Source organism: Salmo salar, chromosome 09, assembly GCF_965601325.2.
Source record: "Salmo salar chromosome 09, fSalSal1, whole genome shotgun sequence".
NCBI classification, from domain to species: domain Eukaryota; kingdom Metazoa; phylum Chordata; class Actinopteri; order Salmoniformes; family Salmonidae; genus Salmo; species Salmo salar.
This window is the reverse complement of record NC_138299.1, coordinates 135,297,555-135,441,733: the sequence shown is the minus strand read 5'-3', so window position 1 is coordinate 135,441,733 and position 144,179 is coordinate 135,297,555. Positions and strand designations below refer to the sequence as shown.

The window sequence follows — 144,179 nt, the reverse complement described above, 5'->3', positions numbered from 1 at the left end:
AAACCGTTCCATCTCTGGCATTGTCAACTGTGTCTATATGCAGACAACCATTTTACCATGGTTTCTTTTGGCAGTGTCTTTAACAATTGCAATGGTTGAAAAGACCATTGTTGTGCACTGTAATCCATCAGATGGCTATGTGAAGCTGATTGTGTATTTTCAACATCAGATTACCAAACACAACATGGTGAATCAACTGAAGTCCTACTGGTGTTACAGCTGTGGTAATACTGTTAATGTGTGACCTCTTACATGTGTGTTAATGCTGTTATAAGACTGACGAAAACAGAGATCTGCATGATCTGCGGTGTTGGAAATGTGTGTGTAACTTATTGAGAGATATTTTTGCATGAAGGAGGTACAGTACTCATAGATAAACAATTGGCCAATCCGCCAGCCGACCAGTCAGCATGTCACACCCTGATTGGTTTCACCTGACTTTGATTGTCTCCACCCCCCTCCAGGTGTTGCCCGACTTCCCCATTATCCCCTGTGTATTTATACCTGTGTTCTCAGTTTGTCTGTTGCCAGTTCATCTTGTTTGTCAAGTCAACCAGTGTTTTTGTGTTTCAGCTCCTGCTTTTCCCATTCTCTCTTTTTCTTGCCCTCCTGGTTTTGACCCTTGCTTGTCCTGACTCTGAGCCCGCCTGCCTGACCACTCTGCCTGCCCCTGAGCCTGCCTGCTGAACTGTACCTTTGCCCCACCTCTGGATTATCGACCTCTGCCTAACCTGAGCCTGCCTGCCGTCCAGTACTATTGCCCCCCATCTGGTTTACTGACCCCTGCCTGCCTTGACCTGTCTATTGCCTTCCCCAGTTGGATTATTAAACCATTGTTCATTCGACGTTGTCTGCATCTGGGTCTTACCTTCATACCTGATACAGCAAGCCAGCCAATCAGCTCAGCCAGTCAGCCTGCCAGCTCAGCCTCTGGTGTATTAGTCCCATCAGCAGGTATGGACTGACTGGTTAATTGAGGTAATTGTAACAGGCTTATCTCCCCTAAAGCAGAGAGCTCATTAAGACCCCCACTTGCTGCCAGACAGCCAGAAAGCATAGCACAGCTAGCGACCGGCACCATGCCCCTTCCACCCACTGTCCCTCTCCCTTCCTCCCTCCCAGACCCGCCCTAATCATATTTAATTAACTCCCAAATTGATTATGAACAATCCATTCTCTGCAGTTGGAGGGGGGCAATTTGGCACGAAATTGGTGTACATCTTCTGAACATGCACATTTTATTTTCCTTTTTAACTAAAACCCAGCAGGGTGGTAAGGTGGCTCATTTGCCAACTGAGTGGTTGATGTCACTGGTCAAATTAGAATACTGCCTGTTTATGAAACATTTAATGAGCACGTTTCAGTGGTGTTACTCCATGTATACAGAGAGGATTATGGCTAAATTGTTAATGCAAATTACCTGGGGGCTATTTAAACTTTTTCTTGGTTATCAGTATTCAATGTGAGGATTCATGATATTTCAGATTCTAAGCATTGTTCTTGTGTTCTATGTCCCTAGAAACAACTGTTAAACTATCATAGAGTTTATGTTTTACTGGTAGGACCATACACCGTAATATTATACCAGCAAGAAACACATAACACTTCAAAATGGAGCAACAGTATTTTACAACACTAGTTTTATGACTACAGCCTGAAGCTTACAGTCTGTATTTCAGAGCATACCGCTGAAGAAGCACTGCATCACACGTGTTCATTACTGTAATAGGCACTTTTTGACATTGAGGAATTGATTGTCCATGAGGGTATGTTAGGCCAGGATCTTCTTGCCATGGAAACAGACCCCTGTGAGTGTGGAATAACCTGTAATCCATCACTCACTTCCTGTGTGGAATCTCTCTAGTCAGTGTTAATTAAATTGCACCCTATTCCCTACATAGTGCACTACTTAGTATACTATATAGGCAATAAGGTGCATTTTGGGACAAGACTGGGTCTCTGTGAGGCAAATGACTGAAACGGCCTGCTAGGTCTCCTGTCCTGTCAGCAGCAGGTGCAGTGTCTTTAGATAAATGTAGTGGCCGGCAGCAGCACCAGTAGCAAGGACCTAGGCATCAGACCACCATGGTCTGGGAAACTGTTATTGCCCTGACCCCAGGCAGGTTTCATTGAGTTAGGATTACCTGTCTGGACCAATGAATCACACAAAGGCCAGTCAAACTCTCTGAAGCTGCCACTCATAACAACTCCATTAACCTTTTACCCTCCTGTGAATTGGCCTAATGTTTTTTTAAAGAAGAAATATGAAAATCATATGCATAAGCATGGTAACAATTGAAAGGGAACAGTTTGGAGATAATTGGAAAATTATTAGACCAAAAGTGAATGCACAACAGTTAATCTGACACAAGACTGAGTCCAAACACGATTTTATGTGTATTTTACATTTACTGTACTTTTCGCCACGTTTGTTGATAACTAAATCTGAAAATACTCTGGATACATTCAGTAACATAAGACTATTCCTGGAAAATGTGGGGAAGGTGCAACATAAGACAAAAAAATGATAAGGGTTTGAGTGGGAGGACTAACTGGTGTCTCCAAGTGGACACACACCACTATGTACAGTCGTGGCTAAAAGTTTTGAGAATGACACAAATATTAATTTTCACAAAGACTGCTGCCTCATTTTGTATGATGGCAATTTGCATATACTCCAGAATGTTATGAAGAGTGATCAGATGAATTGCAATTAATTGCAAAGTCCCTCTTTGCCATGCAAATGAACTGAATCCCCAAAAAACATTTCCACTGCATTTCAGCCCTGCCACAAAAGGACCAGCTGACATCATGTCAGTGATTCTCTCGTTAACACAGGTGTGAGTGTTGATGAGGACAAGGCTGGAGATCACTCTGTCATGCTGATTGAGTTCTAATAACAGACTGGAAGCTTTAAAAGGAGGGTGGTGCTTGGAATCATTGTTCTTCCTCTGTCAACCATGGTTACCTGCAAGGAAACACGTGCCGTCATCATTGCTTTGCACAAAAAGGGCTTCACAGGCATATTCACATATTACTTTTATATTTTATATATAATTATATTCACATATTACTTGCACCTAAATCAACCATTTATCGGATCATCAAGAACTTCAAGGAGAGCGGTTCAATTGTTGTGAAGAAGGCTTCAAGGCGCCCATGAAAGTCCAGCAAGCGCCAGGACCGTCTCCTAAAGTTGATTCAGCTGCACCACCAGTACAGAGCTTGCTCAGGAATGGCAGCAGGCAGGTGTGAGTGCATCTGCACGCACAGTGAGGCAAAGACTTTTGGAGGATGGCCTGGTGTCTAGAAGGGCAGCAAAGAAGCCACTTCTCTCCAGGAAAAACATCAGGCACAGACTGATATTCTACAAAAGGTACAGGGATTGGACTGCTGAGGACTGGGGTAAAGTCATGTTCTCTGATGAATCCCCTTTCCGATTGTTTGGGGCATCTGGAAAAAAAGCTTGTCCGGAGAAGACAAGGTGAGCGCTACCATCAGTCCTGTGTCATGCCAACAGTAAAGCATCCTGAGACCATTCATGTGTGGGGTTGCTTCTCAGCCAAGGGAGTGGGCTCACTCACAATTTTGCCTAAGAACACAGCCATGAATAAAGAATGGTACCAACACATCCTCCGAGAGCAACTTCTCCCAACCATCCAGGAACAGTTTGGTGACGAACAATGCCTTTTCCAGAATGATGGAGCACCTTGCCATAAGGCAAAAGTGATAACTAAGTGGCTCTGGGAACAAAACATCGATATTTTGGGTCAATGGCCAGGAAACTCCCCAGACCTTAATCACATTGAGAACTTGTAGTCAATCCTTAAGAGGTGGGTGGACAAACAAAACCCCACAAATTCTGACAAACTCCAAGCATTGATTATGCAAGAATGGGCTGCCATCAGTCAGGATGTGGCCCAGAAGTTAATTGACAGCATGCCAGGGCGGATTGCAGTGGTCTTGAAAAATAAGTTTTAACACTGCAAATATTGACTCTTTGCATCAACTTCATGTAATTGTCAATAAAAGCCTTTGACACTTATGAAATGCTTGTAATTATACTTCAGTATTCCATAGTAACATCTGACAAAAATATCTAAAGACACTGAGGCAGCGGACTTTGTGAAGATGAATATTTGTGTAATTCTCAAAACATTTGGCCACGACTGTACACAGTTCCTAAGCAGTTTTAGTGCACTTTTATGATTCAAAGAAGAGTCTTCAACTATAAGGTACTTTTTTGAGCTCTCCTAGCTATGCTGTTGAGGAACGAGAGGAAGCACCATTGTAGTTTTTTTTATTGGAAAACAACTCTGCTTCCCCACAATCACACAATTACTACTGTTATTTACACAATCCCAAAATGTTTCATTATAAATCGCAATCTGGGTCAGGTGGGCATGATTTGAAAGCTTGTTCTATTGCCAAAATGACTAGCTAAGTTATACAATCCAATTTTACTGTGTTAGGCTTTCACAATGCAATCCAGGAAAACAGAAACGTTGACACTGTATAAAGACATGAGTTTTATGATTTGGAAATGTGAAGTGCACATTTGGACTCACAGGTGTTTGGCTTGCTTGTATGATATCAAAGCGGTATTTATTATAATCATCAACGTCTAATCTTTCAAACTACACTGAGTCATCTTCATTAACACAATTTCACTCACTTAGACCAAAAAAATCTTTCACAAGTTGCCAAATTACCGGGAGGGGTGGGGGCAACTTGTTGTTGCGCGCAGTGCTCAAATTCAGAATGACTGTCAGTCAAAACCCACACAGCGCTGTGAAGAGCAGAAACAGAGCTCTGACGTCATGTATAGCATGTTACTGTAAAGCCAGTGCGTTCCAATTTAGGCACTTATTAGTGCCTAAATTGGAAACATCCAGGGGGCTATTGAGTTCTGTTACACACACACACACACACACATACACACACACACACTCACTCACTCACACACACACATACACACACACATACACACACACATACACTAATAGGGGTCTACAGACTGTAGTGAGTGAGTATGCAGTATGTGATGTCTAACAGCCCAACACCATCTCAGTGAGCTGGCGAGGAGCCAAGGGTTTGAACAATAACCACTAGGCCTCTTGACCGCTAAACAAAATGCACACGGAATGTAGTTCTACTGTTTGAGTGTTGTTGTGTTTAATTGAGCAGTCTGTTTGGGGAGCAGTAGCAGGGCTGACACTGGACACACCGTAAACTCTTAGTAAAGCCTCCTGCCAAGGCTGCTGGCATAGGCGCAGGCTGAGTTTAATATGAGCTCATTGGCCATGCTGTTGTCTGGCAGCGAGAGACGCCTTCTCCAGACACCTACCGTAGGCTGTTTCCAAAATGGCACCTTATTCCCTATATAGTGCACCACTTTTAACCAAAGTCCTATGGGCCCTGGTCAAAAGTAGTACACTATATAGGGAATAGGGTGCCATTTGGGATGCAGAAATAATTATCCTCCAAATGCTTCCTGAGGCAGCCTGCCCAGCGACCAGCGCCACCCTACAGTGTAGAGCCACCACGTGCAGTATCCCTTTTTTCAATGGACCAGGGATGTCACATAATAAGGTCTCTATCCCTTTTAGCTGCTGATACTCCGAGGCGGTTGGATTGGTCATATACTGTACATACCAGATACTAGACACGTGGAGAGAGCTAGACCTAGCTGCACCTTCAAATACTCTGTTGCTTTCCAATGTAAATGTGGTGTTGTAGCACTGTAGTTCGCTAATTAATCTCCATATTGCCCAACAACAACAGAGCCCACAAGGACAGACTACAAAGGAAAACACGCAAACAGAATACTCAGCTCTTTCTTCAGACCCTGCTTGGCTTGCCTCTCCGCACCTCCTCACACCCTTACCTGATCACTATGACTGCATTGCAAATGCCACCCTATTCCCTACATAGTGCACTACCTTCGACCAATGTCCTATGGGCCCTGGTTAAAATTATTACACTATATAGGGAATATGGTGTCATTTTGGCATTTCGGATGCAGCCTATACTTCCTTGGCTCTCTGGTGGTGACAGTGACATATCACCACCCTGATGAAAGACCTCTCCAGACTGAGGACACTGGTTCATCTCGTTCCTCATCCTCAGCCGCTCTGTGATCATTTGACCTCCCCTGTTGAGCATCCTGTCAGACACCCCTGGGCATCAGGAAGGCCTGGCGGGCCTGCCAAGACCACAAGCAGCGTCGCTCGCTGTAAACTCTGGCACAACCCCCTCTCAGAGCAGAGGAAAGAATGGGAAGGAAAGAAAGATGTGTGGTGAAAATATGCTGATAATGTATGTTAACAATTTTGGGAGAAGTGCTGAGGTTGCTTGTTAAGCTCAGTGTTTTAAATGAGCCCAGGGATGTATATGTGCCATTACTGTGGGTTATAAACAGTGGTTAAATTGAGCCAGAGATAGAGAGGAGTTAATTTGATCTCTCTTTTGTTGCACTAACACACAGTTATATTAACAGAACTGCACTTTTTATGTAGTCTGCTTCTGTACAGCTAATATTCTAACCACCGATCGAGCTACAGTATGGACTAAACATTAAAATACAGTTGCTGCAGGATTATTTTGCCACAACAATACTGGTCAAATTAAGATCCGACATCTGTAGGATAGAAAGTAGAATAAAAGTACTAATCCTAAGCCTAGCTTTACGTTCAACTCTAGCTTAACCCTTACCCTAACCCTAACCCCTGATTATAATAATGTACTTTGTGAGGCTGTTATTGAAGTGTGGTGAGGTAAGTGCACTAATGCTAACTCTGTGTGGGTTACTACCGTGCACACACACACACACACACACACACACACACACACACACACACACACACACACACACACACACACACACACACACACACACACACACACACACACACACACACACCCCCGCCCAGTCGGTACTGTTATCTACTAAATGTTCCATGCTGTTGAATAATGAAGTAACCCTCTCTGTGGGCTTTGATGAAACCAGTGCTTTATTAATGAGGAGATGACAACCCTCACCAGTGCTTTATTAATGAGGAGATGACAACCCTCACCAGTGCTTTATTAATGAGGAGATGACAACCCTCACCAGTGCTTTATTAATGAGGAGATGACAACCCTCACCAGTGCTTTATTAATGAGGAGATGACAACCCTCACCAGTGTTTTATTCATGAGGAGATGACAACCCTCACCAGTGCTTTATTAATGAGGAGATGACAACCCTCACCAGTGTTTTATTCATGAGGAGATGACAACCCTCACCAGTGTTTTATTCATGAGGAGATGACAACCCTCACCAGTGTTTTATTTATGAGGAGATGACAACCCTCACCAGTGCTTTATTAATGAGGAGATGACAACCCTCACCAGTGTTTTATTCATGAGGAGATGACAACCCTCACCAGTGCTTTATTAATGAGGAGATGACAACCCTCACCAGTGTTTTATTAATGAGGAGATGACAACCCTCACCAGTGCTTTATTAATGAGGAGATGACAACCCTCACCAGTGTTTTATTCATGAGGAGATGACAACCCTCACCAGTGCTTTATTAATGAGGAGATGACAACCCTCACCAGTGCTTTATTCATGAGGAGATGACAACCCTCACCAGTGTTTTATTCATGAGGAGATGACAACCCTCACCAGTGTTTTATTCATGAGGAGATGACAACCCTCACCAGTGTTTTATTCATGAGGAGATGACAACCCTCACCAGTGCTTTATTCATGAGGAGATGATAACCCTAACCAGTGTTTTATTTATGAGGAGATGACAACCCTCACCAGTGTTTTATTCATGAGGAGATGACAACCCTCACCAGTGTTTTATTCATGAGGAGATGACAACCCTCACCAGTGTTTTATTCATGAGGAGATGACAACCCTCACCAGTGTTTTATTCATGAGGAGATGACAACCCTCACCAGTGTTTTATTCATGAGGAGATGATAACCCTCATCAGTGTTTTATTCATGAGGATTCATAAACAAACACTGCTAGCTGATGACATTAGTATAGGAAAATCATTTTGGAGAAAAAAATGCTGATGCCATGGCCTCCCATAGTTACGAGGCAGTTTGTTACGGATTGTAGCCTACTATTGTTGCATGATGGCTTGTAAAAGCTGGCTTTAGGCCACTTAACTGTAAACTTTCTTTCATGTTTGTGGCTGGTTTTATTCCATGAACTCAGCTCCACTTTGCCCAAGTGCATGTGAAGTGGTGCTCCATACAGTGAGGCGGTCGATCAACCCAGAGTCCCCCTAATACACGCAGAGAGATTATCAAAGTACTCTCTCCCAGGGCATAGCCAGTCCATGAATCACTAATCATTCATTTAGACTGTAAGTCATTAAAAGAGTGCTGTGGGACCTGTTAGACAATAACTCTATGGGTCAGAATGGGGGCTTAAAGACCAAACACACTGTGTCAACGAACAGTTAAAAGCATGCTCTTAGCCATCCCTTCGCCTCTGACTAGAACATCGGCCATCATTTTCTGTTAATTTCCAGACGATTCTACATGTTGGATGGCCACTGGTCGTCGACACCCAGATGGTGATCTCTAACACACCACAGCACGCTGTTTTTAGTCATTTGTTGGCACGGTGTGTTTTGTCCTTTATTTTAAGCCTTAAAGAGAAACCTGTTCAGTAGTTTTCCCATAATGCTTTGCATGTATGAACATGCTTCTGCACAGCAGAGCCTGGATTACCAAGATCCCAGTGCATTCATTACAGGTGGGGATTAGATTATGACTCACAGTGGCATTATCTGCATGCCCCATCCCATCCTCACAATGACAATGTTCAACATTTCCCCTGCAGATTACAGGTAGCCATTAGACATCATCCACTGGGATTTATTCATCCTTATGCTGGGGCCAGAGCGGGTCAACTCACCCCTGTGACCATGGCTGCATCCCAAATGTATTCATGGATAATACAAATATATTCACGGATAACATACAGTTGGCTGGGTTTTCCGTGCATTTTCCGTGCATCTGCAGGACAGAACAGCTACGTCTGGGAAAGACGAGGGGTGGGGTTGTATGTCTATTTGTCAATAACAGCTAGTAAGCAATGTCTAATTTTATGGAAGTCTCGTGGTATTGCTCGCCTGAGGTAGAGTACCTCATGATAAACTGTAGACCACACTATCTAACAAGTTTTCCCCTATATCTTTCGCAGCCTTCTATTTACCACCAAAAATGCTGGCACTAAGACTGCACTCAACAAGCTGTATAAGGTCACAAGCAAACAAGAAAATGCTCATCCAGATGCGGCGCTCCTAGTGACCAGGGACTTTAATGCAGGAAAATGTAAATCAATTTTACCTCATTTCTACCAGCATGTCACATGTGCAACCAGAATTAAAAAAACTAGACCACATTTACCATTTGGGACGCAAGCCCATCGCTCTACCATTACATAATTCTAATTCAACATCTGACAGATGTCGTAGAACTCTCAGAATAATCAACAATGTGTCCAGCCAGGCAGGTTCTGTGGGTGGGCGTGGGCTCAGCAACTTGAGACGAGCTGACTGTACATTTTGAAGACCAATGGCCATTCTCCCGGTGTTCTTCATGTTGTCCAAACAGCAGTGTGGCAGCAGCAGGGGCAGGACGGGGAGAGGGGGTCTGGGGCAGGAGAGCGTCCCAGGATGGAGGCGTCCTGCTGGGGTGAAAGGTTAGGGCCCTCCCTGCCTGTCTGCCTAGTGGGAAGAGCATTCTGTCCATCTGCAGGCTGAAATCAATCTTCCAACAGGCTGCAGGGCTGTTTAGGGAGCTCACGTTACAGATGAGGGCTGCATCCCAAATGGCACCCTTTTCCTTTTATAGTGCACTCCTTTTTGACCAGGCCACATAGTGCACTATATAGGAAAAATGGTGGAATTTGAAACGCAGATAAGTTCCTCCTGCTATTGCCTTCTCGCCGGCTCCTGCAGTTCAAACATGGCTGCTTGTTTACTGTGCAAGCTTTGTGGGTGGTGAGAGAGAGGCCCTGTTTATACAGCGCTTCCACTCTGTCCCAGTTTGCTGTTTTCTGTTTTTGTCCAGTGGGGCTAAGACAGCACCTGTCCTATTGTATTTGTGTGGAGGGAGTAGAACCTGTCCTATTGTATCTGTGTGGGGGGAGTAGGACCTGTCCTATTGTATCTGTGTGGGGGGAGTAGTACCTGTCCTATTGTATCTGTGTGGGGGGAGTAGGACCTGTCCTATTGTATCTGTGTGGGGGGAGTAGGACCTGTCCTATTGTATCTGTGTGGGGGGAGTAGGACCTGTCCTATTGTATCTGTGTGGGGGGAGTAGTACCTGTCCTATTGTATCTGTGTGGGGGGAGTAGTACCTGTCCTATTGTATCTGTGTGGAGGGAGTAGTACCTGTCCTATTGTATCTGTGTGGGGGAAGTAGGACCTGCCCTATTGTATCTGTGTGGGGGGAGTAGTACCTGTCCTATTGTATCTGTGTGGGGGGAGTAGTACCTGTCCTATTGTATCTGTGTGGAGGGAGTAGTACCTGTCCTATTGTATCTGTGTGGAGGGAGTAGTACCTGTCCTATTGTATCTGTGTGGAGGGAGTAGTACCTGTCCTATTGTATCTGTGTGGGGGGAGTAGGACCTGTCCTATTGTATCTGTGTGGGGGGAGTAGGACCTGTCTTATTGTATCTGTGTGGGGGGAGTAGTACCTGTCCTATTGTATCTGTGTGGGGGAAGTAGGACCTGCCCTATTGTATCTGTGTGGGGGGAGTAGTGCCTGTCCTATTATATCTGTGTGGGGGGAGTAGTACCTGTCCTATTGTATCTGTGTGGGGGAAGTAGGACCTGCCCTATTGTATCTGTGTGGGGGGAGTAGTAGGGCCGCTGACAGAGGAGAGGATGGATAGGGGGAGGGGCAGAGGACCGACCCACCACCTCTAGCCTTCATCAATCTTTATTCCAGTTGTCACCAGCAGGCTCATAAAGACAGGTCACAACCTCCGCACCCCAGCTCCTTCATCCTCAGCTGTCTGCAGAAAACCTCGCTGCCTCAGATTTATGCCCACTCAAGGCCATTACACCGTTATTGCCCAATCTCTCACTGCCTCTTGACAAATTACTTATCGAGTCGATCATCCAGCAGTAACTGAGCACATGGGGGCACTTCTCTTAAGGTTCACTCTCTCTAACCTTGTTTGACCACACAAGTCTATTTCCTCAACATGTCTGTCTGTCTGTCTGTCTGTCTGTCTGTCTCGCTCTCTCTCACATACTTCAGAACTTTGTCACATCTTCACAGAACTGCTTTAATCTGCAGCTTCCCTGAGAGATTGGTGTATCATGATTACAGTGAGAACATAGACTATCTCTGTGTGAAAAGAGACCGAGCAGGAAGTTGACATGAGAGAGAGAGAGAGAGGGAGAGAAACACATGGAAGGTGGCAGTGAGAATTGAAAGGTCAAGGTATTGCATTTCCTCCCAGAGTAATTAAAGCTTCCACAATAATAACGATCCTCCCTGACAGTTTATCCAGCCTGTTTATGAATCTATAAAAATGCAAATGAATTCAGCTGTGGGTTTGGTAGTAGGCAAAGCTGTAGCTATATTGAAAAGGGTTCAGAGACTGCAGCTGTAGCAGAACATAACATGTTCTCATTCTCTCTCTCTCTACTTACTCCAACCTTTTCTATTGAAATGCATAGAAATGTATTGTCTGTTGTATATTGATTGCTGAAATAGCACAGTTTCAAGACAATACTGCTTGTCAAGTTGGCTTTGGGAATATAAATGTCTGAGTGAGGAATACAATTAAACCGTGGGTGTATTCGAAAAGCATAGTGCAGTAACATAATAGCTAGATTAATCCCCTTTGATTTGTCTGTTATAACTTGTGTTCAACCAACCCAAGAAAAGCTATCAAATTTAACAACTGCCTCCCAAAAATATGCAGGGTGATTTAATTGGATGGTTTTTGCCCTGCACTGACCCTCATGTCTCTCCACTATATAGTTATGGGGTGGTGGACATTAACTCTCACTTTCAGGTCGTTAAAACCTGCTATGTTTTACTAGCTGTAAGATGATACCAACATTATATCACACCCTGGTATTACTAACTTTGAATTAAGTTTTAAGCAACTATTAATGGCCCATGAACAACACAGTTACAATTGGTATGGTGGTATCATGCAAGCAACATGGGAGTTTGTTTCTGCCCAGGAAAAATACAGGAACTTTTTCAGCACTTGACAAAACAAACCTCATGATGTATGCAAGCAGCGCTTCTTAATCATCAACCCAAGAAATGAAAAACAAATTCAAGTCCCCATATCTCACACAGCAAACAAAAGTCCCACACAGACTCATTGTTGCAGAAGAAAGTGTTAGAGAATGAGGGGAGATAGAAAATAGGGTGACCTCAACCACAGCACTGCTTGTCATGCTTAAGATAACATTGTCTGAGTCATTCATTACTAAGTCCTGATGTCCCACATCAACCGTATTAGCTCTCTCCTCATCCACACATACACCCTTTCACTGTGACATAGGAGATGTTGTTAGGAGAAGGGAAGACGTAAAAAGGCAGCCTTACGGAACTGAACATGACGATAGCCAGTCAGCCAGCGGTGGGCGAAACCATCTGCAGCCTTCGTCTCCTCACCCACGTTCCCCGTAGGCACTGGCATCATTATGGACATTGTTGCTGAGGTGCCCATCACGACAGAGATTACACATCATTATCTATTTTGAGCGGGCTCTGCATAAGCCACCCTATGATTATGCATTTAGAGCGGCGATGCAGAGGAGAGGAGAGACAGGCATTCAGGAGACGGGCGGAGGAAATGTTTCAGAGACACAGCTCTCCACTCCAGGGGCAGAATAGCAGAAGTCTGATCAGTTTGCCTCTCAGGTGAGATCAGATCACCACACTGTTTTCCTCTAATATGACAATGATTACAGCCAGATAGGCAGCTAAACAGCAACAGTCTGAGGCTGACATGTGCAGGATGATGATTTAATTGCAGTACTTTGTCACTTGCCGAGGTCTGGTCCCCATTCTTCCACTTTTGAATTTTGCCCTCCTGATAATGACAGCATGGCTTTATGGTGCTTTTTACACATGACTGAAGTAAAACCCCTTACAGCATTCATAAGACCGCTTCCTCCCTCCGTATAACTCCCAAGGCAGAGACGGGGTTGTGTTCAGCTGCACACTGATTACAGCATGAAATTGGACACCTAGCGTTACACTGTAGGCTTTGGGTTGGAACACAATGGCCTCTCTCAAAGTCACATCCCTCCACCCCTCTCCTCTCTCAGTGCTGCAGACCAGGGGAACAGGTGTTACCTCCTGTGTAAGCTGACTGAGCTCTCATATTCCTGTCTCAACCTCTTCATAATGTACTGCTAAGTGGAAGGGCACCCTGCTGCTTTTTCAGCTACAGGTACATTCTGAGTTCCAAATACCACCATATTCCCAGTATAGTACACTACTTTTGACCAGAGTCAAGAATAGTGAGGTACCTGGGATTCATGCCAAGCATTTGAATACAGAGGGAGAGGGTCACTGATGTAATGATGTGAGTTTATAGGGTGTGTTTCAAGGTCAGGGTAACTGACAAGAGCAGAACAGTCCCTGATTTGCCACTGTTACGTTTTACATGGTTTAATGTTTAACTGTTCTCCTGCTGATGAAGTGTGAGTCTATGCAGATGGAATTTGATGGAATCAGATGGAATCAAGGTGAGAGTATACAACGAAGGACAGTGAAGTCATTAGCTAAAGAGGGAGAGTGTTGGGAGCAATCCAAACTGATGAATGGAGACACCTTTGTACTTTTCCCTCCACTAATAAAAGCCTAAATCAATATATGAGTAATGTACACAAGTAACTGAGTAGTGGACCACATGTTACAGGGCTTTACTCTCCTCCCTTGAGTTACTGATTGTGGCGACGGCAGCTTATTCAGGAAGAGGGGGAGAACATTGGAGAGTTATTCAATTACATTAGAGTCAAGAGATTTGTCCCAAATGTCACCCTATTCCCTATATAGTGCACTTCTTTTGATCAGCGGGCCCTTGTGAAAAGTAGTGCACTATAAAGGGAATCGGGTGCCATTTGGGATGGAGCCAAGGAGAGGGAGTGGTGCCTCAGTGCCTGTTGATACTGTGAGATGAACATGGCAGGAACATGCGACAGGAATCAGATGGGATTTCACTGTTATGACATAAAACTGACAAGAGAATGCAACCAAGAGGTTTTGAGCTCTTCCTTTTTTGTCCACAGCTGTGGAAAAACGTTTTGACGTTTGGTTAGTCAAATGAACTGACCTCTGAGTCAGAGTATTTGGATGATAATATCCATCACTACTATACTCAATTTGAAATGTTTACTCCAATTGAAACAATTTACCATCATTAATGAGTGTCTCCACATTCCAGTATCATTCCTCAATTGATTTTTACAACACGGTTTGAGCGGTAGGAAACACTGCCCTGTGCTGCAACAACAAGTCTTGAATCTACTCTGTGTTTGTAGAGGGTACAGAGAGGGACATCCTCACACAGGGGGTTGTCAGACCAGGCACTGGGAGGCCCAGGCTCAGGGCTCAGGGAGGGCAGGGTGTGTGTGTGTGTGTGTGGGTGGACGCCCTGTTAGTGGCACACTGATAATGCACTCCATGTGCTTGAAACCTGACACACACAGACACGGCGGGAGGGAGCGAGGGAGTGCTGAGGCACAACAGGATGGGGAGCCATGTTAGTGATGGAGGGCTCCCTGGTGTCCCATCAGCCCTGAGAACCGCTGGCCGCTGCTTAACCACCAGGTCCCCGTCTCCATCCCATCCAGTGCACTACTATATAGTGAATATGGTGCCATTTGGGACGCAACTAGGGACTAGGTACGGGGACTGCAGAGAGCCTGAATTCAGAGCCGTCTGTCTGGGCTGCACCACAGCCAAATGAACGGTAAAAATGGGCTAGTAAAAGACGAGGGTCTTGGCTGGGGGGATAGAGGGCTGTGTATTCTCCCTCCTTGTGGCTTCCTCTTGTGTCTCCAAGATGTTCTTCCATTGGGACACTGACTGTCAGGGAGTGAGAGGGCTGGGAAACATGATTTGTGGTTCTGTAGAGGCTTTTGGGACACAGAGACACAGAGACACACCTCTCTGGCAGTTGTGTTGTTTCCTAGCACAGCATGCAATCTGCCTTCCAAATTAATTGCTGACAAACAAAGGCATAGACTGACATGGACACAAACACTTCAACTGACAAATGTATTTCATTTCCAAACGGCATTGAGGATTACGGGAGGTGTCGGATTGAAAGACTAGAGTGGCAAGTGCCATTAAAAAGTACTATGAACATCCAATGTATTCTCTTCAGAAGTGAAAATTCAGTCCATAATTCCACAGGACTAATTATAGAGTGATCTTCACCATGTGTCACTTCTGTATGGCGAATTAGCAGTAATCACAGCTCTGTGGAAAGGAGGGAGGATACAGTCAGTCAGTCCACCTAGACAATGGTGTTGGATCCCACAAGCCAAAGACACTCCCACACCACACCCTATGGGCCCTGGTCGAAAGTAGTGCACTATAAGGAATAGGGTGCCATTTGAGATGCAGATCCTGTATCTACTACACCAGAGACACGTGGCTGCATCATCATCTAAAACAGACTGGATCCAGGCCCATATGTGGAACAGGAATGGTTTATAAAAGCTGTGAACAATTAACATGCATGTGGGTCTGACTGGCCTAAAAGATCTAGGAATAGTACTTCTCTTAATGTGTATATTGGCTTGCTTAGCTGAGGTAAATGTTTTAATCAGAGAAGCTTTTAGGGGCACTTCAGTGTATGTTTATGTGAAGCAAGTAAGTCAGTGCTTTATTGCCTTTTCAAGCAACATGAAAATGGGTCCTCCTTGTTTGACCAAAAATGCAAGAGTTCCAGACTGCTGCTTTCATGCATTATGAATAAAGTGTGAATATTAAAACCCAGAATCAATGGTTGTGTCCCAAATGGCACCTTAGTGCACTATATAAGGAATAGGGTGCCATTTGGGACGCAATAATGTTTTGGATAGTAACCCAACCAGTCAGTATCATCGCCATGTAGCATTTGTGACTTGTGGGTCGAGTGTGTGTGTGTGTGCATGTGGTGCTGGCTCCAAGCAGGGCTGAAAGGAGAAGGAGAAAAATTAGGGAGGAGGAAGAGAGAGAGAGGTGGAATTCTTATGGGGAATTCATGGAGAGTTGTGACCTCTTACTCCCCATTGGTCCTCCACTCTCTCACTCTCTTCACCTAGCGTGACACATTAGTCAGACATGTGAGCCAGTCAAACCTGGGAAGTTTGGATTAGTTCACTAAATCATTCAAAATGGAGCTCATAAAATATTCTTGCCCTTTGAACATGTGACGATGTATGTGACAATCAGATCAAGTTAAACACAGATGATAGCTGGAACTGGCTCAGCCCCACTCTCTCACACTAAACGGCAGTGAAAGGAAAGCTTGCCTCCCGAGTGGTGCAGTGGTCTAAGGGACTGCATCACAGTGCTAGCTGTGCCACTAGAGATCCTGGTTCGAGTCCAGGCTCAGTCGCAGCCGGCCACAACCGGGAGACCCATGGGGCGGCACACAATTGGCCCAGCGTCGTCCGGGTTAGGATAGGGTTTTGCGGGCAGCGATGTCCTTGTCCCATCGCACTCTAGTGACTCCTGTGGCGGGCCAGGCGCATGCACGCTGACATGGTAGCCAGGTGTACAGTGTTTCTTCTGACACATTGGTGTGGCTGGCTTCCGGGTTAAGCGGGCATTGTGTCAAGAAGCAGTGCACCTTGGTTGGGTTGTGTTGTGGAGGACGCACGGCTCTCGACCTTCGCCTCTCCCGAGTCCGTAAGGGAGTTGCAGCGATGAGACAAGACTAACTACCAATTGGATGCCATGAAATTGGGGAGAAAAAAAGTGGGTAAAAAAATTTGAAAAAAAAGAAAGGAAGGCTTGCCAGTCCTGCTTTACATGAATCAGAGTAGTCTGTCTATAGGGCATTCATTCTCCCTCCTTGTTAAGACCAAACATTACTGATTTACATATACAATTAGCACAGCCTACCCACTGTTGTCATGGCCCAACAGAGTAATGCAATTAAAGCCCATTGTTTAAGTGTGCATGCTCAATTAAATTACTCATGCGCAGCTGACAATTACCGCCTGGCTATTTGAGATGCACAAATCAGGATGCACTGCCACCTCGTGTTAGATTAGGGTTGTTAGCCGATGTATTCATTAAAATAAATCTGCTCATTATCAGGAGGTCAATTACATGTAGAGCGAGATAGTGTAATGTGGTTGGGTGTTGTTGTGTACTGAGGATTGTTATCAGAGAGAGAGAGAACACCCTTTGGTGTTGGTTGGCTTTGATGCTCTCTGTGCTAATGTCAGCTAGCATCGTGCTGTAATGAGAATGGCTGAGTAGCATAGAGCATTTGAACAGTGCTACAGTACAGCTACTGATGTTTGCACCCAGAAGTTAACTAAGTACAATAAACTCTCTGGAGTTTCTTACCACAAGAAGGAGATCACAGTATTTTTTATTGCATCCTCTTTTTGGGTGAGAGAGCGATACACTTGTAGAAGCAAAACTGAAAAATGCTGATGGATACCAAGCTCAGAGAGGAACGTGCTAACTGTATTGTTTGTGTACTGCAATTGGATTCCCTCACTGACTAGATTAAGGGATTGATTCAATCTGGATCGCGTTAGAAATGTAAAGGTAATTTCCGATTGAGCCAACATATGCAGCTTTTACCGTGAATGCAGTGTCCGCTTAAGAGGTTACATTTCTGTAACACTGACCTTCTGCAATATGGATTGAATAGAATAGAGCCCTAAGAACAGTCCTGTGACTTCAAAAAGCAGGAAATCAAAGGGGGGGATATTGTTATCTAATTCTGTTTTATACACTGTCTGCGAAGTGGCTCTGATTCAATAAAAGATGTAAATAGAGCCCATCCACCGGTCCAAACCACAGCACATTGTGGTTTTGTTGACATAGTCTTGTTCTGTTTGAGGTTGAACGAGGTCCAGGTACATCCTTTTCACAAGCATCAGACTTGTTAAATCTGTAATAATATCCACAATTTCCTCTTTCTACTAACATTGGCTGCTGGGAGGTTGTGAGTTGCGCCCAGTCTTGTGTTGCGCTCTTGGGGTGCGTCCCAAATGGCACAAATCAACAATGTTAAGAGTTAAAAGATAATGTTGGTTCTAGGAAGTTGACACAGGTAACGGTGCAGTTTCTGTGGAGAAAAGGCTGGCTGCTTCTCACAGAGTTAACTAATGAGCTGAATGACCAGTGTTGTTATTGAAGTGTCACACTGAAGGCCAGCCCTGTTGCCAATAAATGTCAGTTTTGTGTTGGGACTGCTTGGCACGGCAACAAAACATCAATTGTTTTCAATTGGCGGGATTTCTTTCCTTCAGTGGCAGCTCTGGCCTATCAGAGGCCAGCTTTGTGAAACAGATTATGCTCTCCCTGGCAACCACTCACTCCACTCTACCTTTTCCCAGCTGATGTGTTCTCTTCTCCCACAGTCAGTCAGCCCACTCCCTCTGTCAGATGGTCAAAATCAACACCCACTGGCCAACCAAAACCCACTGAAGGCAGAGCTGGCAGGGAAGGGAGCAGGAGACTGATTCATATAGCATAGCGACCCTGGAGGGCAGGTTATGTGGCAGAGTGGGGGGGGGGGGGGGGGGTGGTAATTTAACACATACGCTATCTCCCATTGAATTAACCCATTTAAACCTCCCCCTCCCCCCCCTCCTCCCCCCTCCATCCGTGGAAATAAAATGTTTTTTTATTTTCACATTGTATGACTGTATATTTGAAGTTAAGATGGATCTTTTTATATGTCATCCGTCGGAAAACTACATCATACATAATCCACACTAATATTTTTTGCTAACTTTGTTTTTGGCTTCAGACTGATACTGTGGGATAATGTGAGATTTGAGGCAGATTTAAACAGGGCTGGGTGAGTTCAGTGCCTGTAGCAGATGCTCATGGGGGAAGATGTGACATTTGAGCTTCAGCACAGATGTAGGAAAACTGACATGTATTGAAACATGCAGCACCACCCATACATCTAAACATCAAATCATTATTTTCTGATGTAACACCTCTCTTACCAAACACATACGCATGCATGTACACGCACGTACACAATGATCTAAGCATTTCCACACATATGCCCACACATACATCCCACACATGGTTCCAAGCACACGCACACACACACACATGCACTGTGCCATCTCTTCATTGTTGGCCAATAGTGGAGTGGGCTGTTCCTCTATATCGTCATAGTATTGCCTGCTACTCTACAGATTACTCTAATTAGGGATGGGCCCTTGGGAAAAAAAACTCAGTCGGGGTCCCAAGTTAGAAAAGTACCCCGCTCCTCCGCACACTATGCTACAAGACCATGGTGCTTGCCTACGGAGCTGTGAGGGTAACGGCACCTCCGTACCTTCAGGTTCTGATCAGGCCCTGCACCCAAACAAGGGCACTGCGTTCATCCACCTCTGGCCTGCTGGCCCCCCTACCTCTGCGGAAGCACAGTTCCCGCTCAGCCCAGTCAAAACTGTTCACTGCTCTGGCACCCCAATGGTGGAACAAGCTCCTCACGACACCAGGACAGCGGAGTCAATCACCACCTTCCGTAGACACCTGAAACCCCACCTCTTTAAGGAATACCTGGGATAGGATGAAGTAATCCTTCTAACCCCCCCCCACCCCCCCCAAAAAAGATATAGATGTACTATTGTAAAGTGGTTGTTCCACTGGATATCTTAAGGTGAATGCTCCAATTTGTAAGTCGCTCTGGATAAGAGCGTCTGCTAAATGACGTAAATGTAAAATGTAAATGTAGAATACACAAGGTGCAATTTAGAAATGTGAATGTGGGTACATAGACCCGCGAGAAACTGTGACCCTTCATGATGAGTTCAGCATATCCCTGCTCTGAATGACAGTATTCCCATTACGGGCTCAGAGAGCCAGGCAGGCCATGTTCTGTGGATAATCTTCCTTTGAACATTTGCTCAAGATTTTCTATTTTCTCTGTATTTCTGGTTCCCTCCCTTTTTCCAAAACGAAAATAAAATGTTCCATTTGTAATCACTGACAGCAATTTGAAACTATTTCAAGTGCCAGCGGGGATTAGATTGACCTCTTCTTCCTATCATTGCAGGAGAACAACTACAACATTTGGGACAAGTGAAATTGAAAGTGTAATTGAGGCAGGCAGGGTGGGAGAACAGGTTGGAGAGCGCTCATATCCTCTGGTGGCATACTGAACATGTCACACCACTGGCTGGATTGATTCCCGGCTGTAATAGAAGAGTCCCAGACGTACTGTATACTGTAATATCATATCATATTAGTGTCATTAGTTACAGATACTGTAGCTCCTCTCTGATACGCCACACAGAAAGATGTGTGCGTGCGTGCGTGCATGCGTGCGTGCAGTGGGGAGAGATGAGGAAATCTACTCTAGATGTTATGTTTATGATGAAAGTGGCTGTAATAGGATTAACCTCTCTGCAGCAGAAATGTAATAAACTTACTACAGCTCATCACTCACAGAGCATGAAAACACTGGTAATTAGCATAGAACAGGCAAAACACTACATACCATGGATTGTCGGGTATCTAGCTGTTGTCTTTGTGGTGTCAGTGAGTGTGTGTTTGTGTGCGTGCGTGCACACATACAAATTTGAATAGCAAAAATACCTAAATAAAATTTCGGTGGAAAAGCAGCCATTATTGCTGCTGGTTATAAGTGAAACTGGGTTATATTGAGGACACAGACACCTGTGGAGCATTGACACTGCTCCTGTTTGTCTACTTGACCTGAATTGACTAATGAGATTAAAGTCTCTAATGTTTCCAGGAAAAGAGGCTCAGGATTATATGAGAGAGAGAGAGATGTCCAATAAGAAACACTTGTTTTTGTTTTCCGTTGCAAAAAGGTTTTATTATTATTAAAGATGCAATATGTAACTTTTTGGGTGACCCGACCAAATTCACATAGAAATGTGAGTTATAGATCTGTCATTCTTATTGAACGCAAGTCTAAGAAGTGGTAGATCTGTTCTATGAGATCTTTTTCTATGCTTCCCGTTCTTAAGTTTAATTTTTGCATCTTTTACTTTAGTTTTTTTTTGTACATCAGCTTCAAACAGCTGAAAATACGATATATTTGGTTATTGAAAATATATTTCACAGCAGTATAGATGGTACAATGATTCTTTACACTACACATTGCTTTTTTTGTCAGATAAACTGAAATTAGACGAACTATTAGAATTTTAGCAAACAGGTAATGGCTGAGCAATTTATGCATATTGCACCTTTAACAAATAGGGCCTAAATAATTAATCCTGTCATTCCAGACTTTTTGAAAGAGAAACAATGAGACAAAAGACAATCAGGAATGGAGACAGCTACAGTAGAGTCCTTAGAACATCTCATAGAATGCATTCCAAATGGCACCCTATTTCCCTATATAGCACACTACTTTTGACCAGAGCACTATGGGCCCCTAGTCAAAAGTAGTTCATTATGTAGGATATACTGTAGTGTGCCATTTGGGAAGTAGTCCTGTTTTGTCTGGAGTGAACACTATGCATCAATATTATGCTACTGCTGGCTGCTATAAAATATCTGCTGTGTGTCTTTGTTCTGTGTGACCACATGCTGCTCTGTCTTCCCTGTAACGCATACACCAGGCACAATTTAGAAATTTGGTTGTGCATCATCAGTTTTTCTCTTGTTATTACAGTCACTCAATTAGCCCTGTCAGCTACATTTTTTTTAGATTGGTAGTTAGTCTTGCCAGCTATCTAAACTTGTAGTAATCATGGCCGAATACCAACCGGGCATGAAGGGCACGTGCCCAGGGGCCCTGACCTCCAGAGGGCACCCATTGGTTTTGTTAGTCACTCTCACTCAGATATCATATTAACATGGCATAAGTCATTACAAAATGTGTAGAATTACAGGAAATTAACTTTAAAACGTCTCTCCATCCCATGGCAAAATGGGTAAAATTGTAGGAAATTAACTGTAAAACTGCACGTTTGTTCTCACTGCCCCATCGTAAAACCATTGCATGAAATTTGTTATAATATTGCAGTTCTCTCCGCCCATGGCAAAATGTGTAGAATTGTAGAAAACTTGCTTTAAAATGTATATTTCTCTCCACAGTCAGGAGGAGCGCCACTAAAATGTTTTTCCGCGATGTGGGGGGCCCCCTAAAGGCTAAAGCCGGCCCTGAGTCAGAACTACAGAGCAGTCACTTAAAGGCTAAAGCCCAGAGTAAAGATTGATTGACTGTAGGACGACTGACTTCCACCCAAAGAGATTTATCCTACACAGCAGATTCTAGCGTGACAATGGTGAAACCTAAACACACAGATTAGACACAAGAGCTAACGCAGGGTGAGAAGCATTTCAAGGGCATCCCATGCAGTCTGCTGTAGCAGACCATATCTTTTTTACTGAGTTACAGTTCATATAAGGAAATCAGTCAATTGAAATAAATGAATTAGGCCCTAATCTATGGATTAGAAATTGTCAAAGACTCCAGCCACCCTAGTCATAGACTGTTCTCGCTGCTAATGCACGGCAAGCGGTACAAAAGCACTAAGTCTAGGTCCAAAAGGCTTCTTAACAGCTTCTACCCCAAAGCCATAAGACTCCTGAACAGCAATAAGTTGCCCCCCCCCCGACCCTTTTTATGCTGCTGCTACTCTCTGTTTATTATCTATGCATAGTCACTTTAACTCTACCTACAGTACATGTACATATTACCTCAATTACCTGAACTAACCTGTGCTCCCGCACATTGACTGAACCGGTACCTCCTGTATATAGCCCCGCTACTTTATTTTACTGCTTCTCTTCAATTATTTGTATTTATTACTTAACACATTCTTCTTAAAACTGCATTGTTGGTTAAGAGCTTGTAAGTAAGCATTTCACTGTAAGGTCTACCTACACCTGTTGTATTTGGCGCATGTTACAAATAAAAACTGCCTCACGCTGTGAATTAATGTGTGCGGTCGAGTAGGGAATAGACACAACATTACTCAGCCATGCTTGTACTGTGTAACCATCCTCCCCATCATCCATTTTTTCTCCCAACTCCCTGTCAAACAATCATGTAGTGTGCATCCTCATGGTACATAGCACTGAAGGTCATTTCCCCCATTTCACCTCGCTTGTGTCCCAAATGGTACTCTATTCCCTACATAGTGCACTACTTTTGACCTGGCCGCATGGCTCTGGTCAAAAGTAGTGTACTATAGTGCCTTCAGAAAGTATTCTTACCTGTCAGGGATTTCTTCGTCGTCAGACGATATAGCGAAATCATCGTCGGAAAAAGAGGACCAATATGCAGCAGAGTTGAGATAGTTCATTTTGAACATTTAATAAACTCAAAAATGAACATACAAAACAACAAAACGAACTCACGATTACTAGACAGTCCTGTTACGCTCACACACGCTAAACAAGAAACAATCTCCCACAAATACACAGACAAACACACCCAACTAATATAGGACTTCCAATCAAAGGCAACACCACACAGCTGCCTTTAATTGGAAGTCCACCCCAATTAACCAAACATAGACATACAACCAGCTAGATCAACATAGAAATACGTAAACAAGGAACAGTGCCCCAAAACCCCGGAATACTTAAATCAAATGCCCTTTTAGAAAAAACACCACCCCGAACCACATAAACCAAATACCCTCTGCCACGTCCTGACCAAACTACAATAACAATTAATCCTTATACTGGCCAGGACGTGACACTACCCCTTGACTTATTTTTCATTTTGTTGTGTTACAGCCTGAATTAAAAATGGATAAATAAAATATAATCTCACCCATAATTACACACAATACCCCATAATTAATTACACACAACACCCGATAATTACACATAATACCCCATAATTACACATAATACCCCATAATTACACACAATGCCCCATAATTACACACAATGCCCCATAATTACACACAATACCCCATAATTACACACAATACCCCATCATTTCAAATGATTTACATAAGTATTCAGACCCCTGAGTCAATACATGTTAGAATCACCTTTGGCAGCGATTACAGCTGTGATTCTTTATGGGTCTCTAAGAGCTTTGCACATCTGGATTGTACAATATTTGCACAGTATTATTTTTACAATTCTTCAATCTCTGCAAAGTTGGTTGTTGATCATTGCTAGACAGATATTTCCAAGGCTTGCCATAGATTTTCAAGCTGATTTAAGTCAAAACTGTAATTAGGCCACTTAGGAACGTTCAATGTCATCTTGGTAAGCAACTCCGGTGTATATTTTGTCTTGTGTTTAAGGTTATTGTTCTGCTGAAAGGTGAATTTGTCTCCCGGTGTAACGCGGGTCGTATAAAGGGGACCAAGGCGCAGCGTGTAGAGTGCTCATAATTACTTTAATGATGACACTTAAACAGAAAACAACAAAACGACAGCCAACAGTTCAGTCAGGTACTACTTACAAAACGGAAAACAACTACCCACACCAACACAGGAAAACAGGCTGCCTAAGTATGGCTTCCAATCAGAGACAACGATAGACAGCTGCCTCTGATTGGAAACCATACCTGGCCAAAACATAGAAAACAAAAACATAGAATGCCCACCCATCTATCACACCCTGACCTAAATTAAACAGAAAAACACAGCTCTCCTAGGTCAGAGCGTGACACCCGGTGTCTGTTGGAAAACAGATTGAATCAGGTTTTTCTCCAGGAATTTGCCTTTACTTAGCTCTATTCCATTTATTTTTATCCCCAAAAAACTCCCTAGTCCTTGCCGATGACAAGCATACCCATAACATGATGCAGCCAACCCCATGCTTGAAAATATGAAGAGTGGTACTCAGTGATGTGTTATGTTGGATTTGACCCAAACATAACACTTTGCACTCAGGACATTAAGTTAATTTCTTTGCCACATTCTTTTCAGTTTTACTTTAATACCCGATTGCAAACAGGATGCAAGTTTTGGAATATGTTATCCTGCACAGGCTTACTTCTTTTCACTCTGTCATTTAGGTTAGTATTGTGGAGTAACTACAATGTTGTTGATCCACCCTCAGTTTTCTGCTATCACAGCCATTAAACTCTGTAACTGTTTTAAAGTCGCCATTGGCCTCATGGTGAAATCCCTGAGCGGTTTCCTTCCTCTCCAGCAACTGAGTTAGGAAGGACGCATGTATCTTTGTAGAGACTGGGTACATTGATATGCCATCCAAAGTGTAATTAATAACTTCACCATGCTCAAAGGGATATTCAATGTCAGCTTTTTTACCCATCTACCAATAGGTGCCCTTCTTTGCGAGTCATTGGAAAACCTCCCTGGTCTTTGTGGTTGAATCTGTGTTTGAAATTCACTGCACTACTGAGGGACCTTAAAGATAATTGTATGTGTGGGGTACAGAGAAGCATTTTGCATTTGGGAAAAACCTGATCTGTTCTGCACTGTCTGTTTCTCTCCTTTCAGTAGCTTCAGGGTATAGCTTCATGGAGCTCCTGGTATGGAGCTCCTGGTATTGTGGTCCTGACAGTGAAGGTTCTTACTGTATGCACTCATGCAGCTGCCTCTCTCTCAGGCTACAGTATATCCTCTGTGCCTGACACTAGTGCTGTTCTGTCTCTCTCTCAAGCTACAGTATATCCTCTGTGCCTGAAACTAGTGCTGTTCTGCCTCTCTCTCAAGCTACAGTATATCCTCTGTGCCTGACACTAGTGCTGTTCTGTCTCTCTCTCAAGCTACAATATATCCTCTGTGCCTGACAATAGTGCTGTTCTGTCTCTCTCTCAAGCTACAGTATATCCTCTGTGCCTGACACTAGTGCTGTTCTGTCTCTCTCTCAAGCTACAGTATATCCTCTGTGCCTGACACTAGCGCTGTTCTGCCTCTCTCTCAAGCTACAGTATATCCTCTGTGCCTGACACTAGTGCTGTTCTGCCTCTCTCTCAAGCTACAGTATATCCTCTGTGCCTGACACTAGCGCTGTTCTGTCTCTCTCTCAAGCTACAGTATATCCTCTGTGCCTGACAGTAGCGCTGTTCTGCCTCTCTCTCAAGCTACGGTGTATCCTCTGTGCCTGACACTAGCGCTGTTCTGTCTCTCTCTCAAGCTACAGTATATCCTCTGTGCCTGACACTAGCGCTGTTCTGCCTCTCTCTCAAGCTACAGTATATCCTCTGTGCCTGACACTAGCGCTGTTCTGCCTCTCTCTCAAGCTACAGTATATCCTCTGTGCCTGACACTAGTGCTGTTCTGCCTCTCTCTTAAGCTACAGTATATCCTCTGTGCCTGACACTAGCGCTGTTCTGTCTCTCTCTCAAGCTACAGTATATCCTCTGTGCCTGACACTAGCGCTGTTCTGCCTCTCTCTCTAGTGAGATGAAGTTGTGCATGCCCCAAATGGCACCCTATTCCCTATATAGTGTATTACTTTAGACCAGGCCCTGGTCAAAAGTAGTCCCTGGTCAAAAGTAGTGCACTATATAGGGAATAGGGTGCCATTTGGGGAACAACCCCTCTCTCTGCTGAGATGAAGTGTTCTCTCTATGGAGTACAATACAGTCAGTCCTCCCTGACTATGACAGCCCAGGCCTCTCCTCTGAAAGGGACACATACTCCCTCTGTAAGGATCTCTCAGAGCCTCCCTGTCATCTCAGCACACACACACCAGCCCCTCCGAATCACAGCCTTATTGTCTTCACAGAACGGTCCTTAATCACATTGTCAGTTTTGTGTCTTTATAGTTCTTTAGCTTCTGTGTTAATTAGCGTGAGATCGTCTTTATATATTTGGGGTGTAGGGACTCTCTTGCATGTGCAGAGAATGTACTGTATGTAACTCTGTTCATTGTTTATGGTTTGTTTATGGTGTGAATAAAACATTATTCCCCAATAAACCAAACAGCATGAAATATGTACAGTTGAAATCTGAAGTTTACATACACCTTAGCCAAATACATTTAAACTCAGTTTTTCACAATTCCTAACAGTGAATCCTAGTAAAAATCCCCTGTCTTATGTGAAATGTCAGAATAATAGTAGAGAGAATGATTTATTTCAGCTTTTATTTCTTTCATCACGTTCCCAGTGGGTCAGAAGTTTACATACACTCAATTAGTATTTGTTAGCATTGCCTTTAAAAAATTTAACTTGGGTCAAACGTTTTGGGTAGCCTTCCATAAGCTTGGGTTAATTTTTATTTCTGATAATGGACCTCTGTACGCTTATGTAGATATTCCATAAAGAATCTGCCGTTTCCAGCTACAATAGTCATTTACACCATTAACGATGTCTACACTGTGTTTCTGATATATTTGAGGTTATTTTAATGGACAACAAAATGCGCTTTTCTTTCAAAAACAAGGACATTTCTAAGTGACCCCAAACTTTTTAACGGTAGTGTATATCTATCCACCCTGCTCTCTCCAATTCTGTCTGTCTCTAAACATGATGGGCTGTATGGCTTCTCTCCAGTCCTGTCTGTCTCTAAACATGATGGGCTGTATGGCTTCTCTCCAGTCCTGTCTGTCTCTAAACCTGAGGGGCTTTATGGCTTCTCTCCAGTCCTGTCTGTCTCTAAACCTGAGGGGCTGTATGGCTTCTCTCCAGTCCTGTCTGTCTCTAAACCTGAGGGGCTGTATGGCTTCTCTCCAGTCCTGTCTGTCTCTAAACCTGCGGGGCTTTATGGCTTCTATCCAGTCCTGTCTGTCTCTAAACCTGAGGGGCTTTATGGCTTCTCTCCAGTCCTGTCTGTCTCTAAACCTGAGGGGCTGTATGGCTTCTCTCCAGTCCTGTCTGTCTCTAAACCGGAGGGGCTGTATGGCTTCTCTCCAGTCCTGTCTGTCTCTAAACATGATGGGCTGTATGGCTTCTCTCCAGTCCTGTCTGTCTCTAAACCTGAGGGGCTGTATGGCTTCTCTCCAGTCCTGTCTGTCTCTAAACATGATGGGCTGTATGGCTTCTCTCCAGTCCTCTCTGTCTCTAAACATGATGGGCTGTATGGCTTCTCTCCAGTCATGTCTGTCTCTAAACCTGAGGGGCTGTATGGCTTCTCTCCAGTCCTGTCTGTCTCTAAACCTGAGGGGCTGTATGGCTTCTCTCCAGTCCTGTCTGTCTCTAAACCTGAGGGGCTGTATGGCTTCTCTCCAGTCCTGTCTGTCTCTAAACCTGAGGGGCTTTATGGCTTCTATCCAGTCCTGTCTGTCTCTAAACCTGAGGGGTTTATGGCTTCTCTCCAGTCCTGTCTGTCTCTAAACCTGAGGGGCTTTATGGCTTCTCTACAGTCCTGTCTGTCTCTAAACCTGAGGGGCTGTATGGCTTCTCTCCAGTCCTGTCTGTCTCTAAACCTGAGGGGCTTTATGGCTTCTCTCCAGTCCTGTCTGTCTCTAAACCTGAGGGGCTTTATGGCTTCTCTCCAGTCCTGTCTGTCTCTAAACCTGAGGGGCTTTATGGCTTCTCTCCAGTCCTGTCTGTCTCTAAACCTGAGGGGCTGTATGGCTTCTCTCCAGTCCTGTCTGTCTCTAAACCTGAGGGGCTGTATGGCTTCTCTCCAGTCCTGTCTGTCTCTAAACCTGAGGGGCTTTATGGCTTCTCTCCAGTCCTGTCTGTCTCTAAACCTGAGGGGCTGTATGGCTTCTCTCCAGTCCTGTCTGTCTCTAAACCTGAGGGGCTTTATGGCTTCTCTCCAGTCAGACACCTCACTGCTTGTTTGCATCTGAGCAGTTGGGGAATCCTCATCTAGGTGTCAGATACTGGTTCTTCTGACCACCATACAGGAGACAGAGAGAGAGCGCCTCTCACAGCCTTCAGTCCACATAACTGTCAGTGAGGCCTGGGCTGCGCGTTGTTTATCCCTAGTGTTTGCCATTGACCACCCAGTACCCTGAGCAGACTAGGGGCAGGTGACGTTGGTCCTGACCTCTGTACGTATGCGTTGTCTTTGTACAGTGTTTGTACAGAGGGAAGTGAGGAGAGAAACTTTAGTAATCTGTGTTAGTGTTTCCAACTGGGGCGAGAAACAGTGGTAAGATCAAACATAACAGTTTTGTGTGAGGTCGGGAGGACAAGTATGTGAGATGCTTACACATGGACTACCACCCAGCCTTGCCCCTCACGTCGTCCCCCTCTGGCTGTTAATGCAGATATTTGCAAAATACAATGGGAATTAGAATGAGCACAAAAAACATGTTCCACACATGAATGAAGAGTATCATTCACCGCTTTATGCACATAAAAACACAAACGACAATGCTTTTTAAAATCATAACCACACACTGTACCCACCGTGCATGTGTATTTTCACAAATCCCTCACCTAACCTATCACGCAGACCCAAAACTCAGAACAGGATTAGCAGTGTATTGATTGAGATCAGCATGGAGTGTGAGGGAGGGAGTGTGAGGCCTCAGAGCTCTCCCCTCCCTCTCACAGCCTCTTCTCCCAGCCCCATCCCCCAATGGGTAAAGCAGGTCAGTCATTGATCCAGGCAGGCATTGCTGAGAGGAGAGGCTGTCAGTGAAACCCTCAGCTGTGTCCCAAATAGCACCATGTTCTCTATTTAGTGCACTACTTTTGACATAAGTCCAAAAGTGAATAGGGTGCCATTTGGGACTCACACTGTGGCCTCTGGTTCCAGGTCACTGCCTTTGGTCTTGCTCCACTGGCTGTTGAGAGGTAGAAAACAGCAGGTCAACCACTCATTGGCTGGATGAATCACAGTCTGCATAGGGAGATCAATACATCACAGGCTTCAGGCTTCCGTTCCCGTTCCCGACTCCCATGTTCAGACAGAGGGCTTTAAACGATTTATCATCTACAGGCAGACTCCCATCTCCAGGCAACTACCCCCATTCCATTCAATGCACAGTACACACATTGCGTACGCGAACACACACAAACATGTCAGCGAAACACAGCTGGTAAAGTCTGCTGGAGAGTGGTGAGTTTCAAGTCTTAATGTCACGTGCACAAGTACAGTGAAATGCCTTTCTTGTGAGCTGTAAACTCAACAATGCAGTAATCAATAGCAATGTACCACTAAAAATAACATAAAAGTAGAGCAAAAACACACAATAAATATAAATAAGAACAACAGGGTAAGTAAGCTATATACAGGGTCAGTCAGTTCTAGTTCCATATTTACAATGTGCAGGGATACTGGAGTGATAGAGATAGATATGTATAGGGGTATGGTGACTAGGCATCAGGATAAAATCAAATCAAATTTTATTGGTCACATCCACATGTTTAGCAGATGTTATTGCAGGTGTAGCGAAATGCTTGTGTTTCTAGCTACAACAGTGCAGTAGTATCTAACAATTCACAACAATACACACAACCTAAAAGTAAAATAATGGAATTAAGGAATATATAAATATTAGGATGAGCAATGTCGGAGTGGCATAGACTAAATACAGTAGAATAGAATATATACATATGAGATGAGTAAAGCAAAAATATGTAAACATTATTAAATTGACTAGTGTTCCATTATTAAAGTGGCCAGTGATTTCAAGTGTATGTATATAGGGCAGCAGCCTCTAAGGTGCAGGATTACCTAACCTAGTGATGGTTTTTTACAGTCTGATGGCCTTGAGATAGAAGGTGTTTTTCAATCTCTCGGTCCCAGCTTTGATGCACCTGTACTGACCTCGCCTTCTGGATGATAGCGGGGTGAACAGGCAGTGGCTCAGGTGGTTGTTGTCCTTGATGATCTTATGATAAACAGAGTAGCAGCATATATGATGCAGCATATATGATGATTGTATTTGAGATTGTACGTGAGTGTGTGTGACTCCCATGTCCTGTCCTCTCGCTGAATGGAGAATCTAGTTGGATACCCCATGGGGGGTATTTTGTCCGACAGCCATGTTTCAGAAAAGCAGATAATATTGCAATTACAAGAGTCCCGTTGTTAGCAAATCCGCGATCGGATATCCTCCATCTTATTATCAAGTGGCCAATAGAATGGAGGGATGTGGTGGCCGGTTTTCCCTTTGCCTGAATCTCACCAGGACCCCCCCCTCCTCCTCTTTTGCCTCTGTTATGCCGGCGTTTCCTCTTGAAAACATCAAAAATTGGGTCGGAATTTCAGAAAGCGCCAGCCACAACACTGAACAGCACAACTTTTACATGTGGGACAGAGGGAGAGAGAATCAACTTAGTTAAGTGGCATGATATCCACAATCAGATTCTTTTTAATTACCAGCACCAGCACTTGGCACTGTGGGTATAGTAAAGTACTGTACAGAACTGCTAGTAAAGCTCTGTTCGATCAGCGGACTCTTCAACTATATTATCTGTAGCCAAAGTGCAAGGCATCTGTCAGCCAGAGTTCTGAGGAGACCACTGTTGCGCTGAGCTGTTTCCTCAGCCTCTCAGCTCAGATGTTGAGGACACAGCCAGGCCGAGCCACACACACCACTCCACCTAACCTCCCTCCCGCTCCACACCAGTCATTGTTTAACTTCAACATGAGACGACAGCATGGCACGCATCACAAACCCACACCACAACTCTTTGATGTGTTTTATGGCAGAGGAACGCCTTATGGGCTGGGCTGGGTCCTCCCTCTTACTCAGCCTCTTTCACCCAACCTGCTCGGACACTCCACTCATGTTTTCACGTTGACCAAAGTCTGGGTGAGCTAACCTATAGGGAACAACACTGTAGTGTGAGAGCTTAAGTGTAGGCTACCCGAGGGCTCATTTACTGGGCGAACCGTCAAATGAGCGAGAGAGAAGGACAGTACTGTATAGTACGTTGAGCATTGGCTGCATGAACCGTGACTACTCTGCTCCGCTACTCTCGGCATGGGAAACATGAAGCTAACATGTAATTAGCCATTTCTATTTTAATGCTGCTGTACAGCCCCAAAGCAACGAGCTAGGCTGTTGTTTGAACCCCCAGCACCAGGAAAGTTTGAGGCTGTCAGTATTGCTTTTGGTTATTATGCTTAACTTTATATAAGGCAGCTCAGAATGAAGCCACTCTCTGTGGAAAGCCATTAGTCTGTGGACAGACAGAGAGGGGATTGTCCTACCCAGAGAACCCCTCCCTTCCACAGATGAATCATCCCACTGAATACATTACCCACAGCAGGGAAACATATTTTGTCAAGGGAACAATTTTCCCATAATGATAAATAAGTAGCCATTTAAAGAGAAATGTAAGTACGACTATAACAAAATATCCTGGAGAATTGACAGTGGAGCATAAGTACCATTCCACATCACCCTTTGTGTAACTTCAAATGTTTTACTTTTGGGGAAAAGAGTTCCCCAAACTATTCTAAACAAGTGAAGAAAGACAGTATCCTTCCTGAGGGGCATTTGAGTAACGGAGGTAAAAGATCATTTTCCCCTTCCCTAAACTCCACATTGAACATCATTCAAGCTGAGAGCTACAGCAAACTCCTGGCACCACATCAAAGCAGGGCAAGCGTCTGCCTCGCTTCCTCTCCCTCTGCCCCCTTTCCTCTGTTCCCTCCATCTCTGGAGGTGTCGGAACAGAGAGGGAGGAAGGGAGCGAGGGAGGGAGGCAGGGGGCGACCAGGAGGGATTTGTGTGTTGTAATCTGATGGGGGCTGCTCCTCAGACAGCTCTACTGTGAAAAGTCCATTCGGACTATGATGCATGGAGTGGGTGCTCAGCATGAGACTAAATAAAACAAGTGAAACACGGTGGGGCAAGACATTTCACTCACAAAAACTTAAAGTCCTGAGAAAGGCAGGAATTTCAGACATAAATTGCACCTTTTCATCGAGTTAAGGTAACATTTTCTGTAGTTTCAGAGAAGTGAAGTTGTCTGCCCACGAGACAGCTGAGCCAGGCACTGTATCTAGTGTGGTCTACTGTATGTGGTACAAGACTGGCAGAATCATCAATGCGATCAGTAAAACATTTTCTGAGGGGGGAAATGTAAACAATGAGGCCAAACTGCCTGACTAAATGTGGATGAAAGCGGAGAGCTCAGTAGGCGATGCAAACACTCAGACATACAACGACATAAAGAGTAAATTAGCAGCATAGTGAAGCAAGAGGTAATAGATAGTATTTTATTTTAAGAGAAATTGAGAAGCACTCATCAATCAACATATTAAAACATTTTTGCCATCTAGTTAATCAGGTTTACGTGATGGCACCTTAAAATAAATACTTTTAAAAACGAAATACAGACACAATATATGTGAGATCCAAACGAAACAAACAAACCAATTATTCAGATTCAGAAGAGATTAAACTTAAAAAACTGTCCATAAAATTCCCAAGCTCAACCCTAACTCTCCAACAAAAAGTTGTATTAAACAATTAAGTACTTTGTAAAATACATAATCTTACAAAATGTTTATTTTTTTATTTTTTTTAACTTTAAAAATCACTGTAAAATATTGGCTGGTATTATAACAAGAAAGCAGGTATTTTCATGTAGAATAAAAAAACGACAGAATGTGCTTCTGCATTTTTTACATCAGTATTATTCACATATGTCATGAATGTTTGATCAAGTCCTACACCGCGGGTGTCACTGGTCTGAGCCTCTGACTGGTGTATTGCACATGGCTGCTCCTCTTCAACCTCTCCTTATGGCAAGCGTACGTGCTGAAGTGAAGATGCATGCTGGTGGCCATGGTAACCAGCAGCGCCACACTATTAAGATGCAGTCTTTTCCGAGGCACCCGCACGCCATTCTCAGGAGGGGATCAAGGCATAAAGCATCTTTCAAACAGCCCCTATGCCCACCTGGGATGAGTAAAAACAATGAATGCACTTCAGTTCACAGCCCTCCGTTAAGCTAATTCACTCCAATGTCTTTCTGTCTATGACACATTATTAACAAATGTTGCTCACATTTTTCAAATATAAAAAGAATTTGGTTCCGTTTAACAGTTCCTCCACTGCAAAAAAGCCCTCAGTATCAAGGGAGAAGATTTCAAGAATACAGGTTACAGTACACAAATGTGGTCCACGTTGTATCGCATTGAAAGATGCATGTTTTTCTGTTGATGTCTTGAGCTGTACCAAGACCTCATGGCTTTCCCTTCACACTTAAGTGCACATGTACCATATCACCCCTTGACAGGACTGAGTCATTCAAAGACCGTCATACTCTACATTAGCATCTTTTACCAGCAAAGCATAGGAACCCATCTACTGTATCTATCTTCTCAGGACCCCACAGGAGATGTATTTTAGAGGCTTATAAATCTGCCTGTGACAAATGATTGTTGTTTTTTGTCTAAAGATCATGATCCTCTCATTCTAAGCATTATAGAATGTGTCAAATTACAAATTGTAGACAGAGAGTGATGGAACAGTGACAAGAAGAAACACACTTAATTCACAGCTGTAATATTGTTTGCTGACAAAAGGCTTAACAGCAATCTCAAATTTGCTAACCAAGAGCTTTGCATTTGTTAAGGGATCAGTGGGAGATACTACAAGAGCATGTAAACAAACGGCAGTTGGGCTTGAGAGTGTGATGAGCTTCTTCCACTAGCCTGAGCTTTGCCCTATTCTTTGGACCGCTCGTGATTAGATGGGATGGTTCAAACCAGAGCCAAACAGTATTTCTAAGTGCAAAGGCTTAAGAACGCCTTCCACCCCCAGAACATCTCTCTATCATTTCTTAATATTTACATCTGTGCTGTAGAAAAACAACAAAATATAACTTAAAATAAACTCTCTAGGCACTGTCGATTTCCAAGGCTTTTTGTTGCAGATTGAGAAGAAAAATGTTAGAAAACAAACATTTACAAATAAGAATTAGAGAGTGATGGTTTCTGCAGACCTAACACTTAGAATTCTCTACCATTTAAATATAGCAGGATCCTCCAGTCCAGTCCTCCAACACAACCCAACAGACTAGCAGCTCCTACAGTGGAGTGGCTATATGGATATGGACAGTCAGTCAGTGTCTAAAGAATAAGTGTGGTGAAGTTCTCAAGGTAAGTGTCATATCAGTCTCAAGCTTGTCTTTCACCCTCCCTTCCCTCCTGATAAACGAAAACCAACTATCCCTCAGGCCATGATCTTCTGGGGGATCTCTATGGAAGCCTTGAGGAAGAGGGAGTTGTCTCGGACATAGTTCCTCTTCTTGATCTCTTCGTGGGAGATGAACTTGGGGTAACCGAAGCCCAGGGTGCTCTCATCCAGCGAGTTACGGGTGCTGCACGGCTTCTGGAAGTTCTTCCAGTTGGGGTCAGGGTTGAAGGTCTCTGTGATGTGTTGGGGCTTGGACAGCGACGGGTCGCTCTGGTCCATGATGGAGAAGGTCACCTTGTAGGAGAAGGGCCACTCGAGCAGATTGTCGTACTCCCCTGGCAGCACCCGGATGTAGATAGACAGGTGCGAGCCCTCCCCACTGCCGTTACCGTTGAGAAACGCAGACACCTGCAGCTTGTAGCCGTAGCGATGGGTGTAGAAGGGCGGGCTGAAGAACTCATGGTTGTTCCGGAGTTTGGCCTCCTGGAGTTTCCGGGAGTAGTCGCTGAGCTTCCAGATGAGCACTCCATCGTTGCTGACTGACAGCTCCTCCATCTCCCTCCGCAGCTCAAGGATCTCCTGCCGCTGGCGCCCCACCAGGCTGCACATCATGGTCAGGTGGGACTTGGTCGTGTCCTCCAGGTGACGCCCGATCGCCAGTTTTGGGCACTGCAAGAAGAGAGGAGAGACTGGTTAGGGAGAGGTAACTCACTGTGTGTAGCAAGGAGGGTGAAACTCTGTATAGTACAAACTCTGTATAGAAATGTGTTGGATTTAATAATGTGGTACAGCACGCTAGATTGTTTTGTCTGTTTGAGTTTCACATTCAAGCCTCCTACAGTAAGTAGCCGTCTGCTAATCAGCTGCTCTTTTGGGAGCCCTGCCATACACATTTGTGTTTGGTGTACTGAACATCTGCACGCTTGGTTGTACTCTCTATGCTGATGCCTTCGTGGTCAGGGAGAGAGCCATTAATGCATTTTGTCAGACCATCTGCATTGCTATGGACTGAGCTTTCCAAATGCCCATTTCAAACACAAAGCATGAAGCCTGTCTGCTCTGACTCTGAGAGCTCTCCACATTTTCTCAGATTGACGTCAGTTTCAAAAATAGACTAAAATGCGCTGTCACAGCAGAGGAGATGTGTGACTCTCATTAAAATAGAGCCTAGAGGCAGGACGGCAGACGGCGCTGTATGTTGAAGACAATCATCGCTTTGGACATAAGTTACAGGGTTTCAACTCAACCCGAGCATGAAGCATAATAATCCAAATATAATTTGGGAAATATGCACAAAAAACTACCCGAGAGTGGAAAAATTATTAAACGTGACGTCAATAAAGCAGTGGGAAGTAATGAAAAATAAAACTATGCCTCTTGCAAAAAGCTAGAATCAAAGTTTTTCTCTTTGAGGGTCTGAAGTAATGAAAAGCAGCTAGAGAGCAGCAGGTCAGCCTTACCCTGTGTTTGCAGCCGGCATCTTTGAAGGGGCAGAGGATGAGGGCACTGCCACAGTTCTCCTTCACGTGATTGGCCAAGTCCTCCCGGGCTATGTTGGGGGTGCCACACTGGTTTGGACATGCGACTGGAAACCGAGGGCAGTGGTACTGATGGTTCTGGAGGGTAAAAAAAAAGTTATTACATTTATTACATTCATTTGACATAGACAATGCACATCAATCAACATTTCTGAAAATGTACCAGATTAAGACAGCCAGATAGATAAAAAATATATTGGGATCAGAATTCTTTTATCAAACAAAATGCGCTCTGTGTATCATGCAAGCATCTTTGCCACCAATTAAGAGAAAGAGCATCGACAAGACAACATGAAGCCCTTTGCACAGCAGAATCACTGTATGAGTGATTAAGAAACGGAGTGTATCATATTGAACTAATTGCTGTCTATTAAAATGTATGAATGAGATAAACGAGTTGATTATGGAGCCGAACTCATAAAGCATGTGTTTGAGAGGGAGACATGATGAATAAACTGTGGGTATGAGAGGAGAGGAGAGTGCGAGTGGCTGGCGGCCGCTGGGCCTGAGGACAGGATGTGTGCAGAGAGGTGACAGGTGCTGCCGGGGGTGGGCAATGCCAGCACAAATAGCAGCAGGCACAGCGGGCTGGCACAGAGTAGTGGGCACCATGAAAGCCAGTGTCCATGCAGCCGTGGGCCCAGGGCCATCCCGCTCTACAGAGACTGAGAACCCTCCTTCATCCAGGACAGACTGCACTGTTCCTTCATCACAAACAGTGAAATAAGGGAAGGACTCATAACAAACCTCCGGAATAAACCTTCAAAACACTTCATTCTCACAGGTCTGAGTTTGGGCACTAATTTAGGTCTGGCCTTCCAAGCAGTAATACAAATACTACATTGATGGAAAATAAAATGTACCCATTAATCAAGTGATGACAAATGTGATTGTAAAACAGGACATGCAGGAGAATGTAGGGAAGGAAGAAGTCCTAGAGCTTGTTCGGTCAGAGGAGGTGTGTTGATGTTGTTGACTAACCTGGATGGTGTCGAAGACAAACTCCTTGCCACAGTACTTGCAGGGCTGCGTGCGTTTGGGACACTCAGCCAGACTGTGCTGGGACAGGAGGCGGCGCATCATCCGCGCGCCACACTTATTCTCACAGTACACACTCTCCTGGGGACAGATACCCTGATGGTTCTGGGAGAGAAGACAGGACACACACACACACACAGGTCAAAACACAAGCAGTGACATCATCACAACCAACTAAACTACCAGCAAAACTACTAGTAAAACTAGCAAGCTTCCAGCGCAGCTCATCATTATTGTGACCCGTTTCAAGAAGCTAGGCGTATGTCGTACGTCACTACTTCACAGGAGAAGCATTTGAAAGTAAACTTTTGTTTTTATCAAAATGAATTTCTTTTTATATAAATGCTTTCTGGAACATGTGAACTTTCATGTGCCTTAATAACAAACGTGTATGCCATCTGTAAATACAAATAAAATTGTTAAATTACGAGCCTACAGTGAGGGAAAAATGTATTTGATCCCCTGCTGATTTTGTACGTTTGCCCACTGACAAAGAAATGATCAGTCTATAATTTTAATGGTAGGTTTATTTGAACAGTGAGAGACAGAATAACAACAAAAAAATCAAGAAAAACGCATGTCAAAAATGTTATAAATTGATTTACATTGCTAGTTAGCTAACATCGAACTTAGTTGGTTAACTTTAGCTACCTGCAGATTCATGCATGGTGGCTAGCTATGACAATCAGTTTGCATCACTAGTAGTATTGGTTGGGACTATGTGAATCCTTAACGGGTGGGGCTAATACTCTGACTATACCGCTAACGTCGCGTGCGCGAGCGTTGCAAAATACATTTTGAAATCTATGTTATTCAATTATTGCACCCACACTGCTCGCGCGTGTCAACGAGCGTCTGCGTTGCCAAGGTCTAAAATAGAAGTAATTTCTATTTCTGACGCGGATCGCGCTGCAAGTCCTACCTCTCCCATCTCCTCATTGGTTTATAGAAGCAGGTACTCACGTGCCATCTCCTCATTGGTTATACCCACATGGGTGATTGAAAGACGAACTGTGTTGACGGTCGTCGTGATAATACTATGAAAGTTTAGATGCCAATCACCATATAAGTTCAAAGATGAAAAATCCTGGAAGGAGGAGAGATGACTAGAAACGATTCGGTTGGCCGTTTTATGTGTGGATTAATTGTCGGAGTAGAGGACCTTGTGCATTTCAGGTAAAATAACAACTCAATGTTTATATCCCAGGACAAATTAGCTAGCAACAGCAAGCAAGCTAAATAGGACAAATTAGCTAGCAAGTGCAAGCTAACTAGCTAAATTGCCATAAATGTTTAATGCTTTTCGATCTGTCCCCAAATTAATGTAATTGGTTCAGAGTTTGTTTTGATATTTTAACCTGCGTGTCGTGATCGCGTTTGGTATAGGGGGACAAAATTAATTGATGCACGATGGCGCACGTGTGCAGATGGTTTGGGTTCCGTGTAAGGCTTAAAGAGGGTGTGAATGATGCTGAATGGGTGTAGTCAAAGAAGAGCTCTCCAGTAGGTGTACCAAAACATTCAAGGAACAATTTTATGATCCCACTGCCACTGAAAATGAACAAATGACTTTCCTATAAAAAGCTGGAGCCATATTAATGATTCTGTTATGGTGGAAAGGCCACATTGGGCCTGTATAAACAGAGGAGGGGCAGCCTGTAAACAGTAACAGAGGTGTTAGTGAGAGGGAGAGAGGCTAACTTTAACCCTGAGGCACCACTTCTCTGGACGGAGAGAAAAACACACAGTATGAAAGGTGCACAGTTCTACGTCTCTCCCCTCATGCCAACAAACTTGTTATTTCTAAATACACTGCCACCATCAAAAGCTAGCATAATTTACATACTTGGCTTCCTGGAGTAGACACTACAAAGACTACTATTCACTCAGAGAAAAATGTGGCCTTAACCAGGTTGTTTACTTGCTAGTGCTACTCTGTAAAAATAGAAAAAAGAAAAAGTAGGTCTCTGTTTGTTGTTGTTTACCTCATAGGCCTCCCCGGTGAACTCGCTCCCGCAGAACTCGCACTTGACCTTGCGCTTGGGGCAGTCGTGCTGCAGGTGGTCGGGCAGGTCACGGCGCGTCAGCTTGATGGAGCAGCGGTTGGGGCAGGGGATCACATTGAAGGCGCAGGTGGAGAAGTGACCCTGAGGGAGACGGAGGGAGGGGGGAGAGAGGAATGTGTCAGCAGCAAGACACCGACGCTCTCTCAGCCCGCATTTTGCATTTAGCCAGGCCTCCGCTAGCAGATAACCCAACACACTGGAGGCACGAGACACAGGGCTATGGTCATAAAAAAGGTATCTTAGACAGGATGAGAGAGGATGAGTGAGAAAGAGGTAAAAAAGGGTAAGAAAGCCAGGCAGGCAGCTACTGACCTGGAGCTGCTTCATCTGTCCGGTCCAGCGACAGCCTTCCTCACTGTGGATGCAGCGGATGGGCAGAGCCAGGATCTGCTGCTCCAGCTCTGGGTCAGGGTAGATCTGTAGCCATGACACAACCATGGGGACATGATCAGCACTAGCTCACAGGTATAGATACGCCTTGTCCAGTATATCTCCTGTTTCTGTAGCATGAGGCAGGTTGACGTACAAGTACACCGCCTGTACAGGAAGCTATCTCCTTAATACTGACTGCACAGGGTCACACTGGGATAACTGCAGTATAAACCCTGGATGGTGTGGTTATTTTATGGGGACAGTGTGGGGGAATAGTGGCCGCACCCAGGGCAACACTCAAACTAATATAGTGTGTGACTGATTAAGACAAAGGGTGTTTCCAGCAGTTAGGAATGATTATCATGTTGATGCCTAACTAAGTGTATTAATAATACAATGAAGCCTTGACAAAGAGGGTCTGAACGACCAGCAGCAAAACAGCAGAAGAGGAAGTTCAAAGTACAAGTCCTGGACATGAATGAATCAGTCCCAAAATTAGGAATAACAATTGAACTTCTGTGAACACAAGAACGCATACTGCAATGTTTATGGAATTATAGTTCATGAAATGTAGAAAACATCAGAGAGAGAATTAAAGTGAGGAAGGAGGGAGAGAACACCCCATAGTCACTGATCAAGAAGGATGAGGTCCTTCTCTATTCAATCAAGCCAAATCCGCTCCCTAAAGAACAGTATCCTCTGGATTTACAGATTTAGGCCACACAAACACACACACACGCTCTTCGTGACAACCCTTGTGAGGCAGCACTGCATGAATCTCCGTCCATATGTTGCCCAGGCTGCCTCTGTCACACGAGGAGAAAAGGAACTTCCTCAAAATGTCAAAGCTGTCCCTAAAACAAATAACAGCTCAACTGTAGTCACACGCCTTCATACGAGAGGTGGTCTCTTTCTCTATAGGCTATAAATCAAAACATTGAGATACTATGGTTTTACCATAGCCTAAATGTTTTTTAGACATAAATAAGTACTCTGTAAATGTTTATGGTCTTGGTACCCTATTAGAACTGTAAAATTCTGAATTGTAAAAGGTAAATGTGCAGTGGAATTAAAAAGGGTCCAGTGAATAATACATTAGGGCCAAAAGTAGATCTGAGGTAAAACTTTTCACTCTCCTGACTTGGCAACATTTACTGGTCCATTAACTGACATGAACTGTTATATCATCGCAAATAAAAGCTGTGTGCTACAGTAGTTTAACTAGTGAGGATGAATTATATATCACATTCACCATGCTGTAATGAAAACTGCCTTCAAATCACCAAAATATAAAGTAGAGAAGAATCTTTCCATTTGAAAAGAGCTCAGCACTATGGCAGAGAATGTGTGTGCTGCTCCCAGTCTGTGATGTGTGTGTTGTGAGTCAGGTTGGGTACTATGACAGCAACAAATAAAGAATAGGCTATCTGTGCAAATGGACCAATAAAGCAAGTATTGTACTGTGCTACAGAACAGCACTGTCTCTTACAATGTACGCAGCATAATAATGCATGGTGAGTGATTGAAGCAGATAACTGCAATACTATTTCCTACTGGAAATCACATGCGCTGAGCCAAGATGACAAAGAAACCAAATCCTCTAAAGTAAACCTTAACGTTCCCTCATTGTTCCTGCCTGGGAGTCTGTGGGGGACTGCAATAAAGACCTTTTAATAACATAGGCCCTGGAGGATCATGGAACTAAAGCTGTCTCTGTCTGCTGTCTGTCTGTCTGTCTGTCTGTCTGTCTGTCTGTCTGTCTGTCTGTCTGTCTGTCTGTCTGTCTGTCTGTCTGTCTGTCTGTCTGTCTGTCTGTCTGTCTGTCTGTCTGTCTGTCTGTCTGTCTGTCTGTCTGTCTGTCTGTCTGTCTGTTTTAGAATAGACAGTCAGCTGCAGTCTCACAGCAGAACACATCCCTTTACATTACCGACTTTCTGCTTCCTCTCTTTGACAACAGGGCCATATTTTAATGACATGTTCCATTGCCTGGGTGAAATGAGAGCATTATTAGAATTGAGTTGTGTTCAGGGAAGGGCAAGGACAGGGACAGTGCAGTATATAGGGAAAAGAGTGTCCCAAACGGCACCCTTTTCCCTATATACTGCACTACTTTTGGCCAGGGCTCACAGGGTTCTGGTCAATAGACGTGTACTATATAGGGAATAGGGTGCCATTTGGGACGTAACCCTAGTCACCAGCAGGGTGTATTTTACAGGTGACTGGGAGGCTGTGAAGGCATCAGTAAATACCAGTGTCTGACAGGTGTGCAATGAGGACGTCCTCCCAGTGGGGACCCGTGTACTGCTTCTCTGTCGTGACTACAGTCTCCTTAAGAGCTTCGCTAGCGGTCGCAGCTCGGCATAAGCAGCGCTACCCCACTGACCTCACCACCTCACTGGATTACTGCTTCTGAACTCCTAACACACTTTAGCATGCTAATGTTTTAGTATAGACCACGATGGGCCTACTGTATGGGCAATTCATTAATTCATGGGAAAACTAGCCAGTGAGACTGTACAGTAACTGAGATGATGAATTAGTGGTCATTGGTGTTTTAATTCCTTTGTTAAGCGTTAAGCTTGGGGTCCTCTCATGCACAGAGCAGAATTAAGTCCTTATCCTTTCGCTGCACACTCTTGGCACAGTGGGGAAATCAAGTTTGTGAGAGAGTCATTCTTTCATTACGAATAGAGACTGCCACCATATACCCCCTGTACAATCTGATTAAATGCTTAAAATAAAAGATGGAGTAAGAAGCCAAAAGTTGAATTGAAGATATTTAGATGTGGTATTCTTTCTCTGGACCGGGATGAAGAGTTTTAGGAGAGCTACTGTTTTAGTGATTTTGCCTCTCTTTTCTGTCAGATCAACACAATACCCTGCTTTTCTCCAGCAACGCTATACTTCAAAATATAACCCAACCTTTGACTCTGGCTGCTAGGCTGCAGAGTGTTTTTACCACTCCCCAGCCGCTCTCCGGTTGAGTAATCATGTCTGCTCATCTGTTTTTCATGGGTACTGTATTAAACTGTAAAACTTCCATGTCCACAGTAGTGTGCGAGAGTGAACTGTTTTGTGCATTGAGAAACGGACCGTCATCAACCCTGACATTCCAAGGGGAATGAGTAGCCTGTGGTCCTTCGTTAGCACAATTAGTGGGCCTATACGAGGATGGCTAGCTAGCTGCCTGAGCCCTCTGTCTGTTGGTCTATGGGTCTGGGGTAAGGGACATGGTGACTCATGTGTCCTTGCGGTTTCCCAAATGGCACCCTATTCCCTATATAGTTCACTACTTTTGGTCAAAAGTGCCATTTGGGTCACACCACTTCAGATTCACAGTTAAAATAAGGCCTCATCTCAGCATGACCAGGACGTGGTACAACACACAGATTTACATTCATAATAAGTGTGTTGTATGGGGAAGTTACTGGGTAGCCCAGAGACATGATTTTGTAAGAAGGAGCACATCAGAAAGTGAGGGTGAATTCTGTTGATTGGTGTGTGTTTGTAGGCTTAACTATGGTTGTAGGCTTAAGTATTGGTTAACTGGCACACAGATCGTATATCAAACTTGAATGGGTGGGACTGTCAGGGACATGTGAGAAAGTGGATAGGTGAGTTTTAACCGTACCTTGGCATAGTCCAGGGGCAGCTGGTCCTCTGGGCACTTGAAGACCCCCTCACTGTAAGACATAAGAAGGAAAGGACACGTTAATAATCATTGACAATCCATTTTTATGATAGGGTACCACTGTCCTAAGAGGTCCACACACAGTGCCCTTGCCTCTCCTCCAGTTGCCTTCAAAAAGCACCCCCACACCCATTCTCTGCTCTCACACACCCATCCCAACCACACTGCACTGTACAATAAAGCCAGCTTAGTTTCTCTGAGCCACTAACTTTTATGAAGTTGCCCTTTCATGTTCCCTCCCTCCAAGGATTTATTTCCACAAATTCACAGTTGTATTACTGGAGAGGAAAAGAGAAGACGTTGCAGCCTGATCTGTCTATCTATAATACATTAAGGGCTTCTCTCGCTCGCCCCCGCCCCTACCCCTCCCTTTCTCTCTCGCTGTCATGTCAAAGGTGTTCATTTTTACCCCTCTTTTTAAAGGCAGGGGGATGACAATCTGAGCGTGTGTGAAGAGGCTTCCTGCTTCCTATAAAGAGCAGGAGGCCGGTAACTTTGTACCCTCCCTCCCTTCTCTATTTTCTCCAGCGGCAATAAAACCCAAATTAAGATCTGAGATCTCTGGTTTTATCACACAGGCAGCGCCAAAAATGAAACACTCACTGCCTGTCCTGATTTAGCTGCCTTTTACCAAGGGCAGGAAGAGATGGGTGGCCTGCCATGAGATGGGTGGCGGTGGCCCTCTGGTAACAACGCAGCACGTCCCCAGTCCTGATGCCACCATGAAATATTCCCTCTAGTAAATAATACAGATGACGTCAGTAGTGTAGGCAGGCAGTGGGGGGAGCTCACCGTGTTGAGCCCATAGATGTACTATGCAGTAGATCTACAAAGATGGCGCTGACAGAGCAAGCAGTATTTCGTTTTTTTTTGTGTTATTTCTTACAAGCATTTGGCTACACCCGCAATAACATATGTGTACATGACCAATAACATTTTATTTGATTTACAGCAAAGCGAGTCAATAAGTGACACAAAGAGCAACTTTAAAAAGGCCATCAGTGACAGATCCCCTGAGATGTTGCCTGCCGAGAGTACAGGGGAACCGAGTGCAAACCGATTTCCATGTACAAACGTGAAAATGTCAGCAGTCAACAGCGCGCTAAATGAATGGTAGACGAACGGGAAATCCACATTCGGTGCGATGTGTGCACCCCTTAAAGAGACATGTCTGTAGTGTAGTGGTGGGTTGCAGGCCCCCTGCTGAGCCATAGGGGTGGCTGGGACATGGATCAGGGGGAGCAAGAGGGTCAGTCAGTCAGTCAGTGACATGAGATGAGGATGTACTTCCCTTTCCTCGTGGCCCAGTGCACATACATGGGATCGTAATGTCATTTTCATAGGCCGCAGCCAGACAGGAATTTTGCAACAATTGATAGAGGTACTGTAACACTCATGGTGAAATGCTCCTTTGCTTTGCATACCTTTTCATTGCCCACGGGTGTGAGAGGGGGACTAAAATAACCTCAGTGTTTTGGGTTGAAGCCACAAGGTCCTGAAGCTCCATCTGTCCTACTACCACCATGTACGAGGTAAACAACAGAAAAAAAGCTTTAATGAACAGGCTTCTCCTGACCTCTCCATTCTCTAAAGTACATTAATAGATTAATGGGAAAACAAAGAGCCCGAAGGGGGCAGGGAGGACAGTGGTCTCTGCTCCCAGGGTCCTACAATGGGTGCCTCCCAAATTGCACTATCCCCTATATAGTGCACTACTTTTGCACTATGTAGGGTATAAGTTGCCATTTGGGATGCATACAATGTCCCTATTGACCAGGGTCCCCGTGGCCCTTGTTACACCCTGGAATCTAGTTGGCCTCAATGTCAATTGACAGAGCCTGAGGCCCTCAGGGAGTGGACCAGAGACCCAGGGCCATGTGGTGGTGGAACACATGATCAGTGATCATCCTGCACTTTGCCCCGGCTGGGCTGCCTGGCCTGCCTCTCCAGCTGCTGTGGAATCAGCTGCATGCAGAACAACAGACCAGAGGGATGACAGGGGGAGGGGGAGAGGGAGAGAGGGAGAGAGAGAGGTGAGGGAGGGGGAGGTTAATGCATTACGAGACGGCAGTAATTCCAGTCCATTAGGGTCACTCTGTCAGCAGGGAGCTGGAGAGCAATTAATAAACAACAATGCGGCTGTAAAAAAAAGAAATCTATTGATCCCCAGGTGAAGGAGCCCAGTCAGCAGAACATCTCATATGTACTGTGAAATCATTTACTAATCTCCATCATTAGAGCCTCATCTATTTGATGTTGATGATGCGTTTTAGAGCCACAGGGCCGGACTGCATGACGCAGAGCTGTGGGCTACATCCCAAACAACACCCTACTCCCTATATAGTGCACAATGTTTTACCAGGGCCCACAAAAGTAGTGCACTGTATAGGGAATAGGGGGCCATTTGGTACGTGGGGCTGTGTAGTGACTCTTCCCCCATATAGAGAAAGGAAATAGAAACAGAGAGAAAGGTGCTCCTTGCTGGACTAGACAGGGGAGATGTAAGCAGCGCAGGAAAGCAGGGTTTACAGGTGAAGGACCCACCCAGGCTGCTCCTCTGCTCTGCCTGACACAAAGAGGCAGACAGTCGAAAAAAACGTAGTCACCGCCTGTCAGGATTATTCCCTCCCTGCTTTGCAGAGAAAGTCCTGCAGCCACGCATTCATCTGCTTGGCCCGCTGTTCATAATGCTACCCGACTCTACAGCCCGCTTGTTTGTGGAGCTCACTGCCGCTTTGTGACAGCACATTAGCAGAGAGAGGAGGGGGCATTGGACTAATAATAGCTTCTATACAAGTCTTCCCCTTCTCTTGACAAACCATTTCGATGACTACTTGAAGACCTTCTTACAGTGGAGAGTAAGGTTGCACTAACGACTGTTTAATGCCCTTGACTACTTCAATGCCCACCTCCAATCACTCAGCACTGTGTGGCTGTGAGAGGATCAACAATATTGTTATTCTAACACTGAAAAAAGGGAAAATGACTTTGCATACATACAGTACAGCCTGGTCACCCGCAGGGACCTTGCACCCTGTCCACTTGACTCACAAACCAACGGCATTACTGATACCCACAGTTTCACTCCAACTAGGCTACAGTTTCACAGGAGAAAAATGTGCCTACTACGATACACAGGTCAGAGATAACAGTGCCTGACTTGAACACAGCTCTCACAAGCAAAGTCAATGATTACACAGGGTGAGAGGCTGATAAACTACAAACTAACCAATCACTCATGTTGGGAAAGCACTGCAGACAGAACTGCTCAATAACCACATAGCGTGTTTAATATAATCACCACATTAAAATGTCAATGGGTTCCCATCCTTTCCCTGTCTCTAATACCGTGAGAGTAGCCTAGGCTCCACAGCTGTTGTGCTGCAGTGCAGGGAGGCCAAAATCCGATCCAGCAGGCCCGCGGACCAAAACAGCAGAAGGCTGGATGAGTATGCCCCACACCTAATTACATGTTCAAAATCACCCACTTATCTGGTCAGACAACAGCCTTCTCCCCAGCTCTAATTAGGGGCATTTCCCCTCCATGGGTGAAAGTCCCCCCCCAGCATTACCCTATTATTTCCCTGTACCCCCCTGACCCATCCCCCACTCCCCAGCCCCTAATTGCACCCTCTCTCTTGCCCTCAAATCCTCTTGTAGGCCCTGAGAGCAGATTAAACAGCCATCCATTGAGCCCAGTGATAGCGATGAGGACAGCAATCACAACATTGTACCGTCACCCTCCATATGCCTCGTGACAGGCAGACGGCCACTGAGAAGAACAAGACAAATCCCCCAGGTTTGGTTGGCTTGCAGAAGACTGCAGACAGGCTGTCTAGGGACAGTACATTACAGCTACCACACACAGAGAAAGAGGAGATGGCTCCTGATCTCCCTGACGGCCAGGGAGACCCCAGACCCTAACCAGGTTTACAATAGTAAAGGGCATGGCTGTGGAGAGCTAAACAAAACTCTCAGAGGAGTTTATGAGAGTTCTGGAGAGCAGGACGTCTGTGACCTATTAACGTCCAAAAGTGAGTTCTACTATTGCTGTGAGAGGTTGTCTACGTCCCAAATAGTACCCCATTCCTTAAATAGTGCACTACTTTTGACCAAGGCCGATAGGCCATTTGGGACTTAGAGGGCCATTTGGGACTTAGAGGAGGTATTTTCAAACTCAGAGATCTTATCAAGACACTTGACTGGGTTGTCTGGCAAGTAGCTGTATCAGGCCTGGGTTGCTTGTCTTCTCTGGAAGCTTACCCTGAGGTTTTATGTCCATCCTCATGCAAAATAATTTTATTTTGAAGTAAAGAAGTGGATTAACTCTTCTACACAAACAAGATCTTAAATGCCATTAGTTCCTTTTATTCAGGCTTCCTGGCTTTCAGTCGATCCCAATTCCATGCTTCTGCTAGCAGAATGTTGGGAGAAAACAGGGATCTTGTTTCATCTCAGCAGGAGTTCCCTTAATCCCCTAAATCCAACAGTTTTTTGTGTGTATATGAATGTGTGTGTGTATGTGTTATAACTCACATCAAATTATCACCCTCTTGTTTCCAACAGTAATGAGGCTGTCATTATAACTGCCCTTTACAAGCCCGTTGACAGACTCGCCTCCTGTCCAGGAGGTGTACTTGTACATCAAACTGCCTCCTGTCCACAGAAACATGACCCTAAGGTCCATTCTGGCTTGCACAATATACCATATACACAATAAACCTATCCTATGCAATGCTGAAAGGGAGAAAATGTAAACCCGTTCCAGTTGAATTAAATGGCCTATCGTAAAACTACATTTCCTGTTGTTTATACGATGCCTAGTAGTAACCAACAACAGCTTGGGAGATTTCTTGCTGATGTTAGTAGCAGTTGGAGCTAATGAAAGGACTCTAAATCACAGCTCTCCTTCAAAAGATAAAGAGCCTCCATCACATTTGACTAAATACACTACATGACCAAAAGTATGTGGACACCTGCTCATCGAACATCTCATTCCAAAATCATGGGCATTAATATGGAGTTGGTCCCCCCTTTGCTGATATAACAGCATCCACTCTTCTCGGAAGGCTTTCAACTAGATTTTGGAACATTTCTGCGGGGACTTGCTTCCATTCAGCCACAAGAGCATTAGTGAGGTCGGCCACTGATGTTGGGCGTTTAGGCCTGACTCTGAGTCTGTGTTCCAATTCGTCCCAAAGGTGTTCGAGGGAGTTGAGGTCAGGGATCTGTGCAGGCCAGTCAAGTTCTTCCACACCGATCTCGACAAACCATTTCTGTGTGGACCTTGCTTTGTGCACGGGGGCATTGTCATTTTAAATACTGAAACAGGAAAGGGCCATCCCCAAACTGTTGCCACAAAGTTGGAAGCACAGACTCGTCTAGAAAGTCATTTTATTCTGTAGCGTTAAGATTTCCCTTCACTGCAACTAAGGGGCCCAGCCGAACCATGAAAAACAGCCCCAGACCATTATTCCTCCTCCATCAAACTTTACAGTTGGCACTGTGTATTGGGGAAGGTAGCTTTCTCCTGGCATCCACCAAACCCAGATTTGTCCGTCGGACTGCCAGATGGTGAAGCGTGATTCATCACTCCAGAGAACACGTTTCCACTGCTCCAGAGTCTAATGGCGGCAAGCTTTACACTACTCCAGCCGACGCTTGGCATTGCGCATGGTGATCTTAGGCTTGTGTGCGGCTGCTCGGCCTTGGAAACCCATTACATGAAGCTGCCGACGTACAGTTCTTGTGCAGGCGTGGCTTCTAGATGCAGTTTGAAACTTGGTAGTGAGTATTGCAACTGAGGACAGACCATTTTTAAGCGCTTCAACTCTTGGTGGTCCCGTTCTGTGAGCTTGTGTGGCCTATCACTTCACAGCTGAGCTGTTGTTGCTCCAAGACGTTTCCACTTCACAATAACAGCACTTACAGTTGACTGGGGAAGCTCTAGCAGGGCAGAAATTTGACAAACTGACTTGTCGTCCTAAGACGGTGCCACCTTGAAAGTCACTGAGCTCTTCAGTAAGGACATTCTACTGCCAATGTTTGTCTATGGAGATTGCATGGCTGTGTGCTCGATTTTATACACCGGTCAGCACCGGGTGTGGCTGAAATAGCCGAATCCACTGATTTGAAGGGGTGTCCACATACTTTTGTATATATTGTACCTTTTCATTCAGAGAAGAGACAACGGAGATGAGAGAAGTGATCCGAAGTACACTCCATATCCACATGAGTGAAGAGGTCTGTAGAACAGTGGAGGGAGAGATGGAGAGAGTCATTGGGCAGTGACTGGGTGAATGAATGGCCCCTAGTCAAAGAACAGCCAGAATTTGCTTCACAAATGGCACCCTATTCCCTATAGTGCACTATTTTTGTCTAGAGACCTTTAAACCCTGGTCAAAATAAGTGCACTATATAGGGCATAGGGTGCCATTTGAGACACATTCAGAGGGATCCCCTGGATGAGGAAGGAGGTGGAGGACACGGGGTGAAGCAGGTGTTTCTACCTATGGAACCTGATACGATGGGAGGGTATCATTCCCTGCTCCTGCTGAATGCGGACTCAGTTTACAGCCTGGACAAAGGCAGGGGCAGCAGCCCAAATATGCAGCCCCTATTCCCTACATAGTGCACTACTTTTGACCAGGATCCATAGGGCTCTATTTCGGAAAAAGGTTCCATTTGGGAAGCAGCGAGGCTCACCTCAGACTTCTTCTTTGTCCCTGGGAGGAGAAGGAACTACCTCCACTTTCTCTATGTTTAACACTTTCTGGGTTACTACATGACTCCATATGTGTTATTTCATAGTTTTGATGTCTTCACTATTATTCTATAATGTAGAAAGTAGTAAAATAAAGAAAAACCCTGGAATGAGTAGCTGTGTCCTAACTTTTGACTGGTATTGCACATCTTGTTTTGTTTTGCCTTTTTTAATCGGGGTTTGATTGACTGATGCATAGAGGACATGCTTGTACAGCAAATGTCATTTGTAAAATCATATCTGACTCACATCATTGGTGTTGGAATGTCCAGTCAGTGACAGCTTAATGTGAACTGACCATGTCTGACTATCTGAAGGTCATGGACGTCAACAAGAGTTGATTCAGCCTCATAGGTATTAGGCCTAGTTCCTCAAGATCCAGTTTGTTCAAGCCTGGATCCAGACAGTATGTATCCTGTATCTACTCTACTGCAGACACTCTTAAGACATTTTCATGAGTCTTTCTACTGTTGTTCTCAGCCACAATAGCACAAATGATGCAAGTGAAGGAAAGCCAACTAGGCCTCATACTACAAGGACAAGTGTGTGGGTGGTTGTCTGGCAGCGTTTCCATGGCTCTCTCTCTCTTCCTGCTCTCCCTTCAACATACTGGATGCGTCCCAAATGGCACCCTATTCCCTTTATAGTGCACAGAGCTCTATGGGCCCTGTGCAGTATAAAGAGAATAGGGTGCAACCACTCTCCAACCACTCTCCTCACTAGGATAAAAGATATTGACTAAGGTAGAAGAAACCCATGGGGAAAACTACTGTGTTTAAATAGCCTACAGACAGACATAGCATTCAGACAGTGAGCATCCCCATCCAAGAGATGAGCTTCGTGATCAACACAAAATATACACTTGTGGCCAAAAATATTGGCACCCTTGCACTTTTTTCAAAAAATACACAATTTCGAAAATGGCCTGGACAATATTATTGGCACCTTCTATAAATAGTTAGAAATCATTTGATTTCAAGCAGGTGTTTCTCCTTTACTTTGGAATTGAACTCACCTGTAGTGAGTTGCAGGTGCCTGCAATATAAAAATCACAAATTTAACCAGTTTGAACAGAGAAAATAACTCCTTCTCCTGTTTTATGTCACTGTGTGTACCGCAATAAGCATGGAGAAAATAAAGAAAACCAGATAATTATCTGAAGAGGTCAGACACAAGATTGTAGCCAAGCATGGACAATCAATCTCAAGGCTAGAACTCCATCTCCAGAGACTTTGATGTTCATGTTTTCACCGTACGTAATGTTATCAAGAAGTTTAAGGCCAAAGCCCACTGTAGCCTACCTCCCTGGATGTGGCTGCAAGAGAAAAGTTGATGGAAGATTGCAGCAAAGGATTATCTGAATGGTGGAGAAAGCACCTCAATCAACTGCCACACAGATTCAAGCTGACCTTCAGACACAAGGTATGACAGTTTCAACAAGCACCATCTGTCGCCAACTCAATGAATGGGGGTTATATGATAGGAGACCCAGGGGGACCCTACTGCTGAGAGAGAGAGACATAAGAACGCCCAACTGCAATTTGGCAAAACACACCTGAACATGCCAAAATCCTTCTTGGAGAATGTTCTGTGGAGAGATGAGACCAAATTTGAGCTTTTTGGTAAAGCACACCATCTCTATTTTTACAGCAAAAAATTAAGCCTTCAACAAAAAGAGCACCTTCCCTACAGTCAAACATGGAGGTCAGTGACGTTTTGGGGTTGCTTTGCTGCCTCTGGCACTGAGTGCCTTGAACGGGTGCATGGTATTGTGAAATCAGGAGAATACCAAGGCATTTTGGAGTGCAATGTCAGACCCAGTGTCAGAAACATGGGTCTCCTTCAAAGGTCATGGGTCTTCAAGCAGGACAATGACCCAAAACACACTTCAAAAAGCACCCAGGAATGTTTCAAGACAAAACGCTGGACTGTTTTGAAGTGGCCAGCAATGAGTCCAGATCTAAATCCCATTAAAAACTTATGGAGAGATCTGAAAACAGCAGTTGGGAGAAGGCACCCTTCAAATCTGGGAGAACTGGAACAGTTTGCACAAGAGGAGTGGGCCAAACTGCCACTAAATAGGTGCAGGAAGCTCATTGATGGCTATAGGAAGCGCTTGATTGCAGTTATTTTGACCAAAGGCTGTGCTACCAATTATTAAGTCTAGGCTATTTTAAATGGATATATTAAGTTCTGAATAAAAAACAAAGGTTCTGTAATATTAAGTGAAATAAAGAATTGCGGAGACCAATTACATAATTTCAACTTAGTTACTTGAAAAAAAGTGCAAGGGTGACAATATTTTTGGCCACGACTGTAGGCCTATACCAAGGCCATCATATCAGTTCCTTATTCCACACAAGGAGGATGTGTCTCAGGAAGATAATACTTTTTGATTGATAAACAGTATTGGTAAGGATGCAATGTTGTGTTTAATGAGAGCTTCCTATAACTCAGGTGGTGGTCAGGTGAACCATAAAGAGCCACTGGGTGCGTCCGAAATAACACCCTATTGCCTATATAGTGCACTACCACTGTGTGTCTCGGTGATGCCATTCATGCACAGAGAAAGTGGAGGTAGTTCCTTCTCCTCCCAGGGACAAAGAAGAGGAATGGGGTGAGCCGGGCTGGGGTGAGCCTGGCTGCGTCCCAAATGGCACCCTATTCACATGTAGGGCCCTATGGGTCCTGGGCAAAAGTAGACCACTATAGGTGAAATGGTGCCATTACAGACGCAGGTATTGATCATGGGACAGCTCTCTAAAAAAATGTACAAAGATGGAAGTTCTTTAGATGCAAGTGATGGCACTAGTTTGCGCCACTTACTTAACAATATACATTTTTTCTTTGCAGTTCTCCGAGTGAGCTTAACAATTTGTGAGCACAAACCATCTGTAAGCTAATTCACACAGTCCTACCACGTTCAAAGGTTAGCGAAATATCAATTTGTTTTCAAATGCCATCTTTGTTTAGCAGCACTAAGATGACAGCCTTCCCTGTAGCTCAGTTGGTAGAGCATGGTGTTTGCAACACCAGGGTTGTGGGTTCGATTCCCACGGGGGGCCAGCACAGAAAAATAATGTATGAAATGAAATGTATGCATTCACTACTGTAAGTCGCTCTGGATAAGGGCGTCTGCTAAATGACTAAAATGTAAATGTAAAAAAAAATGACAGTTGTTGAAGGATAATAATGTGGTACCGTATATTTTCCAAGGGTTTTAGAATTGCATCATAATCAAGCTTTTGAATGCTGCTACGAATTGCCTGCATGGCAGCAGCTCTTTCCCCCCCCCCCGAGTAGAGCTTAGGGGAACAAGCTAGCACGTCAAAACCTGACAACAAAAAAGGGCAAAGTTATGTTCACTGACATCCTTGTAAGAAAAGGAACAGACGGATAGTTCTCTGACTTTTATGATATCAGACGTCTGTTCTGAGCCACAGGGAGTTAGTTCCCTGAGAATACATCATGGAATAGGTTCTGCACACTGTTCAGAGGGGGATCTGAGGTGGTTGATCGGTTGGAAACCAGGAGCGTCAGCTCTACACCGTTAGCCTACACTGTGACTCATAGTGGCACAGCTCTGATGCAAGTCGACTGTGTTCTGGCGCAACAGAAAACACTGACCCCCCCAAAGGGTCCAGCCACCTGCTAGAGCACAGAGGAGAGGGGGAACAGAGGGGGGGAGGGGGGCGAGAGGGAGGGATACAGCCATCTGCAAATTGGGCTCAAGTCTCTGAGACGCCATAATCCATGTTTAAGTGTGTGAGAGGAGGGGAGACGGAGCTTACACTCCCTCACAATCCCTGTTGCCGTCTCCTTCCGTCAATGTGACTGTGCTATAGACATGGAGTCTTCATCAGGGGAACCAGGGCCTCAGAATCTTCACGTAGCCTGCAAACTGCCAACCCAACTGCCAACCCAGCACAACACAGCGATATGAAACCCTTTCTTGTCGACTTTGTACTTTTGTAATAGTCAATCGGATGAAAATACTGTCAACTGAGTAATTTTATGGTTTCCTTGAACTCGCTTGAACTGGCAAACCTTCACTGGTGATCTATAGCTCAGCTGGCAGAGTTAAGTGCTTCATTGGGTTTGTAATGAATCCTCTCCAATGGGATAGACTGGATTTAACTGTACTGTTTAGCCTACATGTACTTGGATTGTACTCAAATAGCATAAATAAATTAGCAAATGTAATGCGTTCCAGGGCTCTAAATTAACATTTTTCACTGGTAGCACTTGGGCATACATGAAATTTAGGAGCAGCAGAAAATAATGTTTTTTTAATTGATTTAGGTACAGCCTATATCGAACCTGTATAAATTCTAGCAACTGTTTAAGAATGTTGTGCTCTAGAAACTAATATGTAACACTGCAAACACACTAGTTTATTGTAAAAGCTAAAATGTTGATAAGAATACCTGTCATTGCAATTACAAAGTCATTTGTAGAATATTAGATTTCTACATTGTGTAAAAGCACTATTTTCCCATCGAGATGCATTAAATTGAAAATTGTACACCGTCACTTTAAAAACGTCAGGTTCGTGATGATGAGATAAAAGAGAACTGTCAATAATTTATTGCTATGATCAAAGATCATGGACATACTGACAAGATACATGTCTCTCTGCCGTAACAATGGGAGTTGTCCACAAAGTGGCTGTCCAGCTCCCACCTATCCTTTTTTTGGATTGGTGGATACATTTAATTTTTTTCATCCTTTTTTGAATATTCAATGAGGGTTGTTGAATTGAACCACCTGTATTCAATGAAGAGAGATGCTATGCTACTAGGCTTATGCCATAAATATATGCATAGCCATCTCGTAGTGCTGGTTACTGCTTTTTGAGGTTGGTTCGATTATTTAAAAAAGAATCACGTTAACAACACAGAATTAAACAAATTATACAAGTCCCATGATGGTAGTGACTGCCCATTACTGCTTATCACTTATTAACCATCATTTATTCACATTACTTTACTTGAATAAAATATTTCATTTGTTGTATATATTACAATTGTTTTATTTGCTGACTTTATTATTTCATTCCAAGTCATCATCTCATCTCTTTAGAGCTGCTGCCTATGCTGTCTGCCAAAATCACTATTTTAGTAGTTCTTCAAAGTAAATAAAGCACACTTTTATGACTGCTGAATATCAACTATCAATCACTTAGATCATGTATTTTCTGGTAGAGATACCTCACGAAGCAACAGCTGCTCTCTATACCCCCTCACGATCGTGCATTGTTCGGTCTCTTCCGTAGCAGGCGTAAAAGAAACGGACCTGAAAAGTAGATGCGCAATGGATTATGGTTATTGTAGTTAATTACCATGTATAATATTGGCTTGTTGGAAACTACAACTCCCTACTGCATCATACAGTTCGGGATCTGATTTTTCTCTACAGAAAAAAAAACGAACTAAATGGAATTCAAATAATTCAACCGACATCGGCAAACAAATTAACCAACATTTTGGTTAATCGCTCAGCATCTCGAGACAACTTCGGTATAAAGTGTTTTTTTCTCTAAATTGCTTAAGCATTACGAAACTTCTATTCGAACAAATAAACCTCAAGTAGCAAATAATCCATGAATTATTTTGTTGACCAAATTCGACACGCTCATTGACCTCCATACAAAAACTCCCTGCTTGTTGGGCGAAACAACGAGAAAAACGCCACTTGCTGGAGGGAGACAGATTTTATGCCGAGTTGGGCCTCGCTCTTCCTCTTCTTCTCTGATCATAGTCCTAAAACCGGGAAATGAGTTACCTCTGGTTAGTTCAGCCATCCCTATTGGAAAAATGGAAAGGGAAAGAATAGGGTTTTGGAATCAATGACGAAAATAAGGTCTGAGATCAGGTTTAGGAGATCTTATACGTTTTGTTCTATGAGATATCAGTCAGGTAATATGACCTTTATGAATTATGAAGCCTTTATGTGCTTTGTGTTTTTTTTATTACATAAATTCAAAATTCACAAAAAGTGAAGTTAGCTGATGAAGATTATCTCATAGAACAAAACGTATAAGATCTCCCAAGCCTGTGTTTACAACAGACCTTATTTTCTACGTCTATCCAAAAACCCTACAACAAAACGCAGTAATCTTTCCCATTAGCTTTGTCCAACAAACCATGGTACAGTTAGTGCCTACAAAAAGATGCCATTACTATTTCTCTCTATTGATCTCCTGAAGAAGCTATCCCTTTTCCTTTCTTTCTGTGCCCCCAAATGTTTTGATATACTGGTAAATTTACCTGGTTGTTAGCCAGCCAATGAGGTAACAAAAAAGTCAAATCAAACTTTATTTGTCACATGCGCCGAATACAACAAGTATAGACCTTACCATGAAATGCTTACTTACAAGTCCTTAACCAACAGTGCAGTTCAAGACGAGTTAAGAAAATATTTACCAAACAAACTAAAGTAAAACAAAGTAGCAGCAGTGTACAAAACAAATGGGGGGGGGGGGGCTTGGGGGTAGAAGCTGTTAAGGAGCCTTTTGGTCCAAGACTTGGCGCTCCGTGCAGTAGCGGAGAAAACAGTCTATGACTTGGGTGACTGGAGTCTCTGACAATTTTATGGGCTTTCCTCTGACACTGCCTATTATATAGGTCCTAGATGGCAGGAAGCTTGGCCCCAGTGATGTACTGGGCCGTACGCAATACCAGGCGGTGATGCAACCGGTCAGGATGCTCTCGATGGTGCAGCTGTAGAACTTTTTGAGGATCTGGGGACCCATGCCAAATCTTTTCAGTCTCCTGAGGGGGAAAAGATTTTGTCGTGCCCTCTTCATAACTGTCTTGGTGTTTGGACCATGATAGTTTGTTGGTGATATGGACACCAAGGAACATGAAACTCTCGATCCACTCCACTACAGCCCTGTTGATGTTAATGGCTGAACAAAGTGACTGAACAAAGTATTAACGAATGGTTAATAACACGCAAGTAGTTCTAGAACGGCCCACAACATGGTTTATGATTTATCCTTGTGATCCGCTATAGCAGGGTTTCCCAAACTCAGTCCTGGCCCCCTACCCCCATAACCAACTCATCTAAATCAGCTGTGTAGTGCTAGGGCAAAAACCAAAACAGGTGACGAGAGTGGGCCCCAGGACCGAGTTTGGGAAACCCTGCGCTATAGAAAGATAAAAATGTTACGCCAGTGGGTCAGATCTTTTGACCTGGTTGGGTTTGAAGCAAGTCACTTTCGCTATAGTAATGGTGCAACCATGATGCTAACGAATCTGCACTCGCTTGTTTCTCTAGGGCTCTGAAACAACGCTACAGCAAAGCCTTATCATTACAACAATTATTATCTGGGAGATGTTTTTTATAGTTGCAAAGTGCTCCCAAAATAAAACTCCTGGTCGCACAGCAAAATATTTTGTCAGATATGCGGCCAAATTGGTCACACTTTAGAGCCCTGAATGCATTGCCAGATAATTTTTCCACCCACATTTTTTATATGCTGCCTGCATGCAGGAGGTACAAGTGAATCAATTAAATTTCATTAACTCCTGCTGATCTGGGTCCAGGGTGGGGGTTGAGATGGAGAACGGTCCCATCAATCCTACTGGGAGCTAGCTGGGCTCTGGCTGCACACCACACATGACTGCAGCCGCCCTCATACTCAACACATTCACAGCACAGATGAAGTACAAACAGCCAAGAAACCCCTTACAGCGACACACACTGTACACCCCCCCCCCCCCACCCCCCCACCCCACCCCAAGCAGGACCAGCAGTATCACTGCTCTGAGCACTTCAGTTGAACCCATGACAACCCATCTAAGAATGGGGACTTGATGAGGGCATGAAAAGGAGAAGGTTGTCTTTGATCTTAAATTTGAGCTGCATCCCAAATGGCACCCTATTCCCAATAGAGTGCACTACATTTGACCAGAGCCCTATAGGCCCTATATAGGGAATAGGGTGCAATTTGAGATGCACCCAAGGTGTAGAGGTAGTGGAGTGGGGTTGGTTGGGCTTCTCACAGGGCTTGGCTACCACCAGGGGCCAATGAAGGTTCTGGGTTTGACATGGCACACATGTGAGAAGGAGCCTCTAGCCTCTGAAGAAGTGCTAAGAGCTCCTGTCAAGGTATTTGAGGTGTGAAACACCCCACTCTGATCAGTACTGTCTGCTTCTACTCTCTTTACTACTCACACCCACACAACTCTAGTAAACTGGGGCACTATAAAACAGAGCAGAAGCTTAATCTTCAGTTTACACATATTGGACTCAAATTAGCATACACACACACAGTAAATGCATTTCCTCACACATGCATTTCCTGACGTTTTAATGACAGATGGCAGATCTAATTCTAGCTTTGCTTTCAGGGGGCAGATGTCTGCTGTGGGGGTGATCTGCAACGAGCGACGTCTGCTGCCTTTGAAGGGCTGGGGTGCCGCCACAGTAATCCTGAAGAATGCCAACCAATGCTGGGCAGTGGGGTCAGAGACTGGCTTATGACTAGCCCAAGCACTGATTGGCTTATTAAAAGAGGCACTTCGTCTTATTATAAACACATAGCATAAGACTAAGAGACTGTCCTTCCATCACTCCTCAAACACTGAGGATGTGTCACAATTGGCATACTATTTCTTATGTAGTGCACAACTTTTGACCAGGGCCCAACCTGAGTGAGCTACTGGAGCCAGAAAGTAAAGCATACATCAACACAGTAAATCTGAGACATAAAGGTGACATACTGCCCCCTTCTCAAACTCACAGGAGTTATTCAGACTCCTCTTACAAACACCTCACTAATCTCAGGTATTCACCGGCAGGATATCCGGCAGAGGAGAAGAGTGCAGGTTTGGTGTTAATCCTGAGGGATGAGAGAAACAGAAGAGTACTATTCCATCCCTGCTTCTTAAAGCGCTGTCTGTGATTAGTTAAGACACTGCTGGAGGTATAAGCTCCTTAATGCAGAGGTGAGATGGTTCCTCATTGGGAAATGAAATCTATTTGAGACCTCATGGGAGAGCCTACTTTAGGGATAAAGACTATAGCATCCCTGAGAAAGCGTAAGTAAATCCTCTGCACATTCTAACAAAGGCAAAAAGCTGTAAGATTGACGGAGATTAAAATGGCACTTTTTCCACTACTTACCACAAAAGTTGCCTTGATACTTACGACCAAACTGAAGTATGATGTAATCAGCAGACACATATCATACCGTAGACTAGATGTTTACCCCAGAAGGCATCCCACCACCAAAAAACACAGTCAGAGTACTGTGAGTAGAATGTCTATCATCCTCTAGACATGAGTAGGGCTGTGGCAGTCATGTACTGTAATTTCGTCAGCCGATTGTCAAACAAATAACTGCCAGTCTCACAGTAGTTGACCGTTCTTTAACATAAACACATGTAGCATCTCCTGGCAACCCCACATAGCCTACAAGCCACTGATGCAGACCTTTGGAACATCTACATTTTAAAAAGTCAAATAAATCCATGTAATATAGACTACACCATCACAATAAATACATTATTTATTTTAGACAGGTCTTAAGAAACATGATATGAAGAAGATGTGGTCTATTTCAGAAGAACAGAATAGCATACTCTGAGTTGTCCTTATGTTAGGTCCTGATCTGGCTGTGCCATATGGCTGTGGGCTACACTGGTTCATTTAGCAGACAAGATTTGCTTAGAATTCCATGGTATTATTTTATAGTATGAAGAATACAATTTAACAAAGCTGAATAAAATAGAAAGGATATTTTCTCCAAACGATTTGAGGGAGTGCGCACATGGGCTATTCTGTGTTGAGCGGTTAACAAAGAACTACGTTATATAAGTTATGTAACTTTAGTTGTGATACAAAAGGTTGGGCTATATGTTTAGATTTTTAATACATTGTAAGGCTGCATGATGCGACTCTAATGATGATTTGAAAAAGGTTGCTTGAAAGGCATGAGCTCTGCTTTGTTTTTTTGAACAGGCTGTACACACTTCTCTCATTCATAATTTGAAAATTATGTGTGCCAGTTAGGCTCTACAACCATTGTAAAGCGGATTAATATGCTTAATTATAAGAAGTTATTTGGCCACTTTATCAAACCTTATCAAAACATACAGTATAGCCCTATGGGCTAGGCTACATGAGGTGTGCGATTATGATTTGAAAAAGTTGCCAAAAAAGGCATGCGTATTTTCTTGCCTTACTGCAAACAAGATGGGCATCATTCACAAGTGATAATATATAATTCACAAGTGATAGGCTAATATTGTCACCCATCACACTATTCTTGATTTAATCTTCTCTTTACATATATTATTTAGTATATGTGTGAAATTTGTTTTGATTTAGAACGGCCTGCTCGCCTCCCTACTTCTGAGGAAGCACAGTTCCCGCTCAGCCCAGTCAAAACTGTTCGCTGCTCTGGCACCCCAATGGTGGAACAAGCTCCCTCACGACGCCAGGACAGCGGAGTCAATCACCACCTTCCGGAGACACCTGAAACCCCACCTCTTTAAGGAATACCTAGGATAGGATAAAGTAATCCTTCTAACCCCCCCCCCCCTTAAAAGAGTTAGATGCACTATTGTAAAGTGGTTGTTCCACTGGATAAGAGTTTTAAAACCACACTGAGATCTGTTACTCCCAAGACAAGAAAAAATGTTCTCTCCATAAAGTATTACTGGCAGCTGTCCAACTACAAGTAATATATCTATCACAAGCCACTTAGCGGTTTAGTTTCTAAATTAGGCATCCTTGAAATGTTCTTAGTCCAAGGCTCTACACTACAGTCAGTGCCACTAGTGACCAGTGACGGTTCATCGACCCTCCAGCCCAGTTCACTGTGATTTACCTGCTCCCTGACATCACAGAGCACATTTTACAGTAATTTAGTCATTCTGTTGGTTGAGCACACTCCTTCCATTATTCTATTCTCACTGAGGCATAAGGCGAGCCGGGCAGGCAGAGCCCCTTTGAATGCCTGGACAGCCAAGCCATCTGCTCCATGGTGGAGTTGAAATCAGTGCTTCGTCCACCACTGAAATAATGCACACATAGCACAGTGACTGTTGTTCCTACTCCTCACACAGAGAAAGGAGTCATAAACAAATGTTTACTTTATTGCACTTTTTCTGTCTTTTCCTACTAGCATGGACTTTGCTGATAAATTCTTTATTGAGGAAAAATGTACTTACCCCTACAATGACTAAAATGTAAATGTAATGAGGTCCTGCAGAAAGAGACCATACAGAGCAAAGCAGAAAACCCGATCTGAAGTGTCCTGACCCTCTAATCCTGCATCAACTTCTTTCGTCACACCAGTCAATGGTAAAGTTTAGGCGATGACAAAAACTCACACAAATTAGGGAGAACAACAATGGCCTGCCAACAGGATCGCACGGTGGCAGGCCCACATTAGCATTGTGCTAATCCAGGAAGCTGGTGGCTAAAGGCGGATTACCTCACCAACTCCATGCTGCTTCTCTCCAGCACACCGTCCCAGGGACAGCAGGTGGGCTGGACACATAATCCCTCCCTGCTACCAATAATGTTTTATGGACTACATATCTTCTGATTTGCCTGCATCTGCTCTCAAGCCTGCACAGAGACATGCAACATGTAGCAGTATGCTAGCGTTGGCTAAAGACGGCACTGGTAAGACTTATTTTAGTATAAGAACCTCTCATCACCACTCATTGCTTTTAAAACATTCACTGTGTGAGATGTCAGCAGAATGCAACAAAAGGCTTTTGAGAAAAGGCAGTGAATGAATTAACATCAAGCTATTTATACCTTGCTTCTATGGCACATCAATAGATGAGGAGTAAGTTAGACAAATAAGATACAATTGAGGACTGTTGAAAGCAATATTTTTACTGTGTCTAACCTATCTGACCTGTGATTCCCCACCGTGCTCCCATTTCATACTCAATGCCCACTACAACCATAAAGCCTTTCACTGGTTGTAAAGACCAGAGGGGTTCATTGCAGGCTGTATTTGTGTCTGGAGGGAACAATGGAGAAAAGGAATGACCTTCTTGTCACCTTTTAGGAGTTGCTGATACAAAAAGCCTGAATGGGTGCACTGAAAGGAGAACCTGTTGCCATTAAATATCTAGTTATGTTAAAAGGGATAGCACCACGGTCAAGTTCCAACTTGCTCTCCTTTCTTCACCTTGATACGGTTTACATAGAATATAGGTGATCTACTGTGCTTAGTGCTTCACCCATAGTTTAGTGCTTCACCCATAGTTTAGTGCTTCACCCATAGCTTAGTGCTTCACCCATAGCTTAGTGCTTCACCCATAGCTTAGTGCTTCACCCATAGCTTAGTTCTTCACCCATAGTTTAGTGCTTCACCCATAGCTTAGTGCTTCACCCATAGCTTAGTGCTTCACCCATAGCTTAGTGCTTCACCCATAGTTTAGTGCTTCACCCATAGCTTAGTCCTTCACCCATAGCTTAGTCCTTCACCCATAGTTTAGTTCTTCACCCATAGCTTAGTGCTTCACCCATAGTTTAGTGCTTCACCCATAGAGATTGTTATTATTTATGGATTAACCAACAGTGAGGTTAGAGGGTTTGTTCTCTGTCCCTTGATCTCACTTCCTGACTGTACAGTAGGCCAATGTGTGTGAGTGAGATACCAGGTGTGTGTACACTACTTTCATTCATGTCATGTGGTGTCTGGGAGCATAATTTAGCCCAATCCCAACGGAACATCTGTGGAAGAATTCTGCCACGCCTTTAATGTTGTTGAACTCATTCATTAGCAGGTTGCGTAAGAGAAGGAGAGATGTTTCAATCAGGAAAACACCACAAAGATTCCCCATTACAAATAAATAGACAAAATGATAAACCCCAATTGCTGAACCTTATGTCCTAATGTGCCTTGAAGGTGTAGCTTGTAGATAACTGATAACATGCGGTTTACTTTTCTTCAACATCTCCACAGAAGTAAAGCTGTGAAGAACTTGTGTGAGGGCGTGGTGATCTGAGGAGGAGTGCACGGGGGAGAAGTTAATGATCGTGGATTCTCCCTGTAACAGTAGTGCACTACTTTCGACCAGAGCCCATAGACCCTATGGGTCCTTGTCAAAAGTAGTGGCCTATGAAGGGAATAAGGTGCCATTTGGGATGCACCCAGTCATCATTGCGGCGGATGGCACAGAACACAACCATCTTCCCTCATCCACCATAAGTCGCTCATCACAGGCTTCCTCCTCGCTCACAGCCACAAAACTGTCCAAACTTTCCTCCTCGCCTTCTTCAAACTCCCTCACTAAATGCTGCTTGCCTTCAAAAAGGTGATCAAAAGGACGCCTTATCCTGGCACTTTTCTACAGTGACACTTCAGAGTAAAAACAGCGTTAGATAATAGTAATTTATATTTCTGCTCTACCTGCATTTCCATTGATCTGACATGAAGGAAAAAGCTATTTTTCTTATTTTTTCAGTAAGCCAATTCATTTCAAGTGGGTGTGTTTCAAGTGGGTGTGTTTGAGCTGTGCACCTCGCTGATGGTGACAGTTTGGGAGGGCCCCGTGCTTGCTGTGGCCATGGTAACAGTTAGGGAAGGTAGGCTTCTTGTGTGAAGTGAGCTCAGTAAGCAGACAGGGGGCTGCTGTCTGTGATCTAGACAGCGACGTAGACACACACACCGACTGCACACACAAACACGATAAGCCCAGTAGCTTGTCCTCAGACATGCTGTTGCTCCTGTTTCCCTTATCAGCCTTATCAGCCTGAATCTGAAGCCCATATACATTCAGACAGAGACAAAAACAACCTGCCAGAGAAATCCAATCCTCTCCTTCCCTCTGTCCCCTTCTCCTTGAGCCATACATGTTTGAAACCAGCATTCAGCTGCAACTCAAGCTGCTGTCCACTCCTCATTTCGAGGATGCATTTTCTTTGTTTAGCCAGGCGAGGCAGTGACGTCAAAGAGACTCCTTTGTCTCGAAACGAAAGCAGTGCTCCTGTTACCAGGAGTGACACCACTGAGGTAAATGACAAAGCTTTTGGAATCAGAGAGACAGAGACGAGGGAGAACAGAGCGGACGATTAGCCATGTGGATTTTACTAAACAAAAACAAAGCACAATGGCCCAGTTTGGTGTGACACTATTCCTGTACATAAGTCAGTGAGTGAGTGTGTGAGAGAGAACACTTCAGCAGGTTTCTCTTGTTCAGCGGTATTGATTTACGGGTCCGGGTGATGACTGAAAGGAACGACACGGAACCAAAGCTAAATTGAGAGGGGATGAAATTGGAAATTAATTAAGATATGAATGAGACGAGAGGCTGCAACGAGGCAAATGCTCTCTCATCCCGAACAGAGCAGTAGTGAATGATGCATCTGGCCCCGCACGTGCGTTAGTCACTTCCTCCGCTCGGCTCTTTCATAGGATCAATAGCCCGTCTGTGCAGGGGGAAGAGAAGGGAGGATGGGAGGAGGCTGAGCATTGTGCCGTGTTGACATATCTGAAATGAGCTGTGTGAGAGAAGGGACGAGGCCACAAAGACAGAGAGTGGTAGTGGTGGACTTGAGACGGTCATTGAGCTTTTAGTTAGTTGACCAACACAGTAAGTACAGCTAGCTGGTGTTAAGGGACAGCAGACTTAGGGCAGGAAGGAAGGGAGCCATCATCATAAAGGCCCTTTCACTGGCCAGAGGGAGGGGGGCAGGACGGAAGGGCTTAGGGTTGAATGGCAATGACCTTAACATTGAAGGGGCCTCTCCCGAATAAATACTATAATTCAGGATGTGTGTATGCTTTTAGTGAAGAGCTTAACTGCTCTGCAAACACCTGTTTTGCTCCATAGTGGAGCCTTTCACTGAGACAGGTGCCTCGCAGGACAGGGCCGCCACATTCCCCATGTTCCTGTCCCCCTGTTCTCCTTTCAAAGCCCAGACACAAATTCCTCACATGCCTGGGCATCCACTCGGCAACCAGACCCAGTGGTCAGTCAGTCAGTCAGTCAGTCAGTCAGTCAGCTGCCTGCCTGCCTACCTACTGCTAATGAGCCTCTCACAACATAAATAATCTCTCACAGACACGCTTCTAATAGCTCTCAGGACTACTGGGTTTAATAGAAAGTAGCCAGTAGCCTCTCTTGGGGGAAGCAATTGTTTACTGAATTTTATACATTAATTAATGCATTAAACTAGCTTAATATATGTGGGAGTCTGAGTATGTGTGTGCACGTGTACAGAGGGGCTGTCAGCTTCACAGCCAGTGCAGTGACTTGTGCACAACTCCGACAGATTGGGGGGGGGGGGGGGGGGGTCAATTAGCACAACAGGAAGCAGTGCACAGATGTAGCCGAGTCTGCCGAGCAGTGGAATGGGTTTCAAACACCTAAGCACAAGCTGTGCCATGGCCGAGCAGACCCTCCCATGTCCGCTGTGTAACCTTGAATTGGTCATTAGGGTAATCTTCCTATCCACCCACCTCCTAACAGCCCTCATCGCTTCCCAGTTCCCACAATCCTTAACCCAGTCTCTCTCCGCTCTACATTGTCCATTAATCCTGATCTCAATTAAATGGTACAAATCGTAAAAACTACTGGCCCAGAGAAGATGGCGCACTCTGGATTTGCTGTTGTGTAGGCTAACACATGCTGGGTTGGGTCTGCTCTGTCTTGTCTGAAGAGGCTCCAGCAGATTACACTATGCTGTGTGGCAGACAGTGGCTATGGCGTAGTCTGAGGCGAGGGCTAGTATGTTGCACAATAAACACCTTACCTTCACATTACATGCATACCCATGCACATGTAGGCACTGGCCATGCTGATGAGGGCTGCCAACTGGCCAAGCTCCAGCGACAAGGCTGGGACTCTGGCAGCTTGGCCCCAGCATGCTCTCTGTTTGAGGGGCAAGGTGCTCTGCTGCATAACTGGAATGCCTATCGCCTTTGTTGGCCTGAAGAGCTGCCAGACTCTGAGTCCTTTGAATAAGACCTCCCATAGCCACGGACAAGTCTCAGCAAGTCCCAAACCTGCTCTAGGGATGCTTTGTACACACTTTGTTTGTAAACTCTCCTTTTGTTTAAGACCAACAATGTTGATAAAGAGTTGACATACAGAGAACAATGGCATAGGGGCATTGACTCAGGAATGTGGTCAGCGCGTTTGGAGAGGCTAGACATTTCAATGGGGGAGAAAAATCCAGCAAAGAATTTTAAGTGCTTTCCCTCTTTGAGAGGTGTGAAATTTAGTCCCAGAATAAGTACATAGATTTGCTCACATTTGCCTAGCTTAGAGCAGCAATTAGCACCACCAAGGCCTTATGCCAGTGACCAAGGCATAGAAAATTACTATTTCAGAACATTCAACCAAATGACCCCCAGTTCCCGCTAAGGCAGTTTGACAATAACAACTGGGCTGTCCGGTCCATGTGGAGGGAGTCTGTGTGAAGGAACTCTGCAACTTTGCAGCTGTGTGAAACAGTCCCGATAACTTTCTCTCAGCGATGTCATCATCACAGCTGGACCTCTAAAGCCCCTCAGCTTCCTCCCATGAGACCCCATGTAATGATATCATCTCGCAACGTCCTGGCTCACATCCATATAACTCCTCTCATGGTACAGTAGGTCTTATGGGAAAACCCTTACAGAACAGTAAGGCTCATGTTCTGCCAAGGAGCTGAATGAGAAAAGATGGTGCCTTTAAGTTAAATGGATGGGTGATTTCAGGTTCCAGCATACACAGTATATCACGCCACGTGAGTGACACAAATGTTCAGTGAGTATACAATACTCTCTCAAACACACACTCACACCCAGCCGCACACTCACACGTGAACACAAGCACACAAGCACACATCACTCTTGCAAGTGTAGACGGTGTTTTACAGTTGCACAACAGAAACCTCTTATCAGGGCAATAGACACATCCTGGTGGTGGAAGTTCCATTCCAGGTATTGTATTCCATAGATGTTGACAAAATACAACCTTGTTGTTTTAGTGAGGTCCTCCAAAACGAACAACAAACAAAGGGTTCACGCATTCCCCAGAATACCTGAGTAAGATGAATGTTGAATAACCGAATGGAATAGAGACCACTAGTTTTTTTATTGACCCATATACACTACCGTTAAAAAGTTTGGGGTCACTTAGAAATGTCCTCGTGTTTGAAAGAAAAGCAACAAATTCTGTCCATTAAAATAACATAAAATTGATCAGAAATACAGTGTAGACATTGTTAATGTTGTAAATGACTATTGTAGCTGGAAACGACAGATTTTTTTATGGAATATCTGCATAGGCGTACAAAGGCCCATTATCAGCAACCATCACTCCTGTGTTCCAATGGCACGTTGTGTTAGCTAATCCAAGTTTATCATTTTAAAAGGCTAATTAATCATTGGAAAACCCTTTTGCAATTATGTTAGCACAGCTGAAAACTGTTGTTCTGATTAAAGGAGCTATAAAACTGGCCTTCTTTAGACTAGTTGAGTATCTGGTGCATCAGCATTTGTGGGTTCGATTACATGCTCAAAATGGCAGCAAAGAATTGCCAAGAAACTGAAGATCTCGTACAACGCTGTGTACTACCCCCGTCACAGAACAGCGCAAACGGTCTCTAACCAGAATAGAAGGAGGAGTGGGAGGCCCCGGTGCACAACTGAGAAAGAAGACAAGTACATTAGATTGTCTAGTTTGAGAAACAGATGCCTCACAAGTCCTCACAACTGGCAGCTTCATTAAATAGTACGTGCAAAACACCAGTCTCAACGTCAACAGTGAAGAGGCGATTTCTGGATGCTGGCCTTCTAGGCAGAGTTGCAAAGAAAAAGCCATATCTCAGACTGGCCAATAAAAAGAAAAGATGGGCAAAAGAACACAGACACCGGATAGAGAAACTCTGCCTAGAAGGCCAGCATCCCGGAGTTGCCTCTTCACTGTTGACGTTGAGACTGGTGTTTTGCGCGTACTATTTAATGAAGCTGCCAGTTGAGGACTTGTGAGGAGTCTGTTTCTCAAAGTAGACAGTCTAATGTACTTGTCCTCTTGCTCAGTTGTGCACTGGGACCTCCCACTCCTCTTTCTATTCTGGTTAGAGCCAGTTTGCGCTGTACGAGATCTTCAGTTTCTTGGCAATTTCTCGCATGGAATAGCCTTAATTTCTCAGAACAAGAATAGACTGACAAGTTTCAGAAGAAAGTACTTTGTTCCTTGCCATTTTGAGCCTATAATCAAACCCACAAATGCTGATGCTCCAGATACTCAACTAGTCTAAAGAAGGCCAGTTTTATTGCTTCTTTAATCAGAACAACAGTTTTCAGCTGTGCTAACATAATTGCAAAAGGGTTTTCTAATGATCAATTAGCCTTTTAAAATGATCAACTTGGATTAGCTAACACAACATGCCATTGGAACACAGGAGTGATGGTTGCTGATAATGGGCCGCTGTACGCCTATGTAGATATTCCATAAAAAATCTTCTGTTTCCAGCTAAAGTAGTCATTTACAACATTAACAACATCTACACTGTATTTCTGATCAATTTTATGTTATTTTAAATGGACCAAAAATGTGCTTTTCTTTCAAAAGCAAGGACATTTCTAAGTGACCCCAAACTTTTGAACGGTAGTGTATGTATAGAGGACAAGGCCATCAAATCAGTGTGTCCATTCATGTACAGTAACGACTACTGTACCAGTTGATTTGGGTGAATGAGCACCATATAGGTCATTGAGTTATTCTGAAGGGCAGAGCTATAACTCATACTGTATGTTTGCAGAGCTCTATTTGTGATTCACCAGGTGCAGTACGCCTCTTAGCTCAGGTAGTGGGGAAGTGTAACTGACATGTTAAACTTTAAAAGATCAGTGGACTTTCACACAGTGGATCACTTCAAAGTCCATGCATGTGTAAGGAAGTACTGGTTTAGTTTCTCTCAATAGAGACAGCCTACATTGGGATACTTCCATGTCAGGGTGTGTCCACCCTGCCTCCCTTTTACTGTATGTCAGGAACTGCCTCTGTGTACTAGCTCTGGGTTGAAGTTTCCTCTAGGTACAGATCTAATAATCAGCTTCCCCTCTGTCAATCTTAACCGGAACCATTAGTGGGGGAAACTGAACCAGGATCACTGTCTAGGAGCAACTTCACCCTACTCCTTTGTATGGGCTACTACTGCCTCAGTGTTTCTAGAAGGGTTCTAAACTTCATCATTCCCAGTTCATCAGCTGGCCTGAACAGCACTACTCAGCTTTGAGAGGTCTTCACCACCCAGCCAGAGAACAGAGCAGAGCAGAGCAGAGCAGAGCAGAGGCCTGGGGGCTTTCACTCCGCTAACTAAACCCCCTTCAACGAAGCACAGTGAACTACGTTTTGCTCAGCAATAGACGAAGCAACAAAAAACAAAAACGTTCCTTCCGCATCCCCTTCTGTATCCCTGTGTGCCATACATACATGAATGTATTTGGACACCTGTGAGGGTCTATGAAGGCCTCTGTGAAGAGACTAGAGGATGCGTGTGAGGCTGGGAACTGGAGATCCTCATTCACTGAGCCATTCATTATTAGTCCGGCTGAACCCACACACACACGCGCTTTTTCAAAGGCCCAGCTGACAGAGTAGGCCTGGCTTACACACAGAGCTGGGCACCAGTGCTCCCGGACCCCATTTAGTCCTTTAACAGACACTAGCTAAATCCCTGGCCAAAAGTGCCTCTATTCTGCGTTTCCCTATCAAACTGCACAGACAATAGACAGAAGTCAATTCATCTGGCTTTAATGGAGACCAATGACACTCACCCAGATTCCCTTGGCTGATGAGAGCCTGACCTCTATCTCTCCACTGTCTCAGACCACATCAATCATCCCCCTTTTCTTCCCTCCAAACTCTTTCCTCATTCACAATAAGCTTTTTGTGCACTCGCTTTCCCAGACAGCGGAAGCGATGGAAGGAAGAAGAGGGGGGGAAGGAGAGAGGGGAAGGAGAGAGGAAGTTGGAGGTTGCGGAGGCACGGAGAATGCTGGTGATGCTGCATCAAAATGGACTTCAGTGTTATTACATGTGTGGGAGACTGAGAAGCCATACAAACAAGTCAGGGAGCAGAGAGAAGAGATGAGTAGGCATATAGCCTGCATCAGTAAAACAGCACAATCACCACATCTCATGGACACTATGCTGCCAATGTTAAATGAATCATATTCCCTCTCATAACACTCAAACTCATACTTCCTTGACCTGTGGGGATGATTAATCACCACATGTATAAACCCCATGGCAATTTCCTAAATGGCACCATGTTCCAAAATGGCATACCAATTAGACCGTAAGCGCCTCGGGACAGTAGAGGAAGTCAGAAGTTACAGTAGGCTACCATAGTGTTGGGGAGGCTTATCCAGGAAGAAGTTACAGTAGGCTACCATAGTGTTGGGGAGGCTTATCCAGGAAGAAGTTACAGTAGGCTACCATAGTGTTGGGGAGGCTTATCCAGGAAGAAGTTACAGTAGGCTACCATAGTGTTGGGGAGGCTTATCCAGGAAGAAGTTACAGTAGGCTACCATAGTGTTGGGGAGGCTTATCCAGGAAGAAGTTACAGTAGGCTACCATAGTGTTGGGGAGGCTTATCCAGGAAGAAGTTACAGTAGGCTACCATATTGTTGAGGAAACACATCCAGGAAGAAGTTATGGGGCAGAATAAACCAATTACTGATCCAGTCAAGGTTAGGCCGGAGCACTGTATTATTTCCACAGAGATGACACAGTAGCGCAAGTGTGACACTGCCTTGGCTCACACACACACTAACCCAAGATATATGACTCCATGTATGGGATGGGTTTGGCATGTAAGGCCGCTCTCATCCTATATCATGGGGAGAATTTTTTTATTTTCCTTTGCTAATGAGGCATTGAGCTAATTGCCCAGGCCTATGATAATGGGTTTGCTGTTAGCAACCAGGGTTGCGTTCCAAATGGCACCCTATTCAGTAAGGCCCTGGTAAAAAGTAGGGAATAGGATGCCATTTGGGACGCAGCTCAAGATCAGCATAGAGGCATGTGACTTACAGTTGATTACAGAAGTGATAAGCCTCAGGGCTGTACTCGTTCTACTACCCCATGACTCTACATCAGAGCTGGGCCAGGGAGCCTCCAGGGCTTCTGCCTGTTGGCCTGTTGTATTTAAACATTCCTCCACTCCCTCGCTCTCTCCATGGGCGGAAAAAACAGCCCATTAGCATCACATGCTAACACGCTGACAGGCAAGCTAAGCCTTTTCATCACAAAGGGAAAGGGGGATACCTAGTCAGTTGTCCAACTGAATGTATTCAACTGAAATGTGTCCTCTGAATCAGAGAGGTGTGGGGGGCTGCCATAATCGACATCCACGTCGTCGGCGCCCGGGGAACAGTGGGTTAACTGCCTTGCTCAGGGGCAGAATGACAGACTTTGGCATGATTCAGCAAAAAATAATATTGTGTTAGTTCAAAAGTAGTGTGTCTGTCAGAGAAAAGGGAAAAGTTATTGTACGATAGCATGTGAAAAGCGTCAAACCTGAAGTGAGGGTGTGGAGGCCACTTGTTTCAAGGGATACCATGAGGAAAAGTTGAAGATGAGATAAAACTTGAATAGAGATGAAGGAAAGACCTGCTGAGATGTAGCTATAGATAATTCATACTTATGAGTAAGTGGAAGTGTCAATTTGGTGATTAATGCTCTAAAGTAATAAGCTATTTTTATGGCCTATTACACAAGAGTGGTGAATCCAGGTGGGTCCCAGAGACGCTGGCAGAGCTATCAGTGTCAAAGTGAAAGCTGGCTGGCAAGCTTGGACTGATTTCACATACTGAACACTAAAGCTGAGACTCACTGGGAGGGGATCCACTCTGTGTACAAAATGTATACAAATTACCTCAGGGAGCTTTGGTATAGGCTTACTTGTGCTTGCTTCAGAATGATACCAACTGCCCTTTGTGCAATCCCTGCGTGCGCAACTGTCTCTGTCCTCAGTTTGCAGTGTGCTAATTAAGCCAATGGAAAAATGGAAACACACTCAGTGAACTCTGCTACGTGTGGCTTTTTACTGGGTTAATCAATTGACTAGATTCATTTCTGTGTGAGATCGATGGAGGGGTGAAGTGGCTGTCAAATAGTCTAAACCCCCTGTCAGCTGGACCAATAGGATCCCGACAGATGAAGAGTAAAGTCGTTGTGGACAGACCTCTGAGGCACTAAAATGTTTTAGAAGACTAAATACCATTCAGAATAACAGTGTGATGTTTGCTAGTCTACCTGAGAAGACAATCCGTTATGAAAACAGAGCCCCCCCTCTCTTGGCTGCGCTACAGTTTAGCAAGCTTACCAAGTCAATAATGTCACTGACATTGTACGCATCCAAAATGCCACCCTATTCTCTATATAGGCACAACTTTCGACCAGGGCCCATAGTGCTATGGTCAAAAGCAGTACACTATGTAGGGAATAGAATGCCATTTGGGAAGCATCCTAGGTTACCAACATTGAAATGGAAAGCGATAAAAACTTGAGTTGAACAAATAGTGCAATCAGTTCCCCATTAACTCTGAATATAACTGGTAGTAACATTAGTCACTCTACGAATCCACAAAATAGGTGCAGATGATTGCTCTCCCTGATAGTCTGGTTGTCCCCACTTCACAGTATGCTGCAGCTGCAACTGACTGTTGAATTGTGCTCTCTTTGTCTGTTACGATCACGAGTCGTCACTACTTTACAAAAACACTGGCTTGGTCTTTTTTTGTCTTGAAAAAAAATCTATATTCTGTGCGTCTTTGTGTTTTAAAAAGAGTCATTGCGTGGGATGCATCGAGTAAAGGATTTGTATTCTCTGTTCACTACTGGAGAAGAGAACACAGACAGGGAGGCCTCTGAGGTAGACACAAAGCCGCAGGCAAAAGGCATTGACCACCAATGATCACTTACTCTTCGACTGTCTCTCTCTTTCTATGTACGAGCTTGTCATCCTGATACAGTATATATGGAGAGCTTTGCCTTCAGAGATCTTATTAAGATGGGCTCCCGAGTGGCGCAGCGGTCTAAGGCACTGCATCTCAGTGCTAGAGGCATCACTACAGTCACCCTGGTTCGAATCCAGGCTGTATCACAACTGGCCATGATTGGGAGTCCCATAGGGCGGCACACAATTGGCCCAGCGTTGTCCGGGTTTGGCCGGTGTAGGCCGTCATTGTAAATAAGAATTTGTTCTTAACTGGCTTGCCTAGTTAAATAAGTTTAAACGAAGAAATATGTTTATATAAAGTGCCTTCAGAAAGTATTCATACCCCTTGACTTATTATACATTTTGTTGTGTAAAAGCCTGAATTCAAAATTGATTAAAAAAAAAACTCATTTTTACCCATCTACACATAATACCCCATTTAGAAATGTTTGCAAATTTATTGAAAATGAAATTCTGAAATATCTCATGTACATAAGTATTCACACCCCTGAGACAATACTTTGTCTCGAAGAGCTTTCCACACCTAATTGTGAAACATTTGCCCATTATTCTTTTCAAAATTCTTCAATCTCTGTCAAATTGGTTATTGATCATTGCTAGACAACCATTTTCAGGTCTTGCCATAGATTTTTTAAGTAGATTTAAGTCAAACTGTAACTAGACCACTCAGTAACATTCACTGTCTTCTTGGTAAGAAACTCCAGTGTAGATTTGGCTTTGGGTTTTAGGTTATTGTCCTGCTGCAAGGTAAATTAATCTCCCAGTATCTGGTGGCAAGCAGACTGAACTAGATTTTCATCTAGGAATTTGCCTGTGCTTAGCTTCATCCGTTTCTTTCTTATCCTGAAAAACTCACCAGTCCTTATCAAGCATACCCATACCATGACATATAGCCGCCACCAATATCCTTGAAAATATGGAGTGGTAATGTGTTGTATTGGATTTGCCACAAACATAACACGTTGCATTCAGGACAAAAAGTGAATTGCTTTGCCACATTTTTTGCAGTATTACTTTAGTGCCTTGTTGCAAACAGGATGCATGTTTTGGTATATTTGTATTCTGTACAGGCTTCCTTCTTTCCACTCTGTTATTTAGGTTAGTATTGTTGAGTAACTACAATGTTGCTGATCCATCCTCAGTTCTATCACAGCCATTAAACTCTAACTGTTTTGAAGTCAGCATTGGCCTTATGGTGAAATCCCTGAGCGGTTTCCTTCCTCTCTGGTAATTGAGTTAGGAAGAACGCCTGTATCTTTGTAATGCCTAAGTGTATTGATACACCATCCAAAGTGTAACTAATAACTTCACCATGCTCAAAGGGATAATCATTGTCTGCTTTTAATTTTTTTACCCATCTACCAATTGGCGCCCTTCTTTGCGAGGCATTGGAAAACCTCCCTGGTCTTTGTGGTTGAATTTGTGTTTGAAATTCACTGCTCGACTGAGGGATTATACAGATAATTTTATGTGTGGGGTACAGAGATGATTTAGTCATTAAAAAACCATGTTAAACATTATTATTGCACAGAGTGAGTCCATGAAACTTATGCGAGATGTTAGGTACATTTTTACCGCTGAACTTATTCAGGCTTGCCATAACAAAGGATTTGAACAAATTGACTCAAGACAGTTCAGCTTTTAATTTTTAATTAATTTGCAAAAATGTTCTTAAACATAATTCCACTCTGACATTTTTGGGTATTGTGAATAGGCCAGTGACACAAAATCTCAATTGAATCCATTTTAAATTCAGTCTGTAACACAAATGTGGACAAAGTCATGGGGTGTGAATACTTTCTGAAGGCACTGTACACTACATGACCAAAAGTATGTGGACACCTGCTCGTCAAATAAATAAATATTTTTCTCCGAAAAGTGTGTGCCACAATTATTGGCACCCCTAAAAATTCTTATGAGTAAAATCTAACTGAAGTATATTCCCATTCATATTTTACGTTTTTAAGTTCACCTGAGTGATTAAGAACACTTAAGTGGTAAGCCATGACTTCCTGTTTCACTGGGGTATAAATATGAGGTGACACACAGGCCAAGTTCCCATAGTCATCCATCACTATGGGAAAGACAGAGAATACAGTAATGATGTGTGACAAAGGTTGTTTAGCTGCACAAATCAGGAAATGGCTATAAGAAAATAGCTCAAAAGGTTGAAAATGCCCATTTCCACTATCAGGGCAATAATTTAGAAGTTTAAAGCAACTGGAGAAGTATAACAATCGACCTGGAAGAGGACGATGTGTCTATATTGACCCCACGCACAGTGCGGAGTATGGTACGAATGGCCATTATTACACATTATAGAAGACTCAGAGCCGTTATCTTGGCAAAGGGAGGTTGCACAAAGTATTGAATGAAGGGGTGCCAATAATTGTGGCACACATATATTTATTTTATGATAAGAATTTATTTTTTCTTTCAATTACTTTACTTTAATTAAATAAATGAACATTTCACAGCCTGTTTTGCTCATTTTACCAAGGGTGCCAATATTAGTGGAGGGCACTGTACATGTTTAAATAATAGTGCCAGAAATGTTCAAATAAAAAAGTGCAATAATGCCTTGATCTTTTTGTTGAATTTCCTTTTTGACAAGACATGGCTCAAGTCCTAGGATAATATCTACAGTACCATGAATAAGCAGCAAATAATTTTTTTTGCCAGTGGTCAAACTAGCTGCAAACCTGTGCTTATGACTAGGAGTCTTATTTGACTGACACAGAGCGTCAACATCAGCCCTGTTTACAGTGTGCAGTTGGGAGGGAGGAAGACAAGTCATTCCTGGTACGCATTCCAAATGGCACCCTATTCCCTACATAATGCACTACTTTCAACCAGGGCCCAAAGGTCTCTTGTCAAAAGTATTCCACTATGTAGAGAACAGGGTGCTATTTAGGACGTAGCCCAAGATAGTCTAAATATGTGTGGAGAACTAGATAAGACCCGAAACGCAGGCAGGCAGGCATACAGCCTAAGGGCAAAAAGACAGACAAGACAAGGAAGATAGGCCAGGATCCCCTCTGCCTGCCTGGGTGAAAACAGATATTAACAAGCATACACACGTGGACAAATACACGCAGACATATTTCCATGCAGGCTCACACACATAAACAGACAAAGTGCCTCTCCCCTCTCTCTGTCCCTGATCGTGAGGTCTTAACATTAGATAATGTGTCATGGTAGGGGACTACAGCTAGAATGGCAGCAAAGTCTGAAACATTTCTCCCTCATCACAGCATTGAATCTCTGACAGTTTATTATCTGAAACCTATATGTATAATATTACAATTGCATTGGGCCAAATGATGATACAAGCAAGCAATTGTTTTCTCTTCTGTTTTGTGGCCTTTTGGAGCTTGAGTTCTCATTGGTGGCTCCGAGACTACTGCCATTTGGGCCAATTTGAATTCAGTAATGAAAAATGTAAAAAAAACTGACTTCATGAGAGATTTGCATGTATAAAGAACACCCCCAACGGCTGGCTACATTTGGCTAATCTAAAGGAATAAAGTTGACATGGGTGAAACTTTCCAAGGAGTGAATGTTGAAATATGTTATAAACATTTTCAATACCATAGGCTGGGTAGGTGAAATACCTTAAGGTTTAAGGCAGTGGTATTCAAACTTTTTCAATGGGGACCCCATTTTTTTCCCATTTATACACCATTTTCCCCCCGCAATAATTTCTTGTGACCCCACCTCAAATATAATGACAACCTTAAAATTGGTACATCTCAATTTTTACATCAACAAATAACCTTAATTAAGAGATACAAATGTAATGAGTTTATCAAAATTAAAAGGAACCAATAAATACATTTACTCAAAAACATAAAGAAACATTTAAATGCTTGTATATTTTCCCATAGAATAATCTGTCCCCTTAATTTTCTGTTCCAATATATATATTTATAAGACTAATCGAACCATCTAGTAGCTGGTTCGAGATATATATATATATATATATATCCAAATATATTAAACATACACACACTAATGTTCAAAAGTTTGGGGTCACTTAGAAATGTCCTTGTTTTTGAAAGAAAATCCCTTTTTGGTCCATTAAAATAACATCAAATTGATCAGAAATACAGTGCAGACATTGTTAATGTTGTAAATGACTATTGTAGCTGGAAACGGCTGATTTTTAATGGAATATCTACATAGGGGTACAGAGGCCCATTATCAGCAACCATCACTCCTGTGTTCCAATGGCACGTTGTGTTAGCTAATCCAAGTTTATCATTTTAAAAGGCTAATTGATCATTAGAAAACCCTTTTGGAATTATGTTAGCACAGCTGAAAACTGTTGTTCTAATTAAAGAAGCAATAAAACTGGCTTTTAGACTCGTTGAGTATCTGGAGCATCAGCATTTGTGGGTTCAATTACAGGCTCAAAATGGCCAAAAACCAAGTACTTTCTTCTGAAACTCGTCAGTCTATTCTTGTTCTAAGAAATGAAGGCTATTCCATGCGAGAAATTGCCAAGAAGCTGAAGATCTCATACAACGCTGTGTACTACTCCCTTCACAGAACAGTGCAAACTGGCTCTAACCAGAATAGAAAGAGGAGTGGGAGGCCCCGGTGCACAACTGAGCAAGAGGACAAGTACATTAGACTGTCTAGTTTGATTAACAGACTCCTTACAAGTCCTCAACTGGCAGCTTCATTAAATAGTACAGGCGAAACGCCAGTCTCAACATCAACAGTGAAGAGGCAACTCCGAGATGCTGGCCTTCTAGGCAGAGTTGCAAAGAAAAAGCCATATCTCAGACTGGCCAATAAAAAGAAAAGATGGGCGAAAGAACACAGACACTGGACAGAGGAACTCTGCCTTGAAGGCCAGCATCCCGGAGTCACCTCTTCACTGTTGACGTTGAGACTGGTGTTTTGCGGCTATCTGAGCTGTTCTTACCATAATATGGACTTTGTCTTTTACCAAATAAGACTATCTTCCTACCTTGAAACAACTCAACTGATTGGCTCAAACACATAAGGAAAGAAATTCCAGAAATTCACTTTTAACAAGGCACACCGGTTAATTGAAATGAATTCCAGGTGACTACCTCATGAAGCTGGTTAAGAGAATGCCAAGCGTGTGCAAAGCTGTCATCAAGGCAAAGTGTGGCCACTGAATAATCTAAAATCTAATATATATTTAGATTTGTTTAAACACTTTTTGTTGGTTTCTACATGATTCCATATGTTGTTATTTCATAGTTTGATATCTTCAATATTGTTCTACAATGTAGAAAATAGTTTAAAAAAATAGTAAAACCCTTGAATGAGTAGGTGTGTTCGGGAAGTATTCAGACCCCTTGAATTCTTCCATATTTTGTTACGTTACAGCCTTATTCTAAAATGGAGTAAAACAATTATAATATATAAATTATAAGCAATCTACACACAATACCCCTCATAATGACAAAGTAAAAACAGGTTTAAAGAAATAAACAGAAATATCTTATTTACATAAATATTCAGAACCTTTGCTATGAGACTCAAAATTTAACTCAGGTGTATCCTGTTTCCATTGATCATCCTTGAGATGTTTCTACAACTTTATTGGAGAAGGGCCTTGGTCCGGGAGGTGACCAAGAACCCGATGGTCACTCTGACAGAGCTCCAGAGTTCCTCTGTGGAGAAAGGAGAACCTTCCAAAAGGACAACCATCTCTGCTGCACTCCACCAATCAGGCCCTTATGGTAGAGTGGCCAGACAGAAGCCACTCCTCAGTAAAAGGCACATGACAGCCAGCTTGGAGTTTGCCAAAAGGCACCTAAAGGACTCAGACAATGAGAAACCAAGATTGAACTCGTTGGCCTGAATACCAACCGTCACGTCGAGGAAACCCGGAACCATCAATACATGGAAGCATGGTGGTGGCAGCATCATGCTGTGGGTATGTTTTTCAGGGGCCGGGACTGGGAGACTAGTTAAGATCGAGGCAATGATGAACGGAGGAAAGTACAGAGATCCTTGATGAAAACCTGCTCCAGGGCGCTCAGGACCTCAGACTGGGGCGAAGGTTCACCTTCCAACAGGACAACAACCATAAGTACACAGCCAAGACAACGCAGGAGTGGCATCGGGACAAGTCTCTGAATGTCCTTGAGTGGCCCAGCCAGAGCCAGAACTTGAACCCGATCAAACATCTCTGGAGAGACCTGAAAATAGCTGTGCAGCAACGCTCCCCATCCAAACTAACAGAGCTTGAAAGGATCTGCAGAGACGAATGGGAGAAACTCCCCAAATACAGGTGTACTTGTCGCATCATACCCAAGAAGACTCTAGGCTGTAATCACTGCCAAAGGTGCTTCAACAAAGTACTGAATAAAGGGTCTGAATACTTACGTAAATGTGATATTTCCGTTTTTTATTTTTAATACATTTGCCAAAATTTCTACAAACCTGTTTTTGCTTTGTCATTATAGGGTATTGTGTGTAGATTCATGTGGGGGGGGGGGGGAAATAATTGTATACATTTTAGAATAAGGCTGTAATGTAACAAAATGTGAAAACAGTCAAGGGGACTGAATACTTTCCGAATGCACTATATATATATATATATATATATATATATATATTTTGCAGTTTGACAGACTTTGAAAACCACTGGTTTAAAGAACACTGAAAAAAACTTGCTTTCAGACCTCTCTCTCTCTCTCTGTGTGTGTGTAGGCTACATGTCTTGTCTCACACTGTAGGAACTAATCATAAATGTCAAGTTTCAGTTGGAAAGTATATATGTAAACATATCCTGTAGGTGTGTCCTTCCTTTGTAATTCCTTTGCGCTCACAGGTGAAACAATATTATAGGTAAAAGGAAGTGGTGTTGACTTACCCTTAAGGCTTTGTGTATACAGAACACATTACAATGTAATATCATTATTACAATCCAATAGGCTAATCGCTCTGAATCTAGAATATGACACACACACACACGTATACATTCAGAGAGAGAGAGAGCGAGACAGACACACACAGAAAGACATACAGAAACACAGACACAGAACAACAGCTTACCTTAAAAATTCTTGTAGACAGGTGTCACAAAATCGGTGGCCACACGTAGAAACTTGAACAGGGTCTCGCATGGCTTTACTGCATAAGGGACATTGAAACCGTCTCTTCGGTTTCTCCAGAAACTTGTAATCAAACCCCGGCATTGCTGCAGGATGAGTAGAAATACACTGCTGATTAATGTCTCTCCCTTCGCCTCTGTGTCCTGTCCACCTATGCGATTTGTGGTACGATGCCACCAATGTCTCTCTTCTGATGGCCGTCACCAGAGAGATTCTCAGATATTCATGTCCCCTTCGCCAGCTAGCGACAGATCGGTTTGCGAGACGAAATTATTGACCGATTCAGCTCCGCTGTCTCTCCAGCAACCGGGTGACCGAGTGCATGGAAACAAAGGGAATCCTCGACAGTATAAACGTTATTGCATCAAAACCTGGCGATGTCTTCTTCTGACAATATTCATCTGGGTCTATAAATGCAGGAAAATCGTCCGCATGTCTCTCGGCAGAGGTAACACTGACAGATTAAAGACAATGCTCTCATCCCATCTGTTTAGGTACATACCCCCGCCTACTATTTTTCTTGCGGGAGGAGTCGAAAGGGAAATCAACATAGCCTATCTGCTTTTCTATGCTATGGGTCAATGATATCTCCTCATTTGATTTGATTTATTTGTCAGCTATTTAATTCAACTCTCTTTTTTATGAAACGAATGATAATCTAAAATGAATGGAAATAATGTATGCTTTCACCTGCAAATTGTGACTTTAATTCAATAGCTTGAAAGGAGAATGTTCACTTAAAAAAGTATCTAATGTTCAATAAAAAAGTGACATATGTTTTGACATCCTAAAGTCTGCACAGAAAACATGACATGTATTGATGAATTGACCCAAGGTAGACACATTAATCACTAATTAGGAAAAACTGCCCTCTGGTGGTGAAACTGAAAAAGAAGAGCCTGATATTCATGGTGTTGCAGATAAATATGATCATCAATATGAAACATTGACTTCGATAATTGTCGGGAAGTGGTTTCGAATAACAGGACAATAACTTGTCTTTAAAATCTTTACAATTGAGTCCATTTACAATTATTCAATAGCCATAGGTTGTCATCACCAACCTTGTTGCTTCAGGATTACATCATCACAAAGGCACATACTCTTTCTTCAAATAACTGGCGAAAATCCACCACAGCATTGTATTATTACTAAATCATAGACCCTGTCAACAATATAGTACCACAGTATGAGTCATAATACCCATAAAACCTAGCGGTCAAACAGGGAAACGGTTGCAATCGTTTTTCCACCATTCACTTTTCCCATAGGGGATTTTAGAAACACTTAAAATCAGGGCTGTGTTTTGTGTAGGCTTACCCTGGCGTAACGTTTTAATAACCATGTAAATCTCTCTATACTGGACAGTGACCCACCTTTTTTGCACTACAGTTTACTCAAAATCTAAGCCTGTTTGGAGGCTTTCCAGCGTAAGATCAAGCCAGTGCATGCATCCCAAATAGCACCCTTTCCCCTATATAGTGCACTATTTTTGACCAGGGCCTATATGGCTCCATTCATAAGTAGTGCACCATGCAGAGAATAGGGTGGCTTTTGGGATGAAGACAATGTTATAATTAAGCACATCATATCAAACGGGCTCATGCCTATTACACACACAGCTGAAGAGACAATATTGACTCTTATTGTGTCTCTCATACCTGTGCCATGCTTTGTTAGTGACCCTTCCACATCAGAAATCTTAAACAATCTGAACACTTGAGGGTTGAAAGGTCCATGTGTCTTGAATTGCATTTACTATAGAAGTGGCCTCCTTTAGTCAACAGCCTTAAAGAAACTTTCACTGTTCATGTGTTGTGTAAAAGTACTTTACTATGACACTAAACAAACCATGTGTTATTGTAAATGAAAACAAAAGTTACTAATCCAATTGATGAGGACTAAGCCTAAAAGCACAATGAGAGCCACTGATAATGTGCTCAAGATTAAAGTGCCGTACTTGTTTGCTTCATTTGACTGACGAGTCAGTTAGTAGGCTCACACTGTAGTGGCAGGCCTAAACATTGTTTTGTCTAACTAAATACTGGGTAAATAAAGCTACCAAACCAGTTAGACATCCTGGGACTGTGTGTTGTGTCATGCTAACCTCGCTGGTGAAAGAAGACAAAACCTTACTGCATGACAGCTCCCCAATGACGACCTCCTGCAATCTCACTCCAATACATTTGGTAGAGCATTATATTAGCTACACAAGCTTAGGAAGCTAAATAAACTCTGCAAAAAAAGAAACGTCCTCTCACTGTCAACTGTGTTTATTTTAAGCAAACTTAACATGTGTAGATATTTGTATGAACATAACAAGATTCAACAACTGAGACAAACTGAACAAGTTCCACAGACATGTGACTAACAGAAATTGAATAATGTGTCCCTGAACAAAGGGGGGTGTCAAAATGAAAAGTAACAGTCAGTATCTGGTGTGGCCACCAGCTGCATTAAGTACTGCAGTGCAGTATCTCCTCTACATGGACTGCACCAGATTTGCCAGTTCTTGCTGTGAGATGTTACCCCACTCTTCCACCAAGGCACCTGCAAGTTCCCGGACATTTCTTGGGGGAATGACCCTAGCCCTCACCCTCCGATCCAACAGGTCCCAGACGTGCTCAATGGGATTGAGATCCGGGCCCTTCGCTGGCCATGGCAGAACACTGACATTCCTGTCTTGCCGGAAATCACGCAGAGAACGAGCAGTATGGCTGGTGGCATTGTCATGCTGGAGGGTCATGTAAGGATGAACCTGCAGGAAGGGTACCCCATGAGGGAGGAGGATGTCTTCTCTGTAACGCACAGCGTTGAGATTGCCTGCAATGACAACAAGCTCAGTCCGATGATGCTGTGACACACCACCCCAGACCATGACGGACCCTCCACCTCCAAATCGATCCCGCTCCAGAGTACAGGCCTCGGTGTAACGCTCATTCCTTCAACGATAATCGTGAATCCGACCATCACCCCCGGTGAGACAAAACCTTGACTCGTCAGTGAAGAGCATTTTTTGCCAGTCCTGTCTGGTCCAGCGACGGTGGGCTTGTGCCCATAGCCGACGTTGTTGCCGGTGATGTCTGGTGAGGACCTGCCTTACAACAGTCCTACAAGACCTCAGTCGAGCCTCTCTCTGCCTATTGCGGACAGTCTGAGAACTGATGGAGGGATTGTGCGTTCTTGGTGTAACTCGGGCAGTTGTTATTGCCATCCTGTACCTGTCCCGCAGGTGTCATGTTCGGATGTACCGATCCTGTGCAGGTGTTGTTACACGTGGTCTGCCATTGCGAGGACGATCAGCTGTCTGTCCTGTCTCCCTGTAGCACTGTCTTAGGCGTCTCACAGTACGGACATTGCAATTTATTGCCCTGGCCGCATCTGCAGTCCTCATGCCTCCTTAAGGCATGCCTAAGGCACGTTTGCGCAAATGAGCAGGGACCCTGGGCATCTTTCTTTTGGTGTTTTTCAGAGTCAGTAGAAAGGCCTCTTTAGTATCCTAAGTTTTCATAACTGTGACCTTAATTGCCTACCGTCTGTAAGCTGTTAGTGTCTTAACGACTGTTCCACAGGTGCATGTTCATTAATTGTTCATGGTTCATTGAACAAGCATGGGAAACAGTGTTTAAACCCTTTACAATGAAGATCTGTGAAGTTATTTGGATTTTTACGAATTATCTTTGAAAGACAGGGTCCTGAAAAAGGGACATTTCTTTTTTTGCTGAGTTTAGCTTCTAAAATGACACGTTTGGAATTATTTCCATATGTTCCATACATTTACATAATACTGTATGAAAAACATAACATTAAAAGTTAATATAAACTGACTTGAGACAGAGCAACTGAAACTATTTAAGATGTGCAGGGATCCTCTAAAGGCTTAGTAAAGGACAGGCCACTGGAAGAGGTTATTCAGAGGAGGCTAGCAGTCCTTCACCTTGTGCACTGTTTCTCTCCTGACAGCTACCGAGGGGCTGGACGGTGGTGGGATGTTTTACAGAGCTGTATCATCTGGGGACGGGCTTCTCAAGCAAAGCTGAGAAAGAGAAGAGCAAACAGAGAAGCCATCAACGTATCACTTATATTAGCACTAAAGACAGACAAGAATATACCATCTTACCCAATGCATGTGTACAGTTACATACAATAAGGAGTCTGAGTCTTGTAAAAGGTTTCAGGACAGGTATTGAATTATTTCCCTCTTGTATTTTAGATATAGATACACCCACATTTCTTCTTGATTACTTCACAATGCAGTAGGTGTGGTGGCACAAGAATGTTTCAAATGCCCACACACTGCCATTGTCTACCATGGATTTAGTCATACTGTATCTGGACTAATGTACTACTCACATAGTGATAAAATAACAAAACCCATGGAAGTCAAATGTGGGTGAAATGACCTGTGTGAGGACACTCTGGCTTCTGTGTTGGCGTTTCAGGTCACTACCACATGGTAAGCAGCCAGGTCCGAGTTACACTGGAACAGGACTGTAACTTGGGTCTCTTCCAAAGATTAGAGACGTCTCTCTTACATACTGATTAGATTTTATGTGCAATTTAATCTTTCCTAAATCTGTATCTATTTTCAATGGGAGGGTTGCTTTAGTTTAATCCATGCGTCATTTTAATAGATATTTAGTGTGTCTCATTTAGCACCCTATTCCCTATATAGTGCAGTACTAGTGATTAGTGCACTACAAAGGGAATAGGGTACCATTTGGGAAACCATCATTGTTTTAAAGCAGAGGAATTGCTAGCTTGTTCGCTTTTCCTTATGAGAGGGACCATTACTCACAGGCTGGATAATACATTCTCTTGTTGAGGTTGGGGAAATATTCACATTACATGAAGATCCATACACTGCATGCAAGTAAACTGAAATCAATAACTATAAATGTGCAGAGTAAGGTAAATTGTGAAATGTGAGTAAATGATTACTGGTGTAAATGGATACAGACATTCAACCTAACCAACGCTCTGCCTGGTTTTGTGGAGATGGCTGAGGATGCCTATTATCAGAGACACTGGTTTGTTACATTCAGGTTTATAAACAGAGCTAACCCCAGCTCATCTCCCCAATGCCTAACGAGCTAAGCATGACAGGGAGGCAGGCCCCTGTTGTTCATTTTATTGCTTGTGGAGAGCAAGGCACAACTGATTGCCTCATCCACGTTAATGAGCCTCTGTTACTACAGACCCTGAGGCTATAGAGAAACAAAAAGCCAAACATGGGGCTTGGTGGTCACTTCTGAATTAACTGACTGTGAGAAAGCTACAGGAAAATCTGCACTGTGAGGTTAGCTAATTATCAAGCTATTAACAAATAGGCTCTTTCAGACCTTCTGTTCTACAAGGAAAACAACATGGATCTCTGTCTGCATCATCTAAGGGAGCTTGTCTCAAGTTTCACCTGTGATTGCTGTTTGATTTCACCACAAACAGTATGTGCTACTGGCAATTTCATATACTTTTGTTTAACAAAAAGGTAATAGGTAAAATATTATGTTTCACTGCCAGCAGACTGTTGCCATGACAACAGGCCACCGACGTCACAGTGAACGGGTGGCTCTCGTCGAGCTGCACTGCCTTCGGTGTTCCCAGAATCCACCTCTTTTCTTCCGAGGCATCCATGAGCCCCCTTTCTCCAGATATACTCCTCCCCTTCGACACCAAGATTGAGTGAAGAGAATAGCTACGTTCTTCAGCGCACACCCCAGGATTCATGAATCTGCACAATCCTTAACAGACAGCCCTCTCTTCTCACCTGCCCTCTCTTCTCCTTACTGCTCCTGCCATGCCAGCATTATGGCTCTATCCCTGGGAGAGCAGAGCTGAACAAAGCCAGCCCTGAACAATGAGGTGACTGTGCCTGCAATCTCCCTATGGGAGGTCATGCTGATCATTGACACATTCTGACATGCATTGTGTCATTCTCTACAACTTTCTACCCTTTGGAAAATGTCTAATACACATCTGTTACAACATATTAAGGACCTTAAAGCATTTGCTGAAAGCACATTTCCATAGACATTACAGAAACCGATTGGTACAGTATTCAATTAGCTCTTCTAATAAAGTGCGTTATCTAACATCCAAAGTTTACTGAGGACATCACGTTTCTCCAATACTTTATATAAACTGAAAATGTCCCCTTAAAGCATATTCCCTAATTGCTAATGCCCCCTACACACCTGATCCAATGGCTAGAGTGAAGGCTTCCCCACAGGCTGCCATGGTGATGCCCTGTAGGCCCTGGAAGGTCACACGACTGGTCCGACGGGAGCTACAGCCCAACTGACCATGCTGGTTAATCCCAAACGTGTAACACTGACCCTTCTCTGGACACACGGAACAGGGGAATTCAATGTGTGAAGAAGATTGTTATTTTGTATTGTCAAAAGACACAGAAGCACAATCATCCTATAGTAGATAATAGTATTACAATACATCTACATGTTTTACTATTTAAGCATGACAAGGGGATGTCACGTCCTTGCAGCTTATAGGAACTTTGGGTTTCTAATTACAATGGGTTCAAGAACTGCATGGTGACATTTCAGGTGAAGACAAAATATAATTTAACCTGTGACAGCAACAGAGTGGGTTGTTCCAATATAAATGTAAACAACCTTGTCCATGTTCAGCGGTGCTGATTGGACAAGACTGAACGAGTGGACTTCTTCAATCTGGTCACAGGGGGCTGGCTCCTCTGCAGCGTTGATCTTATCCAACCGCAGCTTGTTGAACCTAACCAAGCACATTTAGAGGAGTCACAATTGTTTTCATGGCAACACATTTTCTGATCTTTTGCTCAATTATTGGCATGCAAAAGATCTGATCTGATTGGTCCAAACCCAATTATTGGAAAACTAACAGAAGTGGACTGCCTGTGTAAACACAGCCTTAGAAGAAAATGTCAATCTACTATTCTGGTCAATTAATGAAAGAATGTTTGAATCATATCAAAAGGGAAACATTGATATCTTAAAAGTAAACTAGATCCAGTTGGCCTTATCAGCTGAAATGTGTTTTCTACAATTTCACACTACAAAAGTGTAAGGAGGAAATGCTGTGTCATGTTCTGTAAGAATTCATTGAGGGGGAGTTTCTTGTTCTGTGTTCAAGGCAGAGAAAATATTCAGTACGGAGTAGAGTGAGTAAGAGAGTTAAGGAGGGCAGGAAGTAGGTAAACCACAGGTATCTGGGCAGTGCTGTCTCCACTCAGCATCACACTATGCCCTGCTATAGCACTCAGACCTGGATTCAAATACTATCTGAAATCTTTCAAATACTATGACTGTAAGCTTTAACCTGTCTGTAGTGACAGATAGACAAGGTTAGCAGTTTTGAGAATATTATATTGGTCCATTAAACCAGGCAAACTCAATTAAGCACATATCAAGTATTTGAAATGATTTCAAATAGTATTTGAACCCAGATCTGATAGCACTGTGTTGATTCTCCTAGCCCTCGCTGTAATAGAACCCTGCTTCCTGCCCATGAGGATTTCTGGTAGATGGGTTAACTATCAGAGAGTGTTTGTCACCGTAAGATAATGGTGTCTCACTGGATATTGGCCCAGAAGAAAATGTCATACACCACCTCTAGAAATCCATGCATTAGTTTAACACAACAAAGCATGTCAATGAAGAGCTATGTCAGTGCTTAAGCAAGCAGGGTGTTGGTGCAGTGGAAATAAAGGGACTGTGTTTCACCTTTAACGTGAGCGCTGCTCTTTAGTGAGTTGTTAATGAAAAGGATCGCTCGCATTAATAGTAACCTCTGTGGAATGCCAGTACAATTTCACAGCACTTTCATGCAATGACTGAATATGTTAATTATGTTGTTACTACATTCCAGGGGAATGTTTATCCTAATGAATGCACAATATTTAGGCTAGAAAACAAGCATCTGTTCAGAAGAGGAAATTGATTTTAAATGTGGACTAGTTTGTTACATGCACTGTAGCTCATATCTTGATCCTACTAGAGGATTTTTGCTTCCTGGTTAATTGGAACTCAAATATTCTACTAAGTAGCCTATAAGAGAAGGTAACTTTACCTGATGCTGCTGTAACAGTGTAGGTTCCGTCCCTCTCTTCGCCCCAACCCGGGCTCGAACCAGGGACCCTTGCACACATCAACAACTGACACCCCACGAAGCATCGTTACCCATCGCGCCACAAAAGCCGAGGCCCTTGCAACGCAAGGGGAACAACCACTTCAGGTCTCAGAGCGAGTGACGTCACTGATTGAAATGCTATTAGCGCGCACCACCGCTAACTAACTAGCCATTTCACATCGGTTACACTGCCACAGGCCAGAATGCTGTTATTGGTGCTGATAACCATGGAGCAATCCACTCCAGACAGCACCCTGTGGGCCTCAAACTCCCCTGGCACACACACCTGCTGGGGAGAGTTGTGGGAGTCCTGGGTGCCCAGCCCCAGGCGACCTGCCACAGAGGGGAACAGATAGGGAACATGAGGGGGCAGAAAGCAGAACATTCTGTTAGAATGCCAAGCTCTCCCACAGCCACTACTGACATTATCAAAGAAGACAGAGAGCGATTGACGACTCCAAAAATAAACTTGCTCATTTACCATTGTCTCCTCTTCCCCAGGAGAATATTTCTCTGTCATTGGTCACAGCAAGCACATTGGAAGCATCACATGACACCTGGACCAGCTCGTATCTGAGTAAGGCCTCCACGATCTTGGGCTGGGCATAAATACATATAGAGAAATAATATCAAGCTTTCCCCCCAGAATGACTGACAACGTTTATAACAAACTTCAAAATCATAGACATTTACCTGTGTTACGTCATTACAATTCCCCATGTCCGAGACAGCCATTGCTTCCGCTTCCAAACGTCATAATAACACCTCGTTCTGCAAATTGAAAATAGAGGAAATTATAGGTACGATGAGTTGATGGGTGTGGTTATAGCACAGTGTGTGTTTTAATCCCTAACAAGGGAATACTAATCTGCTCCACCACAGTGATAAATGGTGATAAGGGAGCAGGAAATAGAGCTGGGACTTTAATCCTTATCTGCTTTTAGTATTGGACTAATGACAGCTCACTCAAGACTATGACTGTGACTAACGGTGTATCCCGGTTAGAGAAAGTGTACCTACTAAACGCCAGGTCAGCAGCGTGGAGATTACATTCTGTAGGGAAGGACAAACACTGATGAATGTTCTGTAAAAGAGGTGATTACATCCACACTTCCAAATGCAGCTTACATTCCAATGCTGCTCCAGTGCTTTATGATAGTGCTATATACTGAAGTGTGTGTGTGCGGTAACAAAAACACACAGTGAATAAATATTGATTTCCTATAGTGAAGCTCCCCTACTGAGGCTGACCTGACACAGATGCTGTGCCCCCCAGCAGGAAACAATGAGCGATGGTGTACATCCCAAATTGCATCCTATTCCCTATATAGTGCACTACTTTTGACCAGAGCCCTATGGGCCCTTAGTGCACTACTTTTGACCAGTGCCATATGGACCCTGGTCAAAATTAGTGCACTATATAGGGAATAGGGTGCCAGTTGAGATGCTATTATGGCCTGTACCTGTCATACAGGTGGTGAAGAGATCCCCACAGGACACAGACTTGATGGTGACTCCAGACTGGCCCTCCAGGAAGCGAGAGCTGAACTGCGGCTGCATCTGTTTTACTGCACCAGGCAGAGTGGGCTCAAAAGATCCTACTGACAGAGCCTGGCACCGTACCATTAGGATGTGGTTAGGAAATGTTTGAATACTGCTGATACTAAAGACTATCCAGATAACACTCTCATATTGTTAAAAACAAATCCTTCATATTGTCAGCCTTTAACCATTCTAATGCATAATCTGAGGGTATTAAAGAGGCAGCTAGTAGCTTAGTTGGTTAAGGGCAATATTTATCTATGAAACCTAACTGAGGTTGACAAGGCTAATTCAGACAGAGAAGGGAAATGTGGATCAAGAAATCCAATCTGACCTCCCAGGTGATGAGTCGGCCTGACTTGGTGACGCCCACCTTCTGTGTGCGTCCCAGGGCCACCTGCAGCACCTCTGTGTTGAGCATGGGCAGACGCAGGGATGCCACTGCCCAATGTGTACACTGATGATAGGGAGAGCGAGTGCAATTTTCCTGTTCCCATCTGTCCATCTAGTACAGAACAAAACATTATACTAAAAGGTGTTAATTATTACAGAACCAGTTCAATCACAGATGTGGCAGGAATGTCACTGACCTCTGAATGACCTTGTGCTGGTCATTCGCTCTCCCGGTTTACCATGACCTCCTGACTGCACGGTGGACAGTGGTTTCTCAATTCTGGACCAGAAATCAAAATGTCTTTGAATATTATATACATACACTTCCATCAATGGTAATGTATACATCAGACAAATTGTTGTTTTCTTACGATGAGTCTGGTGACTAGAAGCTAGAGGCTTTGGCTGTGTCCAAAATGGCATCCTATTCCCTATATAGTGAACTGTATAGGGAATAGTGTGCCATTTGGGATAGACTTTTGTGGCATTCACTACCTGCACATTTTGACGTTGCCTATATCAGCGAAGAGGTTGAGCAGGGGTTTGATGCAAACAGGGTTGGCCATGATCTCATTGAGCTGTGGGCGTTTGGATGGGTCCAGGTTGAGCATGTTCATGATGAGCTGCCTGAGTTCTGGACTGTACCGGTCTGAGATGGGGGCAAAGGTTTCGCTCATGATCTTCAACACTAGGGCAGGTAGGTTCTGTAAAAGAAGGAAGAGTGAGTAAGCCCAAGGAGAGGAATTAAATATTAAAACTATGCTAATGCCTTCATTTCTTTATGGGTTTATGTTTGGACCAGTAAGCTTTACACATCATCCCACAAATTAAATACATTTTACATGGAGATGGAAAGATACGTGCTTCGAAGACTAATGTGAGATATGATTCACTTCAATGCTATTTTTGGATCCAGTGCAAGGACAGTTTCTGAAATTGGAATGACAATGTACGAAGTGTATTTGAAAAAAACGTGTACAGCAGCCTCAAAAGCTCTCGAGGCTGGCTAGCTCATATAGAACACAGCCCAGGGCCCAGATATCACTCTTCTGGTTGTAGGGCTTCCCCTCACACAGCTCCGGAGAGATGCAGCATGGGGCCCCCACCACCTGAATGGAAATAAAACAAAAACAAAGGATAAACTCTACTGCCTATGACTATGCTTATCATCAGAGTACGCATTTTGCTGTTACTATGTAGTCAGGTGACCAATGCTAGATCATGTCCACTCAAAGTGTAGGCTTTGCTCTTGCTGACAAGGATGTGGAGATTCCAAAGTCGCCTGTTTTGACAATCATTTGATGCTTGTCAATCAGAATGTTCTGGGTCTTCAGCTTGCGATGTTGGATGAGCTTGTTGTGCACGTGGTACAGGGCCAGCAGGATCTGGACTAAGAAGTGCAGGATGATGTCCTCATCCAGCAAGGAGTTACAGTGCTTCTGAATGTAGTCGGCTAGGGTTCCACCTACAGTAAGAAAGCAGGAAAATAATAGTTACAGTAGAATAGATCATGCTCTCAGGCCACCGAGTTTTATAACATAATGCAGTGCCCTATATCATATATTTCCTGAAGCTCTACAACAGGGACTGACATCTGATGAGACTGAATAAGACCTCATGGAAAACATCTGACAAGCAAAACATATGACACCCTATGTTACAGCATAGGTGTCAGACTTTCATGAGAACGTGAGCTATGTACCTTATGTGTTATGTAACAAACAATTGGGGGGGGGGGGGGGGGGGGTAATGTGACAGTACCTGGTGCATATTCCATAGCGATCATCAGAGCCTTGTCCTCCAGGAAGTTCTCATAGTACTCTATGATGTTGTGGTGGTTGAGCAGCTTTAGCACCTGGCACTCGTTCTGGGCGTTGAGGCGTTCATCACTGAACATCTACTCTACTGGGATCTTCTTCAGGATCACAAAGGCCCCGTCACTGCGCAGGCGACACAGGTGCACTATCCTGTCACACATGACATGGGAAGGTGGAGAAGAGTTGGGAAAGTGTGTTCTGGTGTAGGCTATCCCTTTACAGTGTGCCTACTTGCTTGTATGCTCTTGTACATTATTGCTACTGATATTGGTGCTAAATCAAATCAAATTGTATTTATCACGTGTTTAGCAGATGTTATTGAAAATTGCTATGTAATGTGAAATCTATGAATGTATTGTAATGTTTTTAAAATTGTATAAACTGCCCTGATTTTGCTGGACCCCAGGAAGAGTAGCTATGGGGTAATAAATACAAATGCATTCATGCATGTGGGCATTAGAACTAGAATTTGACCATTTATATAATGGGCAAATAACATAACACATCACAGTTAGTTATGACAAAAAAGACAACACAGTAGCTTTGCACTCGTCATGTACTAGTATAGTACAATATTGATTAGGGCAGCGATAGAAATACAATGAGCGCATAATTCTAATTGTATGAGCGCGGGACATTTAATTAAATATGCGCGTGCCTGAACCAATGTACATGCTTTCCGTGATTTATGTTGACAGGAAAAGAAATTAAACATCACAAAGTATGAATACGAGTACTGTGCCTTAGCAGTGTAGTTTCATCAAGAAGTTCAAAGTGAATACTTTTGGATTATCCAAAAGCTCCTCTTCCGACCACTTTGATTTTCTCATACTTCTCCATCACTGTAAAAAGACAAGGCTGTAAAAAACATCCAAAGTCGTCTCCAGGCAACACTTCCTCTGCTCCTACAGGGATGAACTAGGGACAAAAAGCACGCAAGTCTGAAAGCAAGCTTCTTCTGTTTTCCTTGAGCCTGAGTCTAGGGCTATTTGTGGTTACACAAAGGCTTTTTGTTGTAGGCTATTATTGAATGCTCCTTCATATAATTTTACTAAATTAGACATTGTCATCATAAATACTGTTGTGTGTGTGTGAGTGAGTGTTAATTCCCATATTATTTCTCTCCTAGGTAGGGCTGCATATAGCAGTGTCTAGACGGCATGTAATTATGGAGCGCCTTCCCGCAGAGATAAGCAGGCAGCTGGCAAGCTTTGCTCCTGTCCTTTCTGCTTCCGTCTCTGCTCTAATGCAGGCCATAACAAACATATTGTAGTCTCTGACAAGGCCTTGTCAGGTCTGTAATGCGCTGATTACACATCACAGCCCTCATTTGAAGCAGCAAATGTTTTTGCTTATTCTCAGGTACATCTTCCAACACCACATGCATCACTGTACCTTAGCACCGGTGAAAATCATTGTAATCAATGTCTGTTTACACTGCTTGTTGACCTTACGGAACTCAAATGTGCACTCTCTCTCACACTACCTGGACCTGTTGGGTGACATATTTGACCTGCTGGGTGACATATTTCGTTTGGAGTTGTGTGCTATCACTGGGGGTGTTTGTGTGTGTGTGTCACTGGATGGATGGATGTCAATGTCCAGGAATGCACTATCTGAAGGTGTAGTGTAGGGTGCACACCGAAACTACGGACGTTAAATCCCGTAGTACGTACCTGAGTGGGAAGATAAGAACAACTGAAACTGCTTGACTGGTTGTAAATCAATCTGTAGAGATCATCACATTTATGAGATCTCATGAGATGAGAGACACCTCATAAAAGTGCCAGGAATCAATGGGTGGAAGTCCAAAATGTTATTACCTAACATCCACTTTCCACTGCAGATTGTTTACTAGATGTGGAAACTAGAGAGGGTGGTTACATCTCAAATGGTACATATTCCCTACATAGTGTATTACTTCTGACCCGGGGCCATATCTCTGGTCAATTTAAATGTGTTTAATTGAACCTTTATTTAACTAGGCAAGTCAGTTAAGAATAAACTCTTATTTACAATGAAGGGCCTACCCCGACCAATTGTGCGCCGCACTATGGGACTCTCAATGACAGCCGGATGTGAACCAGGGACTGTAGTGATAGCCTCTTGCACTAAGATGCAGTGTCTTAGACCTCTGCGCCACTCAGGAGCCCAAAAGTTGTGCAGTATGTGGGGAAAAGGGTGCCATTTTGGACTCAACCAGTGCCTGTCTCGTTAGTGGTTCAGGTCTATAATGAGGTTGACTTGCTGACCCAGACAATGTGTGGTTTATCTACATCTTTGTCTACATGATAGAGGTGCAGTGTTCTTATCTGCTGTGATCATGGTGGTATGACTCTATTCACAGCAGTGAAGTGAGGGCTCTATTGAGTTGGTTTAGCTCTTATGTGTGTATTCATGGAGTGATGGGTTTCTGTTGATTTCAGTCAACAACATTGTTACAGCCTAAACACCTTTCTTTGTCAGTCTGTCAACAAAAGAAACCATCATTCATTAACAGGCAGAGAAATATGTGTCACGTTTGTTTCCATCAGCTCACCCGTGACTTAAAGTACAAACATAACCCTTTGCTCATTGGAACTCCATTTGGGAAATCAATTGACGTTCACTGAATACCTTTAATGGTATTCATTGATTTTAATGCATTATTTAAACTTCTTCATTGATTTTTATACAGGCCTTCTTTCTGTACATCAAATAGAGAAATATGTACACACTATATTAGGCACAGATAACACAGGTTTTCGTCGTAAATCTGGCAGTGTGTAATCTAGTTTCCGCCAGCTGTGCATTCGGATGAATCTTCCCCATCCTCCACTGAAACAGGCTTATTTGTGTTTGTCTATTAAAATGCACTAACGACCCTCAGAAATAAATGAACCCTTCGATTTTTCACTTTATTGGCTGCTCAAAATCTCCATTGTACTTTTTCTCTGTGACTTTAGGGCTGCGTCCCAAATGACACGCTTTTCTCTATAATACTGCACAAATTTTGACCAGAATTCTATGGGTTAGTGCACTGTATAGGGAACAGGGTGCCATTTGGGACACACCCTAGAATCAATACAGCCCAAATGAGCACTGAACCAGGCACTAAGATTCCATTCAGCCGCACCACATGATATTGGGATTGGGACACCTACTTTGGACAGACACAAAGAGGTATTTCTTCCATTAGCCTCTACAAGAAAGCCGATCACAGCGCATTTCCACTGAGGATTTACCCCAGTGTTTTTTTACCCAAAGGACTCAGACTTTTCTGTTTCCATCTATGCGGGCATGCTCTGACTTGGGCCCAAAGTCAGGCCACTGGTACTTTTCAGCTGGTATTTACAGAACAATGGCTAACTGAAGTTAAACACCTCACAAAGCAACAGTCTTGATGATGCAGAGGTTGTTGATTCTGCTCACCAAGTCTTTAGTGTCACACTCCTGATGGAAACATTTACACTATAGCTGACATTAACATAAAACACTGGTGACCCACTAGTGTGGGGGTAAGTCTACATGGAAAAGCACCAACATGAATTAGGCCCTTTTCTTTGCAAGTGTCAACAAAAGTAACCTAAGTATTCAGATTCATAAGATGGTATGCAAAATAGGTGTTATGTCACATCCTATGACAGAACCAGCCCTGGAGGAGAGTGATAGGCGTATCATGGGTGATGGACAGACATGCTGCCTTTCGAATGTAACACTAGTGTATACAACCTGATGTTATACTAGGGAAATTGTGTTTCCATACCTAGAGCTGACAGTGAGGACTTGTAAAGAGCAGAATCAAAAACCTCTGCATAAGCAAAACAGTTGCTTTGTGAGAAGGTGTTAAAGTTTATTTTACCTTTATTTAACTAGGAAAGTCAGTTAAGAGCAAATTCTTATTTACATTTTTTTAAATTGAACATTTATTTAACCAGGTAGGCCAGTTGAGAACAAGTTCTCATTTACACCTGCGACCTGGCCAAGATAAAACAAAGCAGTGCGACAAAAACAACAACACAGAGTTACACGTCAACAAACGTACAGTCAATAACACAATAGAAAAATCTATGTACAGTGTGTGCAAATGTAGAAGAGTAGGGAGATAGGGAATAAATAGGCCATAGAGGCAAAATAATTACAATTTAGCATTAACACTGGAGTGATAGATGTGCAGATGATGATGTGCAAGTAGAGATACTGGGGTGCAAAAGGGCAAGTAATAATATGGGGATGAGGTAGTTGGGTGTGCTATTTACAGATTCGCTGTACCTGTACACAGCTGCTCTGACAGCTGATGCTTAAAGTTAGAGAGGGAGATATAAGTCTCCAGCTTCAGTGATTTTTGCAATTAGTTCCCGTCATTGACAGCAGAGAACTGTAAGGAAAGGCTGCCAATGGAAGTGTTGGCCTTGGGGATGACCAGTGAAATATACCTGCTGGAGCGAGTTCTACGGGTGGGTGCTGCTATGGTGACCAGTGAGCCGAGATAAGGCGGGGCTTTACCTAGCAAAGACTTATAGATGACCTGGAGCCAGTGGGTTTGGCGGCGAATATGTAGTGAGGGCCAGCCAACGAGAGCATACATGTCGCAGTGGTGGGTAGTATACGGGGCTTTGGTAACAAAACGGATGGCACTGTGATAGACTGCATCCAATTTGTTGAGTAGAGTGTTGGAGGCTATTTTGTTAATTACATCGCCGAAGTCAAGGATCGGTAGGATAGTCAGTTTTACGAGGGTATGTTTGGCAGCATGAGTGAAGGAGGCTTTGTTGCGAAATAGGAAGCCAATTCTAGATTTAATTTTGGATTGGAGATGCTTGATGTGAGTCTGGAAGGAGAGTTTACAGTCTAATCAGACACCTAGGTATCTGTAGTTGTCCACATATTCTAGGTCAGAACCGTTCAGAGTAGTGATGCTAGTCGGGCGGGAGGGTGCGGGCAGCAATCGGTTGAAGAGCATGCACTTAGTTTTACTAGCATTTAAAAGCAGTTGGAGGCCACGGAAGGAGTGTTGTATGGCGTTGAAGCTTGTTTGGAGGTTTGTTAGCACAGTGTCCAAAGAAGGGCCAGATGTATACAGAATGGTGTCGTCTGCGTAGAGGTGGATCAGAGAATCACCAGAAGCAAGAGCAACGTCATTGATATATACAGAGAAAAGAGTCAGCCCGAGAATTGAACCCTATGGCACCCCCATAGAGACTGCAAAGGTCTGGACAACAGGCCCTCTGATTTGACACACTGAACTCTATCTGAGAAGTAGTTGGTGAACCAGTCATTTGAGAAGCAAAGGCTATTGAGTCTGCCGATAAGAATGCGGTGATTGACAGAGTCGAAAGCCTTGGCCAGGTCGGTGAAGACGGCTGCACAGTACTGTCTTTTATCGATGGCGGTTATGATATCGTTTAGGACCTTGAGCGTGGCTGAGGTGCACTCATGACCAGCTCGGAAACCAGATTGCATAGTGGAGAAGGTACGGTGGGATTCGAAATGGTCGGTGATCTGTTTGTTAACTTGGCTTTCGAAGATTTTAGAAATGCAGGGCAGGATGGATATAGGTCTATAGCAGTTTGGGTCTAGAGTGTCTCCCCCTTTGAAGAGGGGGGATGACCACGGCAGCTTTTCAATCTTCGGGGATTTCAGACGATACGAAAGAGGTTGACTAGGCTAGTAATAGGGGTTGCGACAATTTCGGCGGATAATTTTAGAAAGAGAGGATCCAGATTGTCTAGCCCAGCTGAGTTGTAGGGATCCAGACTTTACAGCTCTTTCTGAACGTCAGCTGTCTGGATTTCGGGGAAGGAGAAGCGATGGGGGGGGGGCTTGGGAAAGTTGCTGCAGGGGGTGCTGAGTTGTTGGCCGGGGTAGGGGTAGTCAGGTGGAAAACATGGCCAGCCGTAGAAAAATGCTTATTGAAATTCTCGATTATCGTAGATTTATCGGTGATGACAGTGTTTCCTATCCTCAGTGCAGTGGGCAGCTGGGAGGAGGTGCTCTTATTCTCCATGGACTTTAGTGTCCCACAACGTTTTGGAATTAGTACTACAGGAAAGAAATTTCTGCTTGAAAAAGCTAGCCTTAGCTTTCCCAACTGACTGAGTATATCGGTTCCTGACTTCCCTGAAAAGTTGCATATCGCGGGGGCTATTCGATGCTAATGCAGAACGCCACAGGATGTTTTTGTGTTCGTCAAGGGCAGTCAAGTCTGGGGTGAACCAAGGGCTATATCTGTTCTTAGTTCTACATTTTTAAATGGGGCATGCTTATTTAAGATGGTGAGGAAAGCACTTTTGAAGAGCAACCATGCATCCTCTACAGACGGGATGAGGTCAATATCCTTCCAGGATACCCGGGCCAGGTCGATTTGAAAGGCCTGCTCACTGAAGTGTTTTAGGGAGCGTTTGACAGTGATGAGGGGTGGTCGTTTGACCGTGGACCCATTACGTAACGCAGGCAATGAGGCAGTGATCGCTGAGATCCTGGTTGAAGACAGCAGAGGTGTATTTAGAGGGCAAGTTGGTCAGGATGATATCTAAGAGGGTGCCCATGGTTACGGATTTAGGGTTGTACCTGGTAGGTTCCTTGATAATTTGTGTGAGATTGAGGGCATTTAGCTTAGATTGGAGGACGGCCGGGGTGTTAAGCATGTCCCAGTTTAGGTCACCTAACAGTACGAACTCCGAATATAGATGGGGGGCGATCAATTCACATATGGTGTCCAGGGCACAGCTGGGGGCTGAGGGGGGTCTATAGCAAGAGGCAACAGTGAGAGACTTGTTTCTGGAAAGGGGGATTTTTAAAAGTAGAAGCTCGAATTGTTTGGGCACAGACCTGGATAGCCTGCAGAGTTCTGTCATACTATCTCTGCAGTAGATTGCAACTCCACCCCCTTTGGCAGTTCTATCTTGTCTGGAAATGTTATAGTTAGGGATGGAAATGTCAGGTTTTTGGTGGCCTTCCTAAGACAGGATTCAGACACTGCTAGGACATCCGGGTTGGCGGAGTGTGCTAAAGCAGTGAATAAAACAACCTTAGGGAGGAGGCTTCTAATGTTAACATGCATGAAACCAAGGCTTTTACGGTTACAGAAGTCAACAAATGAGAGCACCTGGGGAATGGGAGTGATGCTGGGGGCTGCAGGGCCTGGTTTAACCTCTACATCATCAGAGGAACAGAGGAGGAGTAGGATAAGGGTACGGCTAAAGGCTATAAGAACTGGTTGTCTAGTGCGTTCGGAACAGAGAGTAAAAGGAGCAGATTTCTGGGTGTGGAAGAATAGATTCAAGGCATAATGTACAGACAAGGGTATGGTAGGATGTGAGTACAGTGGAGGTAAACCTAGGCATTGAGTGACTATGAGAGAGGTTTTGTCTCTAGAGGCACCATTTACGCCAGGTGAAGTCACCGCATGAGTGAGGGGTGGAACAAAAGGGCTAGCTAAGGAATATTGTGCAGGGCTGGAGGCTCTACGGTGAAATAAGACAATCACTAACCAAAACAGCAATAGACAAGGCATATTGACATTAGGGAGAGGCATGTGTAGCCGAGTGATCATAGGGCCCAGTGAGTAGCTAGGCGAGCTGGAGACATGGTGATTCAGACAGCTAGCAGGCCGGGGCTAGCAGGCTAACAGATGGGCCTCAGGGGGACGTCGCAACGGGAGAGCCTGATAAAACCCCCTCAAACGGCTACGTTGGCAGACCAGTCGTGATGGATCGGCGGGGCTCCGTGTCGGCAGCAAAGGGTCCAGGCCAATTGACAGAAGAGGAATTGAAACCCAGGAATTGTCTGATGGATATCTTCGGCTAGCCGGGAGATGGGCCTAGCTCGAGGCTAGCTCCAGGCTACCTGGTGCATGCATCGGGACAGAGACGTAAGCCAGGAGTAGCCACTCGGATAGCAGCTACCTAGCTGCGATGATCCAGTGTAAAGGTTCAAAGCTTGCGGTAGGAATCCGTAGATGAGGTAGAGAAAAAGCAGTCCAATATGCTCTGGGTTGATATCGCGCTGTGCAGACTGGCAGGAATTGACCGGACTGAGGCTGGCTGATGTCCTAGTTAACGCTGATGCCCACTAGCAGTGGCTAACTGACTACTAGCTAGTAAGCTGGCTAGCTGCTGATGGGGGTTCCGGTTCTAAAGTATAAAAAATAGCAGATCCATACCACATTGGGTGAGGCGGGTTGCAGGAGAGTATGTTGAGATTTTTAATATTTGTATATTATATTTTTTATATATATGAAATATATATGAAGAAAACGATTATACATGGGACGGGACAAGACAGGACAAAGACGTCTGACTGCTACACCATCTTGGATGTTCAGTGACGTCCTACCCCGGCCAAACCCTAACCCGGATGAAGCTGGGCCAATTGTGCACCGCCCTATGGGACTCCCAATCAGAGCCGGTTGTGATACAGCCTAGAATCAAACCAGAGTCTGTAATGACACCTCTAGAACTGAGATGCAGTGCCTTAGACCACTGCGCCACTCAGGAGCCCCTGTTAAGTAAATGAAAGCTGAAAAGTACCTGTGGCCTGGCTTTGGCTCCAAGTCAGAGCAGGTCTGCCGGAGCCATGGCCCAGTGAGACACGAGTGCTGGCCTGCGTAGATGGAAAAAGAAAAGTGTGAGCCCTTTGGGTTTCTTGTGTTCTTAATTCTATTTCTTGTATGTTTATGTTCTGCTTTACTTCATAGCACTACTCTTATTGATTACTGCATTGCTGTAAAATAGCATGCAAGAAAGGCATTTCACTCTACATGTGCACGTGACATTAAAACTTTAGACATAAAACACTGGGGTTAAATAAAAAATGTGAATAAAATGTTATTCATCACATTCTTCGTAAACAACAGGTGTAGACTGACAGTGAAATGCTTACTTACAGCCCCTTACTTACAGCCCTCAATGCAGAGAGAAAGAAAATGGAGAAATAATAGAAAAGTACACAATGAGTAACGATAACAGGGTAAATCCTGTATGGAAATGCGCCGACAGACAGACTGCAGCGGTAGGTTTCGGTGATACTATCAGTGTGAGATCTGCCTTGAGCAATACTGCAGTTCTCACTGTGTGAAGGCTGATGACAAAGAGAGTGTGCTGAAGCAGGAAACTCAAGCACAAGCATCAGGTTACACGGCTGCTCACACTTGAAAAGGCACCTTATTACTAAGACCTGCATTTTTTTTATTTTTAAGAACAAATTCAGTTATGAACAAATTCTTATTTACAATGTCGGCCTAGCCCTGCCAAACCCCAACGACGCTGGGCCAATTGTGCACCGCCCTATGGGACTCCAAATCACGGCTGGTTGTGATACAGCCTGGAATCGAACCATGGTCTGTAGTGAGACCTCTAGCACTGAGATGCAGTGCCTTAGACCGCTGCATCTCATCTCATCCAAATTTGTATACTTGGACTTCGATTTAGATTTTCCACTCTTAGTAGCCATGTTTTACTTTATCAGTTTTGAGAAAAGTTTGTAGAAGAGAAGGGACTGCTGTGTAACGTAAACTACCGTGCTTTCACCTGAGAATGTACACTGTTGCGCACAGCTCTAGCATGATGGCTGTTTGTCTTACAAAGGGCGTTCACATACTGCTGGAAAGCCCAACTCATTGGTTATTTCAAAACAATAGGTGCTCATTGGACCAAGACACTGTCAATCAAGTGAACACCGCTCATCTCATTGGTGCGTAATGATGGCTGACCTTCATGGGCTAATTGACGTGTTGTGTTGCCAATACGTAATGTAGAATGATGAAACACGTTTGGTTGCCTTCTAGAGTGTCTGAGGATTTCCCCCTAACCAACAATGTAGTTTAAAAAAAATACAAATAAGAAATAAAAGTAACAAGTAATTAAAGAGCAGCAGTAAAATAACAATAGTGAGACTATATACAGGGGGTACCGGTACAGAGTCAATGTGCGGGGTCCTTAGCTTATTGATGAGCTTTGAGGGCACTATGGTGTTGAACGCTGAGCTGTAGTCAATGAATAACATTCTCACATATATCCAGACAGATTATCAGTAATACGTTTCCTGACTGCCACCTCACAGTCCTGCACTATGAATGCTGACCCAGTACGTTCTGTCCTTAGATCTTTGGAACCATCTGTGTAAATGGCCACAAAATCCTGATGCACAGTATCCAGACGTCTATTAAACAAATCAGATGGATCAACACCCTCCCAATCTTTCTGTAGTCTTTACAACACTTCTAGATCAACTACTGGAGGCGGGAGTAGCCATGGAGGATTTACAGGAATATCTACCGTTGAACTAAACTCCATTCAGTCCCCTCGCATGAGTATTACCCACCCACCCAAAGCTTGTGTTCTGTCCTTGCTCATGTTCCCAGCATGTCTGTAGATTGACCCAATAATTAATTGCCAGCTGATGTCTCCTAATCAGCAATGGCATGTCCTCCATCTCCACCTGTAGTGCAGCCACTGGGGAGGTCTGAAACACCCCACTACATATTCTGAGTCCTTGCCCCTGTATGACATCTAGCCTTTCCAATGAGGTCTGGGCTGCAGAACCATACACTTTACTGCTATAGTCTATTACAGATCAGATCAATGCAACATACATGGTCTTCAATGAGGAACGCCCAGCCCCCCACTCCTTCCCCGTCAGACATCACATTTAGCACCTTCTTACACCACTCTCTCAATGTGTTCTGCCCAGAACAGTCTAGTGTCAAAATATACCACAAAGAACCTGAAGGCCCCCACCCTCTCCAAGTTTCTCCCATATAACGTCAAGCATACCTCACCTTCCTCCTGGTAAACAACACTGTCTGAGTTCTCTTGAGAACATGAATCGCCACAACTCTACTTAATCAATTGCTTCCTGTACCTTTCTGACTATGAGCATGTTGTGGGCACCACATTACATTACTTCTATCCTGGCCCTCCACCCAGCACTTGTTTTTTTTATTTAACTAGGCAAGTCCAATTCTTATTTACAATGATGGCTTACCCCAGCCAAACCCGGATGAGGCTGGGCCTATAGGACTCCCAATCACGGCCGGATGTGATTCAGCCTGGATTCGAATCAGGGACTGTAGTTACGCCTCTTGCACTGAGATGCAGTGCCTTAGACCGCTGTGCCACTCGGGAGCCCTTCCTGGTCCAATATCTGTCAAGGATTATAGCAGTTCACTACCACTGGCACCCCTCCTCCCCCACATATTCCTGTTCAATACCTTTGCCTAGCATCCTGTAAGGAAATCCTTGCTTTATGAAGGCGGCACATCCCGCAACATATCCCTGTATGATGAACTCCACAGTCGGTTTGAGCCATGTTTCCTGCACACAAATCACATCTGGTTTAGCTGGCATATCCAGAATTAGCTGCTTGAACTCCTGCCCATTTAACCAAGTAAGTGCCACTGACTGTAGAAGACTAATTAATTGGTTTATCTCGTCGCTTGGTAGTTACTCTGTTGCAATGTGCTAACTAGCTTGTTAATTTGTTTGTTAGCAAGCACAATCGGAATTTGTGACTAGCCAAAAATGAGTTTGATCATCTTAGAATTTGAGGGTTTACAATTGTAGCAAGCTACATATAGTACACTGTTTTGGGTTTACTACGAAAGTAAATCTAGTGATCTCAAACAAAATGTAAACCCCTCAAACTAATGGACCTCCTAATTTGAAATACCAGCACATGACTGGGAAAAATGCAAGGGCTGCATCAGCGTTACATACTGGAGCCTGTATTAAGTATGGGGGGATCGATTAATCCCGTCCGGGCGCCCGTGTAGGCTTGTTATGCATTGTCTGAAAGTTAATTTGCATGCGATTTGGAACCGCCAAACCGGGCTGACTCCCGGGTGTGAGCCAGATGCCCCTTTCAAAACCCACGGGGAAGTCGTCGCAAAACAAAAGTGACGTAATTAAGCACTTGTAGAAATTACTATTGTTTTGTTCCCATGTAAAATGGATTGCTTTTGATAAAAACGCATTGACTTCTCAATTAAAACTTGCTTGAAAATTCTAACATTTATTTTTCCTTGTTGAAAAAATTACCGAGGCGCAGATTAGGCCTACTGTTCGATTGGAGAAGGGCACGCTTCCCTCCCCGCTTTCGCCCTATAACATGACGGGCCTATGCCCCGCGGCTCAGTATAATCGAATCCGTCCTGTCATTCAAAGTAAAGTTTCTGCATGAATGTGTGCAGTTAGTGAGCGTGTCCGGTCCAATGGACACATGTTGTGCAACAACCACAAAGCAGCCCCTAGTCCATGAAGTTGACTGAGGACAGGTGTGGGGTTGCCTCATCAGACAGACACACACAGTAGACCTTGATCAAACAAGATGAACAAAAACATAACTGCATTGTTGTATTACATGCCCTCTTTTTGAAGAAAAAGCGGATAAAAAACACTTAATTATACCTGTCAAAAGGATTCCTCTAAGCCTAAAAGCTCTAAAAGTGAGTTTAAAAAATATTTGTCCTGTAGACATAAGCATGAAGTGCCCCCAAGTGGTTCATTTCCAAATGTATCCATGTTCAGCGGCATCCTCTTCACAATGCAACAACTTCCCCTCAAACTCTGCGTCACTTGTGGGTTTGCTGTCACCTGGGTCCGTATAACGCTTATCAATGTAATGACCTAATACACTCGTTCAAATTGAACAATAAAGTATTAGTTTCAATATTTACATTTCTGTTCCATTCGTTTAAATTGAATAATATAAAATTGGTTTCAACTTCTCACTGGTTTTCAATTTTACGAGTGGATCAGTATGTATGTATATATACATACATATATACATACATACTGATCCACTATATATATATATATATATATATGGGAATGCTATGAAATCAAAAAATGATGGGCGGATACTTTTTTCTTCGATCATCTTGAAAAAATGAATAATTAAAATCTGGAACTCAACCAATCCTCCATCGTTAACACAATGGAAAGGTCAAATGCTTTATTATCTACATTTTGAAAGCGCATGGGCCGTGTATAAAATATATATATATTTTTTTTTTTTTACAAAACATACACAAACATCCACAACATCACCCGCCCAGACCCACCTGCTCACACCCCCCATCTCCAGCGCAGCATCACTTTCCGCCACACGGCGGAAAGTGATGTGCTTTCAAAATGTAGATAATAAAGCATTTGACCTTTCCATTGTGTTAACGATGGAGGATTGGTTGAGTTCCAGATTTTAAGTATTCGTTTTTTGATTTCATAGCATTCCCAGAAGGCATGGATTATTGAGTCATTGTTAGATTTAGTTTTTATTTCATAGCATTCCCAGAAGGCATGGATTATTGAGTCATTGTTAGATTTAGTTTTTATTTCATAGCATTCCCAGAAGGCATGGATTATTGAGTCATTGTTAGATTTAGTTTTTATTTCATAGCATTCCCAGAAGGCATGGATTATTGAGTCATTGTTAGATTTAGTTTTTATTTCATAGCATTCCCAGAAGGCATGGATTATTGAGTCATTGTTAGATTTAGTTTTTATTTCATAGCATTCCCAGAAGGCATGGATTATTGAGTCATTGTTAGATTTAGTTTTTATTTCATAGCATTCCCAGAAGGCATGGATTATTGAGTCATTGTTAGATTTAGTTTTTATTTCATAGCATTCCCAGAAGGCATGGATTATTGAGTCATTGTTAGTTTTAGTTTTTATTTCATAGCATTCCCAGAAGGCATGGATTATTGAGTCATTGTTAGTTTTGCACTGAAGGAATGACTGCCGTTGTGCTGTAGAATTTGTACATTTTGTCTCTTGTGTAATACATTCTATACATTAGTTTACACTGGATTAAGCGTACATGTATGTTAACTGTACTTTCTTTAGTCATGCTCCAACATTCCCTCCATTTTATGCCAATATCAGTTCTTTTTAAATCTGGGTTCCAATCGTTTTTTTTTCTAAGAGATTGTCTGTTGGATAGGCTCTCTGAAAGGTTTTGTATATACAGTGTATCTGACCTATCATATGATTATCCTTATCTGACTCAAATAGGATACCCTCAGATTGTTCTGATGTCTTGATATGAAACTTTGTTAAGTTGCATGTATTTTGAAATATCTACATTGGTCAGTCCTAGTTAAATAAAATAAAGGTAAAATAAATAAATTGCTTTTTAATTCTGTCATTGAAATAAATGTATTTCATATTACCAAGTCATTTATGGTTTCTATGCCTTTAGATTTCCATGCAGACCAATTTATCTGTGAATTCTTAAAAGCTATCCAAGGATTGTTCCATAGGGTTGTGTTTTTAGGGAGTGATATTGGTTCTTGTAGAATACATTTAATTTTCATCCATATTATTTATACTGTTCTTAACTATGAAGTTGTTAATGTTCTGAGCTTTATCCTTTGAAAATAGACATTTGAAAAGATTCTGGGGATGAGCATGAGCAACTTCAATATGTACCCATTGTTCCTCTTTAGTGCATTTAACTAAATGTCGCAAATAAAAGCCTTGGGTAGGGAGTTGATAGAATTCTATGTCTGGAAGGTTAAAAACACCCTCAGACTTAGGAAGATGTACAACTTTCCTTTTCATTCTATGAGTTTTATTTTATTTGCCCTTATAAAATCTGTTATGAATGCACCCTGTTGCCCTGTAAGCAGCAGGTGTGTGCAATTGTAATTAAGGGTGGGGCCTCTAAGTAGGCCTACCTTGTGCACACAATCTTGGCCATTCAGGAGGCCCCCCTTCACCTTGTGAAAGTTATTCTGTGAAAGGAGGATGAGAGTGGGGGCAGTGTACTTTAGTCCAAATTCTATGGATCAAGATTTGCTCATCCAGAAGCGGCGCTCCTAGTGGCCGGGGACTTTAATGCAGGCAAAATAAATCAGTTTTACCTCATTTCTACCAGCATGTCACATGTGCAATCAGAGGAATAAATACTCTAGACCACCTTTACTCCACACACAGAGATGCATATAAAGCTCTCCCCCGCCCTCCATTTGGCAAATCTGACCATAATTCTATCCTCCTGATTCCTGCTTACAAGCAAAAACTAAAGCAGGATGTACCAGCGAATCGCTCGATACGGAAGTGGTCAGATGATGCGGATGCTACACTACAGGGCTGTTTTGCTAGCACAGACTGGAATATGTTCCGGGATTCATCCAATGGCCATGAGGAGTATACTACCTCAGTCATCGGCTTCATCAATAGGTGCATCGACGTCGTCCCCACAGTGACCGTATGTACATATCCCAACCAGAAGCCATGGATTACAGGCAACGTCCGCATCGAGCTAAAGACTAGAGCTGCCTCTTTCAAGGAGCGGGACACTAATCCGGACGCTTATAAGAAATCCTGCTATGCCCTCAGACGAACCATCAAACAAGCAAAGCGTCAATAAAGGATTAAGATTGAATCCTACTACCTCGGCTCTGACGCTGTCGGATGTGGCAGGGCTTACAAACTATTACGGATTACAAAGGGAAACCCAGACGCGAGCTGCCCAGTGATGCGAGCCTACCAGACGAGATAAATGCCTTTTATGCTCACTTCGAGGCAAGCAACACTGAAGCATTCATGAGAGCACCAGCTGTTCTGGACGACTGTGTGATAACACTCTCAGTAGCCGATGTGAGCAAGACCTTTAAATAGGCCAACATTCACAAAGCCGCAGTGCCAGACGGATTACCAGGACGTGTACTCAAAGCATGCGCGGACCAACTGTGTCTTCACTGATATTTTCAACTTCTCCCTGACCGAGTCTGTAATACCAACATGTTTCAAGCAGACCACCATAGTCCCTGTGCCCAAGGAAGCGAAGGCAACCTGCCTAAATGATTACCGCCCCATAGCACTCACTTCGGTAGCAAGGAAGTGCTTTGAAAGGCTGGTCATGGCTCACATCAGCAGCATCCTCCCAGGTACCTTAGACCCACTCCAATTCGCATACCGCCCCAACAGATCCACAGATGACGCAATCTCAAACGCACTCCACAGTGCCCTTTCCCACCTGGACAAAAGGAACACCTATGTGAGAATGCTGTTCATTGTTACAGCTCAGCGTTCAACACCATAGTGCCCACAAAGCTCATCACTAAGCTAAGGACCCTGGGACTAAACCCTCTGCAACTGGATCCTGGACTTCCTGACGGGCCACCCCCAGGTGGTAAGGGTAGGCAACAACACGTCTGTCACGCTGATCCTCAACACAGGGTCCCTCAGGGGTGTGTACTTAGTCCCCTCCTGTACTCCCTGTTCACCCACGACTACGTGGCCAAACATGACTCCAACACCATCATGAAGTTTGCTGATGACACAACAGCGGTAGGCCTGATCACAGACAATGATGAGACCACCTATAGGGAGGAGGTCAGAGACCTGTCAGTGTGGTGCCAGGACAACAACCTCTCCCTCAATGTGAGCAAGATAAAGGTGCTGATCATGGACTACAGGAAAAGGCGGGCCTAACAGGCCTCCATTATCATCAACGAGGCTGTAGTGAAGCCGGTCGAGCGTTTCAAGTGCCTTGGTGTCCACATCACCAACGAACTATCATGGTCCAAGCACACCAAGACAGTCTTGAAGAGGGCTCAAAAAGTTCTACAGCTGCACCATCGAGCGCATCCTGACCGGTTGCATCACCGCCTGCTATGGCAACTGCTCGGCATCTGACCATAAGTCGCTATAGAGGGTAGTGCGTGCAGCCCAGTACATCACTTGGGCCAAGCTTCCTGCCATCCAGGACCTAAATACTTGGCGGTGTCAGAGGAAAGCCCCAAAAATTGTCAGACTCCAGTCACCCAAGTCATAGACTGTTTTCTCTGCTACCGCACGGCAAGCGTTACCGGAGCACCAAGTCTAGGACCAAAAGGCTCATTAACAGCTTCTACCCCCAAGCCATAAGACTGCTGCACAATTAATGAAATTGCCACTGGACTATTTACATTGATCCCCCCCCCCCCTCTTCCCCTCCATTTGTCTTGTACACTGCTGCTACTCGCTGTTTATTATCTATGCATAGTCACTTCACCCCTACCTACATGTACAAATTACCTCGACTAACCTGTACCCCCGCACATTGACTCTGTACCGGTAATCCCAGTATATAGCCTTGTTATTGGTATTTTATTGTTACATTTTATTATTTTTTACTTTATTTGGTTTATTTGGTAAATATTTTCTTGAACTGCACTGTTGGTTAAGGGCTTGTAAGTAAGCATTTCACGGGAAGGTCTACACTTATTGAATTCGGAGCATGTGACAAATAACGTTTGATTTGATTTGAGTGTGCATGCCCTGGGATGTTGTCACTGTTCCACCCTTCTCCTCACTTCCCTTTCCCCTTCCCCCACTGTGGCCAGAGAGGCCAGCTGTGGGGAGTGTGTGCTCTGTTTATTGAAAAAGTGGTGGGAGAACAAGACAGTGGTTTATGGAGCAGCACAGTTTCTCACTAATCGAGGGGGTATTAGTTTCAGTCTTTTCAAAGTTAGCTGTTAGTCTAAACAAATTAGTTGCTGGATTTGTATTTACATTTTAGTGAAAGATTATTTTGTTTCAGATCTGTGCTCTCGTTGGCTAACAAATTCAATTGAAGTTGACAAATTCCTTCTTTGTATCAAACCTCATAAATTCACATTTTATACAGCCTGATCTGTGACGGTGATCATTTTCCAGAGAAACAAAGAACATTGTTTCATAGTAAGTTAACAATATATACCCTGATAATGTTTTAAGCCCTGTCATATAGTTCAATCGTCTTGTTTGTGTTTTGTTAAGTAAGATGAGTGGCCCCTCCCTTGATTCTCTGGTTTTCTGGAAGTAGGCCACCACCCACACCACTCCCTCTCCACCACTCCCCCTTCTCTCTAGTCACAGTCAGACACGAACAGACTGGTTGAGTGGAAACACACTACGAGAGGGGGAACAAATCTGTGGCAGCCCTAGCTAGCCTCCCTCTGAGCCTAGGAAGTGGGAAACGTGAGACAAGCTGCACCTATTCTCTGTGAGTAGTTCTGAAAGGAGCACAAGGGGGAAATACCATATCTAGAACATTGACTCCCTTCAAACCCCTGGAGCTGTGACTGTCCTGAGGAGAACTCTCCCCTCACACGTACTCGCCAACGGACCGTGGAGGTGTGAGAAGAACCGTGGCGATAAGCCGCTGATGTGAAACAGACGAAGAACAAGGAAAAGAGTAAAAAGAGGGGTAGGAGAAGAAAATGGAGGCCTTGCTTCCTGTGTTGCAGCGGCACCCTGGACTGTCTGTGTTGGTGTGCGCTCTGATGTTCCGGGTGGCCCACCGACTACTACAGAACCTGCCTGTGCCCAAAGCGGTGGCGGTGGATGACTTCCGTTCCTGGAAGTGGAGGAACCTCTCGGTCTCTATGGTCCACTCCCTCCTGACAGGGACTTGGGCTGTGACCTGGTGAGTCACTCTCTGCACTGGGACACCATTGTTCATTCATAGTGGATCCACATGATGTTATGTTATTTAAGGGTGTGTGGTGCAAAGCAGTAACACTCACTGGCAGGGGAGATGGAGGAGACAGGGGAAGGGGTGGGGAGACTAAGTCATTCTCAAGTGGGGAGTTAAATACCACAGTACAGCCTACAAAATGGCATCCTCAGGAAATAAATACTTGTTGAGCTCTGCAATACCACAGATAGAACAATGAGACAGATATTTCACCAAATGCATAAATGTGAAGCATCCGCTTCACAGAGAAAGCATTCCCTAATGGAAATATGCAAACGTATGCTAGAACACACCAGTAGGATCTCGCTAGCTCGTGCTTGGCTCTGCCCACCTCCTTGCTTATTCTGCCCACTATGACTAATTTGTTACCATTTGAAAACAACAGGCTGTGGTCTAGATGAGCAAGATGAGGTGTTAATGTCATGCTTGTAGTTTAGAGTAGCTGATTAGGGCAGTAAATGTTCCTCTTTGTAGTTAATAACCATCAATATGTGTCAGAGGTTAGCCAAATATTGAGTCAGCAACGATGGCGCCTTAATCAGATTCAGATTGTGGCAGTTTAGAAAGCACATCTGTTTTGACATAAGAAAAATGGCCTATTCTTGAGTATCCACTCAAGTCAATTAGCCTACCTTTAGCATCACGCCATAGACAAATGAATAAACGATCCAATCATAAGAGTGGTGAAGTAGCCTATTTCAAAGAGAGCAAGTAGGTGAAGATCAGATCAGAGCCAGTTTCAGAGCCATAAATTATTTAATTGTTACACACATTGTTTTTGTAATACAAGTATAATTTTTTTAACATATATAGCTATGCTACTTGTATAGCTAGCTGACTACAACACATGCATACATTGGCAGGCTACACAATATAGTATACTAATAGATGTATCAACAGTTGTTTCATAAGAAAGTGAAAGCAGCTATATTCAACAAGCTGCTTGGACAAGCTGTTGTTCATGTAGTTCACTGATTATTGCCATACACATGTTTACCCTGACCTGCTAGAAAGCACCAGGTTACTCAATAACAAGGGAATGTACTGTCTTACCATAGACTTTGCTATAGACCTTGTTAAGGCACGAATCATCTCGTAAAGAAGCAGGAGAATATGTTACCAGATAGTGATACTAAGGTGTGAGCTACAGGCTCACATGGTTTCCCAAACTCGGTCCTGGGGCCTCCCCTGGATGCATGTTTTGGTTTTTAGACTCAGGGGAGGCCCCAGGACCGAGTTTGGGAAACCATGTGCTACAGGAGTGAGCCATGTACGTCTGAATGAGAAGAACTCAGACCTAACTGTCCATAACCATGAATCCCTGTCCTCTCCAGTGTGATCATCTGGCCTGAGATGGCAACCAACATTCACTCCTTCTACACGGCCCCAGCCTACATACTCATCTGCATCTCATCAGGTCAGTCACTACCCCTTTAAGATGGCTGCTAAAAGAGCTGTGTGTGAAATAGTTAATTCATTCCCAGTTTACCTTTATTGAACTATGAACATTGACCACCACTGGCATGGGAGAGTAGGGTTCATCGTGGGGAATCTGATATGCTATTTTGAGGCTATCTCACTCCAATGTTGAACTTTGTTATAAAGGCTTCAGTCTGGCTTGATCAAATAAAAAAATAAGTTAAAAGGCATGGAATGAATTCGGAGCTCGTGCTCACACACAACACACTATACTATCCCCTCCTTCCCTTTTTCCTAGTAAAAGCTGGTATATCCTGGGAAACTAGATACTCTCCCACATTTCAGTGGCAACCAGATTGAGAGAATGAACAATGCAGATCCGCCCATCTCACCGGGCTTAAATAGGGGATGGGCCACACCCTCAGATCGCTATGGGCACCAAAACTAATCCCCTCAAGACCCAGCAGTCAAGAGCGCTGCTGAAATATGTGATGACAAGATGTGACTAGTGTTGGGTGTTATTATTCCGTGTGTCTCGCATGCATGCAGGCCTAAGGAGAGCCAGCCTGACAACCACAAACCTTCCGTTCCATTGAGACAGTTTGGCATATATAGAGGTTCACACAACACTCATTTAGAAATCCAGTTTAAAGCGGTTTCCCTGTGTTTGCCTATCAAGTGTAATACATATGATAACTAGGATGGACTATGCCAGTACAGTCCAATATATTTCTCTACACTAATGTACGTAGGACAGGGAAGTCCTGACCCTTTCTTTCTGGTACCACTGTTATCAACCATTTAGATGGCCTCCATCTGTTGTTTGGACCTTGATAAGTAATCCATAGAAATAGAATCTCAGGCTCTGTTCCAATATCCATACTGCATAGAATTTGGAATGAAGCAATGTATTGGGCATGCATTCAAAGGGGTATGCTGGTATGCACATTGGAACGTGGGCTAATATTAGATACTGTATCTAAGAGCTATCTAATATATCTGCACATTGACTTGGTACTGGTACTCCATGTACAGTATATAGCCAAGTTATCGTTACTCATTGTGTATTTATTATTACACATTTTACTTTTCTATTGTTTCTCTATTTTCTTTCTCATAATTTTTTGGAAGGGCCCATAATGAAGCATTTCACTGTTAGTCTACATCTGTTCATGTGATGAATAAAATTTGATTTAGGGCACTCCAAAAGGCCTTGAGAGACTGAGGCATTGATTTTTACTCTCCTTTGACAGGATACTTTGTTCAGGATGCAGGTGACATCATCCTAACTGGACACGCAAGAGGATCCTGGGAGTTCTTAATTCATCATGTCCTGGTAAGATAATTTACTTTTTATTGTTTCAGTTTGTACAGTGGGGGAAAAAAGTATTTGATCCCCTGCTGATTTTGTACGTTTGCCCACTGACAAAGAAAGGATCCGTCTATAATTTTAATGGTAGGTTTATTTGAACAGTGAGAGATAGAATAACAACAAAAATATCCAGAATAAGAACAAAAATATCCAGAAAAACGCATGTCAAAAAAGTTATAAATTGATTTGCATTTTAATGAGGGAAATAAGTATTTGACCCCCTCTCAATCGGAAAGATTTCTGGCTCCCAGGTGTCTTTTATACAGGTAACGAGCTGAGATTAGGAGCACACACTTAAAGAGAGTGCTCCTAACCGCAGCTTGTTACCTGTAAAAAAGACACCTATCCACAGAAGCAATCAATCAATCAGATTCCAAACTCTCCACCATGGCCAAGACCAAAGAGCTCTCCAAGGATGTCAGGGACAAGATTGTAGACCTACACAAGGCTGGAATGGGCTACAAGACCATCGCCAAGCAGCTTGGTGAGAAGGTGACAACATTTGGTGCGATTATTCGCAAATGGAAGAAACAAAAGAACTGTCAATATCCCTCAGCCTGGGGCTCCATGCAAGATCTCACCTCGTGGAGTTGCAATGATCATGAGAACGGTGAGGAATCAGCCCAGAACTACACAGGAGGATCTTGTCAATGATCTCAAGGCAGCTGGGACCATAGTCACCAAGAAAACAATTGGTAACACACTACGCCGTGAACGACTGAAATACTGCAGCGCCCGCATGGTCCCCCTGCTCAAGAATACATATACATGCCCGACTGAAGTTTGCCAATGAACATCTGAATGACTCAGAGGACAACTGGGTAAAAGTGTTGTGGTCAGACCAAAATGGAGCTCTTTGGCATCAACTCAACTCGCTGTGTTTGGAGGAGGAGGAATGCTGCCTATGACCCCAAGAACACCATCTCCACCGTCAAACATGGAGGTGGAAACATTATTCTTTGGCGGTGTTTTTCTGCTAAGGGGACAGGACAACTTCACCGCATCAAAGGGACGATGGACGGGGCCATGTACCGTCAAATCTTGGATGAGAACCTCCTTCCCTCAGCCAGGGCATTGAAAATGGGTCGTGGATGGGTATTCCAGCATGACAAGGACCCAAAACACACGGCCAACGCAACAAAGGAGTGGCTCAATAAGAAGCACATTAAGGTCCTGGAGTGGCCTAGCCAGTCTCCAGACCTTAATCCCATAGAAAATCTGTGGAGGGAGCTGAAGGTTCGAGTTGCCAAACATCAGCCTCGAAACCTTAATGACTTGGAGAAGATCTGCAAAGAGGAGTGGGACAAAATCTCTCCTGAGATGTGTGCAAACCTGGTGGCCAACTACAAGAAACGTCTGACCTCTGTGATTGCCAACAAGGGTTTTGCCACCAAGTACTAAGTCATGTTTTGCAGAGGGGTCAAATACTTATTTCCCTCATTAAAATGCAAATAATTGTATAACATTTTTGACATGCGTTTTTCTGGATTTTTTTGTTGTTATTCTGTCTCTCACTGTTCAAATAAACCTACCATTAAAATTATAGACTGATCATTTCTTTGTAAGGGGGCAAACGTACAAAATCATCAGGGGATCAAATACATTTCCCCCCCCCCACTGTACCTACTACCTGGTATGATAATAAAAAAAGAGACCATAGGTAAATTGTTACAGCAGCTTCTGGTAGATTGTGTCTGAAGGTTAGATACACAGTATTTAAATGTTGTTTTATGGCCTTGTGAAACCAGACTGATCGCGCTCACACTTTGTTTCAATTCACTTCTATGGAAGTGAAACAATGTGAGCTGTGAAGGAATTTTAATATTGTATGGTGCTAAGAGATATCGCACTCCTCCTTGGGGGATATTAATGTGTCAGTAGTGGAATTTTAAAGGTGCCACAGCAAGGGCCTATTCTAAATGAATGCTCCTGTGTGCCTGTCCCCTGACTGCAGGGGAACAACACCCACCATTGTGTGGGGGGATCTGTGTTGTGTTGAACACAGGGCATCTTGCCACTGATCAGAGGCACACACTGAGCTTTGCTTCCCTGTGTCTCTGGTCAGTCAGTGGGCATGTATGTCCCAACTTCTCTAACATGGCACATACTGGAACACCTAAAGACCACTAGTTGGTTGATAGTGTTTTTTGGGGATCCATTAATCAATCATACAGTATATTCAATAAATTCAATATAAATTGTTTTTTCCCCAGTTTTACTATTGCAAAGATTACGGTATCCCAATAGCCTTACTGCTGTAAGGTGGCAGAGTGTCATTGGTATATACTAACCCCTTTTTCTCTGTCCTTCCCTTCCTCAGGTGCTCTGGTGCTTCCTGTATTCTCTGTACTCGCACCTCTACGTGGCCGGTGCTGTGGTGGCTCTCTTTGTGGAGGTTAACAGTGTCACCCTGCATTTGAGGCTAATGTTGAAGCTAGCATCACAGCAGTCGTCCCCTCTGTACCAAATCAACAAGTTCCTCAACGTCTTCACATATGTCGTCTTCCGCCTCAGCGCACAGTTCTACCTCACGTATTACATTGTCCAGAACTACTCCTGGATGGACAAAGGAGGCTACTTCCTCGTTACCATGACCCTAATGAACACCATGATCCTGATCTACTTTTATCGTCTTCTCCGTGCCGACTTCTTCCCCCGGACCAGGCCTCGCATGGCGCAAAATGGCACCCACAACAACAACGTCAAAAAGTTCCTCACTGAATGACTCCGAGAGCGACATGGCTGTAAACTGGCGCTTGTGTTTGTTTTTTGTTTTGTTCGGTTACTGATATCATTCCTCATCAAGACGTCTCATCTGGTTGCATTGTCAAGCTGTGTCTTCACATAAACAACCATAACAAAGCTCTATCTCTCAACAGCTCGTGTTGTAGTGAGAGGCAGCCAGGAAAGGATGGGGACAGTGGTACAATCCCTATAGTGATGCTTCTCTACTGATGATTATGCCCACTGTGGCTGAAGATCCCTCACAGACACCCAAACAGGGCAGCATAGAGTTAGAGACTGGTCCATTCACACTGGCTGGGAGAATCCTACTAACTTACCTCCAGGATACTGTGGCACTTTTGCTTCTGATCATAGCTAATACATATATTTAAAATATAGGAATGTATGTGATTCATGTGGAATGCTCTTTAACAGGAAAAATACTTATAAATGCTAACATAATGTTGTGAATATATACAGTAAAGAAACTAACTGCCAGAGATATATCAGGCATCACCTTGGTGTTGTACATCCCACCCCACAAACTCTGTCAGGTGTAGCTTAGCAACATAGTTTTATTGAAATTTCCACTAATAGGATTTTGTTACATATACAGTATATACTATTCATAACTATAGTACAATCAATATTTTTGACTTTGTAACAAACTGTCAGACAACATCATTTTACTTTCATTCCTCCCTGCTTGGTCTCAACAGGTCAACACCAATACGTGGGTGACCAGCATTCTTACAACAGCGACCATTCATTCCATAAATCTAACATAGTGAAATGCATGTATCCCATTGAAAGTAGCTGAAGGTACGGTCAGGTCTACATTTTCTTGAGGTTACAAGAATCACTTATATTTCTCTTTAAATTATTTATCAAAGTGAACCAAACCAAAACGGACAGGTCCAGAGGATGGGTTAGCAACGGGTTTTGGTAAGTCATAGTAGTGCCTATACCACAGTTCCTTCTCAACAACCTTCCCTAGATAGCCCCTCCAGTATGTTTATAGATGCAGTGTTGGGGAAGATACCAATTACTTCACATTAGAAGTTAAGGTGGACTAAAGCTACCCTCAAGAAAATATAGTTTATCTAACTAAAGTTACTTTGAAAAAGTAGTACATTTTTCATGAAGTAGTTTAGATGAAGTTATGTAAATTTGAAATGTCATAGACTCTACAAATTGCAAGAACAGATGATCACTTTGGGGTCATATTGTAACATAAAGTGTAATTTAACATATTAAATGCAACAATGTTTCAAGTGTGAATGAGGCAGGTCTGATGCTGAAAAAGAAAGGAAATGATTGGTGAAGTAGGCAATCTTATATTTTTGCAAATAAAAGTAGTGTGTAGTTCCAGTTGAAGTTTGCATTCACCTTAGCCAAATACATTTAAACTCAGTTTTTCACAATTCCTGACATTTAATCCTAGTAAAAATTCCCTGTCTTAGGTCAGTTAGGATCACCACTTTATTTTAAGAATGTGAAATGTCAGAATAATAGTAGAGAGAAGGATTTATTTCAGCTTTTATTTCTTTCATCACATTCCCAGTGGTCAGAAGTTTACATTACACTCAATTAGTATTTGGTAGCATTGCCTTTAAATTGTTTAACTTCGGTCAAACGTTTCGGGTAGCCTTCCACAAACTTCCCACAATAAGTTGGGTGAATTTTGACCCATTCCTCCTGACAGAGCTGGTGTAACTGAGTGAGGTTTGTAGGCCTCCTTGCTCGCACACGCTTTTTCTGTTCTGCCCACAAATTGGCTATAGGATTGAGGTCAGGGCTTTGTGATGGCCACTCCAATACCTTGACTTTGTTGTCCTTAAGCCATTTTTCCACAACTTTGGAAGTATGCTTGGGGTCATTGTCCATTTGGAGTACCCATTTGCGACCAAGCTTTAACTTCCTGACTGATATCTTGAGATGTTGCTTCAATATATCCACATCTTTGTCCCTTCTCATGATGCCATCTCTTTTGTGAAGTGCACCAGTCCCTCCTGCAGCAAAGCACCCCCACAACATGATGCTGCCACCCCTGTGCTTCACGGTTGGGATGGTGTTCTTCGGCTTGCAAGCCTCCCCCTTTTTTCTCCAAACATAACGATGGTCATTATGGCCAAACAGTTCTATTTTTGTTTCATCAGACCAGAGGACATTTGTCCAAAAAGTACGATCTTTGTCCCCATGTGCAGTTTCAAACCGTAGTCTGGCTTTTGTATGGTGGTTTTGGAGCAGTGGCTTCTTCCTTGCTGAGCGGCCTTTCAGGTTATGTCGATATAGGACTCGTTTTACTGTTGATATAGATACTTTTGTACCTGTTTCCTCCAGCATCTTCACAAGGTAATTTGCTGTTGTTCTGGGATTGATTTGCACTTTTTGCACCAAAGTACGTTCATCTCTAGGAGACAGAACGCGTCTCCTTCCTGAGCGGTATGAAGGCTGCGTGGTCCCATGGTGTTTATACTTGCGTACTATTGTTTGTACAGATGAACGTGGTACCTTCAGGCGTTTGGAAATTGCTCCCAAGGATGAACCAGACTTGTGGAGGTCTACAAATCTTTTTCTGAGGTCTTTGCTGATTTCTTTTGATTTTCCCATAATGTCAAGTAAAGAGGCACTGAGTTTGGAGGTAGGCCTTGAAATACATGCCACAGGTACACCTCCAATTGACTCAAATGATGTCAATTAGCCTATCAGAAGGCTTCTAAAGCCGATGACATAATTTTATGGAATTTTCCAAGCTGTTTAAAGGCACAGTCAACTTAGTGTATGTAAACTTCTGAACCACTGGAATTGTGATACAGTGAAATAATCTGTCTGTAAACAATTGTTGAAAAATGACTTATGTCATGCACAAAGTAGATGTCCTAACTGACTTGCCAAAACTATAGTTTGTTAACAAGACATTTGTGGAGTGGTTGAAAAACGAGTTTTAATGACTCCAACCTAAGTGTATGTAAACTTCCGACTTCAACTGTAGCTTCACCGTTACATGGAAAAAGTTATAAATTACTGAAAACACTACATAGATTTGAATTTAGTTCAACTACCACCAAGCTGCTGCAAAATGTAGTTAAATTAGAAGTTAAACTACATGTACACTAAACAAAAATGTAAATGCAACATGTGTTGCTCCCATGTTTCATGAGCTGAAATAAAAGATCCCAGAAATGTTCCATACAAACAAAAAGCTTATTTCTCTCATTTTGTGCACAAATTTGTTTACATCCCTGTTAACAAGCATTTCTCCTTTGCCACGATAATCCATCCAGCTGACAGGTGTGGCCTATCAAGAAGCTGATTAAACAGCATGATCATTACACAGGTGCACCTTGTGCTGGGGACAATAAAAGGACACTCTAAAATGTGCAGTTTTGTCACAAGAAACAATGCCACAGATGTCTCAAGTTTTCAGGGAGCGTGCAATTGGCATGCTGACTGCAGGAATGTCCACCAGGGCTGTTGCCAGAGAATATAATGTGCATTTTTCTACCATAAGCCACCTCCAACTTTGTTTTAGAGAATTTGGCAGTATGTCCAGCCAGCCTCACAACCGCAGACCACATGTACGGCGTCGTGTGGGCGAGCGGTTTGCTAATGTCAATGTGGTGAACAGAGTGCCCCAAGGTGCCGGTGCGGTTAAGGTATGGGCAGGCATATGCTACAGACAACAAACACAATTACATTTTATCAATGGCAATTTGAATGCACAGAAATACTGTGACGAGATCCAGAGTACCATTGACATGCCTTTTTTTAAGGTATGCTTTGAACGGATGTGGGTGGGGCAATGTCTACATAAGGGTGCAAATTAAAAACACTCACAAAAGCTCTGATGAAGGCCTTGAAGCTGATACATAAGGCTTAATAAAGAGCAGTGATACTAGCAAGAGCAGTGTACGGGTTTCTTCTTTTTTCTCTCATGTTATTCAATTGTTACCATGCACCTGCAACATAGATAACTCAAATGTGCGAGTGCCTTTTGCATTTTGAAGGTATCTGTAATTTATTTATTTCAATTGACTGATTTCTTTATACGAACTGTAACTCAGTAAAATCTTTGAAATTGTTGCATCTTGCATTTATATTTTTGTTCAGTATAGTTAGTTCACTACTCTCAAACACTGTATATATGTGACACTGGGCTGGCTGGACTGAATTTTATTTTACCTTTATTTAACTAGGCAAGTCAGTTAAGAAAAAATTCTTGAATTTGTCCACATCTTGAATGATGTGGACACAAATATATGTAGAACTGTGTACAATAAATGGTCAGTGCCTTGTTTTGTTGTTTTTGGGGCTCATGAGTGGCGCAGCCGTCTAAGGAACTGCATCTCAGTGCTAGAGGTGTCACTACAGACCCTGGTTCGATTCCAGGCTGTATCACAACCGGACGTGATTGGGAGTGCCATAGGGTGGCGCACATTTGGCCCAGCTTCGTCCGGGTTAGGGTTTGGCCAGGGTAGGCTATCTTTGTAAATAAGAATTTGTTCTTAACTGACTCGCCTAATTAAATAAAGGTTAAATAAATACAATTTAAAAACATTTTTTGAAGAGCTATATGGGCTTTTGGCAAATAGTAAAAATAATAAAAACATTGCAGAATACAACCAAACAGATATTGAAATGTAATGGTATTCCGTGAACATTTACAGAACATGCCTTATGGTTATTTACTGTAAAAAGTCTAATATAGCTTAAGATATAATAAATTATAAAGCAATTGAGTGACTCGAAGATGACATCTCTGATTTTAATTGTTTATTTTATGTGCCTTATTAAAGCTTTGTAAAAGCCATTGTTTTTTTAATGCAACTTCATGATCTGTTAAACAAATAAAGACAATTTGTTAAGGAAGGAATACGTTGCCTAACTGTTTTGAATTATAGTCCCATTCATAAAGATAAAATATTTCATGGATCTATGCTGCCCTCTAGAGCTATTTTGTATGAACTAAAGCAGGAGTTGTTAAACTTTTTCAGCCTGGAACCCAAATGAGAAATGCTGTGTTTTCCTGGACCCAAGTTTAAGAAAATATGCAACTATACATTAATATCGGTACATTTCATTGCCCGTATGCCTAAAACAGATGCAATATAGTCAAAAACAAACAACAATGATATTAAATATCCATATAAATAGCTATTAATGTTTATTTGCCTCCATTAAAAACACTTACATATCTGTCTAGGTTGGAACTGTTGCTGTTAAAATAAAATAAATAATTTTCATTCTGAACTGGAATAAATGGATTGATCACATCACACAGATGAAAAACAGAACACTCAGTTTTTGATAGTGCAACCCTAAGTAACAGTACAGATGAAATATGTTCAGGCCTACTGTACATGTTACTGTATAAATTATTGTTGAAAGAAAGTCTAGGTTGGAACTGTTGCTGTTAAAATACAATACATATTTTTTATTCTGAACTGGAATAAACTGATTGATCACGTCACACAGATGTAGACCAGAAAACACACACACAGTCCTAATGAGAGCATGTCTATTCTGGGCTCTGTTTTTGACAGTGCAACACTGAGGTTATGCTCAGCCTTGAAACGGTTTCTGTACTTATTTTTTAAATATGTCAGAGTTGAGAACCCTGACTCGCATATGTACAGTTGAAGTCGGAAGTTTACATACACCTTAGACAAATACATATAAACTCAGTTTTTCATAATTCCTGACATTTAATCCTAGTAAAAATTATCTGTTTTAGGTCAGTTAGGATCACCACTTTATTTTAAGAATGTGAAATGTCAGAATAATAGTAGAGAATTATTTATTTCAGCTTTAATTTTTTTCATCACATTCCCAGAAGTTTACATACACTCAATTAGTATTTGGTTACCTTTCAATTGTTTAATTTGGGTCAAACGTTTCAGTTCGCCTTCCACAAGCTTCCCACAATAAGTTGGGTGAAGTTTGGCCCATTCCTCCTGACAGAGCTGGTGTAACTGAGTCAGGTTTATAGGCCTCCTTGCTCGCACACGCTTTTTCAATTCCGCCCACACATTTTCTATGGGATTGAGGTCAGGGCTTTGAGATGGCCACTACAAATACCTTGACTCTGTTGTCCTTAAGCCATTTTTCCACAACTTTGGAAGTATGCTTGGGGTCATTGTCCATTTGGAAGACCCATTTGCGACCAAGCTTAAACTAAAACGAGTTTTAATGACTCCAACCTAAGTGTATGTAAACTTCCGACTTCAACTGTATGTGGTGCCTAACTGGCCCAGAACATATACCGCTTTCTCAGTCAGGCAGGGACCGCTTCCTGCTGTAGATGAGCAACCCAGAACTGTGTGTTTGCCTCAAAAGCATCTTGCTTCAATCAGTTAATTCCAGTTAAGAATAACAATTATTATTGTATTTTAACAGCAACAGTTCCAACCTAGAGTAGTTTTCAACAATAATTTATACTGTAAGATGTACATTTTTCATCTTCATCTGTACCGTTACTACGGTTACGCTATCAGTAGCTAGCTTGCTTTGGCGAATGTTGGCTATTAGCTGTGTACAAGGCCAGCGGATTGTTTGAAAGAGAAACTCACATTTACTACTATGAGAGTTAGTTAGTACTCCCCTTATTTCTGCTTACCATCACCTGTTATAAAATGACAGCAATGGCTTACTAGCTAACTTACTTTTCCACTGTCGAAGCACTGTTTCCTGAAGCATTATGCCGTTTTGAAATAACTCCCAGAGTTTACCATCATACTGTGGATGTTTGGTCAAGACGTGTCGTTTTATTAATTTGTTCGTTAAGAGACTCATTACTAGGCCCTTCCACACACAAAACACATTGTGGGCGCTCTTCGTTATACGTTTGTATGAAAGAGAGAGAAATTCATCGCTGTATATGCGTTTCATAACAACTGAGCTCAGTAAGTCAGAACTTGTAGCTAGCATGAGTCCATTTGATGACAGCGGCGAGTGATGGCGAGTGGGAATGACAAGTCGATGGCAGACAGCGCATCATCTGCTGCTGAACCATAGAGCTGCATCGTGTGTGTGTCGCGGAGTGATCTTCAAGAAAACGGCAGAAAAATATCCGGTAAACCGCGCAAAGACCGCTGCTTAAGCAGAGAGCGCAGATGCACTTGGCTAAATCAATTCCAGTAATTAATGAAATAATTATACATTTACTCTCACTCGTCCGCGACCCACTTTAAGAAAAGCTGAACTAAAGAGTTTATGAATGCTGGTGCAAATGCAAGACGAATATACCAAAACTAAATGTACTGTATTTTGCAAGATTTGGAGTTAAAACCCTGCCTAATTGTAATTTTCCATTGGCTACTACTGGTAAGACACCCGTTACACCTCCCTGTATCCACGAGACAGGAAGTGTCGATGAGCATGGAATATAGAAAAAGTGGCAAAGCAACGTAGGTCTACAGTAAATATCAAAGGTCAGAAAACCTAGCGTTCTATCATCGGATAATGGTGCCAATGACTATAATGTTGGATTGTAGCCTACATGATTCTGTATAATAAACAATGTTGGCAAAAAAAAGAAAATAATAATGCATGTTTGTGCTACACTGTGTCCAATGATATCTGCCGCCAGGGGGACTCGACCCGCGCTGAACATACTTCCCAAATTCCAACGAGAACCTGGAGGTGAGTCAGAGTCAGTGGTCCGCCTAAAAAACAAAATCATTCGCAGACTACTTTTTCCCCACTCACTTCCGTAGATCGAGTCTATTTGGTGTAAACAAATACGGTGAGTGTTTTTGGAAAGATTTGGGTTAATTTATGTGAAATCCTCAAATCTAGAAACCAAACTAAAAGTCAAAGCATTGTTTTTATTGACTGAAAGACGGTTACTGCTCCGTGACGAAAGAACCTCATCCCGTCCCGTTACAAGGTATGTAGCTCCAGTGACATCCCAGTTTAGACTCTGTTCCAGTTAGCAGCTTTTTTATTTTGCCTTTGTAGACAAAACTTCGGTTTTGTTTAACCATCTTGGGAGGTCATGTTTCAATGTGTCCCCGTGTTTTGGTTCTTGAAGAGCATGATTACAATTATAAAAAAGCAGCAAGACTATTTTTTACAATCTATTCTTGGTTCAATATGAATTAGCTATATTGTTGTAAACAGCTTCCAGTAAATATGTGTCTTTGTGCACAGAACAATAGGATTAAAATAGAGATTAGTGGATCATCTCCAGAATGTAGGAGTTACTGGCTACTGACTCATAGGCTAATCATGTAGTGGCTTGTCATACCACGTGGCATAGGCTACTCTTTCTCGTAATTGTCATGTTAATAAAATCTAAATTTCTCTCTCCCCTTATTTGTTTTTTACCCTGTAGGTCTCTTTGATCACTGTTATCTTGGCCTAATGTCTGTCCGAGTGCCATCCATGAGTGTTCTGCCTCCTGTTCGAAGGGACCGCATCATTGCCCAGCTTCCTCAGGTAAGCATCTTACATGCTAGCAGTCAAACAATAATTTGAATGTGTTAACCTTGTCTGAGATTGTAAAGCCGACACTCAGCGTCATAACACGTATGTCATAACATGTCATAACAGCTGACATAACTTGTCATAACCTGTAATAATATGGTCATAACACTATCATGACACATATTTAGACCTGTTGTGACATATTGTGTTATTTTAGGGCTGGTTATGACACCTACATAAGAGTGTCAAAACCTACCACACAAGGCAAACATTCCATTACACCATAGCCTATGTGTCAACAGTATGTTTATGTTATATATGTTTTTTTGCAATTGACCATATTAAATTAACATTGTAATTGTGCACACGTTGATGTCAGACATGCACCTACCCCAATGCTCTGTTGCTGATGAGTGGGATGAATGCAGGAGCAGATTTCAGGAGCAAGACCCAACACCCACTTTTAGACTAATAACTGACATAAGGGCATGTACAGTACGTAATAGGCCTATCTTTCTTATATGATAATGATGGTCATAATGCTTCTTGACAGTGTCATAAAGTGCATTTTCTACAAGTTATTTAAAATATGATGAAAAAAACATGACTGAAGAATTCATTACAACATCAACGAAACAAAGGATTTAAGAAACAAACTTTAAAACGAAAGGAAATGTCTTGGCATGGCAAAAACTAAATTGAATAAATGTGAGTTTTGACACTCTTATGTAGGTGTCATAACCAGCCATAAAATAATGCAACATATGTCACAACAGGTGTAAATATATGGGTCATGACAGTGTTATGACTATATTATGACAGGTTATGACAAGTTATGTCAGCTGTTATGACACATTATGACATGGTTATGGCCGTGTCATAATGTGCTATGACACTGGGTGTCAAGTAAAGTGTTACCAAGCCACCAATCTCATAAAGCTGTGTTCATTATGTTCTAATCTAGTTTTACAGTAAGAAGGCTGCTGTGCATACTAAAGATGAGTTCAACTCCAAAGTGAAGACTGCCTGCCAGGAGCAACGCACTGGCACAGTAGGGTGGGTAGGCCACAAAACCTTTTCATGTTCAAGATATACAGGTAGTTCCCTTATGGCATTATGGGGATGAGGTTGGTATGTGTCTCATTGGGATCTTTGATTGTCTCTCTGTCTGTGTCTCCTTCTCCTCCAGTAGGTTTAAAATTGCTAAGGTCATAGTGGTTGGTGACCTGGCTGTGGGAAAAACATGTCTGATTAATAGGTAAGCAAAGCTTGGATACTGCTGATGCGTAGTAGTTGATTGCAGTATGAGTCAACTGGGCAGTTTTGGTGAATCAATAACCGGATGGAATGCACGGCATACAGCAAACTTGAATACCGTAGGTTGTATTTTTTCTAGGTTGTTTGTAAGTACAGATTGTCAGCCAATTTTCCTAATATTTCACACTTTTATCATTAGGTTTTGCAAGGATGCATTTGACAAGAACTACAAGGCGACCATTGGCGTTGACTTTGAGATGGAGCGGTTTGAAGTGTTGGGGGTGCCTTTCAGCTTACAGTTGTGAGTCTCTTTCTACTGGTGTGTTCTACAGTATTAATCCCCAGAGCTAACCTGTGTCCCTTCACTCACCAATATCTTTCTCCTCTATAGGTGGGACACTGCGGGGCAGGAGAGGTTCAAGTGTATTGCTTCCACATACTACAGGGGAGCTCAGAGTAAGGGGAGTTTCTCTTTTGACCAGTTTTTATGTTTCCATATCATTCATTATGACCTATAACATGTTGCCATGTTCTTTGGGACAGATGTGATGAGGTTTGAGTTTACTAATGAAGTTAATTTTGTTTTCCAGCTATTGTTATTGTGTTCGATGTAAATGATGTGGCATCTTTGGGCCATGCAAGGTAAAATACATTAGAATCACCTGACATGACTATGGATGTGCATTTCAGCTGCATGTGTGCTCTGTAAACTCTATTTAACATATCTGAATGTCGCTATGTTTATCCACAGGCAGTGGCTTGAAGATGCCTTGAAGGAGAATGATCCTACCAATGTCCAGCTTTTCCTGGTGGGCACAAAGAAAGACCTAAGTGTATGTGTTTACTCTTTTGATATACATTCTTCAGAGGCACAATTGATCCGTTTTAGTCTCTCCATTTCAAGATCATACTTCTTGATGAGGATACAACTTAGCCACTTCTTAACCACTGTTCCAGTATTCACCTCTGTTCCAGTGGTATGGTGATGCTTTAGGGAAGGTCAAATATGGATTATTTGGATAAAGGCCAACGGCATCAAGTATCCATGTGTTATTAAACACCGTACCACAGGAATCCATATATACTGGATACTAAGATATTGAAAAAGCTTCTGTATAAATGCATGGAGTACTGTATATTATTATTATACTGTATGTTTGTTTTCTATTGGGTTTGTATTTTCCTCTTCTCTATGCTATTTCCTCAGTCTCCTGCTCAGTACTCTCAGATTGAACAGGATGCCATCGAACTGGCTGAGGAAATCAAAGCAGAATATTGGGCCTTGTCATCATTGACTGGTGGGTGGGCTAATACATCAGATCAATGTTGAGATTGGTAGCAATATGACAGGATGCAGCCTACTTGTTTATAAGGCGGTATTATCAATTATCATAAACTAATTGTTTAAACATCTGAGGAACAAATGTGACTTCATGTTTTTCTCCTCCTGTTTTTGTTGTAGGGGAAAATGTGAGGGAGTTTTTCTTCCGTATTGCATCATTGGCATTTGAGGCCAACGTTCTGGCAGAGCTAGAGAAGAGTGGATCAAGGCACATTGGGGACGTTATCAGTGAGTATACAGCTGTGCACTGTTAAAATATGGAAACAAGCGTTACAGTGCCTTGCAAAAGTATTCATCCCCCTTGGTGTTTTTCCTATTTTGTTGCATTACAACCTGTAATTTAAATGGATTTTTATTTGGATTTCATGTAATGGACATACACAAAATAGTCAAAATTCTGGGAAACTGGTCAGAATTAAAGGAATGATGGAGGGCGCTAAATACAGGGAAATTCTTGAGGGAAACCTGTTTCAGTCATCCAGAGATTTGAGACTGGGACGGAGGTTCACCTTCAAGCAGGACAATGACCCTAAGCATACTGCTAAAGCAACACTCGAGTGATTTAAGGGGAAACATTTAAATGTATTGGAATGGCCTAGTCAAAGCCCAGACCTCAATCCAATTGAGAATCTGTGGTATGACTTAAAGATTGCTGTATACCAGCGAAACCCATCCAACTTGAAGGAGTTGGAACAGTTTTGCCTTGAAGAATGGGCAAAAATCCCAGTGGGTAGAGGTGCCAAGCTTGTAGAGACATACCCAAGAGACTTGCAGCTGTAATTGCTGCAAAAGGTGACTCTACAAAGTATTGACTTTGGTGAGGTGAATAGTTATGCACGCTTAAGTTTTCTGTTTTTTTGTCTTATTTCTTGTTTGTTTCACAATAAAAAATATTTTGCATCTTCAAAGTGGTAGGCATGTTGTGTAAATCAAATTATACAAACCCCCCCAAAAATGTTAATTCCAGGTTGTATGGCAACAAAATAGGAAAAATGCCAAGGGGGGTGAATACTTTCGCACGCCACTGTATGTAACATTAATAACATCACTTCTCTCGCCATGTTAACCCTGACTAGGTTACAGACAGGCCGTTGCATGAGTAACATAAGAAACACATAAGAGTCTTTTTTCATGCAAGTTTATTTGTTTGTTTCAGAAATTAACAGTAATTCAAACAACGTGTATGCAACATCAAAGAAGAAACAGTCAAACTGTTGTCAATGAAGACAAACACGTGACTACTACAGTAAAAAGGTACCAAAGCAAAAAGCATAATTTCCTCAGAAGAGAAACTGAGAACCACGGACCACTCCCAGACACATGGAATTTGCAGTGGGAGCTAGCAGACAGGACAGCGACTTTTGGATTCACAGGCATTTGATTTTCATTTCTGCTGGCCCGGAAAGAACAGCTCCTTGGTTAGATGTGGATTCCTGTGGTGCTTGGTTTATTTTTGCCTATCTATAGTTTCGGAATGAAATTTATTCTATGTCATTGCACTCCATACTGTACAATTCCAGTTTTTGAGTGTTGACAGATTATCGCGTTACTGCTTAAATGGCTATGGAGTATGGACAATCATGGATGTCTTCAAATACCTAATATGGATATTTTTAAGACACCACCATTAGGCCTATTAGATTTTTTACAGTGTTGTTTTGTCTAGTGTTTGCATGCTATATGTTTTTTGCACAATTTGTAACAATAGCATACAGTGAGGGAAAAATGTATTTGATCCCCTGCTGATTTTGTACGTTTGCCCACTGACAAAGAAATGATCAGTCTATAATTTTAATGGTAGGTTTATTTGAACAGTGAGAGACAGAATAACAACAAAAAAATCCAGAAAAACACATGTCAAAAATGTTATAAAATGATTAGCATTTTAATGAGGGAAATAAGTATTTGACCACTTTGCAAAACATAACTTAGTACTTGGTGGCAAAACCCTTGTTGGCAATCACAGAGGTCAGACGTTTCTTATAGTTGGCCACCAGGTTTGCACACATCTCAGGAGGGATTTTGTCCCACTCATCTTTGCAGATCTTCTCCAAGTCATTAAGGTTTCGAGGCTGACGTTTGGCAACTCGAACCTTCAGCTCCCTCCACAGATTTTCTATGGGATTAAGGTCTGGAGACTGGCTAGGCCACTCCAGGACCTTAATATGCTTCTTCTTGAGCCACTCCTTTGTTGCCTTGGCCGTGTGTTTTGGGTCATTGTCATGCTGGAATACCCATCCACGACCCATTTTCAATGCCCTGGCTGAGGGAAGGAGGTTCTCACCCAGGATTTGACGGTACATGGCCCCGTCCAACGTCCCTTTGATGCGGTGAAGTTGTCCTGTCCCCTTAGCAGAAAAACACCCAAAGCATAATGTTTCCACCTCCATGTTTGACGGTGGGGATGGTGTTCTTGGGGTCATAGGCAGCATTCCTCCTCCTCCAAACACGGCGAGTTGAGTTGATGCCAAAGAGCTCCATTTTGGTCTCATCCGACCACAACTCTTTCACCCAGTTGTCCTCTGAATCATTCAGATGTTCATTGGCAAACTTCAGACGGGCATGTATATGTGCTTTCTTGAGCAGGGGGACCTTGCGGGCGCTGCATGATTTCAGTCCTTCACGGCGTAGTGTGTTACTAATTGTTTTCTTGGTGACTATGGTCCCAGCTGCCTTGAGATCATTGACAAGATCCTCCCGTGTAGTTCTGGGCTGATTCCTCACCGTTCTCATGATCATTGCAACTCCACGAGGTGAGATCTTGCATGGAGCCCCAGGCCGAGGGAGATTGACAGTTCTTTTGTGTTTCTTCCATTTGCGAATAATCGCACCAACTGTTGTCACCTTCTCACCAAGCTGCTTGGCGATGGTCTTGTAGCCCATTCCAGCCTTGTGTAGGTCTACAATCTTGTCCCTGACATCCTTGGAGAGCTCTTTGGTCTTGGCCATGGTGGAGAGTTTGGATTCTGATTGATTGATTGCTTCTGTGGACAGGTGTCTTTTATACAGGTAACAAACTGAGATTAGGAGCACTCCCTTTAAGAGTGTGCTCCTAATCTCAGCTCGTAACCTGTATAAAAGACACCTGGGAGCCAGAAATCTTTCTGATTTCCCTCATTAAAATGCAAATCAATTTATAACATTTTTGACATGCGTTTTTCTGGATTTTTTTGTTGTTATTATGTCTCTCACTGTTCAAATAAACCTACCATTCAAATTATAGACGGATCCTTTCTTTGTCAGTGGGCAAACGTACAAAATCAGCAGGGGATCAAATACTTTTTCCCCTCACTGTAGATGGAAACTCATGACTCCATCCTGGGAGGTTATATTATGCTAGCTAAGTAGTATCATTGCTTTGTTTGGATAGTCCTATTTTTAACAGCACAGAGGTGTTCATACAGTATGAGAGATGTGTATTAGTCAGATGTACCTCGTCTAGGTTAGATAGAGACAATAATATAACTGCGAATTATTCATTTTGAATTATATGCGATATTTGAATGACTGATCTTATATTATCCCTCTAGTTGAATATCATTAGAGTGAAATGTGCATACATATGTCTAGTTATCCTTTTAGACAATAAAGATTATTTAAAAAAAAAATCTAATATGTTTAATTGCAGATGTAAGTTTTGACTCTATAAAGATATACTATATATCAAAAACTACTGCACTTAGCTCAAAATATAGATAAGCTTTAAAATCACTGCTCTATATCAAATCAAACTGCTGTTTACCGGTAATTAGACTAATTCAAAGTTATTATTAAAAGTTCTATATAGGATGAGTCACTAATCTGTTATTCAATTATGTTTTATAACTGTTTGTCATATTAGCCAGGGCCTCCTAATATGAAACAATAATACATATAGTCGCTAGTGAAAGTCTACACACCCGTTGCACAATCTTCACATTTTGCTTCCTTAAAATTAATACAAAACATTTATTCAATTAAATATTTTTTCCTGTCAATCTACACAACCTACTCCACATTTTCAAAGTTATTTTTGTTGTTGTTTCTAAATGACTAAGAAATACAAAATTAGGATTTTTTGTTGTTGTTGTATTTAACCTTTATTTAACTAGGAAAGTCAGTTAAGAACAAGTTCTTATTACGGGGGCTGGGATTAAATATATATATTTTTAAATAGGTATATATATATGACAAAACACAGATCACAACAAGAGAGACAACACAACACTACATATAGAGAGACCTAAGACAACAACATAGCTAGGTAGCAACACATGACAACACAGCATGGTAGAAACACAACATGACAACAACATGGTAGCAACACAACATGGCAGCAGCACAAAACATGGTGCAAACATTATTGGGCACAGACAACAGCACAAAGGGCAAGAAGGTAGAGACAACAATTCATCACGTAAAGCAGTCACAACTGTCAGTAAGAGTGTCCATGATTGAGCAGAGAGTGGAGATAAAACTGTCCAGTTTGAGTGTTTGTTGCAGCTCGTTCCAGTCGCTAGCTGCAGCGAACTGAAAAGACGAGCGAAGCAGGGATGTGTGTGCTTTGGGGACCTTTTGTAACGTCTGCTTCCATCTCACACTCTCAAACACATAGATCCCCTGAATGCAGCTCACTCTCCGGATCCCAATCACCTGAATTCTGATCACCTGTTCACACACCCTGTATGTCATTTACACACATTTACACACATGTGGCATTTACACACAAGCGCCCTGCGCTTGAAACCAGCACTCTGTCTCCCATCTCATTACACCTTTAACAGAGTGTGATTGGCAGAATGGGTGTTGTATGTGGAGGATGTGGGCTGCAGTAGATATCACAGATAGGGGGAGTGAGGCCTAAGAGGGTTTTATAAATAAGCATTAACCAGTGGGTCTTGCGACGGGTTTACAGAGATGACCAGTTTACAGAGGAGTATAGAGTGCAGTGATGTGTCCTATAAGGAGCATTGGTGGCAAATCTGCATTGATTGCATACTGTATGTTAATAAACTCCGCAAAAAAAGACATGTCCTCTCACTCAACTGTGTTTTTTTCAGCAAACTTAACTTGTGTAAATATTTGTTTGAACATAAGATTCAACAACTGAGACATAAACTCAACAAGTTCCACAGACATGTGACTAACATAAATGGAATAATGTGTCCCTGAACAAAGGGGGGGGGGGGGGGTCAAAATCAAAAGTAACAGTCAGTATCTGGTGTGGCCACCAGCTGCATTAAGTACTGCAGTGCATCTCCTCCTAATGGACTGCACCAGATTTGCCAGTTCTTGCTGTGAGATGTTACCCACTCTTCTACCAAGGCACCTGCAAGTTCCTGGACATTTCTTGAGGGAATGGCCCTAGCCCTCACCCTCCGATCCAACAGGTCCCAGACGTGCTCAATGGGATTGAGATCTGGGCTCTTTGCTGGCTATGGCAGAACACTGACATTCCAGTCTTGCAGGAAATGACACGCAGAATGAGCAGTATGGCTGATGGCATTGTCATGCTGGAGGGTCATGTCAGGATGAGCCTGCAGGAAGGGTACCAAATGAGGGAGGAGGATGTCTTCCCTGTAACGCACAGCGTTAAGATTGCCTGCAATGACAACAAGCTCACTCCGATGATGCTGTGACACACCGCCCCAGACCATGACGGACCCTCCACCTCCAAATCGGTCCCGCTCCAGAGTACAGGCCTCGGTGTAACGCTCATTCCTTCGACGATAAACGCGAATCCGACCATCACCCCTGGTGAGACAAAACTGCGACTCATCAGTGAAGAGCACTTTTTGCCAGTCCTGTCAGGTCCAGCGATGGTGGGTTTGTGCCTATAGGTGACATTGTTGCCGGTGATGTCTGGTGAGGACCTGCCTTACAACAGGCCTCAGTCTTAGCGACTGTTCCACAGGTGCATGTTCATTAATTGTTTATGGTTCATTGAACAAGCATGGGAAACAGTGTTTAAACTGTTTACAATGAAGATCTGTGAAGTTATTTGGATTTTTACGAAAGACATGGTCCTGAAAAGGGACGTTTTTTTGTTGTTGGTGAGTTTACTTAATGGAAGCACCTTTGGCAGCTATTACAGATGTAAATAATTTTTCATAAGATTCTACCAGCCTTACACAACTCTAGGGTAACATACTGTATATCCATTGTTTTTGTCAAAATTGCTCAAGCTCAGTAAATTTGGTTGGGAATCATTGATGGACAGCAATATTCAAACATTGTCTTGTTTTTCTTTAAGTCAGGACTGAGACTGGACTATTTAGAAACAGTCAACACCTCCTGGTAAGCCATTCTGTGCATATTTGGCATTACAATTTGGGTAATTGTTGCGCACAATTTTTTTTTATATATCCCGGGGTTAGGTTTTCAGAAGACTGAGGTAATGTAATGGGCTATGCTTACATTACATTTAAAAGAAAATCCTAACAAACTCCCCAGCCCTGCCAGTGACAAGCATACCCAACATGGTGCTGCCACCACAAACCTGTAGTTTATTTTTCAACCACTCTCATCGACAAGCTGTTTTCGCCCACAGGACTGTCGCTGTTGACTAGATTTTTTTTTTCTTTGTCGCACCATTCTCGGTGAACCCGAGACACTGCACTGTCGTGTGTGAAAAGCCCAAGAGGCCGGCCATTTCTGCTTTATATAGCAAGCCACGGTGGTGTACCTAGTAGGTCTTGGGCTTCCACCAAGTATTAACTCTGGGGTATGAAGAACATTTTTCTAACTTTCTTTCACTTTGAATTTGTGGAGGAGGTTGTGTAGATCTGTAGCAAAAAAATTAAATGTCATCCCATTTTAATGCAACAAAATGTGAAGACTGTGCAACAGGTGTGTAGACTTTCACTAGGCACTGTATATACAATATGCTTGTATAGAAGCAAAAAAGCATTGAATGCATTGCCACTCCAAGGCAATATATGATCTTCATGACTTCTTGGACAAAGCACCATGCAAGAGTAACATAGAATCCTGGTCAGCACAGTTGGAGATAGCCTACCCTACTCTGAATTGCGTGACCTTGAGTTTGAGCACTTAACTGGCGAAGCTCTTGAAGGAGTCAAGATATTGTTTGTCAATTTGACTCTGTAGTTCCTCCGGGATGCAGTGAGAGTGTTTGTATTTCTCCTTGATCCACTTCCCTCCCTCGCTGTTCTCAATGGCCACAGCAGCAACACCTGCAAATATGCATTACTTTTACTTGATAATAAATAAAGGAAGAAGAAAACTTTAAAGTATACAGTTGTGATTAAAGTATACATATTTTTTCACTTCTCAGTGATACAACAAGTTAAATTAAGTCTAGCAATGAGACACATTATCTGGCGCTGTGATTACACACTGACCTACAACAGTCGCTCCCTGCCTCTCCACCAGTTTGATAGCAGCCTTCATGGTTCCTCCGGTCTCTATCCACTGGTCCACTATCAGCACCTGGAGCCCTGAAGCACAGAGACAGACCAACTAGTGATTGTGTCTGTATCCCAAATGGCACCCTATTCCCTACATAGTGCATTACTAGCTCTATGGGCACTGGTCAAAATAAGGGAATAGGGTGCCATTTGGGATCTACACCGCATTTCTATTCAAACTCCTAACTCACAGTATGCACACTGGCAGTCCTACTGAGATACAGGACAAAACACATTCAGAGAATCACCTTGAAGGGCAAATGTTTCCTTAAATATTTGCTATACAGAGTAGGGCCCTTGGTTCCTGCACCAACACTAGAGGGCATTATGTCACAGGAAATAAGAGGGAATGAGGCCATGGTTGCATTCATTGAAACAAATACAGAGTCAGAGGCAAAACAGGCTATACTGCCTCTGCTTGTGGGTTCATTGAGCTTGTCTATCACACTGTATGTTGTCCATTGCTACATTCATGTTAATGAGTCTGTCTCTTTATCCTTCACCTCAAGATTTTACAAACAAGGCAGGACTCTTGAAACCTTAGACGAGTGGTGTCCGTTCATTGGCCATAGACTCAAAATGGTGACTTATTCACCAAGGACAGATATCCTGTCAGACTGTGATGGTGACTCACCTGGCCTTAACACATCCAGGCGAACCTCCACCATCTTCTCTCTGCCTGAGTAGTCACTGTACTCTTGGCTCTGGGTTTGTATGCACAGGTGTCCTGCTTTGCGGATAGCCAGAAAGCCCTTTCCAAGGGTGGTGGCCACAGCCGATCCTGAAAACCACCAAGATAAAAATTACATCTTAGAAACAGCACAGATAGACTGTTATTGTATTGATGAGATTGTGAGAGTTCATTTCACCAATCAATATTTTCTCTCAGAAGAAATTGAAGTGATTGAAGTGACAGCAGCATTCCATATAGATCAATCCATACAGATCCACTTCACACATACTGTGATTGATTTAGCAAGGCTTTTATTTTGAATTGCATGGTGTGATATCGTACTCTTAAAGTGTGTCCTTGGTGACGCAAATCCCCAAGCAGGACCTATGTGTACTACCCCTAAATTAAGTATCATTGCCAAGGGGGTTAGGTTTCCTGCCCTTTCAGTGGAGCTTGCTGGATATGAAATAAAATTAGTATCAAGTAAGTAGCATGGAGCCACACTTCAGCAACAACACATGAGCAGATTGGTTGAGATTGTATGTTTTCCTAAAACATTATTGACTGGTTGTTTACCGAGGATGAATCCCATTGCATCTATACCCACTACCAGGTCAATGGCCTCTTTCTGGAATGGATAGAGAAGGTCCTTCACACAATCTGACAGAGCCTGGATTAGAGACAAAATAAACCAGAATGAACCAGATTGACCACCCGGACTGCTATGGGTTTCCTTACAGTATATTTATGTATATGCACTTGGCAAAATACACATTTTACACACTGCAGGGGAAATTTGTTATAGTTATAGGTTGTACAGTGGGTATCATAAGTATTCACCCCCCGTGGATTTCTTCGTATTTTGTTTCCGTTACAAAGTGGGATTGAAATAGATTTCATCGTAATTTTTCTCATTGATCTACACAACATACTCCATAATGTCAAAGTGAAAAGAAAATTCTACAAATTTTTACTAATTAATTAATTTATAATAAAATAAAATAATTAAAATACACTCACCGGTCAGTTTATAAGAAAGAAGGGCAGTGCTTGGTAGATGGTTAACAATAACAAATCAGACATTGAATATATCTTTAAGCGTGGTCAAGTTAATAATTATGCTGTAGATTATGTATTAAACCACCCAGACATAAAAAATACAGTCGTCATTCTGAACTAAGCTGCAGGACAGGAAGGAAAAATGCTCAGGGATGTCACTATGAGGTCATTGGTCATTTTAAAACAGTTATAGAGTTCAATGGCTGTGATGGGAGAAAACTGAGGATAGATCAACAACAACATTGTAGTGACTCCACAATAATGACCTAAATGACAGTTCAAATAAGAATACAAATCTACAGAATAAAAATATTCAAAAACATACATCCTGTGCATATGCAACAAGGCACTAAAGTAATACTGCAAAAAACACGGCAAAGGAATACACTTTTTGGCCTAAATGCAAAGCCTTATGTTTGTGGCAAACACAACACATCACTGAGTAACTGCCTCCTTATGTTCAAGCATGGTGGTGGCTGCATCATGGTATGGGTGTGCTTGAAATCAGCAAGGACTGGTGAGTTGTTCAGGGTAAAAAGAAACAGGATGGAGCTAAGCACAGGCAAAATCCTAGAGGAAAACCTGCTTCAGTCTGCTTTATACCAGACACTGGGAGAGGAATTTACCTTTCAGCAGGACAATAACTTACAACACAAGGCCAAATATACACTGGAGTTGCTTACCAAGAAGACAGTGTTCCTGAGCGGCCAAGTTACAGTTTTGATTTAAATCTAATTGAAAATCTATGGCAAGATGTGAATATTGCTGTCTAGCCATGATCCGCAACACCTTGACAGAGCTAGAATTTTGAAAATAATAATGAGTTGCACAATCCAGGTGTGCGAAGAAGACTTGCATCTGTAATCACTACCAACGGTGTTTCTAACATGTATTGACTCACGGGGGTTAATACTTATCTAATCAAGGTATACAGTATTAGTGTTATATTTTTCATTAATCTTTATATAATGTTCAAATATTTCTTCCACTTTGATATGACAGAATGTTTTGGCTAGATCGTTTACAAAAAAAGGACAAATCCATCTTAATCCCACTTTGTAACACAATGAAATGTGAAGAAATCCAAGGAGGGTGAATACTTAGGATACCCAATGTATTGTTCAGTTACCACATCATCTTTTAATCCCTCTTGAAAGGCAAAAGTACTCTCCTGGGGAATACATCCCAAGAATTTGATGACCCAGAAATGTGAAATGCAACTGCTAAAAGCCACTCAACACTCACTCTCATCTTCTTTGGACAAATGGACCAGGAAACTAAAGGTATATCACTAGTACCTGGGAATTACAGTAGAGTCTTGATGGGTCCAACCAGGCAAAAGTTGGTCCTTTGGTGTTTGGTGCCATTAGGGAAAGGTACCAGCCTTTCCCCCTGTCTGTTGGAACAGCCAAAGCGTCCATTTGTAGTAACAGTCCACACAGTTATAGAGGCAGAGGAGCCTGGGCTGTGAATCTGTCTGCTGACCTCGCCACCCATATCAGGTTCCAGGGAGTGTGCCAATGTGCCACAGAGTACATACTGACATGGAGGTCTTACAGAGCTCTACTCATTATAATTAGTGCTAGACCCTGATTTGGTTATTGCAACGTTTCTAATATTTTTTTTACAAGTAATGCAACCTGAATGAAAAGTCATAATCCAGTTTAAATCAATGTCAAGACACACTTTAGATTGCAGAATCAAAATTCACATGTTGTCACGCCCTGACCTGAGAGGGACATTTTGTTTCTCTATTTTGGTTAGGTCAGGGTGTGATTTGGTTGTGCATTCGAGATTTGTAGTTCTTTGTTCTATTCTATGTTTTCTATTTCTATGTTGTTATGTTCTAGTTTTTGTATTTCTATGTTGGGTCTTGTTTGGGATGATCTCCAATTAGAGGCAGCTGGTCCTCGTTGTCTCTAATTGGAGATCATACTTAAGTAGGGGTTTTTCCCATCTGGGTTTGTGGGAGATTGTCTTTGAGTAGTGTATGTTTCACTGCTGCGTCACGGTTTGTTGTTTTTGTCATTCAGTTTATTTATGTATTGCATAGTTTCACAGTGTAAATAAAATGTGGAAAGACACACACGCTGCACCTTGGTCCGCTCCTCCTTTCGACAGCCGTGACACATGTAGTCTCCTTAGTTAAATTAAATACACAATTGGAGCAAAAGTTAATAAGATTGGTTAAAATTAAAATATAATCTTTATTGCAATAATATGGTGTATTCCGCTCAAATAGCACAGAAGATTACTCTAAAATATGGCAAAGCTATTTTAAAGTTTGCTGTTTTAAATGATATAACAAAATACAAAAATTATATATATTTTTTAATATTTAAATAGACTTACAACGCTGTCTTGTGGTGGATATGTGAAGATACTCTGCATACAAATAACTTTGGTGAATCCCAAACATAGATAATGATAGAAGCCTTTAGTGGCCAAAATGCAATTTTGGCATGGGAAGCGCCATTGGCTTCCACCATTTTAAAGTAGACAACTGGGTGGGGATTCCTATGGGTTGTGGCACTGCCCATGCTGTCACAGATGCTATAATGGCACAGATATAAAGATGTTATTCCTATCTCTATGATCCCAAACCAGCCCCTCTCCCTTACCAATGGAATGCTGTGTTTACCTTGCACACAGATTATCCGTTATATTGACCAACTACTCATGTGGCTGCTCTAACAATGGAAATACATTTCTTCAAAAATGGAAGGCTTTCAGGAGGCAAAATCAGGTGGGACCATTCTAGCCAATGAGATGGCTGATATGCATGTGAACGACAGACACAACTCCGATAAAGTGTTTTTTTCTCGAAGTTGGCAGGATGTCACGCGTCCTAATTATATCAGTACACTCGTAACAACCTAAGCATTACGAAACGTATATTCGATCAAGTAAGTCACACCAAGAAAATAAACCATTACATGTTTATTAACCAAATTCAACATTCTCATTGACCAACAAGGAAAACAACATTGAGTCCCCTGACACTTATGAGGACTTTGTGCAACTGCACCGTCCGCAGTCGCAGGGCTCTCTAGAGGGTGATGCGGTCAGCCTAGCCGCATCATCGGGGGCACACTGCCTGTCCTCCAGGACATGTACAGCACCCGGTGTCACAGGAAGGCCAAGAAGATCATCAAGGACCTCAACCACCTGAGCCACGGCCTGTTCATCACACTACAACTACACCCCCGCAGCCCTTGTGAGGCAGGGGGGTTGGGGGCCCCCAGAGCCCATGCAGGGGTGTGTGGTACGCCAGTGGTAGTTGGGTGAACAGGCCGTGGCTCGGGTTCGCTGCATTTACGATAACATCTGCAAATATGTGTACATGACCAATAAACTTTGATTTGATTACAAAAACTCCTTTCTTGGTGAGCTTAATGACACCTGCTGGAGAAGCCAAATTTTGGGTCCAGTTATCGCTCTTGCTTCGCCTCTTCCTCTCTGCCTTGCAGCATTGAGTTGCAGAGGCAGTTGCAGTGCATTCTGTGTTCTGTGGGTCATAAGGATCTATCCAATGTATGCATCAAATTGTAAGCGTAGAGGTAACAGAAATAGTAGCAAAAGGTGAATGTTGAACTTTTGTTGAACACATCTCCAATAACAATTTTGGATTACACAATGAAAAAAGATTGACTTCAGAATTTATTACGCAGCATTGATGCAATTATGCTGTTGGTCTGATCGAAGCGTGACTGGTGTAAACTTTCTAAAGAAATGCTGGTATAAATGATTGGTTGCAATGCTGTATAAAACAGTTATACTGCACTAGAGTGAGAGAAAAAAAATTGATATTCCCAAAATGTAGCATGTCTTTGGAGGGGGACCTTACAAGATATAAATCTCAGTAACAGTTAAACATCTTAGGCTTGTGTGTGGCTGCTCGGCCATGGAAACCCATTTAATGAAGCTCCTGACCAACAGTTACTGTGCTGACCTTGCTTCAAGAGGTAGTTAGGAACTCTGAAGTGAATGTTGCAACCGAGGACAGATGATTTTTACGCACTATGTGCTTCAGCACTCGGGTGGTCCAGTTCTGTGAGCTTGTGTGGCCTACCACTTTGCGGCTGAGTCGTTGTTGCTCCTAGATGTTTCCACTTCACAATAACAGCACTTACAATTGACTAGGGCAGCTCTAGCAGGGCAGAAATGTGGCAAACTGACTTGTTGGAAAGATGGCATCCTATGACTGTGCCACATTAAAAGTCACTGAGCTCTTCAGTAAGGCCATTCTACTTCCAATGTTTGTCTATGGAGATCGCATGGCTGTGTGCTGGATTTTATACACCTGTCAGCAACAGATGTGGCTGAAATAGCCAAATCCACCAATTTGAAGGGGTGTATTTCTGTGTTTTTCATTTAACTAGGCAAGTCAGTTAAGAACAAATTCTTATTTTCAATGACAGCCTATGACCAGGGGCAGAACAACAGATTTTTATCTTGTCAACTCGATCTTGCAACCTTTTGGTTATAAGTCTAACACTCTAACCACTAGGATACCTGCCGTTGGAATAGCATTTTGCTCTGGAGCCTGCAGCCTTGCTGGCTTGGTCAGAGGCTATCGAAGGGCCTAATTAGCCCATACACACTCAATAATTTTCACTTCCTCAGCTTTGGGACATTTGTGCAAATGGTGGGGGCATGTGAACAAGCAAATGGAGGCCCGAAGTGCCTGGGGAAGGAGAAGGGGGTAATTTGGGACTCAGCCTAAATTCTCTTACTTATACTTTGGTTTAAGAATGTTTCATTTTCATTAATTCTAAAGTTATTAAGACTGCCAAACCACTTTTGGTGAGTGAACCAACCATCTTGCGTTTTTTTAAAACAGTAACCGCTTTAACTTTATCACACACATCATAAATTGATTATGGATGGGGGAAAGAGCAATCATATAAACTGTGGGGCAATAAGGTCAAACATATACTGACAGAAGTAACATTTCAAAGAAATGTATAAAAAATGCATTAACTGTCAAGCAACACTCATCTTCTCTCCGTTGTGTCAAGCAGGGTTGTATTAGTGAGGTCTCTGAGCTTTGAGGAGGAGACGCATCTGACTCCTCCTTGACACATCATGTCTTCATCTGGATGCTCAGGAATAGTCTGGACTTTTGGTACCTGCAATACCATGTGTAAATATACTGTAGGTCAAAACCATTGGTAGAAACGTGAAAATATGACTTAATGAAAATTGTAATGCCATAGAGATCCTATTAATCTACTAGATTGGCTATGTCATACACCCTCAAAGTTCTAGAATGGAGTGAAACTGGCAGCCGTATTGGTCAGGGAGAAATCCAAACCAGTCTAATTGGAATGAATGGCAGTGGAGGCATAATCCAGATTTTACTAATGCAGGGGGGAAACAAGTAAGGCGTGCGATATATCAGAAAGTGTGTCATATAATTATTGACACCCTAAAATATTGTCATATAATTATAAATACAGTTCATACAGGTTTTATACCAATGTTCTGTATAAATAGCCTTTATAATATACGTAAACAGGCCATAAATGTGTTTTTTTTTCATTCTTGGAACACTTTGAATGCTATTATACATTATACACTGCTCAAAAAAATAAAGGGAACACTTAAACAACACATCCTAGATCTGAATGAAAGAAATAATCTTATTAAATACTTTTTTCTTTACATCGTTGAATGTGCTGACAACAAAATCACACAAAAATAATCAATGGAAATCCAATTTATCAACCCATGGAGGTCTGGATTTGGAGTCACACTCAAAATGAAAGTGGAAAACCACACTACAGGCCAACTTTGATGTAATGTCCTTAAAACAAGTCAAAATAAGGCTCAGTAGTGTGTGTGGCCTCCACGTGCCTGTATGACCTCCCTACAACACCTGGGCATGCTCCTGATGAGGTGGCGGATGGTCTCCTGAGGGATCTCCTCCCAGACCTGGACTAAAGCATCCGCCAACTCCTGGACAGTCTGTGGTGCAACGTGGCGTTGGTGGATGGAGCGAGACATGATGTCCCAGATGTGCTCAATTGGATTCAGGTCTGGGGAACGGGCGGGCCAGTCCATAGCATCAATGCCTTCCTCTTGCAGGAACTGCTGACACACTCCAGCCACATGAGGTCTAGCATTGTCTTGCATTAGGAGGAACCCAGGGCCAACCGCACCAGCATATGGTCTCACAAGGGGTCTGAGGATCTCATCTCGGTACCTAATGGCAGTCAGGCTACCTCTGGCGAGCACATGGAGGGCTGTGCGGCCCCCCAAAGAAATGCCACCCCACACCATGACTGACCCACCGCCAAACCGGTCATGCTGGAGGATGTTGCAGGCAACAGAACGTTCTCTACGGCGTCTCCAGACTCTGTCACGTCTGTCACGTGCTCAGTGTGAACCTGCTTTCATCTGTGAAGAGCACAGGGCGCCAGTGGCGAATTTGCCAATCTTGGTGTTCTCTGGCAAATGCCAAACGTCCTGCACGGTGTTGGGCTGTAAGCACAACCCCCACCTGTGGACGTCGGGCCCTCATACCACCCTCATGGAGTCTGTTTCTGACCGTTTGAGCAGACACATGCACATTTGTGGCCTGCTGGAGGTCATTTTGCAGGGCTCTGGCAGTGCTCCTCCTGCTCCTCCTTGCACAAAGGCGGAGGTAGCGGTCCTGCTGCTGGGTTGTTGCCCTCCTACGGCCTCCTCCACGTCTCCTGATGTACTGGCTTGTCTCCTGGTAGCGCCTCCATGCTCTGGACACTACGCTGACAGACACAGCAAACCTTCTTGCCACAGCTCGCATTGATGTGCCATCCTGGATGAGCTGCACTACCTGAGCCACTTGTGTGGGTTGTAGACTCCGTCTCATGCTACCACTAGAGTGAAAGCACCGCCAGCATTCAAAAGTGACCAAAACATCAGCCAGGAAGCATAGGAACTGAGAAGTGGTCTGTGGTCTCCACCTGCAGAACCACTCCTTTATTGGGGGTGTCTTGCTTATTGTCTATAATTTCCACCTGTTGTCTATTCCATTTGCACAACAGCATGTGAAATGTATTGTCAATCAGTGTTGCTTCCTAAGTGGACAGTTTGATTTCACAGAAGTGTGATTGACTTGGAGTTACATTGTGTTGTTTAAGTGTTCCCTTTATTTTTTTGAGCAGTATATTTACAAAAGTATGTGGACACCCCTTCAAATTAGTGGATTAAGCTATTTAAGCCGTTGCTGACAGGTGTATAAAATCGAACACACAGCCATGAAACCTCCATAGACAAACATTGGAAGTAGAATGGCCTCACTGAAGAGCTCAGTGACTGTCAACTTGGCACTCTCATAGCATGCCACCTTTCCAACAAGTTAGTTCGTACAATTTCTGCCCTGCTAGAGCTGCCCCAGTCAACTGTAAGTGCTGTTATTGTGAAGTGGAAACGTCTAGGAGCAACAACGGCTAAGCCGTGAAGTGGTAGGCCACACAAGCTCACAGAACAGGACCGCCGATGTGCTGAAGCGCGTAGTGCGTAAAAATCGTCTGTCCTCGGTTGCAACAC

The 144,179-nt window shown here is 43.1% G+C and overlaps 4 protein-coding genes and 1 pseudogene across 16 annotated transcripts; 2 read left to right on the top strand and 3 right to left on the bottom strand.

Moving 5' to 3' along the window:
* Positions 1 to 33,197: 33,197 nt before the first annotated feature.
* Positions 33,198 to 84,689, bottom strand: traf4a (tnf receptor-associated factor 4a). 3 transcript variants are annotated; one of them, XM_082955479.1, is made up of 8 exons: positions 84,591 to 84,689; positions 80,595 to 80,739; positions 43,784 to 43,835; positions 40,093 to 40,197; positions 39,700 to 39,861; positions 37,658 to 37,819; positions 36,599 to 36,754; positions 33,198 to 35,807 (listed from the first exon to the last, which is right to left on the bottom strand). In XM_082955479.1, exons 2-8 carry the CDS (start codon positions 80,735 to 80,737, stop codon positions 35,175 to 35,177), a joined length of 1,413 nt encoding a protein of 470 aa, XP_082811605.1. In that variant the 5' UTR covers positions 80,738 to 80,739; positions 84,591 to 84,689; the 3' UTR covers positions 33,198 to 35,174.
* A 7-nt stretch (positions 84,690 to 84,696) lies between these two features.
* On the bottom strand, positions 84,697 to 103,862 carry LOC106612748 (serine/threonine-protein kinase Nek8-like; annotated as a pseudogene). Its single transcript, XR_014378667.1, has 16 exons — positions 103,495 to 103,862; positions 101,040 to 101,112; positions 92,474 to 92,679; positions 91,942 to 92,177; positions 91,692 to 91,821; positions 91,208 to 91,416; positions 90,910 to 90,992; positions 90,654 to 90,824; positions 90,241 to 90,388; positions 89,471 to 89,548; positions 89,259 to 89,376; positions 88,944 to 89,110; positions 88,718 to 88,875; positions 87,240 to 87,403; positions 86,848 to 86,994; positions 84,697 to 86,317 (listed from the first exon to the last, which is right to left on the bottom strand). The product of XR_014378667.1 is annotated as a serine/threonine-protein kinase Nek8-like (transcript).
* A 6,504-nt stretch (positions 103,863 to 110,366) lies between these two features.
* Positions 110,367 to 116,977, top strand: LOC106612796 (TLC domain-containing protein 1). Its single transcript, XM_014214301.3, has 4 exons — positions 110,367 to 110,907; positions 112,293 to 112,375; positions 113,631 to 113,713; positions 116,070 to 116,977. The coding sequence occupies exons 1-4, from the start codon at positions 110,702 to 110,704 to the stop codon at positions 116,472 to 116,474; spliced, it is 777 nt and encodes a 258-aa protein (XP_014069776.3). The 5' UTR covers positions 110,367 to 110,701; the 3' UTR covers positions 116,475 to 116,977.
* Positions 116,978 to 123,173: 6,196 nt separating this feature from the next.
* On the top strand, positions 123,174 to 131,110 carry LOC106612797 (ras-related protein Rab-34). 10 transcript variants are annotated; one of them, XM_082956313.1, is made up of 14 exons: positions 123,175 to 123,548; positions 123,805 to 123,906; positions 124,065 to 124,117; positions 124,274 to 124,364; positions 124,812 to 124,915; positions 125,868 to 125,959; positions 126,093 to 126,161; positions 126,360 to 126,461; positions 126,552 to 126,616; positions 126,751 to 126,802; positions 126,912 to 126,993; positions 127,368 to 127,458; positions 127,623 to 127,730; positions 128,659 to 131,110. In XM_082956313.1, exons 5-14 carry the CDS (start codon positions 124,841 to 124,843, stop codon positions 128,724 to 128,726), a joined length of 804 nt encoding a protein of 267 aa, XP_082812439.1. In that variant the 5' UTR covers positions 123,175 to 123,548; positions 123,805 to 123,906; positions 124,065 to 124,117; positions 124,274 to 124,364; positions 124,812 to 124,840; the 3' UTR covers positions 128,727 to 131,110. The 10 variants fall into 10 exon arrangements, with proteins under 10 accessions (XP_045580566.1, XP_082812439.1, XP_082812440.1 ...); XM_082956314.1 differs by lacking the exon at positions 123,805 to 123,906; XM_082956312.1 differs by having other exon boundaries at positions 123,175 to 123,906.
* A 626-nt stretch (positions 131,111 to 131,736) lies between these two features.
* Positions 131,737 to 138,289, bottom strand: zgc:174895 (purine phosphoribosyltransferase family protein). The gene is made up of 5 exons (XM_014214313.3): positions 137,942 to 138,289; positions 136,161 to 136,254; positions 135,546 to 135,692; positions 134,846 to 134,941; positions 131,737 to 134,677 (listed from the first exon to the last, which is right to left on the bottom strand). The coding sequence occupies exons 1-5, from the start codon at positions 138,062 to 138,064 to the stop codon at positions 134,535 to 134,537; spliced, it is 603 nt and encodes a 200-aa protein (XP_014069788.1). The 5' UTR covers positions 138,065 to 138,289; the 3' UTR covers positions 131,737 to 134,534.
* Positions 138,290 to 144,179: the final 5,890 nt, after the last annotated feature.

What these genes read in the sequence shown, in the direction of transcription:
- traf4a (XM_082955479.1), bottom strand. Translation starts at nt 80,737, where the DNA reads ATGCCGGGGTTTGATTACAAGTTTCTGGAGAAACCGAAGAGACGGTTT. An exon ending in GACAGATGAAGCAGCTCCAG is followed by an intron (nt 39,862 to 40,092) that starts GTCAGTAGCTGC and finishes CGTCTCCCTCAG; the next exon opens with GGTCACTTCTCCACCTGCGC. An exon ending in TCACCGGGGAGGCCTATGAG is followed by an intron (nt 37,820 to 39,699) that starts GTAAACAACAAC and finishes CTTCTCTCCCAG; the next exon opens with AACCATCAGGGTATCTGTCC.
- LOC106612796 (XM_014214301.3), top strand. Translation starts at nt 110,702, where the DNA reads ATGGAGGCCTTGCTTCCTGTGTTGCAGCGGCACCCTGGACTGTCTGTG. An exon ending in ACTCATCTGCATCTCATCAG is followed by an intron (nt 112,376 to 113,630) that starts GTCAGTCACTAC and finishes CTCCTTTGACAG; the next exon opens with GATACTTTGTTCAGGATGCA. An exon ending in TCTTAATTCATCATGTCCTG is followed by an intron (nt 113,714 to 116,069) that starts GTAAGATAATTT and finishes TCCCTTCCTCAG; the next exon opens with GTGCTCTGGTGCTTCCTGTA.
- LOC106612797 (XM_014214308.3), top strand. Translation starts at nt 124,021, where the DNA reads ATGCATGTTTGTGCTACACTGTGTCCAATGATATCTGCCGCCAGGGGG. An exon ending in TCATTGCCCAGCTTCCTCAG is followed by an intron (nt 124,916 to 125,867) that starts GTAAGCATCTTA and finishes GTTCTAATCTAG; the next exon opens with TTTTACAGTAAGAAGGCTGC. An exon ending in GGCCTTGTCATCATTGACTG is followed by an intron (nt 127,459 to 127,622) that starts GTGGGTGGGCTA and finishes TTTTTGTTGTAG; the next exon opens with GGGAAAATGTGAGGGAGTTT.
- zgc:174895 (XM_014214313.3), bottom strand. Translation starts at nt 138,064, where the DNA reads ATGGACGCTTTGGCTGTTCCAACAGACAGGGGGAAAGGCTGGTACCTT. An exon ending in CCTGGATGTGTTAAGGCCAG is followed by an intron (nt 134,942 to 135,545) that starts GTGAGTCACCAT and finishes TCTGTGCTTCAG; the next exon opens with GGCTCCAGGTGCTGATAGTG. An exon ending in GCAGGGAGCGACTGTTGTAG is followed by an intron (nt 134,678 to 134,845) that starts GTCAGTGTGTAA and finishes GCATATTTGCAG; the next exon opens with GTGTTGCTGCTGTGGCCATT.